The 144,179-nt window shown below is 44.8% G+C and overlaps 2 protein-coding genes across 2 annotated transcripts; one reads left to right on the forward strand and one right to left on the reverse strand.

Moving 5' to 3' along the window:
- The first annotated feature begins 50,472 nt into the window (after nt 1–50,472).
- On the forward strand, nt 50,473–69,303 carry LOC129813135 (cysteine-rich protein 1-like). The gene is made up of 5 exons (XM_055865342.1): nt 50,473–50,653; nt 66,701–66,795; nt 67,886–67,943; nt 68,843–68,896; nt 69,011–69,303. Exons 1-4 carry the CDS (start codon nt 50,614–50,616, stop codon nt 68,884–68,886), a joined length of 237 nt encoding a protein of 78 aa, XP_055721317.1. The 5' UTR covers nt 50,473–50,613; the 3' UTR covers nt 68,887–68,896; nt 69,011–69,303.
- Nucleotides 69,304–85,622: 16,319 nt separating this feature from the next.
- On the reverse strand, nt 85,623–116,486 carry LOC129813133 (cysteine-rich protein 2-like). Its single transcript, XM_055865340.1, has 8 exons — nt 116,345–116,486; nt 94,979–95,073; nt 91,762–91,819; nt 91,385–91,516; nt 88,785–88,853; nt 88,483–88,577; nt 87,891–87,948; nt 85,623–87,413 (listed from the first exon to the last, which is right to left on the reverse strand). The coding sequence occupies exons 1-8, from the start codon at nt 116,385–116,387 to the stop codon at nt 87,346–87,348; spliced, it is 618 nt and encodes a 205-aa protein (XP_055721315.1). The 5' UTR covers nt 116,388–116,486; the 3' UTR covers nt 85,623–87,345.
- Nucleotides 116,487–144,179: the final 27,693 nt, after the last annotated feature.

Consider the following 144,179-nt stretch of genomic DNA (forward strand, 5'->3'; position numbering starts at 1 on the left):
ACTAACTAACCTTACATAGTGCAGCACTAACTGACCTTACATAGTGCAGCACTAACTAACCTTACACAGTGCAGCACTAACTGACCTTACATAGTGCAGCACTAACTGACCTTACATAGTGCAGCACTAACTAACCTTACATAGTGCAGCACTAACTAACCTTACATAGTGCAGCACTAACTGACCTTACCTAGTGCAGCACTAACTGACCTTACATAGTGCAGCACTAACTGACCTTACCTAGTGCAGCACTAACTAACCTTACATAGTGCAGCACTAACTAACCTTACATAGTGCAGCACTAACTAACCTTACATAGTGCAGCACTAACTGCCCTTACATAGTGCAGCACTAACTGACCTTACATAGTGCAGCACTAACTAACCTTACATAGTGCAGCACTAACTAACCTTACATAGTGCAGCACTAACTGACCTTACCTAGTGCAGCACTAACTGACCTTACATAGTGCAGCACTAACTGACCTTACATAGTGCAGCACTAACTGACCTTACCTAGTGCAGCACTAACTAACCTTACCTAGTGCAGCACTAACTAACCTTACCTAGTGCAGCACTAACTAACCTTACATAGTGCAGCACTAACTGACCTTACATAGTGCAGCACTAACTGACCTTACATAGTGCAGCACTAACTGACCTTACCTAGTGCAGCACTAACTGACCATACCTAGTGCAGCACTAACTGACCTTACATAGTGCAGCACTAACTGACCTTACATAGTGCAGCACTAACTGACCTTACATAGTGCAGCACTAACTGACCTTACATAGTGCAGCACTAACTAACCTTACATAGTGCAGCACTAACTGACCTTACCTAGTGCAGCACTAACTGACCTTACATAGTGCAGCACTAACTGACCTTACCTAGTGCAGCACTAACTGACCTTACCTAGTGCAGCACTAACTGACCTTACATAGTGCAGCAGTAACTGACCTTACCTAGTGCAGCACTAACTGACCTTACATAGTGCAGCACTAACTAACCTTACATAGTGCAGCACTAACTGACCTTACCTAGTGCAGCACTAACTGACCTTACCTAGTGCAGCACTAACTAACCTTATATAGTGCAGCACTAACTAACCTTACATAGTGCAGCACTAACTAACCTTACCTAGTGCAGCACTAACTAACCTTACATAGTGCAGCACTAACTAACCTTACCTAGTGCAGCACTAACTGACCTTACCTAGTGCAGCACTAACTGACCTTACCTAGTGCAGCACTAACTGACCTTACCTAGTGCAGAACTAACTGACCTTACCTAGTGCAGCACTAACTGACCTTACCTAGTGCAGAACTAACTGACCTTACATAGTGCAGCACTAACTGACCTTACCTAGTGCAGCACTAACTAACCTTACCTAGTGCAGCACTAACTAACCTTACATAGTGCAGCACTAACTAACCTTACCTAGTGCAGCACTAACTGACCTTACATAGTGCAGCACTAACTGACCTTACCTAGTGCAGAACTAACTGACCTTACCTAGTGCAGCACTAACTGACCTTACCTAGTGCAGCACTAACTGACCTTACATAGTGCAGCACTAACTGACCTTACATAGTGCAGCACTAACTAACCTTACCTAGTGCAGCACTAACTGACCTTACCTAGTGCAGCACTAACTGACCTTACCTAGTGCAGAACTAACTGACCTTACCTAGTGCAGCACTAACTGACCTTACATAGTGCAGCACTAACTAACCTTACCTAGTGCAGCACTAACTGACCTTACCTAGTGCAGAACTAACTGACCTTACCTAGTGCAGCACTAACTGACCTTACATAGTGCAGCACTAACTAACCTTACCTAGTGCAGCACTAACTGACCTTACCTAGTGCAGAACTAACTGACCTTACATAGTGCAGCACTAACTAACCTTACCTAGTGCAGCACTAACTGACCTTACCTAGTGCAGCACTAACTGACCTTACCTAGTGCAGCACTAACTGACCTTACCTAGTGCAGAACTAACTGACCTTACCTAGTGCAGCACTAACTGACTTTACCTAGTGCAGCACTAACTGACCTTACCTAGTGCAGCACTAACTAACCTTACATAGTGCAGCACTAACTGACCTTACCTAGTGCAGCACTAACTGCCCTTACATAGTGCAGCACTAACTGACCTTACCTAGTGCAGCACTAACTGACCTTACCTAGTGCAGAACTAACTGACCTTACATAGTGCAGCACTAACTGACCTTACATAGTGCATTACTAACTGACCTTACATAGTGCAGCACTAACTGACCTTACATAGTGCAGCACTAACTGACCTTACATAGTGCAGCACTAACTGACCTTACCTAGTGCAGCACTAACTAACCTTACCTAGTGCAGCACTAACTAACCTTACATAGTGCAGCACTAACTAACCTTACCTAGTGCAGCACTAACTGACCTTACATAGTGCAGCACTAACTGACCTTACCTAGTGCAGAACTAACTGACCTTACCTAGTGCAGCACTAACTGACCTTACCTAGTGCAGCACTAACTGACCTTACATAGTGCAGCACTAACTGACCTTACATAGTGCAGCACTAACTAACCTTACCTAGTGCAGCACTAACTGACCTTACCTAGTGCAGCACTAACTGACCTTACCTAGTGCAGAACTAACTGACCTTACCTAGTGCAGCACTAACTGACCTTACATAGTGCAGCACTAACTAACCTTACCTAGTGCAGCACTAACTGACCTTACCTAGTGCAGAACTAACTGACCTTACCTAGTGCAGCACTAACTGACCTTACATAGTGCAGCACTAACTAACCTTACCTAGTGCAGCACTAACTGACCTTACCTAGTGCAGAACTAACTGACCTTACATAGTGCAGCACTAACTAACCTTACCTAGTGCAGCACTAACTGACCTTACCTAGTGCAGCACTAACTGACCTTACCTAGTGCAGCACTAACTGACCTTACCTAGTGCAGAACTAACTGACCTTACCTAGTGCAGCACTAACTGACTTTACCTAGTGCAGCACTAACTGACCTTACCTAGTGCAGCACTAACTAACCTTACATAGTGCAGCACTAACTGACCTTACCTAGTGCAGCACTAACTGCCCTTACATAGTGCAGCACTAACTGACCTTACCTAGTGCAGCACTAACTGACCTTACCTAGTGCAGAACTAACTGACCTTACATAGTGCAGCACTAACTGACCTTACATAGTGCATTACTAACTGACCTTACATAGTGCAGCACTAACTGACCTTACATAGTGCAGCACTAACTGACCTTACATAGTGCAGCACTAACTAACCTTACACAGTGCAGCACTAACTGACCTTACATAGTGCAGCACTAACTGACCTTACTTAGCTTCCAGGTTGTCTCAATAGGAGGAGTAGAATAACACACACACACACACACACACACACACACACACACACACACACACACACACACACACACACACACACACACACACACACACACACACACACACACACACACACACACACACACACACACACACACACACACACACACACACACACAGACACAAACAAAACACACACAAAGATACACACAGAGACACAAACAAAAGAATGCCTACTGCCTGCTATGCAGTTTCAGTCTTGCCTCACTGTGTACAACACTTTCACTCTATAGAACAGGAACAGTTACAGCTGCATAGCTCCCACCACAGTACTAGAACGTCATCTGTATGATCATTAAAGGGATAGTGTGAGATTTTGGCATACTAGCTGCTCCTGTAGACTTCCAGTCATTGCACTAACGCTAGTTATCAATGGTTCCAGACACTGCATTTAACTTCCTTCAAACTGCACACAGAGACATAAAAATGGTATCCATGAGTTCATCTGACTCTGGGGAAGTAGAAAACAAGGGTACCCACTTGAGGTTGTTTGGTGTTCTTTTGGGAACTTTGGGGTTCTTTTGGGAACTTTGGGGTTCTTTTGGGAACTTTTGTGTTCTTTTGGGTACTTTAGGGTTCTTTTTGGGTACTTTGGGGTTCTTTTAGGTACTTTAGGGTTCTTTTGGGTATTTTAGGGTTCTTTTGGGTACTTTGGGGTGTTTTGTGTACTTTGGGGTACTTTTGGGGTGTTTTGTGTACTTGTTTGGGTTGTTTCGGGTTGTTTGGGATGATTCAAGTTTTTTACAATCACTTTGGCACTAATTTCAGAAACTTGATGTCATTTTTCAAAACTCTAGACACAAAACTCACAACCAATGATCAAAATGCAAATTTTTCAAAACGCACTTTTTCCAATTGCTTGGATACAATACACATAAAGCTAAGATCATTTGTTCATTGAACTAAAATCACCTGTTCGAAATGACACAACTTAACATCAAAGTATTACCATTTCAAAATGAAATTCACACATTACATCTGACTGTCTATTCATTTCATTACAATGATCTAACTATCAACTGATAGAACTGCTCAAAACGATAAGTAACTCTTGCTTTACTCTTAATGTATAGTTTTATGGAAACTGACAAACAATATTCCATGCTTAGATCATGAAAGTTTCAGGATAACGAGATCCATTGACACCAATTACCGTGGAATATGAACCAATTGGACTACATTATCTATGGATGTAAAATTTCATCATCATTCTTTATCAGACACTGTTTCTATTGTCCCATGTATCACTTTCCCAGGCCATGTTTTCAGATTTGACATTAATGTACACTCACCGGCCACTTTATTAGGTACACCTATCTAGTACTGGGTAGGAACCCCTTTTGCCTTCACAACAACCTGAATTATTCACGATGTTGTACGTCAAGAGATGCCCTTCTGCACACCACTGTTTTAAACAGCTGTTATTTGAGCATTTGTGGCCTTACTGTCAGCTTGAATGTGTCTGGACATTCTCCTCTGACCTCTCTCATTAACAAGGTGTTTTGCCCACAGAACTGCTGCTCACTGAATGTGTTTTATTTATTGCAACATTCTCTGTAAACTCTAGAGACTGTAGTGCATAAAAATCCCAGGAAGACAGCTGTTTCTGAGATGCTGGAATCACCATGTGTGGCATCAACAATCATACCACGGTCAAAGTTGCTTAGATTACCCATCTTGCATGTTCTAATGTTTGGTCGAACAACATCTAAAGCTCTCTACTCTATATACTCTATATACTGAGTTGCAGGCAGCCACATGATTCTCTGTTCGAACGTAACCTTCCTTGATGAGCTAAATCAGGTCTGTAGAGCTGATGGCATGACCTACGTATGTCATTGTGTGGGATAATGTCAGGTTCCACCATGCTCAAGTGGGATAAGCATGGTTTCTGGCCCATCCACAATTTACCACCTGGTACTTACCCCAATTACTCTCCTTTTCATAACCTAATTGAGGATTTTTTCTCCACATGGAGATGGAAGGTATATGATAGGCTACCTCACGAACAAGCCACCCTTCTCCAGGCCATGGATGACGCATGCAATGACATCACGGCAGACCAGTGTCAGGCCTGGATTCGCCCGAAGATTCTTCCCAAGATGTTTGGCTAATGAAAACATCCATTGTGATGTGGATGAGAACCTGTGGCCAAATCCACAAGACAGGGTTGATGGAAATATAGAAGTACAGTAATCAATCTTTTGTTTTTCTTTCTACAGTAAGCCAGGTGAGGAAACCTGCAGTTGACCTTTAACTGGTGTTTATTTTTTTGTAGCTAATTATTTTTGCTTTGATTCAAAGAAACCTGTTGTGATTTTATTGTATTTCATCAATACATTTCATATTTTGTTCAATGATTCCACTGTGTCTCTAGTATTCTCTCTACTAGTCCTTTTACAGTGATGTATTTACGTGTAGTAGCATAATGAAACATGTATCACATATTTTGTACTACAATATTTAATGATTGTACGAACAACTACACAGTGAAACTCTCGGTATCTTGTGTGTGGTTGATCTAAATTAATGGTCCTATTGTATTTCATGATAAATTAGTTATTTGAACCAATGATTCTGCAAGTGAAAGGTTTCTTTAAAGATATGAATGCAATGTTTTGAACATTGGACAGCCTGTGTTACAAGTGATGACCGTTTTGAGTTTTGTGTCTAAAGTTTTGAAAAATGTCCGCAAGGTTCTGAAATTAGTGTCATAGTGATTGTTAAAAACTGTAGTAGGACCCGAAAAAAAGGACTTAATTGCCAAAATCTTACCCTATCCCTTTAATGACTATTGTTTCAACAGAGGGACACACTTAGTCCTCTACTTATTCTGTCTATATTCAGTCCTGGACCATTGCTTCCTCATTGAGGGAAGAGATTTTGACTCACATCATAAAATAATATTTCCACCATCATCTACAGCCCTAAATATAAATATCTACTGGGACTCATCTAACAGATGGGCCGGTCCCAAACCTCAGTAAAGTGGTCCGATTCTGGGCTTATTGGATCTGAGGGACTGTACGTGTCACTGAAATGGAACCAAGACTCCAGTGGACCACTTGGTCCCCTACCCAGGGCCTTGCTGATCTTCTTCTATCTGACTGTCTGTACTACCCAGGGCCTTGCTGATCTTCTTCTATCTGACTGTCTGTACTACCCAGGGCCTTGCTGATCTTCTTCTATCTGACTGTCTGTACTACCCAGGGCCTTGCTGATCTTCTTCTATCTGACTGTCTGTACTACCCAGGGCCTTGCTGATCTTCTTCTATCTGACTGTCTGTACTACCCAGGGCCTTGCTGATCTTCTTCTATCGGACTGTCTGTACTACCCAGGGCCTTGCTGATCTTCTTCTATCTGACTGTCTGTACTACCCAGGGCCTTGCTGATCTCCTTCTATCTGACTGTCTGTACTGCCCAGGGCCTTGCTGATCTCCTCCTATCTGATGTGAACAAGGCCCTGGGTAGTACAGACCGTCAGATAGAAGGAGATAAACAAGGCCCTGGGTAGTACAGACCGTCAGATAGAAGGAGATAAACAAGGCCCTGGGTAGTACAGACAGTCAGATAGGAGGAGATTAACAAGGCCCTTGGTAGTACAGACAGTCAGATAGGAGGAGATTAACAAGGCCCTGGGTAGTACAGACAGTCAGATAGGAGGAGATTAACAAGGCCCTGGGTAGTACAGACAGTCAGATAGGAGGAGATTAACAAGGCCCTTGGTAGTACAGACAGTCAGATAGGAGGAGATTAACAAGGCCCTGGGTAGTACAGACAGTCAGATAGCAGGAGATAAACAGGACCAATCAAAAGAAATGCAGTTGGAGTCATGCTCAGGCTTAGACACAGATGTGTTACTTGGATCCCAGATGGGTCTGCTTCACATCATGACTCCTCTGTCTCTCTCTCTCTCCCTCTCTCTGTATCTCTCCACCCTCTCTCTTTCTCTCTCTCCAGACCCTCTTTCTCTCTGCTTAGGATATCCTCGCTACTCATGCTGAAGAGAAAAAGAGCAATGAACTTACTACCCCTTTTAAAACTGTGATCAGGTTTAATGTCATAATGATACAATGATGAAAGAGAAGGTTCAAATGGGACGCAGAGCTCCATTGCTACCCTGAGGGCCAAGACAGATTCCCAGCCCGACCCGGTCCTTACCCCCTGTTTGTACCCACCGACCCCAACCCTGGACTGGCCCTGACTATCCAACCCCCCCTGATCCTCCCACTCCTCTACATTATCACATAATGGCTCAGTTCGGCACAGGTGGGCCGGCCTGGCAGGCACACTAACGTTTCCAATTGATGAGAGTAGCAGAGACACTCAAGACCATGGCTCCCTGCCCCTGTCAATGCCAAGAGCCAAAATCCTCCCTCCCTCCTCTCCTCCACCTTCTCCTCTGCTTTCCTATACCACAGTTGACTATGTTCCTCTCTCCCTATTGGCCCTATGAGGCAGAAAGACCAACACTTGATCAAAGAATATTCTATGAGCTTTTTGTACAGGGGTTATGGATGGGCGTCTGTAGGAATTGATATGATGTATGTGTCTACTGTATCTCATAGGAACCAGCTGTTTATCATGTTATTGCCTGCTGTGTGTCTGTTTTGTGATGAGAGTTGACAGTGGGGACAGCGGAGGCCAGTGGAGGACACACAGGGATAAGTGTTGATTTGTCTCTGGGCCCCTGGTGTAAACAGTTGGCCCCTGGTCTACTGTAGTATACACAGTCCAGTCCAGGCAGGGAATCACATCATAGATTAGCTAGTGAAGCCATCCAACAGCAGCTCACCAGTTCCCTTTGGTTTCTGTTCCAACACCAATACCAGGCCTTTCCCCTGCTCTTTATCTTCTGGTTGGAGGCGGCCATGTTTCTGAGAGGGAGCTATCACTGAGTTTCCTCTCCGCCTTTACTACAGAGATAAGCAACTATACACATTACACACACGCACAAATGGATGCACGCATGCACACACACACACACACACACACACACACACACACACACACACACACACACACACACACACACACACACACACACACACACACACACACACACACACACACACACACACACACACACACACACACACACGTACATATGTCACCGATGTGAAATGGCTAGCTAGTTAGCGGGGTGCGCGCTAATAGCGTTTCAATCGGTGACGTCCCTCGTTCTGAGACCTTGAAGTAGTTGTTCCCCAAGGGCTGCGGTTTTTGTGGAGCGATGGGTAACGATGCTTCGTGGGAGACTCGGACAAAACAGAGATGCTTGTTCTAGGTCCCAAGAAACAAAGAGATCTTCTGTTAAATCTGACAATTCATCTTGATGGTTGTAAAGTCGTCTCAAATAAAACTGTGAAGGACCTCGGCGTTACTCTTGACCCTGATCTCTCTTTTGACGAACATATCAAGACTGTTTCAAGGACAGCTTTTTTCCATCTACGTAACATTGCAAAAATCAGAAATGTTCTGTCCAAAAATGATGCAGAAAAATCAATCCATGCATTTGTTACTTCTAGGTTAGACTACTGCAATGCTCTACTTTCCGGCTACCCGGATAAAGCACTAAATAAACTTCAGTTAGTGCTAAATACGGCTGCTAGAATCCTGACTAGAACAAAGAAATTTGATCATATTACTCCAGTGCTAGCTTCCCTACACTGGCTTCCTGTTAAGGCAAGGGCTGATTTCAAGGTTTTACTGTTAACCTATAAAGCGTTACATGGGCTTGCTCCTACCTATCTTTCCGAGTTGGTCCTGCCGTACATACCAATACGTACGCTACGGTCACAAGACGCAGGCCTCCTAATTGTCCCTAGAATTTCTAAGCAAACAGCGGGAGGCAGGGCTTTCTCCTATAGATCTCCATTTTTATGGAACAGTCTGCCTACCCATGTGAGAGATGCAGACTCGGTCTCAACCTTTAAGTCTTTACTGATGTCATGACGTTGCCTGCGTGGGTATAGCAAACCCCATCCCCCTCTCCCTGCCTCCCCCTTTCCTCCTTCAACCCATGCTGTGATCACAGAGAGACGTTGTAAATTCCTGAGGATCTCCTCATGGCTAAACAGTATTAAGAGAGAGGGTAAACTTTCAGGACAAAGGAATTCTCTTCCACCTCACAGAACTTGAGGTACGAACAGATTTCATGTTCCGGAAAAAGTATTAAAGGTCGGTGGGGAGTCCAGCTATTAACATGTCCATTGGTCACCACGCGGGAAACTCACGTGAGACTGTGGGACCACATTACCATACCGCTGTTTATATAATAACCTCAGATATGAGGTTTACATCTGTTTGTTGTATAAAATGAATGAGTGAGTATGCAACTGTTTGTATAATTGTGTAATATGATTTTGGACTGTTTAATTAAGAAAAATACAAATACCTTTTTGATTTGAACTAAATCCAAGGACCGCCCTGAGCCCAGTATGGGTCAGAGACCATGGGACTACCCCTCTCTGCTATCTGAATAAAAGCCAACTCTTAGGAAATTACCATTATGACCATGTTTATCCTCAATGGGGAGAACGAAAGTCAATATACCACGTGGTAAAACTCTTATACCAATAATAACAAGTTTTGATATTGACTTCTAGTCTGCAGCTAGGAATTCGGTATCATTGAACGCGAAGAAAGACAACCGCCGAAACATCCATTCTATAACGAATGTCACTCTGAACTCTCCTGTAACGGCTTTCCTCCTCCTCTTCATCAGAAGAGGAGGAACATGGATTGAACCAAGGCGCAGCGGAGTTTGTAGACATTATTTATTAAACAAAAAAACGAGGACGAAACGAAAACACTTGAATAAATTACAAAACAAATAAACGGTGTAGACAGACCTAGACGACGAACTTACATAAAACATGAAGAATGCACGAATAGAGAAAATAGGCTACACAAATGAACGATGAAACAAACAAACCGAAAACAGTCCCGTGTGGCGCAACGACATACACAAACACAGGAGACAATCACCCACAACGAACACTGTGAAAACACCTACCTAAATATGACTCTTAATTAGAGGAACGCCAAACACCTGCCTCTAATTAAGAGCCATACCAGGCAACCCATAAACCAACATAGAAACAGAAAACATAGAATGCCCACCCAAACTCACGTCCTGACCAACTAACACATATAACAAACTAACAGAAATAGGTCAGGAACGTGACATCTCCACAATAACTCCAACAAAAACAAACTTCTCTCCAACGATCAAGACGACACACACACTGAACGTAACTATATACACTGCTCAAAAAAATAAAGGGAACACTTAAACAACACCATGTAACTCCAAGTCAATCACACTTCTGTGAAATCAAACTGTCCACTTAGGAAGCAACACTGATTGACAAAAAATTTCACATGCTGTTGTGCAAATGGAATAGACAAAAGGTGGAAATTATAGGCAATTAGCAAGACACCCCCCAAACAGGAGTGATTCTGCAGGTGGTGACCACAGACCACTTCTCAGTTCCTATGCTTCCTGGCTGATGTTTTGGTCACTTTTGAATGCTGGCGGTGTTCTCACTCTAGTGGTAGCATGAGACGGAGTCTACAACCCACACAAGTGGCTCAGGTAGTGCAGTTCATCCAGGATGGCACATCAATGCGAACTGTGGCAAAAAGGTTTGCTGTGTCTGTCAGCATAGTGTCCAGAGCATGCAGGCGCTACCAGGAGACAGGCCAGTACATCAGGAGACGTGGAGGAGGCCGTAGGAGGGCAACAACCCAGCAGCAGGACCGCTACCTCCGCCTTAGTGCAAGGAGGTCCACTGCCAGAGCCCTGCAAAATGACCTCCAGCAGGCCACAAATGTGCATGTGTCAGCATATGGTCTCACAAGGGGTCTGAGCATCTCATCTCGGTACCTAATGGCAGTCAGGCTACCTCTGGCAAGCACATGGCCCTCCACATGGCCCTCCACAAAGAAATGCCACCCCACACCATGACTGACCCATCGCCAAACCGGTCATGCTGGAGGATGTTGCAGGCAGCAGAACGTTCTCCACGGCGTCTCCAGACTCTGTCACGTCTGTCACATGTGCTCATGTGCTCAGTGTGAACCTGCTTTTATCTGTGAAGAGCACAGGGCGCCAGTGGCGAATTTGCTAATCTTGGTGTTCTCTGGCAAATGCCAAACGTCCTGCACGGTGTTGGACTGTAAGCACAACCCCCACCTGTGGACGTCAGGCCCTCATACCACCCTCATGGAGTCTGTTTCTGACCGTTTGAGCAGACACATGCACATTTGTGGCCTGCTGGAGGTCATTTTGCAGGGCGCTGGCAGTGCACCTCCTTGCACAAAGGCGGAGGTAGCGGTCCTGCTGCTGGGTTGTTGCCCTTCTACGGCCTCCTCCACGTCTCCTGATGTACTGGCCTGTCTCCTGGTAGCGCCTGCATGCTCTGGACACTACGCTGACAGACACAGCAAACCTTTTTGCCAGAGTTCGCATTGATGTGCCATCCTGGATGAACTGCACTACCTGAGCCACTTGTGTGGGTTGTAGACTCCGTCTCATGCTACCACTAGAGTGAGAACAACGCCAGCATTCAAAAGTGACCAAAACATCAGCCAGGAAGCATAGGAACTGAGAAGTGGTCTGTGGTCACCACCTGCAGAATCACTCCTGTTTTGGGGGGTGTCTTGCTAATTGCCTATAATTTCCACCTTTTGTCTATTCCATTTGCACAACAGCATGTGAAATTTATTGTCAATCAGTGTTGCTTCCTAAGTGGACAGTTTGATTTCACAGAAGTGTGATTGACTTGGAGTTACATTGTGTTGTTTAAGTGTTCCCTTTATTTTTTTGAGCAGTGTATATATTGATTGCAATTGTTCCCGAATGAGTGAGCGTTCACGTGTAAGGATTAGCATGTCAGTTGTTATAGTTATGGACTCTGTAGTGAATTATTAGTCGAACGAAACTTTCCCTTTGTCTAACAGCCGCCATGCCGGTTCAGCCCACTAGGGTATATTGCTCCCATCATTTCATGTAACTATTTTAAGTTTGTTTGTTTGTTTATGCATTTCTGTGAATTAATTAGTTAGTAATAAATAAATGATTTAAGACAATTGATGTATGGATGACTCATAGTGGAGACTGGGTTCGTGCAGATCAACGATTTACGACGTTTGGAATGAGACTGACGTAAGGTAGAGTAAATAAATCATTAATTAGAAGACCATTGATCAGATATGAAAATATCTGTAAGGTTATATTGGGAAATTATAACTTTGTAATCTAATAACTTTCCCTGGTGCCCTCGAATTCATAGTTAATTAGTTACGTTATTACTCAAGTGATAGCGTAATCCCTAATTACAGGAATCTATGATAAAAACTATAAGTCTTCAATTTAACGATAGCAAAGACACGACACTGAAGACTTATCTCTTCAGTAGGTCATATGATTGAGTGTAGTCTGGCCCAGGAGTGTGAAGGTGAACGGAAAGGCTCTGGAGCAACGAACCGCCCTTGCTGTCTCTGCCTGGCCGGTTCCCCTCTCTCCACTGGGATTCTCTGCCTCTAACCCTATTACAGGGGCTGAGTCACTGGCTTACTGGTGCTCTTTCATGCCGTCCCTGGGAGGGGTGCGTCACTTGAGTGGGTTGAGTCACTGATGTGATCTTCCTGTCTGGGTTGGCGCCCCCCCTTGGTTTGTGCTGTGGTGGAGATCTTTGTTGGCTATACTCGGCCTTGTCTCAGGATTATAAATTGGTGGTTGAAGATATCCCTCCAGTGGTGCGGGGGCTGTGCTTTGGCAAAGTGGGTGGGTTTATGTCCTTCCTATTTGGCCCTGTCCGGGGGTATCTTCGGATGGGCCACAGTGTCTCCTGACCGCTCCTGTCTCAGCCTCCAGTATTTATGCTGCAGTAGTTTGTGTCGGGGGGCTAGGGTCAGTTGGTTATACCTGGAGTACTTCTCCTGTCTTATCCAGTGTCCTGTGTGAATTTAAGTATGCTTTCTCTAATTCTCTCGTTCTCTCTTTCTTTCTCTCTCTCTGAGAACCTGAGGCCCTAGGACCATACGTCAGGACTACCGGGCATGACGACTCCCTGCTGTCCCCAGTCCACCTGGCCTTGCTGCTATTCCAGTTTCAACTGTTCTGCCTGCGGTTACGGAACCCCTACCTGTCCCAGACCTGCTGTTTTCAACTCTTAATGATCGGCTATGAAAAGCCAACAGATTTATTCCTGATTATTATTTGACCATGCTTGTCATTTATGAACATTTTGAAAATCTTGGCTCTCTCTAATTTTCTCCTTCTCTCTTTCTTTCTCTCGGAGGACCTGAGCCCTGGGACCATACGTCGGGACTGCCGGCGTGGTGGCTCCTTGCTGTCCCCAGTCCGCCTGGCCTTGCTGTTGTTCCGGTTTCAGCTGTTCTGCCTGCGGTTATGGAACCGCCACCTGTCCCAGACCTGTTGTTTTTCAACTCTTAATGATCGGCTATGAAAAGCCAACTGAAAATTATCCATGATTAATATTTGACCATGCTTGTCACTTATGAACATTTTTGAACATCTTGTCATAGTTCTGTTATAATCTCCACCCGGCACAGCCAGAAGAGGACTGGCCACCCCTCATAGCCTGGTTCCTCTCTAGGTTTCTTCCTAGGTTTTGGCCTTTCTAGGGAGTTTTTCCTAGCCACCATGCTTCTTCACCTGCATTCTAGCTGTTTGGGGTTTTAGGCTAGGTCTCTGTACAGCACTTCGAGATATTAGCTGATGTACGAAGGGCTATATAAAATAAACTTGATTGATTGATTGATTGAGACAGTTGTTGATGTGCGCAGAGGGTCCCTGGTTCGAGCCCAGGTAGGGTCGAGGAGAGGGACGGAAGCAATACTGAAGTACATACATACATACATGTGAACACACACATTTTCTTCCATTAGCACTGGTGTGATTGAACGGTAAATGTGGAAGTCAACCCTATAGAGTCATTGGGTTTTATAATGTCCATGTAATCTCAGTCTACTGTAGCACCTCTCAGACATCAGGAAACAGATGGCTAGCTGATCACTTATTATGGGCCTCAATGCCCCTCAATACATCTGTCTGTCCCTCATCACGTCGCTGCCTTTTCTGTTGTTACTCTTTACAGTAACCCTGTCAGCTCTCATGTGTTTACTGTGTTGTAATGCCCTGTGATGACATGTACACCTAACCGTTAAACAATAATACAATGAAGAATAACGTGAGCTAAAGTTATAATTGTATCATTTTAAATCATTACTCAATATTTGGACAGAAGCAAATCACCTTGCATGATGTCATATCCTATACATATGCCTGAGGGCGGCAGGTAGCCTAGTGGTTAGAGTGTTGTGCCAGTAACCGCAAGGTTGCTAGATTGAATCCCCAAGCTGACAAGGTAAAGATCTGTTGAGAGGCAGTTAACACACTGTTCCCTGAGCGCTGAAGATGTGGATGTTGATTATGGCAGCCCCCTGCACCGCTCTATTTCAGAGGGGTTGGGTTAAATGCAGAAGACACATTTCAGTTGAAGGCATTCAGATGTACAACTGACTAGGTATCCCCCCTTTCCCTATATATAAGCTAAGTCTGCATACAAACAAAGTGAATAACTTAGAGGAGTGTACTGTAGACATTTAATACATTACAGGGCTAAGGACCTATTTAGTGAAACATAGTAACTCGTTTTAAGTGGTATTCTACCTGGCATGCACAGTGCACACATGAGAAACCATGTTTGAGTTTCTCTTTATTTAATTTGAGCAACATAACCATCAAAAGCTAGCTCACAACCTACCAGTTAGCTAGCTAGTAGCCTACCAGTTAGCTAGCTAGTAGCCTATCAGTTAGCTAGCTAGCAGCCTACCAGTTAGCTAGCTAATAGCCTACCAGTTAGCTAGTTAGTAACCTATCAGTTAGCTAGCTAGCAGTCTGCCAGTTAGCTAGATAGCAGCCTACCAATTAGCTAGATCGCTTAATAGTTCCATTCCATTCCAGTCTACAGTATAATTAGCTAGTTTTTAATTCAACTCACCAGGTCACAGATAGAACAATGAGACAGATATTTCACCGAACGTCTAAATGTGAAGCATTCGGTTGGCGTTTCCACTCACTACCAAATATGGTGATGAGAGGAAGCTGTTGGAGAAGATGTAAGAAGATGGACTTTGGCCGACATTCTGCACATTTTCTCATCGATGAAACGTTTGATCTCAATACAGTTTCTGTTTCCAAAACTAGAATATGTTATGGACAGAGTGGACTAAGCTTTTTAGACTTTACTCTTTGCCAAAGTGTCAAAAAAAATTGTACTTTAAAAGGCGAATTGAGTTATTGCACACACACACTTCCCAGAGTAGGCGTTCCCTAACGAAAATATGCAAATACATGCTATAACGTGCCAGCTTGTGCTTGGCTCTGCTCATCGCCTTGCTTGTTCTGCCCACTATGATTCATTTGCTCCCATTGGAAATGACACGCGGTGGTCTATCTTGGGGTTAGTTATATAAATCTTTGATCAGGTTTCACCTTCAGATTTCAGCCCAGCATCCCAAGACCACACCTCAGGGATGTCAACATTCTGTTGTGGTTGGGCTTTCCGGCCTGGGGAACCAGGGAAAGGAAGGCCTATCGTCACACAATGGCCCCAGTGTCAGGGCTGCCCGACTGGGATGGAATAGTTGGTACTATATTTTAAGGGTCCGTAATAAACCATTTATAACAAAACAGTAACAAAAAGGTTTAAAACTTGGACAAAGGAGCTAGTTGGACAAAGGAGCTAATTGACATATTTAAGGAAGCTGATCTTCAACACATATTTAGAAACAAGTTATGACGCTATGTCAATATGATCAAACACAAGTTAACTCTACGCTACAAAGAAAAATGGTCAACTGACATATGGCTAAAACCAAAACTCTGAATTTACAACCAGATCAAAAACAGCTAACATCCAGAACCTTATGTCACCTCTCACCTAACCAGAAACCTTATGTCACCTCTCACCTAACCAGAAACCTTATGTCACCTCTCACCTAACCAGAAACCTTATGTCACCTCTCACCTAACCAGAAACCTTATGTCACCTCTCACCTAACCAGAAACCTTATGTCACCTCTCACCTAACCAGAAACCTTATGTCACCTCTCACCTAACCAGAAACCTTATGTCACCTCTCACCTAACCAGAAACCTTATGTCATCTCTCACCTAACCAGAAACCTTATGTCACATCTCACCTAACCAGAAACCTTATGTCACCTCTCACCTAACCAGAAACCTTATGTCACCTCTCACCTAACCAGAAACCTTATGTCACCTCTCACCTAACCAGAAACCTTATGTCACCTCTCACCTAACCAGAAACCTTATGTCACATCTCACCTAACCAGAAACCTTATGTCACCTCTCACCTAACCAGAAACCTTATGTCACCTCTCACCTAACCAGAAACCTTATGTCACCTCTCACCTAACCAGAAACCTTATGTCACCTCTCACCTAACCAGAAACCTTATGTCACCTCTCACCTAACCAGAAACCTTATGTCACCTCTCACCTAACCAGAAACCTTATGTCACATCTCACCTAACCAGAAACCTTATGTCCACTCTCACCTAACCAGAAACCTTATGTCACCTCTCACCTAACCAGAAACCTTATGTCACCTCTCACCTAACCAGAAACCTTATGTCACCTCTCACCTAACCAGAAACCTTATGTCACCTCTCACCTAACCAGAAACCTTATGTCACCTCTCACCTAACCAGAAACCTTATGTCACCTCTCACCTAACCAGAAACCTTATGTCACCTCTCACCTAACCAGAAACCTTATGTCACCTCTCACCTAACCAGAAACCTTATGTCACCTCTCACCTAACCAGAAACCTTATGTCACCTCTCACCTAACCAGAAACCTTATGTCACCTCCCACCTAACCAGAAACCTTATGTCACCTCTCACCTAACCAGAAACCTTATGTCACATCTCACCTAACCAGAAACCTTATGTCACCTCTCACCTAACCAGAAACCTTATGTCACCTCTCACCTAACCAGAAACCTTATGTCACCTCTCACCTAACCAGAAACCTTATGTCACCTCTCACCTAACCAGAAACCTTATGTCACCTCTCACCTAACCAGAAACCGTATGTCACCTCTCACCTAACCAGAAACCTTATGTCACATCTCACCTAACCAGAAACCTTATGTCACCTCTCACCTAACCAGAAACCTTATGTCAACTCTCACCTAACCAGAAACCTTATGTCACCTCTCACCTAACCAGAAACCAAAGGTCCTTGTGTGCCCAGTTGAGAACCGGGAAACTGTCTCTGGCAATTGAATGAAATCAATGCAATAGATGAAGAAGAGCGACTATGTACTGTCTGTGATTTAGGGGAGGTCGAGAATAAACTGCATTGCACTTTATATGATGATTTGAGTTTGTTGATACTGTTTGATAAAATGTTTCAAAGAAAACAGAAACTATTCTGGATTAGAGATTAATAAAAATTTGAATGGATATTTAGGAAATAAGTATTACTGTCATGCCCTGATCTATTTCACCTGTCTTGGTGATTGTCTCCACCCACCTTCAGGTGTCTCCTGTTTTCCCCATTAGTTCCCGGTGTATTTATCCCTGTGTTTCCTGTCTCTCTGGGCCAGTTCGTCTTGTTATGCCATGTTAACCAGCGGTTCTCCTAGCTTCTATTTTTCCCAGTCTTTGTTTTTTCCTAGTCCTCCTGGTTCTGACAACCCTGCCTGTCTTGACCTCGAGACTGCCTATCCCCTGGTACTGTTTGGACTCGGACCTGTTCTCTGAACCCCTGCCTGTCTTGACCTCGAGACTGCCTATCCCCTGGTACTGTTTGGACTCGGACCTGATTTATGAACTCTCACCTGTCCCCGACCGGCCTTTTGCCTACCCATTTTTGGTGTAATAAATATCAGAGCTCAACCATCTGCCTCCCGTGTCTGCATTTGGGTCTCGCCTTGTGCCGTTTATAATTTCTGGTTGCAAATGGTATCTCCATAGAAGATGCAACAAGATAAGTTGTATGCTTGAAATGTTTTTGTTTTGTTTTCTCAATTGTTTTTCAATGCCGTATGAACGTATGTTTATATAGGTGTATGTGTGCATTTATTGACATTATTATTGTATTTTGCTACAGCAAATACAATGTCTTATAAGCCCATGTGGACTGGGCATCCTGAAGATGCACTGGGCATCCTGAAGACACTATAATAAATCAATCAATCTTGTGTGTTCACCCTTTATTCATCATTACTTCCACATTTATAAACCATTTTCCAATCATTAGTATTAGTAAGTATTTTTGCAGTCCCTAAATCTAGAGTAAGCACTATGTATACTTTATAAATACTTTATAAATGAGTGACCAGAGTAATTTCTCACAAAAATAGACATTCCTGCAGCACCTGGTCAAAGAACAATCCCACAACACAGGGTGTTTAATGAAATATGTACATGTGTGAATAACTAGCTTACTAACATTTACAGATGTGGGAGTAATGATTAATAAATGGTGAGCAAACTGTTTGTAAATGCCTTATGAATGGTGTATGAACCGTTCAAATGAAGTGTTACCAAAAGCTGTTGAGAGGAGTGGAGGACCAAAGTGCTGGAGGTGGTTAGTAGGAGGACGATAATGAGTTTGAGGGTAAGTAGATAATGAGCGAAAGAGGTGGAACAGGTGTCAATTAGACAATCATTCAAGTTGAATACAAAGTGTCAAGTCTCACCTGACACTTGTAGTGAAAAGGATAGCTAACATCATTCCTGAGAATAAGAATAGCCTACATTTTCTTGTGTAGTTTTCTACTCAGTCACAGTGGCCTGTTGCTTTTCGACATCTGTGGCTTTTTAACCTCGGTCACCCTAACTTCACAATATAGTGCAGTACTGTTACATTCACCAGAACTAATGTCAACAGGCGGGAAAAGCAGGGCTCAACCAAAATCCCATTCTCGCATGCCAGCCCAGTTCAGTTCACAGTTGCAGCTCCAGATATTATTGTACTGAATTCTTCAGTGGTCTGAAAGCGTTCCCACATACTGCAGAACCACCACCGGTTCCCCTCTACAGCTACACAGCTTGGGAAAGCATTTTCTCTGCTCTCTCTCTTTCCCTCCCTCTTTTTTTTTCATCTGGAGAGAAAATCAAGACTGAGTTTATTTGTGTTTTGGAGAGGGGGGAGACGGTTGCCATGGAGACACACCGAGGTTCTCAGACTTGGTGCATTCCAGTTTTATTTTCGAACCGTCTTACTTTTTATATCATACAGACAGAGAGAGAGAGCAAGCGAGAGAGAGATAGAGAGAGAGAGAGAGATAGAGAAAGACAGTCTTAAATTTAAATCCCCATGTCCCCCTTTGAGAAGTTGGAGAGGAAGTTAGTTGTCTTGGTCTCTATTCTCCAATGGCCTTCATGAGTCTTATATTTTTGATCTCAGTAAAGGCTCTGTGCTGGTTTTGATTCAGATTGAGGGATGTTGTTGTATGTGTCGAACTGCTTTGCTTTATCTTGGCCAGGTCGCAGTTGCAAATGAGAACTTGTTCTCAACTAGCCTACCTGGTTAAATAAAGGTGAAGTATATATTTTTTTAAATAAATGTCTGAGCTGTCAGATTATAGAGAACGACGTTACAGAGATCAAATTAGATTGTTTGCAGCTGTGTTATACAGGACACTAATGGAACTGGATCCCAGTTGAAATCCATCCGACCTCCCATTGAGATGATATGTGATTAGCACTTTATTATGGGTTGCCATGTTAGCCACAAGACTGGAGCACAGCAGGACAGGCAGTGATAGGGTTGGGGTTGCCAGATATGTGGTTTTAAAATCCCCGCAAAAAGAAACACTATTTGATTGGTCGAGACAGGATTGTATCAGAGGAAACCACAGTAACAACCGTCCTGGTTCCTTCCAACAGAGAAGAATGTTGTTCGGTTTAAAGTATTCTCCCCTTGAACGAGTTTAAAGGAAACTCGTTCTGAGGGACAATAGTAGCTGAAATGAGTTTATTATCCGATGATCTTTGTAACCTCACTGTTATAGAAGTGTTCAGCACTGGGGTGGTTTATCATGAACAATAATCATCTGAGCTTCACGTGATTTTGGATATTTAATTGACTGCAGATTTGTTTTTGCATCAAACCGAACATCATGTACAGTATATTTTAGCAGGGAAGGAACAAACGACATGCCATTAGCAATCAATTCATTTCTAGGCCTGCCCGGGTTTGTCAAATTCTCCTCTATTTGCTTTTCTCTCTCAATCATACTCATAAATGCACCTCCGGAACCTTATGGATGGAATCTGTTCAGTGTCCCACCAGTTAGCACTGCAATGAGGAGATGTTCTAGAATTCACAGGAGGCTTCTGGAACAGCCAGAACCACATCAGAGAGAGTGATTCAAACATTTCTGCAAACGAGATGACGAGGATATCTTCATGCAGGTAGAATGGAAAACAGCACATAGGGGAAAGTACAGAGAGGGGAAATACTGTAACCACCACCCATCACTGGCCAGGGGTGAACCCCGCCATGGGGCTCTGCTCTGTATCAGCCTGCTAGCTACGCCTAACTGCTTAACATCTGAAAGCCTAATGGCAGAGTAAATACTCTCTCTCAGATTGGTCTCTATGGTGAAGCAGTGAGTTACCGTGTTTAACTAATGTGTGTTTTTCATTACTGTATCTATCCTGGTGTGTATGGTTCTCATAATCACAGATCCGCATGCATCCCAAATGGCACCCTGTGCCCTATGTACTGTAGTGCACTACTTTAAGCCAAGCACCATAGGGCTCTGGTCAAAATTAGTGCATTATGTAGGGAATAGGGCGCTATTTGGAACGTAGCCCCGTACTGTAGCCTACTTCTGTACTGAATTACTGGTGCTTTCCGGAGTTCTGTCATATATAATGGGCCGGTTTTATGAAAGACATCGTAAACAGCAGACCACAAATGCAACCACCAGAGTTCTATCAACATTGGTGAGAGAGAGAAATCAGCAAACAAAATACTCCCTGTCAGATTTCTAATCACTACAGACTCCAACTAGGAGGAGTCACCTTTCACGAGACTCTAACGCTCCTTAAGACCTACATCAGAGACCAACGTCAGAGATCAACATCAGAGACCAACATCAGAGATCAACATCATTGATCAACATCAGAGACCAACATCACAGATCAACATCAGAGACCAACATCAGAAACCAACATCAGAGACCAACATCAGAGATCAACATCAGAGACCAACATCAGAGATCAACATCATTGATCAACATCAGAGACCAACATCAGAGATCAACATCATTGATCAACATCAGAGACCAACATCACAGATCAACATCAGAGACCAACATCAGAAACCAACATCAGAGACCTACATCAGAGATCAACATCATTGATCAACATCAGAGACCAACATCAGAGATCAACATCATTGATCAACATCAGAGACCAACATCACAGATCAACATCAGAGACCAACATCAGAAACCAACATCAGAGACCAACATCAGAGACCTACATCAGAGACCTACATCAGAGACCAACATCAGAGATCAACATCAGAGACCAACATCAGAGATCAACATCAGAGACCAACATCAGAAACCAACATCAGAGCTCAACATCAGAGACCTACATCAGAGATCAACATCAGAGATCAACATCATTGATCAACATCAGAGACCTACATCAGAGACCAACATCAGAGATCAACATCAGAGACCAACATCAGAGATCAACATCAGAGATCAACATCACAGATCAACATCAGAGACCAACATCAGAAACCAACATCAGAGATCAACATCAGAGACCTACATCAGAGATCAACATCAGAGATCAACATCATTGATCAACATCAGAGACCTACATCAGAGACCAACATCATTGATCAACATCAGAGACCAACATCAGAGACCAACATCAGAGATCAACATCAGAGACCAACATCAGTTTATTATTATAGAGCCTTTATTGAATCTTTTATTTCAAAATTCCGTGGGGCCGAGAGAACACTTTGCCATTTTAAAGCGAATTTCCTGCAGTTCTACACATTTTTTTCCCCCACAGGATGGAGAGAAAATGTTGTGGTTTTAAAGCATATTTCCTGCAATTCCAGCCTGGTCTCATAAGGAGCTGAGGGAGCTCAGGATGAAGGCCTTAACATGAACTCCTCATGCCATTTCACTAGATAGAGGAGAATGGTTAATGGGAGAAACAGTGGCCACAGCAGTTTCAGTACAAAAGGACTGGATTAAATCCGTATTGCAGAAGTATCGTGGAGGATCCACACTATAGCTCGATTAAAATATAAAAGCAATGTTCCCGTGTTCGCGGATACGACATTCAGGGTAAATGCTGCATATGTCGGCTCAATCGGAAATGTCCTTTACATTTTAACGTGGATCTTCCGCGAGACTTCCGCGATATGGAATGAATCCAGCCCTTAGACGATGCACCCTGTGTTTCAAGCTTCCCTCTGGTCTGTTACTCCACCAGAACCTCTGTCTGTTGGATCAAAGCCAACGGACGTTCCCATAATATGAACAACTTCCACAATCCCTGGACAGGAATCAATACAAATTCAATACTATCCAGGTGAACTATCATAGTCCAATAATAATTCCCCTAAATGAATCCTACCTTCGACTATGTTAATAGTTATTGTATTAGTGGAACTACTGTACAGGGCCAGGGTTGTTAGCTTGTCCCCTTGAATGACTTATGGGTGAAAAAAATTGCGGAGACATGCAATTTCCTGCAGTTTGTAAAGTATGGGTACAGTGATTGATCTGAAAGGGGATTTATGTGGCGTATACGACGGGATGGAAATGAATACCTTCAAAGCTCTGGTAGCTAGATGATTACTTAAATACTGTACAGCACGCTAGAGTGTCCAGGGTTTAAATACAATTTCAGTTGAGATTCAAACCAACCATAAAGCTTTTCAAACAATCAAAAGAAAACCACTGTGTAATTTGAAATTGCCTGTTAAAGTGGAGGAGTGCAGGACTTTCTGAATGGTGGGGGTTGTCATGGAGAACTTTCTGGTATACTGTAGCAGTATGTCCTCCTCAATGGTGCAATAAGCCATAAAGGAGACCCTATAATTCTTAATCAAAATAAATATAATCCCTCCCTTACGAAAAAAGATTGCAGTTAGAGTGCAGTATAACTGCAGTATGCGGCAAATATGCGTCCAAAATAACACCGTTTTTTTACTGCAGTAATTGTAGCAGTGTAAGTGCGGTATAACTGCAGTTCAACTGCAGTACACGGCAGTTATTTTGCAATTACTGCGTCCAAAATACCACAGTCGACTGCAGTTACTGCACTTTTACTGCAGTTTCAAAACTGCAATCTTTTTTTGTAAGGGCCTTCCCTCCTTTCTTTCTTCCCTCCTTCCCCCTCTCCTTACTTCCCTCCTTCCCTCCTTCACTCCATCCTGTCTCCCTCTGCTCTGTGGAACCTCGCCATAACAACACCTTTAAACTAATGTCTATTCAACGTTCACCACTTATCAGGACTATTTAGGGGTTGTGAATTCAATGCTGAATTTTCCTCTGTCTTTGTAGGCTACCCAGAGTAGGTTGCTGGGAAATGAGTGATACCATTCACATGGGAGAGAGTTTCCACAGTTGACAGAAGCCAGTTCTTTAGGCATGACTTTTCACACACCCACAACAGAAACCTTCAGGACTGTCACGACTGCTGCGCTCTTTTCAAACAGGAGAGCACTGATGATGTCATCCTTCAATAATCTTTGGTACCATGGCAGAAACACACAGAGACCCAAGACTTCCCCAGAGAGACTGTCTGCTCCTGAAATATAACCCTGTGAGGACAAACTGGCACCACAAATGGGCCCTAGAACATGGACAATATGACCAGAAGTTGTACAATTGTGTGAAAATGATTTATGGAGCTGTTGATCTAGCCAGAAATGGGTTTTGAATCTAGGCCTTTTTTGTGACTGACTGACTACCTTTTATGTTGAGGCCAAAACGGTGGGTAAATGGGTGGTTTGGGACTCAACACAGTCTCAGCACAGTGTGGGAACTGCCTTCAGATTGTAGGATAGAGAGTTTGTTTGGCCGACGATGGCCTTGAGCTGGGCAAACCCACAAATGAGAGTAGACACATTCAGGTCCTCAACATTATAAATGAACACTTGACAAGGAGATACAAAAAAGTTTGTCCGACTTTTAATTTTTGCTGCAGAAAATATATAGTATCACTCTAACCAATAGAAATCCCCAATAGCACAGTAATAAAACAACATGTGCTTGTATTATTGATAAATGTATCCCTGCAGTGTATACGAATCTCAGCATTTGTAGGTTATTGGATAGGAAATGTGATGGCAGGTGTTATTAACTAGACCAAAGTCAGCAGACAGTCGGCACCTCTCAATGTTCCGTATTTTGATCAATAACAAGGCTTTTGCTTTATTGAACAAAACCTACAACCTCAAGTTTTTACACTGTATTTTTGGGTGATTTTGGGGCCAAGTAGAGGGGAGTAGATGTACTGTTTATTAGCAATTCATTTTATACAGGCCTCAGCACAAAGAAGGAATTGTATCGTTTTGATTTCTTGCTGTCTGGGGGAATCCACTCCAGACAAAACAAAGCATAAATACTCAAGAAACACTTTCACCCTGCGCATATTTTTTCTCTCCCTTTCTCTCTATTTCTCTTTTCTTCTGTCTTTCTTGACAGATCATTCACACAAATCACTGGAGACACCCAGGGAGCTAGGCTACCACTAAAGTTTCTAGGATAAATATTTGAATATGCTATTTTTATTCCGCTGTTCTGATAGTAGGTAGACCTATACTCTTATTGACAGTTGTTGAGGTCCCAAAACGCTGTGGATAGTCATGGTTTTATTGGTCCTAATATCTACATCTAGTGTGTTTCTACCTGTATTTATTGTGGATCTCCATTAGTTCCTGCCGAAACAGCAGCTACGCTTCCTGGGGTCCAGCAACATTATTGTACCTTCTCAAGAAGTAATGTTTAATAACTAAGGCCCAGAGCTTTTCCTGGTCAGGTCATGTATTCAGGGAAACCTCCTGGTTCTACTAATAAGGAATTCCAAACATGAATTTGAGCAACATCCGGTTTGGAGCGAGCGGTCGCATTCGCTCCGCAGGTAGTATAACTTTTCATTACATTTCATTAAATTTCATTATAGTACAACGGTTTGATTTGTCTAACCTTAGCAATTTCTTCTTAGCTAGCTACATAGCCGTCTTTGTATCAAAGATAATTGCGTAATTATCGTATTTCGTCGTCCTATCGTAGTCCACACTGCTATCTGCCCAGCAGCTAGCCAGCTAGCCAGCTAGCAAACGTCCACCGTCTACCGAATAGTAGTATAACTTTTCATTACATTTCATTATAGTACAACGGTTTGATTTGTCTAATCTTAGCAACTTCTTCTTAGCTAGCTACATAGCCGTCTTTGTATCAAAGATAATTGCGTAATTATCGTATTTCGTCGTCCTAACGCAGTCTACACTGCTATCTGCCCAGCAGCTAGCCAGCTAGCCAGCTAGCAAACGTCCACCGTCTACCGAATAGCAGCACTGTAGAAACTATTACACTCAACGGAACGACTTGATTAGTGTAGTGTTAGCTAGCTACACAGTTGTCTTTGCTGTCTTCGTATCCAAGATAATTGGGTAGTTCAGAGTGTGTAGTTTTAGAGTGATTATCTTAATTTACCGAGGTTAGCTAGCCAGCTATTTGTCGTCCTTAACGTAGGAAACACTGCTAGCTAGCCAACAGCTAGCCAACGTCTACCGAATAGAACTTCCGCACTCAACAACCCGGTCGCATTCCGCTTTGCTCCACAGGTAGTATCACATTTTCATTTCATTTCATTACAGTACAACGGTTTGATTTGTTTGATCGTAGCTAGCTACATAGCTAGCTACATAGCCGTCTTTGTATCAAAGATAATTGTGTAGTCTAGAGCAATTTTCTAGGTTAGCTAGCCAGCTATTGTCGTTCTTTTAACGCAACGTAACGTAATCAACACTGCTAGCTAGCCAGCTAGCCACCGAATAGCAGCACTGTAGCAGCACTGTAGAAACTATTACACTCAACGGAACGACTTGATTAGTGTAGTGTCAACAACGCAGCCACTGCCAACTAGCCTACTTCAGCAGTACTGTATCATTTTAATCATTTTAGTCAATAAGATTCTTGCTACGTGAGCTTAACTTTCTGAACATTCGAGACGTGTAGTCCACTTGTCATTCCAATCTCCTTTGCATTAGCGTAGCCTCTCCTGTAGCCTGTCAACTATGTGTCTGTCTATCCCTGTTCTCTCCTCTCTGCACAGACCATACAAACGCTTCACACCGCGTGGCCGCGGCCACCCTAATCTGGTGGTCCCAGCGCGCACGACCCACGTGGAGTTCCAGGTCTCCGGTAGCTTCTGGAACTGCCGATCTGCGGCAAACAAGGCAGAGTTCATCTCAGCCTATGCCTCCCTCCAGTCCCTCGACTTCTTGGCACTGACGGAAACATGGATCACCACAGATAACACTGCTACTCCTACTGCTCTCTCTTCGTCCGCCCACGTGTTCTCGCACACCCCGAGAGCAGCTGGTCAGCGGGGTGGTGGCACCGGGATCCTCATCTCTCCCAAGTGGTCATTCTCTCTTTCTCCCCTTACCCATCTGTCTATCGCCTCCTTTGAATTCCATGCTGTCACAGTTACCAGCCCTTTCAAGCTTAACATCCTTATCATTTATCGCCCTCCAGGTTCCCTCGGAGAGTTCATCAATGAGCTTGATGCCTTGATAAGCTCCTTTCCTGAGGACGGCTTACCTCTCACAGTTCTGGGCGACTTTAACCTCCCCACGTATACCTTTGACTCATTCCTCTCTGCCTCCTTCTTTCCACTCCTCTCCTCTTTTGACCTCACCCTCTCACCTTCCCCCCCTACTCACAAGGCAGGCAATACGCTTGACCTCATCTTTACTAGATGCTGTTCTTCCACTAACCACATTGCAACTCCCCTCCAAGTCTCCGACCACTACCTTGTATCCTTTTCCCTCTCGCTCTCATCCAACACTTCCCACACTGCCCCTACTCGGATGGTATCGCGCCGTCCCAACCTTCGCTCTCTCTCCCCCGCTACTCTCTCCTCTTCCATCCTATCATCTCTCCCCTCTGCTCAAACCTTCTCCAACCTATCTCCTGATTCTGCCTCCTCAACCCTCCTCTCCTCCCTTTCTGCATCCTTTGACTCTCTTAGTCCCCTATCCTCCAGGCCGGCTCGGTCCTCCCCTCCCGCTCCGTGGCTCGACGACTCATTGCGAGCTCACAGAACAGGGCTCCGGGCAGCCGAGCGGAAATGGAGGAAAACTCGCCTCCCTGCGGACCTGGCATCCTTTCACTCCCTCCTCTCTACATTTTCCTCTTCTGTCTCTGCTGCTAAAGCCACTTTCTACCACTCTAAATTCCAAGCATCTGCCTCTAACCCTAGGAAGCTCTTTGCCACCTTCTCCTCCCTCCTGAATCCTCCTCCCCCTTCCCCCCCCTCCTCCCTCTCTGCAGATGACTTCGTCAACCATTTTGAAAAGAAGGTCGACGACATCCGATCCTCGTTTGCTAAGTCAAACGACATCGCTGGTTCTGCGCACACTGCCCTACCCTGTGCTCTGACCTCTTTCTCCCCTCTCTCTCCAGATGAAATCTCGCGTCTTGTGACGGCCGGCCGCCCAACAACCTGCCCGCTTGACCCTATCCCCTCCTCTCTTCTCCAGACCATTTCCGGAGACCTTCTCCCTTACCTCACCTCGCTCATCAACTCATCCCTGACCACTGGCTACGTCCCTTCCGTCTTCAAGAGAGCGAGAGTTGCACCCCTTCTGAAAAAACCTACACTCGATCCCTCCGATGTCAACAACTACAGACCAGTATCCCTTCTTTCTTTTCTCTCCAAAACTCTTGAACGTGCCGTCCTTGGCCAGCTCTCCTGCTATCTCTCTCAGAATGACCTTCTTGATCCAAATCAGTCAGGTTTCAAGACTAGTCATTCAACTGAGACTGCTCTTCTCTGTATCACGGAGGCGCTCCGCACTGCTAAAGCTAACTCTCTCTCCTCTGCTCTCATCCTTCTAGACCTATCGGCTGCCTTCGACACTGTGAACCATCAGATCCTCCTCTCCACCCTCTCCGAGTTGGGCATCTCCGGCGCGGCCCACGCTTGGATTGCGTCCTACCTGATAGGTCGCTCCTACCAGGTGGCGTGGCGAGAATCTGTCTCCTCACCACGCGCTCTCACCACTGGTGTCCCCCAGGGCTCTGTTCTAGGCCCTCTCCTATTCTCGCTATACACCAAGTCACTTGGCTCTGTCATAACCTCACATGGTCTCTCCTATCATTGCTATGCAGACGACACACAATTAATCTTCTCCTTTCCCCCTTCTGATGACCAGGCGGCGAATCGCATCTCTGCATGTCTGGCAGACATATCAGTGTGGATGACGGATCACCACCTCAAGCTGAACCTCGGCAAGACGGAGCTGCTCTTCCTCCCGGGGAAGGACTGCCCGTTCCATGATCTCGCCATCACGGTTGACAACTCCATTGTGTCCTCCTCCCAGAGCGCTAAGAACCTTGGCGTGATCCTGGACAACACCCTGTCGTTCTCAACTAACATCAAGGCGGTGGCCCGTTCCTGTAGGTTCATGCTCTACAACATCCGCAGAGTACAACCCTGCCTCACACAGGAAGCGGCGCAGGTCCTAATCCAGGCACTTGTCATCTCCCGTCTGGATTACTGCAACTCGCTGTTGGCTGGGCTCCCTGCCTGTGCCATTAAACCCCTACAACTCATCCAGAACGCCGCAGCCCGTCTGGTGTTCAACCTTCCCAAGTTCTCTCACATCACCCCGCTCCTCCGCTCTCTCCACTGGCTTCCAGTTGAAGCTTGCATCCGCTACAAGACCATGGTGCTTGCCTACGGAGCTGTGAGGGGAACGGCACCTCAGTACCTCCAGGCTCTGATCTGGCCCTACACCCAAACAAGGGCACTGCGTTCATCCACCTCTGGCCTGCTCGCCTCCCTACCACTGAGGAAGTACAGTTCCCGCTCAGCCCAGTCAAAACTGTTCGCTGCTCTGGCCCCCCAATGGTGGAACAAACTCCCTCACGACGCCAGGACAGCGGAGTCAATCACCACCTTCCGGAGACACCTGAAACCCCACCTCTTTAAGGAATACCTAGGATAGGATAAAGTAATCCTTCTGACCCCCCCCCCCCCCCCCCCTTAAAAGATTTAGATGCACTGTTGTAAAGTGGCTGTTCCACTGGATGTCATAAGGTGAATGCACCAATTTGTAAGTCGCTCTGGATAAGAGCGTCTGCTAAATGACTTAAATGTAATGTAAATGTAATTGTATAGCAAAGGGCTATTGCCTTAGTGTGGAGACAATTGGAGACATTACGTTTAATAATAAAACACCCTGTGGTGGTAATCAGGGCTCCTTCCTGTCAACGTTTATTAGCAGGAAACTTTGTTTTACAACTGTAGCAGCAGCAACAGCAGCACAGTATTTAATGCTCTAGTCTAGAGGGTTCTGGAATGCTCCATATTACACCAGTAGCCACAGACCAATGACCTATAGCAGTTCTATACAGAGCCATACAGTATATAGAGTGATTTAGGACAATGCGGTTGAACGTTTCCGAGAGCGCCACGTTCTCCTCCATAGCCATTGCTAAGTGATAATTAACGCTTCCTGAGGCCAGATGGTGATGACATTTAGATGCTTTTGGATGACATGCTATATTTTCCAAAACATGCTTTGCCTTTTCACACTGAAACAATATTGTTTTTGCATCATGAAGTCCACTTTGATTCAGGCAAAATTCACTTTGATTGAGAGTGTAACGACCTTCGTTGGGAGAAAGAGAGGAGGACCAAAGCGCAGCGTGGTAAGTGTTCATGATGAATCTTTAATAGAACAAACTGAACACTGAGATACAAAACAATAAAGTGAACTACTGAAAACCGAAACAGTTCCGTGTGGAACACACAGACACGGAAGACAACCACCCACAAAACACAACAGAAAACAGGCTCCCTAAATATGGTTCCCAATCAGAGACAATGACTAACACCTGCCTCTGATTGAGAACCACATCAGGCCAAATGAAAAACCCAACATAGAAACACAAAACATAGATAACCCACCAAACTCACGCTCTGACCATACTAAAACAAAGAAAATACAAAAGAACTAAGGTCAGAACGTGACAGAGAGATTGTATTTCATTGATAAAATATTGTATTTCATTGATAAAATATTGTATTTCATTGATAAAATGTTGTATTTCATTGATAAGAGACAGTATTCCATTGATGACAAGCCACCTGGGTCTGAAAACTTGGATGGAAAATGATTGAGGATGGCAGCAGACTATATTGGCGCTCTTATTTTCCATCTCGTCAATCTAAGCCTACAGGAAAGTGTGTACCCTCAGGCCTGGAGGGAAGCAAAAGTCATTCCACTACCCAAATAGAAAAGCACCCTTTACTGGCTCAAACAGCTGACCAATCACCCTGTTACCAACCCTTAGAAAACGTTTGGAAACAATTGTGTTTGACAAGATACAATGCTATTTCACAGTAAACAAATTAACAACAGATTTTCAGCACTCTATAGAAAAGGGCTTTCAGCATGAATGACACTTACACAAATTACTGTTGATTGGCTGAGAGAAATGTATAAAAAAATATTATGGAAGCTGTTTTGTTAGACTTCAGTGTAGCTTTTTACATTTTCAATCATAATCTGCTGAACAGAGAGTGTTCTTTAATGGAAACTCCAAAATAATCCAGGTAAAGTCCGGCATTCCCCAGGGCAGCTGTCTAGGCCCCTTACTTTTTTCAATCTTTAATAATGACCTGCCGCTGGCTCTGAGTAAAGCCTGTGTGTCTTTGCTGATAACTCAACATTATATATGTCAGCTACCACAGCAAGTGAAATCACTGCAACACATAACAAAGAGCTGCAGTCAGTTTCAGAATGGGGGCAAACAATAAGTTAGTCCTAAATATTTCAAAAACTAAACGCTTTGTATTTTCAAGTTTCAAGCTTTAAGTTTCAAGTACAGTGAAATTCCTATCTTTAAAACTCAAAATCCAACAATAATCAATAACAATGTAATACTAGAAAAAACTAACTAGAAATAAGAAGAAATGTGAAGAACACAATAAGCATACTATATACAGGGTCAGTTACCAAAACCATATTTACAATGTGCAGGGATACTGGAGTGATGGAGGTAGATATGTATAGGGGTAAACATACTATATACAGGGTCAGTTCCAATACCATATTTACAATGTGCAGGGATACTGGAGTGATGGAGGTAGATATGTATAGGGGTAAACATACTATATACAGGGTCAGTTCCAATAACATATTTACAATGTGCAGGGATACTGGAGTGGTAGAGGTAGATATGTATAGGGGTAAGGTGACAGGGATACTGGAGTGATGGAGGTAGATGTGTATAGGGGGAAGGTGACAGGGATACTGGAGTGATGGAGGTAGATATGTACAGGGGTAAGGTGACAGGGATACTGGAGTGATGGAGGTAGATATGTATAGGGGTAAGGTGACAGGGATACTGGAGTGATGGAGGTAGATATGTATAGGGGTAAGGTGATAGGGATACTGGAGAGTTAGAGGTAGATATGTATAGGGGTAAGGCGACAGGGATACTGGAGTGATAGAGGTAGATATGTATAGGGGTAAGGTGACAGGGATACTGGAGTGATAGAGGTAGATATGTATAGGGGTAAGGTGACAGGGATACTGGAGTGATGGAGGTAGATATGTATAGGGGTAAGGTTACTAGGCAACAGGATATAAGATAAACAGGGTAGCAGCAGCTTGTATATGAGTGTGTGTGCGTTAGAATCAGTGTAAATGTATGTGCATATTATATGCGCATATAAATCATTAATTAAACCCTAAATCTCAACTATATCTTCTATTGAATAATGTGGAAATTGAGCAAGTTGAGAAGACTAAACTGTTTGGAGTAACCCTGGATTGTAAACTGTCATGGTCAAAACATATTGATACAACAGTAGCTAAGATGGGTAGAAGTCTGTCCATAATAAAGCGCTGCTCTGCCTTCTTTACAACACTAACAACAAGGCAGGTCCTACAGGCCCTAGTTTTGTCACACCTGGACTACTGTTCAGCCGTGTGGTCAGGTGCCACAAAGAGGGACCCTCTCAGAACAGGGCAGCACGACTGGCCCTTAAATGTACACAGTGATCTAACATTAATAATGTGCATGTCAATTTCTCCTTGCTCAAAGTAGAGGAGATATTGACTTCATCAGTAGCTGTATTTGTGAGAAAAATTGACGTGTTGAATGCACCGAGCTGTCTGTTTAAATTACTAGCCCACAGCTCAGACACCCATACATACCCCACAAGACATGTCACCAGAGGTCTCTTCACACACACACACAGGCCAAGACACACGCATACACATACACATGATAACATACAAACTCTACACTCACGTACACATGGATCTTGTATTGTACATACTGTATGTGGTAGTAGAGTAGTGCCCTGAGGGCACACACTTAATGTGTTGTGAAATGTAATGTAATGTTTTTAATTGTATATAACTGCCTTCATTTTGCTGGACCCCAGGAACAGTAACTCCTGCCTTGGCAGTAGCTAATTGGAATCCATAGTAAATAATAATAAATGAATAATAATTACAAATAGAAATACAAAATACATTTTTTAAATTGATCAAATCTGACTACCCAGAGAGAACAGGAAGTGACTGTAGACAATCATCAACAGCACACCACCGTTTCATATCCTGTTTTGATGAAGCTTCTCGTAACCATGGCACAGGACACACAACCTTGATAAATAATTACCCGTTGCCTAGCAAACCGTCATTTTTACTCCTGTTGTTTGTTTGGGGTTTTCTGACAAATAGCTGTGTTCCTGCCAACATTGTGCCCGGCTTGAAATGGCTCTTTATGACAACAGTTTGAGGGTGGTGGGTTTGGGTTTAGATCATTGTTTTCTGAACCTATTCTCAATGGCTTCCATGTGATTATCCTATTATCCAATTATGAGAAACTTCTGTGAAATGTTCTTGTTACATGTTGCATTTTATTGTAGATCACCTTACAAATACTAAATGCTAATATTAAACATACACATATACTGTACATGCTTAGAACCCAGTAGAGACAAGGACAGATAGACTATTTACCTGCTCCCATATTGGTGTCCAGAGTGTCTGAGAGTGTGTGTCTGCATGTGTGGTTAGTATACTTGTTTTGACAATAAGCCACTTCTTGACACATATCCAAGTCAAACACAAATTGAAGTTGTCTGCAGTCTCTCACTTCTTGCAGAGAGGAATGTTTTCTGTGTGAGAAACTACACAGAAACACCAATCATAATACTATGACGCAAAGTCGAAAAAGTCGCAAACAATTCAAGTTGTTGTTCGTGCAGTCGTCAACTCTTTCACAGACACAAGTGTTTCTGTAACAGCAAGGATGTAGCCAACATGTTGATCTCTATGACTTGTTAGTCCTGGATCTGCTCTGAAGTCCCCCAGCTATTCATGACAAATACAGTGTATGTGGACAGGCTGGATCTGCTCTGGTGGACAGGCTGGATCTGCTCTGAAGTCCTACAGCTATTCATGACAAATACAGTGTATGTGGACAGGCTGGATCTGCTCTGAAGTCCCCCAGCTATTCATGACAAATACAGTGTATGTGGATAGGCTGGATCTGCTCTGAAGTCTTACAGCTATTCATGACAAATACATTGTATGTGGACAGGCTGGATCTGCTCTGAAGTCCTACAGCTATTCGTGACAAATACAGTGTATGTGGACAGGCTGGATCTGCTCTGAGGGGCTGGAGGGATAAAAGGAAGAAAGCTAATCCTCAGATAAAACGACATGATACAAAGGACCTACATAAATCCCATAAACATGTCAAGTATAATAGTAAGAGTGTCACGATCGTCTATAGGTGAAAGAGAGGACCAAGGCGCAGCGTGATTAGAATACATTCTTCCTTTTAATAATGAAGAACACTTAACGAACGTGACTGCTATAACACTGAGTGCAAACATGCAACATCACATAGACAATTACCCACAACCCGTCTAATGCCTATGGCTGCCTTAAATATGGCTCCCAATCAGAGACAATGATAGACAGCTGTCTCTGATTGAGAACCACTCAGGCATCCATAGACTTACCTAGACACCTACACTGAACACAGCCCCATAAACTCTACCAAAACCCCCTTGTTATAGCTGTCGCTTTCCTCATCCTCAGATGAGGTGAGGAGAGAAGGATCTTCTGACCAAAATGCGGGTTCAGGGAAATATGCCATCTTTATTTATTAACAACGATGAAGATGGTAACACAAAACAAAACAAAACACTTTCAAAACTACAAAATAACAAAACGACGTAGAACGGAACCTGAACATAAACTCACATACATAAACGTAAACTCACGGACAGGAACGTTACATCGAAACACACGAACAGCCAAACAGTCCCGTAAGTGAAAAACACATCGACAACGACGAAGACATCACAGGAGACAATCACCCACAAACAAACAGTGAGAATGCCCTACCTAAATATGACTCTTGATTAGAGGAAAACGCAAACCACCTGCCTCTAATCAAGAGCCATACCAGGCAAACCAAAAACAACATAGAAACAGATAACATAGACTGCCCACCCAAAACTAACGCCCTGACCATAAACACATAAAAACTAACATAAATAGGTCAGGACTGTTACAGTACCCCCCCCTCAAGGTGCGAACGCCGGGCGCACCAGCACAAAGTCCAGGGGAGGGTCCGGGTGGGCAGTTGACCACGGTGGTGGTTCCGGCTCAGGACGCTGTCCCCACACCACCATAGTCACTCCCCTCTTCTGTCTACCCCCTCCACTGACCACCCTAAAACTACTTTCCCCAAAATAAACAGCCAGCACCGGGACAAGGGGCAGCACCGGGACAAGGGGTAGCACCGGGACAAGGGGCAGCACCGGAACAAGGGGCAGCACCAGGATAAGGACCAGCACCGGAATAAGGGGCAGCACCGGGACAAGGGGCAGCACCGGGACAAGGGGCAGCACCGGGACAAGGGGCAGCACCGGGACAAGGGGCAGCACCGGGACAAGGGGCAGCACCGGGACAAGGGGCAGCACCGGGACAAGGGGCAACACCGGGACAAGGGGCAGATCCCGGCTGAAGGACTCTGACAGGTCCTGTTTGGACGGCTCTGGCAGGTCCTGGCTGGACGGCTCTGGCAGGTCCATGCAGGCTGACGGCTCTCGACGCTCATGGCAGGCTGACGGCTCTCTACGCTCATGGCAGGCTGACGGCTCTCGACGCTCATGGCAGGCTGACGGCTCTCGACGCTCATTGCAGGCTGACGGCTCTCGACGCTCATGGCAGGCTGACGGCTCTCGACGCTCATGGCAGGCTGACGGCTCTCGACGCTCATGGCAGGCTGACGGCTCTCGACGCTCATGGCAGGCTGACGGCTCTCGACGCTCATTGCAGGCTGACGGCTCTCGACGCTCATGGCAGGCTGACGGCTCTCGACGCTCATGGCAGGCTGACGGCTCTCGACGCTCATGGCTCTCTGACGGCTCTGGCTGCTCATGGCTCTCTGACGGCTCTGGCTGCTCATGGCTCTCTGACGGCTCTGGCTGCTCATGGCTCTCTGACGGCTCTGGCTGCTCATGGCTCTCTGACGGCTCTGGCTGCTCATGGCTCTCTGACGGCTCTGGCTGCTCATGGCTCTCTGACGGCTCTGGCTGCTCCTGGCTCGCTGGCGGCTCTGGCTGCTCCTGGCTCGCTGGCGGCTCTGGCTGCTCCTGGCTCGCTGGCGGCTCTGGCAGATCCTGTCTGGTTGGCGGCTCTGGCAGATCCTGTCTGGTTGGCGGCTCTGGCAGATCCTGTCTGGTTGGCGGCTCTGGCAGATCCTGTCTGGTTGGCGGCTCTGGCAGATCCTGTCTGGCTGACGGCTCTAGCGGCTCCTGTCTGGCTGACGGCTCTAGCGGCTCCTGTCTGGCTGACGGCTCTAGCGGCTCCTGTCTGGCGGATGGCTCTGTAGGCTCATGGCAGACGGGCGGCTTTGCAGGCTCATGGCAGACGGGCGGCTTTGCAGGCTCCTGCCAGACGGATGGCTCAGACGGCGCTGGGGAGACGGATGGCTCAGATGGCGCTGGAGAGACGGATGGCTCAGATGGCGCTGGGGAGACGGATGGCTCAGATGGCGCTGGGGAGACGGATGGCTCAGATGGCGCTGGGGAGACGAATGGCTCAGATGGCGCTGAGGAGACAGATAGCTCTGTAGGGAGGAGAAGGAGAGACAGCCTGGTGCGTGGTCTAGGCACCGGCTGCGCTGGAGAGGAGGAAACAGCAGGAGAGAGAACCCGGCGAGACAGCCTGGTACGGGGGGCTGCCACCGGAGGACTGGTACATGGAGGTGGCACCGGGTCTACCGGACCGTGAAGGAGGACACGTGCTCTTGAGCACCGAGCCTCCCCAACCCTACCAGGTTGAATGAACCCCGTAGCCCTGCCAGTGCGGCGAGGTGGAATAGCCCGCACTGGGCTATGCAGGCGAACCGGGGACACCACCTGTAAGGCTGGTACCATGTACACCGGCCCGAGGAGACGTACTGGAGACCAGCTACGTTGGGCCGGCTTCATGGCACCCGGCTCGATGCCCAACCTAGCCCTCCCAGTGCGGCAAGGTGGAATAGCCCGCACTGGGCTAAGCACGCGTACTGGGGACACCGTGCGCTTTACCGCATAACACGGTGTCTTACCAGTACGACGCCTTCTACCTCCACGGTAAGCACGGGGAGTTGGCTCGGGTATCCTACCCGGCTTTGCCACACTCCTCGTGTGCCCCCCCCCCAAAAAATGTTTGGTCTGACTCACGGGCTCCCAACCGCGTCGTCGCGCTGCCTCCTCATACCAGCGCTCCTGGGCTGTGGCTGCCTTCTTCTCCTCCTTTGGACGGCGATATTCCCCTGGTTGAGCCCAAGGTCCTCTACCGTCCAGGATCTCCTCCCAAGTCCAGAAGTCCTTGTTGCTCCGTCGAGCATTCCCATACCGCTTGGTCTCTGTTTGTTGGTGGGTGATTCTGTTATAGCTGTCGCTTTCCTCATCCTCAGATGAGGTGAGGAGAGAAGGATCTTCTGACCAAAATGCGGGTTCAGGGAAATATGCCATCTTTATTTATTAACAACGATGAAGATGGTAACACAAAACAAAACAAAACACTTTCAAAACTACAAAATAACAAAACGACGTAGAACGGAACCTGAACATAAACTCACATACATAAACGTAAACTCACGGACAGGAACGTTACATCGAAACACACGAACAGCCAAACAGTCCCGTAAGTGAAAAACACATCGACAACGACGAAGACATCACAGGAGACAATCACCCACAAACAAACAGTGAGAATGCCCTACCTAAATATGACTCTTGATTAGAGGAAAACGCAAACCACCTGCCTCTAATCAAGAGCCATACCAGGCAAACCAAAAACAACATAGAAACAGATAACATAGACTGCCCACCCAAAACTAATGCCCTGACCATAAACACATAAAAACTAACATAAATAGGTCAGGACTGTTACACCCCTAGACACTACAAACACCCTCGACTAGACAAAAACACACAAACATCCCCCGTGTCACACCCTGACCTAACTAAAATAATAAAGAAAACAAAGATAACTAAGGCCAGAGCGTGACAAAGAGCAACATTTAGGGATTTTGGGTAAAAACTCTTTCAGGATATGATATGTTTAAATCCTACAGTATATCAATAAAAAGGGGTTGCTTTTGCTTCATTTTACCACCAGAGCTGCCACTGGTGTGACAATCAATCATACATCTGTGGAAGACGTTTGTAACATTTGAAGCATGGGTGTGGTATACAGTGGTTACAGTCTGTCTGCTACTTAGTGATGTGCCATTACCCAGTTGATTGACAGCACAGGTGTTTATGGAGCCTATCAGGACAAGCTCTGATGTGGTAGGAACATTAATCCGCCTAGCAACCTCATCAAAGCGTCGCTAGTGGCTCAAAGTTTCCCATGATGATGACATCATAATGTGGGGTTATCAGTATAATGAGGTAATGGGAGTATTAAGAGAGAATAGATAGGACAGCCACAGTTGGTGACCCTACAGAACCTCTCTTGTGTGTGTGTGTGTGTGTGTGTGTGTGTGTGTGTGTGTGTGTGTGTGTGTGTGTGTGTGTGTGTGTGTGTGTGTGTGTGTGCGTGCGTGCGTGCGTGCGTGCGTGCCTGTGTTTGTCTGTCTGTTTGTCTCTGTCTGTGTGTGTGTATGTGTGTGTGGTGTGTGTGAGAGAGAGAGCATGTGAATAACAATCACTTCCCATGCTCTGACAGCTCCTCACTGTCCCTTTGTCTCTGTCCAAGCCTCAAAGAAGAGGACACTGAGTCCTGTAGCTTGAATCTACTGGCCAACAGTAATGGCCGGCCTCCCTCCCTGTATCCCTCTCTCTATCCCTTCCTCTCTCTCGCTCTCTCTCTTTTTCATCTCTCTGTCTGCAGCATGTTCTCCTCTCAAACCTCCCTCCCTCCCTCCCTCTGTCTGCAGCATATTCTCCACTCAATCGTGGCTCTTTCTCTTTACATGTCTCCCTCCTTCTCTGTCTGACAGATTTGCAGGACTGATGAACTGAACCATGCCGTGGCTTGTTTTACTAACAGTCTTGATCCCAGCCTGTATGTTTTCTTGTGTTTAACTCTCCTCTCTCTCTGCTATCAGCCTGCTGGACAGACCCCTATCCATCATTCTGTGGAGCTATGCTACTCCTGCAAATAAAAGAGGCCAAAAATGTCCCGGTTCCAATAAAACAAGCTACCGGAGATTCTTAACAGATTCATTGCAGGAAATGGATAGTTTTTATTAGCTTAGAGAGAGGGAGTTGATCTGAATTTACCCACTGGGCAAAGACATCAGTTTAACATCTATATTTCATTTACATTTGATTGAGTGGCCAGCTAATGTGAATTCAATGTGAAATCAACAAAACATCTCACCCTGTCCTTGGATTTAGGTTAAATTAGATTGAATTATTTAGATTATTTTTCTTAATCTCCTTGGTTGTCCTGACAGTGACAGTTTTAAGGATCCCCTCTGCATGCTGTATTCTATATAATCTGTTCCAATCTTTCTCTCCTCTCTTACTCCTCCCCTGTCCTCTTTCTCACCTCTCCTCTCCATCCCCCCTCTCCCTCCCTCCCTCTCTCCTCCCCCTCTCTCTCTCTCTCTCTCTCTCTCTCTCCCTCTCTTATCCTCTGATCCAGCTTTAGCTAGCGTGTCTCTGTCTGTCACAGCCCCGTGCTGCAGGCTACAGACTGGGAGAGGCCTGATGGGAATGGGCTGAAAGTGTGTGTGTGTGTGTGTGTGTGTGTGTGTGTGTGTGTGTGTGTGTGTGTGTGTGTGTGTGTGTGTGTGTGTGTGTGTGTGTGTGTGTGTGTGTGTGTGTGTGTGTGTGTGTGTGTGTGTGTGTGTGTGTGTTAGAACGGGCTAAAAGCATCCGAATGGAGATGATGAGTGAGTCCCAGAGGGAAAAGAGACATAGCTGTGCCTCTGCCATGTGCTGTAAGGTCTTTAGTATAGCGTGGCCCGGTTGGTCAACTGTAAACATCAGTCTAGAGGGAGAGGAGTAGGTAGGGGGAGAAAGGAGGAGTAGGGAGGTGGAGAAAGGAGGAGTGGAAAGATAAGGAGTGAAGGAGGGAGAGAAGGAGGGGTAGAGAAGTGGAGAAGGGAGGAGTGGAAAGAGAAGAGAGGATAGGTAGGGAGAGAAGGAGGGAGGAAGAGAGGGGGAGAAGGAGGGAGAGAAGGAGGGATAGAGAGAGAAGGAGGTGCCTGCACCTCCTGCAGGTGACAGCATTCCCTCCCCCATATGCCCCCCTAGGCACAACTATGACAACATAACCAACAAAAACGGGTCACAACTCCTGCAGCTCTGTCGCACGCTGGGTATGTACATAGTCAATGGTAGGCTTCGAGGGGACTCCTATGGTAGGTACACCTATAGCTCATCTCTTGGCAGTAGCACTGTAGACTACTTTATCACTGACCTCAACCCAGAGTCTCTCAGAGCGTTCACAGTCAGCCCACTGACACCCCTATCAGACCACAGCAAAATCACAGTCTACTTGAACAGAGCAATACTCAATCATGAGGCATCAAAGCCAAAGAGACTGAGTAACATTAAGAAATTCTATAGATGGAAGGAATGCAGTTTGGAAACCTACCAAAAAACAATTAAGCAACAACAAATCCAATCCCTTTTAGACAATTCCTGGGTAAAACGTTCCACTGCAATAGTGAAGGTGTAAACTTGGCAGTAGAAAATCTTAACAGTATATTTGACCTCTCAGCTTCCCTATCAAATCTAAAAATCTCAAATAGAAAACCGAAGAAAATGAACAACAATGACAAATGGTTTGATGAAGAATGCAAAAATCTAAGAAAGAAAATGAGAAACCTGTCCAACCAAAAACACAGAGACCTGGAAAACCTGAGTCTACGCCTTCACTATGGTGAATCACTAAAACAATACAGAAATACACTACGGAAAAAGAAGGAACAGCACGTCAGAAATCAGCTCAATGTAATTGAAGAATCCATAGACTCTAACCACTTCTGGGAAAATTGGAAAACACTAAACAAACAACAACACAAAGAATTATCTATCCAAAATGGAGATGTATGGGTAAACCACTTCTCCAATCTTTTTGGCTCTATAACAAAGAATAAAGAGCAAAAACATATACATGATCAAATACAAATCCTAGAATCAACTATTAAAGACTACCAGAACCCACTGGATTCTCCAATTACCTTGAATGAGTTACAGGACAAAATAAAAACCCTCCAACCCAAAAAGGCCTGTGGTGTTGATGGTATCCTTAATGAAATGATCAAATATACAGACAACAAATTCCAATTGTTTATACTAAAACTCTTCAACATCGTCCTTAGCTCTGGCATCTTCCCCAATATTTGGAACCAAGGACTGATCCCCCCAATCCACAAAAGTGGAGACAAATTTGACCCCAATAACTACCGTGGAATATGCGTCAACAGCAACCTTGGGAAAATACTCTGCATTATCATTAACAGCAGACTCATACATTTCCTCAATGAAAACAATGTACTGAGCAAATGTCAAATTGGCTTTTACCAAATTACCGTACAACAGACTACGTATTCACCCTACACCCCCTAATTGACAACCAAACAAACCAAAACAAAGGCAAAGTCTTCTCATGCTTTGTTGATTTCAAAAAAGCCTTCGATTCAATTTGGCATGAGGGTCTGCTTTTCAAATTGATAAAAAGTGGTGTTGGGGGTAAAACATACGGCATTATAAAATCCATGTACACAAACAACAAGTGTGCGGTTAAAATTGGCAAAAAACACACACATTTCTTCACACAGGGTCGTGGGGTGAGACAGGGATGCAGCTTAAGCCCCACCCTCTTCAACATATATATCAACGAATTGGCGCGGGCACTAGAACAGTCTGCAGCACCCGGCCTCACCCTACTAGAATCCGAAGTCAAATGTCTACTGTTTGCTGATGATCTGGTGCTTCTGTCACCAACCAAGGAGGGCCTACAGCAGCACCTAGATCTTCTGCACAGATTCTGTAAGACCTGGGCCCTGGCAGTAAATCTCAGTAAGACCAAAATAATGGTGTTCCAAAAAAGGTCCAGTCGCCAGGACCACAAATTCCATGTAGACACTGTTGCGCTAGAGCACACAAAAAACTATACATACCTCGGCCTAAACATCAGCACCACAGGTAACTTCCACAAAGCTGTGAACGATCTGAGAGACAAGGCAAGAAGGGCATTCTATGCCATCAAAAGGAACATAAATTTCAACTTACCAATTAGGATCTGGCTAAAAATACTTGAATCAGTCATAGAGCCCATTGCCCTTTATGGTTGTGAGGTCTGGGGTCCGCTCACCAACCAAGACTTCACAAAATGGGACAAACACCAAATTGAGACTCTGCATGCAGAATTCTGCAAAAATATCCTCTGTGTACAACGTAGAACACCAAATAATGCATGCAGAGCAGAATTAGACCGATACCCACTAATTATCAAAATCCAGAAAAGAGCCGTTAAATTCTACAACCACCTAAAAGGAAGCGATTCCCAAACCTTCCATGACAAAGCCATCACCTACAGAGAGATGAACCTGGAGAAGAGTCCCCTAAGCAAGCTGGTCCTAGGGCTCTGTTCACAAACACAAACACACCCCACAGAGCCCCAGGACAACAGCACAATTAGACCCAACCAAATCATGAGAAAACAAAAAGATAATTACTTGACACATTGGAAAGAATTAACAAAAAAACAGAGCAAACTAGAATGCTATTTGGCCCTAAACAGAGAGTATACAGTGGCAGAATACCTAACCACTGTGACTGACCCAAACTTAAGGAAAGCTTTGACTATGTACAGACTCAGTGAGCATAGCCTTGCTATTGAGAAAGGCCGCCGTAGGCAGACATGGCTCTCAAGAGAAGACAGGCTATGTGCTCACTGCCCACAAAATGAGGTGGAAACTGAGCTGCACTTCCTAACCTCCTGCCCAATGTATGACCATATTAGAGAGACATATTTCCCTCAGATTACACAGATCCACAAAGAATTCGAAAACAAATCCAATTTTGATAAACTCCCATTTCTACTGGGTGAAATACCACAGTGTGCCATCACAGCAGCAAGATGTGTGACCTGTTGCCAAAAGAAAAGGGCAACCAGTGAAGAACAAACACCATTGTAAATACAACCCATATTTATGCTTATTTATTTTCCCTTGTGTACTTTAACCATTTGTACATTGTTACAACACTGTATATATATAATATGACATTTGTAATGACTTTATTGTTTTGAAACTTCTGTATGTGTAATGTTTACTGTTAATTTTTATTGCTTATTTCACTTTTGTATATTATCTACCTCACTTGCTTTGACAATGTTAACACATGTTTCCCATGCCAATAAAGCCCCTTGAATTGAATTGAATTGAATTGAGAGGGGTAGGGAGACGGAGAAGGGAGGAGCAATAGAGAGAGAAAGAGGGAGAGAGAGAGGGAGAGAGAGAAGGAGGGATAGAGAGAGGGGTAGGGAGGTGGTGAAGGGGGAAGAGGAGAGATAGGGAGAGAAGGAAGGAGAGAGAGAGGGAGAGGAGGGATAGAGAGAGGGGTAGGTAGGTAGAAAAGAGAGGAGTGGAGAGATAGGGAGAGGAGGGAGTGAGAGAGGGAGAGAGAGAGGGGTAGGGAGGTGAAGAATGGAGGAGATAGGGAGAAAAGGAGGGAGAGAAGGAGAGAGAGAAGGAGCTCTAGTACACAAACGCTCCATGAACAAGTCAAAGGTGGTGTGGTGTGTGGTAGTGGTGTGTGATTGTGCGGTGGTGTGGTGGTGTGATGTGGTGTGGTGGTGTCATGGTGTGTGGTGGTGTGGCGGTGTGTGGTGGTGGTGAGTGGTGGTGGTGAGTGGTGGTGTGTCGTGTGGTGGTGTATGGTGGTGTGGTGGTGGTGTGTGGTGGTGGTGTGGTGGTGTGTGGTGGTGTGGCGGTGTGTGATGGTGCGTGGTGGTGAGTGGTGGTGGTGTGGTGGTGTGTGGTGGTGTGGTGGTGTGTGGTGGTGTGTGGTGGTGGTGTGGTGGTGTGGTGGTGTGTGGTGTGGTGGGTGCGTGCATGCGTGCGTGTGCTCTTAGAGCTTGGTAGATGTTTGCATTTGAAACACACACTTCATGTACTGTAGGTTCAGGTGTGTTTTAACTGTTCTCTGAACCTCGGCAGGGTGTGCGACGTGTTGTAATCATTACACAAGCCTGACAGGGCAGGCCCGGAACTCAAAACACTCCCTGTCTCTTTGGCAAAGACATTTGTGACGACACCACACCGTAATCACTGTAGGCACAAGCCAATTAAACTCCTACGCTGTCCTAGACTGTCTGTTAGAGACTGTAACCAACAAACACACCATAGCTGTGATCACATGGGTAGAAGCATGGTTACTAGGCTGTAGTAAACGCCAACTGCAGCGTAACCCAAGAACAGAGGCATGATCAATGCTGCCGTGATTGTGTAATTGTTGTGTAATCTGTGAGATGCATGGCTCCCTTGCAAAATAGACCTTGGTCTCAATGGGACTCCCTGTTAAAATTAAAATAAAGGTCAAATAAATATTTAAACGTTGTGGAAGGTTGTCATGATATAGAGCTGAGTCCGGTGTTCTACATGTAAGATTATTATTATTATTATTTAACTAGGCAAGTCAGTTAAAAACTAATTATTATCTACATTGACAGCCTACCACTGCCAAACCCGGACGACGCTGGGCCAATTGTGTGCCGCCCTATGGGACTCCCAATCACGGCCGGATGTGGTACAGCCTGGATTCAAACCAGAGACTGTAGTGACACCTCTTGCACTGAGATGCAGTGCCTTAGACTGCTGCGCCACTCGGGGAGCCCATCTTTATTCGGCGTGATATATTTCTGCCTGAGTGTTCCCCAACATTGTGCCCTGCTGAACGCAGCCCAGGCCAGGAGGATGTCTTCAATCATCTATAGAAATGATGTAACCTTTTTGATCATAAATCAGCAAAAGATTTGGCATGGGTCCTCAGATCCTCAAAAAGGTTCTACAGCTGCACCATCGAGAGCATCCTGATTGGTTGTATCACTGCCTGGTATGCTGCTCGGCCTCCGAGGCAATACAGAGGGGCTAGTACATCACTGGGGCCAAGCTTCCTGCCATCCAGGACCTCTATACCAGGCGGTGTCAGAGGAAGGCCTGTAAAAATTGTCAAAGACTCCAGCCACCCTAGCCATAGAATGTTCTCTCTGCTACCGTATGGCGAGCGGTCCTGGAGTGCCAAGTCTAGGTCCCAGAGGCTTCTAAACAGCTTCTACCCCCAAGCCATAAGACTCCTGAACATCTAACCGAATATCCACCCAGACTATTTGCATTGGCCCCCTCTCCCCCTCTTTACACCACTGCTACTCTCTGTTGTCATCTATGCATAGTCACTTTAATAACTCTACCTACATGTACATACTACCTCAACTAACCGGTGCCCCCGCACATTGAATCTGTATCGGTACCCCCTGTAAATAGTCTCGCAATTATTATTTTACGGCTGCTCTTTAATTACTTGTTACTTTTATCTCTTATTCTTATCCATATTTTTTTTAACTGCGTTGTTGGTTAGGGGCTTGTAAGTAAGCATTTCACTGTAAGTAGAATACTTGTTGTATTCGGTGCATGTGACTAATAACATTTTATTTGATTTGATTTAGGCTTGCCATAACAAAGGGGTTGCATAGTTTTTGACTCAAGACATTTCAGCTTTTCATTTTTAACTAAATTAAAAATGTCTAATAACATAATTCCACTTTGATATCATGGGGTATTGTGTGTAGGCCAGTGACATAAAAATATATAAATTTAATCCATTTTAAATTCAGGCTGTAACACAACAAAATGAGTAAAAAGTCAAGGGGTGTAACTACTTTCTGAAGACACAGTACTCTGCTCACGAGGCAACACCCAGCTTCAAAGTTCCATTTCCTTCCTTAGTGTGCAGGTGCTGATCTTTCAATACAACCCCCTCCCACGTCCACTGCAAGCTGTAACATACTGAACACCGCAGTGAATCAACGCTGATAGAAAATCAAACAGGAAAAGTCATGTGAGGGAATATGAAGTTGTTTTGAGCAGAATACGACCATCATTTTTAAAACTTTATAATAAACGTATAATAATAACTTTATATATTTTTTTAGAATGGAGAGAGTGCCTCACTTTTCAATGGATTGTTAACACATCAGGGCCTGTCTGCACTTCAACACACACACACACACACACACACACACATACACACACACACACACACACACACACACACACACACACACACACACACACACACACACACACACACACACACACACACACACACACACACACACACACACACACACACACACATCCAGGGGGTACCGGAACCGAGTCAATGTGCGGGAGTACAGGTTAGTCTTGGTCATTTGTAAAGTGACTAGGTAATAAACAGCGAGTAGCAGCTGTGTAAAAACAAAGGGAGGCCGGGGGGGGGTCAATCTAAATAGTCTGGTGGCCATTTGATTAATTGTTCAGCAGTCTTATGGCTTGGGGGTAGAATCTGTTAAGGAGCCTTTTGGTCCTAGACTTGACGCTCTAGGACCGCTTGCCGTGCAGTAGCAGAGAGAGCAGTCTATGACTTGGGTGACTGGAGTCAGTGATGCAACCAATCAGGATGCTCTCGATGGTGCAGCTGTAGAACATTTTGAGGATCTGAGGACCCAGGCTAAATCCTTTCAGTCTCCTGAGGGGGAATAGGTTTTGTCGTACGTCTTCACGACTGTCTTGGTGTGCTTGGACCATTTTAGTTTGATGATGATGTGGACACCAAGGAACTTGAAGCTCTCAACCTGCTCCACTGCAGTCCCGTCGATGAAAATGGCGGCGTGCTCAGTCCTCTTTTTCCTGTAGTCCACCAATAATTTCCTTAGTCTTGATCACGTTGAGGGAGAGGTTGTTGTCCTGGCACCACACGGCCAGGTCTCTGACCTCCTCCCTATAGGCTCTCTCGTTGTTGTCGGTGATCAGGCCTACCACTGTTGTGTAATCGGCAAATGTAATGATGGTGTGGGAGTTGTGCATGGCCGTACAGTCATGAGTGAACAGTACAGTAGGGGACTGAGCAGGCACCCCTGAGGGGCCCCAGTGTTGAGGATCATCGTGGCGGATGTGTTGTTACCTACCCTTACCACCTGGGGGCGGCCCGTCAGGAAGTCCAGGATCCAGTTGCAGAGGGAGGTGTTTAGTCCCAGGGTCCTTAGCTTATTGGTGAGCTTTGAGGACACTATGGTGTTGAATGCTGAGCTGTAGTCAATGAATAGCATTCTCACATAGGTGTTCCTTTTGTCCAAGTGAGAAAGGGCAGTGTGGAGTGCAATAGAGATTGCATCATCTGTGGATCTGTTGGGGTGGTACCCAAATTGGAGTGGGTCTAGGGTTTCTGGGATGATGGTGTTGATGTGAGCCATGATCAGCCTTTCAAAGCACTTCATGGCTACAGACATGTTTAAAGGTCTTACTCACATCGGCTGCGGAGAGCGTGATCACACAGTCTTCCGGAACAGCTGGTGCTCTCATGCATGTTTCAGTGTTATTTGCCTCAAAGCAAGCATAGAAGAGGTTTCGCTCGTCTGGTAGGCTCGTGTCAATAGGCAGCTCTCGGCTGTGCTTCCTTTTGTAGTCTGTAATGGTTTACAAGCCCTGCCACATCCGACGAGCGTCAGAGCCGGTGTAGTACGATTCGATCTTAGTCCTGTATTGATGCTTTGCCTGTTTGATGGGTCGTCTGAGGGCATAGCGGGATTTCTTATAAGCTTCCGGGTTAGAGTCCCACTCCTTGAAAGTGGAAGCTCTAGCCTTTAGCTCAGTGCGGATGCTGCATGTAATCCATGGCTTCTGGTTGGGGTATGTACGTACAGTCACTGTGGGGACGACATCATCGATGAACTTATTGATTTAGCCAATGACTGATGTGTGGTACTACTCAATGCCATCGGAGGAATCCCGGAACATATTCCAGTCTGTGCTAGCAAAACAGTCCTGTAGTTTAGCATCTGCTTCATCTGACCACTTTCTTACTGACTGAGTCACTGGTGCTTCCTGCTTTAATTTTAGCTTGTAAGCAGGAATCAGGAGGATAGAATTGTGGTAAGATTTGCCAAATGGAGGGCAAGGGAAAGCTTTGTATGCGTCTCTGTGTGTGGAGTATAGGTGCTCCAGAGTTATTTTCCCTCTGGTTGCACATTTAACATGCTGATAGAAATTCTTGAGTAAAGATGTGCTTAACAAGTCACATAATAAGTTGCATGGACTCACTCAGTGTGCCACAACAGTGTTTAACATGATTTTTAATGACGACTTTATCTCTGTACCCCACACATCCAATTATCTGTAAGGTCCCTCAGTCGAGCAGTGAATTTCAAATACAGATTCAACCACAAAGACCAGTGAGGTTTTCCAATGCCTCGCTAAGAAGGGCACCTATTAGTAGATGGGTAAACATTTTAAAAAGCAGAAATTGAATATGCCTTTGAGCATGGTGAAGTTATTAATTACAACTTGGATGGTGTATCAATATACTGTACCCAGTCTCTACAAATTTACAGGAATCCTTCAGTTGCCAGAGAGAAAGGAAACCACTCAGGGATTTCACCATGAGTCCAATGGTGACTTTAAAACAGTTACAGAGTTGATTGGCTGTGATAGGAGAAAACTAAGGATGGATCAACAACAGTGTAGTTACTCCACAATACTAACCTAATTGACAGAGTGAAAAGATGGAAGCCTATGCAGAAAAAAAATATATTACAAAACATGCATCATGCAACAAGGCATTAAAGTAATACTGCATAAAATGTGACAAAATAAATGTACTTTTTGTCCTAAATACAAATTGTTATCTTTGGGGAAAATCCAACACATCACTGAGTCCCACTCTCCATATTTTCAAGCACAGTGCTTGCGGCATCATGTTATGGGTACGCTTGTAATCGTTAAAGAAAGTGGGAGTTTTTCAGGATAAAGAATAAATGTAGCTAAGCACAGGCAAAACCTGGTTCAGTCTGCTTTCCACCCGACACTGGGAGGGGAATTCACCGTTCAGCAGGACAATAACCCAAAACACAGGGTGAAATCTACACAGGGAATGTTCCTGTGTGGCCTAATTACAGTTTTGAATTAAATCTGCTTGAAATAAGATTTAAAAATGGTTCTCTAGCAATGGTCAACAAACAATTTGACAGAGCTTGAAGAATTTTGAAAAGAATAATGAGCAAATATTGTACAATCCAGGCATGCAAAGTCCTTAGAGACTTACCCAGAGAGACTCACAACTGTAATCGCTGCCAAAGATAATGCGAACATGTGTGAATACTTATGTAAATTAGATATTTCTGTATTTCATTTTCAATAAATTTGCAAACATTTCTAAAAACATGTTTTTACTTTGTCATTATGGGGTATTGTGTGTAGATGGGTGAGGAGAAAATATATTTAATACATGTTGAATTCAGGCTGTAAAACAACAAAAAGTGGAATAAAATATATTTAATACATGTTGAATTCAGGCTGTAAAACAACAAAAAGTGGAATAAAATATATTTAATACATGTTGAATTCAGGCTGTAAAACAACAAAAAGTGGAATAAAATATATTTAATACATGTTGAATTCAGGCTGTAAAACAACAAAAAGTGGAATAAGTCGAGGGGTCTGAACACTTTCTGAATACTTTCTGAAGGCACTGTAAGTTTCAACATGTTTTTAATAACTGCTATATATATGTATATTTTTATTCAATTCAATAATTTAGAATATAGCCTATAGTGAATAAAGCTATAAATTATCCTAAAGGTATAGGCTAGTGCACAAAAACGTTTCTGACATGATTTCCTGATTTAGATCTTAAATGCACACTGACTCAACTCCAATCATTTCCGTATTTTGCGCCCTCTCTCTCTCTCTCTCTCTCTCTCTCTCTCTCTCTCTCTCTCTCTCTCTCTCTCTCTCTCTCTCTCTCTCTCTCTCTCTCTCTCTCTCTCTCTCTCTCTATATATATATATATATATATATATATATATTATCTCACACACACACACAAAAACACACATGCACGCACGCACGCACGCACACACACACGCTGTCAAAGCCTCACCCTCTATTCAGTTCCGTGGTGCGCAACTATTTCCTGAGCGGTATAAATACTAAGGCGCGCAAACATCTGCATTTCACAACGAGGCGTGGTTTAGAACGGACAGGTGGGCTGCTACTGCTGTATAACTGCTGTGAGCATTAATTAAACTAGGATATTTCTATCTATCCCGGAGACCAACACATCACCATGCCGAAGTGCCCAAAATGCACGAAGGAAGTTTACTTCGGTAAGACATCTTTATTTTGTCGATCAAAATTATTATTCATTATTTTTGCCAAACAGGGGTGCACTTATTTTATTCAACATATCTGCTTGGAGTTATCGTACCATATTTCACATTTGACAAAACCTGCGGACAGTTCAATACAGTTTAGTTAACCAACTTGTCTGTAACTGTAAAAAAGCTCTTGAGAGATTGTGAGAGAGAAAAGGAGCAATGCTTCTCTTGAGCAATTTCCTGTTAGGAATTATATATAGAATGAACATGTCTGTGACTGCAGAATATTTTTGGCATGCAAACTTTTAGTAACTAGTTCACAACAATTTTAGTAATACTCGTTGACTAATTGGTTAATGACTGCATTGTTTATTTGCCCTTCCCAAAAGAGGAAGACATAATTTTACAAAAATCTGATGCAGTGAATTTAATGGGAGTCTTTCCCCCCTCAGACTCTGGAGATTTTCCAACAGTGATAACATCTTGACAACAGACAAGCTGCTGTACTGTAGGTCCTGCTAAGTCAGTGAGTTAGCATACGGCACTTAGTGCATTAGGGGGAGAGGGGATAAAATATCATAGGGATAAAGACTACAGCAGGCATTAAGACATCCCAATACAATATCTCTCTCAGACTTGTACTGGAATAGGAAATCACTAGTTATATATCAGGTTTGAAATGGGAAATTCATACATGTTCAAGTTGGCAGTAACCATCTGTTTGTGTTGGAGCCTACCCCTCTTATCTTTCAACAACTGATATAGTAAGGAAGTGTACTGACAAGCACAAGCACTGTGAGGGAGATGACATCTCAGATGGGCACGGTGTAAACTAATATTATTTTGATCAAGGCTAAGGAAGGAAAACCAGTGCCATGAAACTACAACCACTGGTTCCGTCTTGTAAACTAATATTCCGCATGGAAAATATTGCTTTTGTACTTATTTTAAGTGACGACTTAAATGACAGATGAGAAGAAGAGGAAATCAATATTTCCAGAGTCTGTAATGTTTTACCCGGTGAATCCCAAGAACCTTGGTCTCCCTCTGTCTGGAGTTCCATGGAGGGAGGAACTGATTGGACGGACCATTTTATGTGTCTTGATCCATTTAGCACATTTCCTTCACTTCAGTAGCTTAACAGAGTCAGTCTGTCATCGCTGGAGACACACAAAGCCATGATACATATCACAAAGGCTCTTTCTCTCTCTGTCTCTCTCCCTACAGTAAGGTTGACCTGTCAGTCAGATGAATTGACTCTGCCATACCCCCCCCCCTCTCTCTCTCTGTCTCTCTCAATTCAATTCAAGGGGCTTTGTTGTCATGGGAAACATATGTTTACATTTCCAAAGTAAGTGAAGTAGATAATAAATAAAGTGAAATAAACAATTATGAACAGTAAACATTAAACTCACAGAAGTTCCAAAAGAATTATGTCTATATACAGTGTTGTAACAATGTGCAAATGGTTAAAGTACAAAAGGGAAAATAAATAAACACAAATATGGGTTGTATTTACAATGGTGTTTGTTCTTCACTGGTTGACCTTTTCTTGTGGCAACAGGTCACAAATATTACTGCTGTGAATGCACACTGTGGAATTTCACCCAGTAGATATGGGAGTTTATCAAAATTGGGTTTGTTTTCAAATTCTTTGTGTGTCTGTGTAATCTGAGGGAAATATGTGTCTCTAATATGGTTATACATTGGGCAGGAGGTTAGGAAGTGCAGCTCAGTTTCCACCAAATTTAGTTTTCTCGTGATTTGGTTGGTTTGTGTTTGTGGGGTCTGTTTGTGTTTGTGAATAGAGCCCCAGAGTGTTTGTGAACAGAGTCTCTCTCTCTACCCACCTCATAACTACCCCACCTCCCTCTCTCTCTCTCTGTGTCTCTCTCTACAGTAAGGTTGGCCTGTCAGTCAGAGGAATTGACCCTGCTGGCTGGGGAGCCATACCTTCCTTCTGCGGATTAACTTTTCATTTTTTTTAAATGAAAAAACAGGTCTGCGTCTCTCTGCAGCTCTTGAATAAAATGTCTCAGGGCAAAAGGGCATTGAAGCTGAGCTTCGGTTTTTTGGCTTGTAGGGTATTATCAGTTTTCTCTTTCATAAATCTATAAAATACTTGTTTTCAGAAAATATCTGTCATTGCTCAAGGGAGCAGCTATACTATCTTACATTTTAGTAGACACTCTTATGCAGAGAAACTTAAAGTATCAATTAGGATTAAATGCTTTGCTCAAGGGCAAATCAGCACATGTTTCACCTAGTTGGCTTGGGGATCTGAACCAGCAACCTTTCGGTTCATGGCCCAACAATCTTAACCGCTAAGCAACCTAACGCTACTGCTACTCTCTGATCATCATATATGCATAGTCACTTTAACCATATCTACATGTACATACTACCTCAATCAGCTTGACTAACCGGTGTCTGTATGTAGCCTCGCTACTGTATATAGCCTCGCTACTGTATATAGCCTCGCTACTGTATATAGCCTCGCTACTGTTATTTTTCACTGTCTTTTTTACTGTTGTTTTTATTTCTTTACTTACCTATTGTTCACCTAATAACTTTTTCGCACTATTGGTTAGAGCCTGTAAGTAAACATTTCACTGTAAGGTCTACACCTGTTGTATTCCGCACACGTGACAAATACACTTTGATTTGATTTGACACCCTATCTAGCTTGGGAATGCTTATGCAGCAACTCCATCTTCACGTAATAAGCTTTTCACAACCTGTTCCACTGTAGGCCTGTTTTCCTACCTGACGAGGCCTATTTCCTGTTCTATACATTTATCTCCCCATCTCCTCTCTTTCTAAACTGTCTTTTGCCTTGGTTGATCTTCTCTCTACCCACCTCATAGCTCCCCCAGTGAGTGGTGTAAGAAGTGTTATTCATGGTAGTTGGAGTGGTGTAAGAAGTGTTATTCATGGTAGTTGGAGTGGTGTAAGAAGTGTTATTCATGGTAGTTGGAGTGGTGTAAGAAGTGTTATTCATGGTAGTTGGAGTGGTGTAAGAAGTGTTATTCATGGTAGTTGGAGTGGTGTAAGAAGTGTTATTCATGGTAGTTGGAGTGGTGTAAGAAGTGTTATTCATGGTAGTTGGAGTGGTGTAAGAAGTGTTATTCATGGTAGTTGGAGTGGTGTAAGAAGTGTTATTCATGGTAGTTGGAGTGGTGTAAGAAGTGTTATTCATGGTAGTTGGAGTGGTGTAAGAAGTGTTATTCATGGTAGTTGGTCTTTCTCACACACCCCCATTACAGTAAGCACACCCCTATTACAGTAAGCACACCCTAATTACAGTAAACACACCCCAGTAACAGTAGACACATCCCAATTACAGTAGACACACCCCAATCACATTAGATACACCCTATGACATTGACATCAATGGGACTGAAGGATCTGTGTCTGCACATAAACTTCATTCACACACACACCCACCCACAGACAGACAGATGGACAACAGCTCTGAGTGCCTGAGGAATGAGCTGACCATTCATAACCAGTGGTGACAACAGAAGTGAAGGAATGTTGTTCAATGAATCACAATAGACCTTATTCACGTGTCGGCCATGATTGCTCCAGAGTAGGAATGAAAACCTCTGTGTGAATAAGGTCAATTACTGTAACCCAACAGCGTTGCCTCTGTTACCCTCTGACACGGTAAGTCAACCTAGAGCACTTGAGACACAGCAGCACCATTATATTCTGTCCCAGGGTAGTGGGGAGGGACATCCTTTCTCGGTTTCCTCATTTTGTTAGTGGAAGTACAGTAATTACCAGAGGTGGAACCAAGTCATTGTTTTACAAGTAAGAAGTAAGTCTCAAGTCTTAGCAGTCAATGTCCCAAGTCAAGTCCCAAGTCAAGACCGTCAAGTATCAAGTCAAGTCTCAAGTCCTAAACTTTGAGTTTCGTGTCCTAAACAAGTCATAATGTGCTCTTCACCAAATGTAATAACATTTAATATTTTTAACAAGAGCAATAGTTACTATATTACATTAACGCAAATCATGAATGTTTAAAAAAAATATCTATATATGTATTACTTTCCAAATAAATGTTATATTTCCATGGAAATACATGGGTAGCCATGAGACAGACCCCCCCCCCACCAATAGTGATCGACTATCAAGGATCGCTATGGGGAGCGAATCGGGTGATGTAGGCTTTTACACAATCGCCGAACCTTAACACACACACACACACACACACACACACACACACACACACACACACACACACACACACACACACACACACACACACACACACACACACACACACACACACACACACACACACACACACACACACACACACACACGCACACACACACACACACACACTCTCTCTCTGTGTGGTTACAGTAGGATAACGTATGTCAATGGTTTAAGGAACAGCAGTAACATCAGGCAGGATTTAGGCTACCAACTGCCTAGCCAGTTGTAGCTCAATATTGGGTGCAATGATCACGTTCCCGCACTGACTGACTGTGTGGAGGCTCATTGATGTAAAATTACGTTAGCCTACATGATACACCGGTAAAGTAATAAAATATATAGCTGTCGGCTATATTAGCCACTACTTACCGTTCTTTGTGCAGCTTCAAATGTCAAACAAAATTGGAAATTTTTGCTCCTCCGTCTGTAATTTTCTTCCCCAATGTTTTGCAAGTTGCAATCCGTTTTTGTTGATACAGCGTCATCTTTATATCCGAAAATAATAATTTTGGGTATCATCTTTCCAAGGGCTCCATCTGAATTCAGATGTTCCTCTGCACTGCCACGCACAACTGTTTCTCAGCTGGCACAATTTGATTGGCTGCTGTCTGATTCAAACTGTAATCCGTTAGATGAAGAGTTGATGCGCTGCACACTTTTTTAAATAGCATCATTTTTAATATTTGGGCTTGGGGAGGGTATCAAGTCAGTTTGGGGAGGGTATCAAGTCAGCTTGGGGAGGGTATCAAGTCAGTTTGGGGAGGGTATCAAGTCAGCTTGGGGAGGGTATCAAGTCAGCTTGGGGAGGGTATCAAGTCAGTTTGGGGAGGGTATTAAGTCAGTTTGGGGAGGGTATTAAGTCAGTTTGGGGAGGGTATCAAGTCAGTTTGGGGAGGGTATCAAGTCAGCTTGGGGAGGGTATCAAGTCAGTTTGGGAAGGGTATCAAGTCAGTTTGGGGAGGGTATCAATTCAGTTTGGGGAGGGTATCAAGTCAGCTTGGGGAGGGTATCAAGTCAGCTTGGGGAGGGTATCAAGTCAGTTTGGGGAGGGTATCAAGTCAGCTTGGGGAGGGTATCAAGTCAGTTTGGGAAGGGTATCAAGTCAGTTTGGGGAGGGTATTAAGTCAGTTTGGGGAGGGTATTAAGTCAGTTTGGGGAGGGTATCAAGTCAGTTTGGGGAGGGTATTAAGTCAGTTTGGGGAGGGTATCAAGTCAGTTTGGGGAGGGTATTAAGTCAGTTTGGGGAGGGTATCAAGTCAGTTTGGGGAGGGTATCAAGTCAGCTTGGGGAGGGAATCAAGTCAGCTTGGGGAGGGTATCAAGTCAGCTTGGAGAGGGTATCAAGTCAGCTTGGGGAGGGTATCAAGTCAGCTTGGAGAGGGTATCAAGTCAGGTTGGGGAGGGTATCAAGTCAGTTTGGGAAGGGTATCAAGTCAGTTTGGGGAGGGTATCAGGTCAGTTTGGGGAGGGTATCAAGTCAGGTTGGGGAGGGTATCAAGTCAGTTTGGGAAGGGTATCAAGTCAGCTTGGGGAGGGTATCAAGTCAGCTTGGAGAGGGTATCAAGTCAGCTTGGGGAGGGTATCAAGTCAGTTTGGGGAGGGTATCAAGTCAGCTTGGGGAGGGTATCAAGTCAGTTTGGGAAGGGTATCAAGTCAGTTTGGGGAGGGTATCAAGTCAGCTTGGGGAGGGTATCAAGTCAGTTTGGGGAGGGTATCAAGTCAGTTTGGGGAGGGTATCAAGTCAGTTTGGGGAGGGTATCAAGTCAGGTTGGGGAGGGTATCAAGTCAGCTTCGGGAGGGTATCAAGTCAGTTTGGGGAGGGTATCAAGTCAGTTTGGGGAGGGTATCAAGTCAGCTTGGAGAGGGTATCAAGTCAGGTCGAGTCATAAGGCTCAAGTCCAAGTCAAGTCACGAGTCATTGGTGTTAAAGTCAAAGTCGAGTTGCAAGTCATCATATTTGTGACTCGAGTCTAACTCGAGTCCAAACCTCTGGTGATTACTGTGGCCTAGAGGGAGGCCAAACCTTGGACCTGGTTCCATTCCACCCAGTCTCTACAGAGCCAGCTGGAATGCTGTAGGACTGACTGACTGGAAGACTGACTGGAAGACTGACTGGAAGACTGACTGGAAGACTGACTGGAAGACTGACTGGAAGACTGAGTGGAAGACTGACTGGAAGACTGACTGGAAGACTGACTGGAAGACTGAGTGGAAGACTGACTGGAAGACTGACTGGAAGACTGACTGGAAGACTGACTGGAAGACTGAGTGGAAGACTGACTGGAAGACTGACTGGAAGACTGACTGGAAGACTGAGTGGAAGACTGACTGGAAGACTGACTGGAAGACTGACTGGAAGAATGAGTGGAAGACTGACTGGAAGACTGACTGGAAGACTGACTGGAAGACTGACTGGAAGACTGAGTGGAAGACTGACTGGAAGACTGACTGGAAGACTGACTGGAAGAATGAGTGGAAGACTGACTGGAAGACTGACTGGAAGACTGACTGGAAGACTGACTGGAAGACTGACTGACTGGAAGACTGACTGACTGGAAGACTGACTGACTGGAAGACTGACTGACTGGAAGACTGACTGGAAGACTGACTGGAAGACTGACTGGAAGACTGACTGCACTGAGACACTGATTGACTGACAGATTTTTTTTATTTAACCTTTATTTAACTAGGTAAGTCAGTTAAGAACAAATTCTTATTTTCAATGACAGCCTAGGAACAGTGGGTTAGCTGCCTTGTTCAGGGGCAAAACAACAGATTTTTACATTGTCAGCTCAGGGATTCAATCTAGCAACCTTTTGGTTACAAGTCCAACGCTCTAACCACTAGGCTACCTGCCGCCCCAGTAGAATTTGATTGCTGACTGACTGACTGACTGACTGACTGGAAGACTGACTGACTGGCTTACTGACTGCACTGAGACACTGATTGACTGACTGACTGGCTGCACTGACTGACTGGCTGACTGACTGACCGACTTATTGTACTGAGACACTGGAAACAATAATTTGACAGCATGGATCCATACTCACACTAGGGGCTCGATTTAATCCGCAGCGCTGAAGAATTGTGCCTCAGCTCCATAGAAATGTGAAGGCAATGTTCCTGCGTTCACAGAGACTGGATTCACAGTAAACGCTGAATATGTCGGCTCAATCGGGAAATTATCTTCACATTGAATTTGCGCTACAGTGCGGATCTTCAGCACTACGGATTGAATCGAGCCCTAAATCACTGCCATGACAAATACCAGATTATTGTTAAGTACTTAAGTAAAAAATACTTCAAAGTACTACTTAAGTGTTTTTTTGGGGTATCTGTACTTTACTTTACTATTTATATTTTTGACAACTTTTACTTATACATAACTACATTCCTAAAGAATATAATGTACTTTCTACTCCATACATTTCCCTGACTCCTAAAAGTACTTGCTACATTATGAATGCTTAGCAGGACAGGAAAATGGTCTAATTCACGCATTTAAAGAGAAAATCCTTGGTCATCCCTACTGCAGCTGATCTGGCAGACTCACTAAACACAAATGCTTAGTTTGTAAATGATGTCTGAGTGTTGGAGTGTGCCCCTGGCTATCCGTAAATTTTTAAAAACAAGAAAATCGTGCCGGTTGGTTTGCTCAATATAATGGAATTTGAAATGATTTATACTTGTACTTTTACTTTTGATACTTAAGTATATTTCAAACCAAATACTTTTAGACTTTTACTTAAGTCGAATTTTACTAGGTGACTTTCACTTTTACTTGAGTCATTTTCTATTAAGGAATTTTTAATTTTACTCAAATATGACAATTGGGTACTTTTTCCACCACTGACAAATAACTATTGATACATAGGCCTACTGTGCATGAACTCAGTAATACAGTATAGTCACATGCAATTCTACAATATGTAGAGACCTTCAGAATCATTTACAGTAATTCCAAATATGAAGCAAGAGTTCCCATGATGGATCTGTAATCTCTTGGTTAAACATTTACTTTAAATTGTGTATTGAGTAAGACTTTAGCAGGACCCTCATTCATATCCATAGATGGTAGTGATCATGTTATGCTCCAGTGTGTTTTGAATTTTCTCTACTTTATTTATGACCAAAATGTATTAGAATGTCGTTTTGCTTTCAGCACCTCCTGTCCTTAAGTTTTGAAATTGTGTGTGTGTGTGCGATGCTTTGCATGTATGTATGTGTATATGTGCTCAGTGTGTGTGATGTGTGTATGTGTTTATGTGCTCAGTGTGTGTGATGTGTGTATGTGTTTATGTGCTCAGTGTGTGTGATGTGTATGTGTATATGTGCTCAGTGTGTGTGATGTGTGTATGTGTTTATGTGCTCAGTGTGTGTGATGTGTGTATTTCTATATGTGCTCAGTGTGTGTGACGTATGTATGTGTTTATGCACTCAGTGTGTGTGACGTGCGTATGTGTATATGTGTTTGAGTGTGTGTGCTCAGTTTGATGAACTTTACAGCATTTGGCTCCCATCAGACACAGCAGAAGCTTAGTTGGCCCTCTCTCCCATTGCATCGTGGGATAGATCTCACCAGACCGCCCTCCGAGCTTGAACATTTCTGCTCATAAAAACCATAAAACCCATGACCATGGCTTACCCCCCTGTTTAACGACCGTCTCCATGATGGCTATTTGTTGCAAATCGTTCCTCACAGCTCAGCCCGGAGATAAATACTCTCTTTATCAGGTTTTTATATTTCCAAGGGATGAGGGGAAATAGGGAGGGAAGGGAGGGCATATTCCTCAGGGAGTCTCCTCTCTCTCTCTCCTCAGACACTCAGCCAAGCACCACACCCTCCCAATATTCTTGTGACTAAAGTGTTATCTGTGTGCTGGTCTAAACAAGGCCTGTAACGTTACATCATGGAGCCCACAAGCAGTATCCTCACCAGACTACAGTCTGACATCCAGACAGTATCCTCACCAGACTACAGTCTGACATCCAGACAGTATCCTCACCAGACTACAGTCTGACATCCAGACAGTATCCTCACCAGACTACAGTCTGACATCCAGACAGTATCCTCACCAGACTACAGTCTAACATCCAGACAGTATCCTCACCAGACTACAGTCTGACATCCAGACAGTATCCTCACCAGACTACAGTCTGACATCCAGACAGGATCCTCACCAGACTACAGTCTGACATCCAGACAGTATCCTCACCAGACTACAGTCTGACATCCAGACAGTATCCTCACCAGACTACAGTCTGACATCCAGACAGTATCCTCACCAGACTACAGTCTGACATCCAGACAGTATCCTCACCAGACTACAGTCTGGCATCCAGACAGTATCCTCACCAGACTACAGTCTGACATCCAGACAGTATCCTCACCAGACTACAGTCTGACATCCAGACAGTATCCTCACCAGACTACAGTCTGACATCCAGACAGTATCCTCACCAGACTACAGTCTGACATCCAGACAGTATCCTCACCAGACTACAGTCTGACATCCAGACAGGATCCTCACCAGACTACAGTCTAACATACAGACAGTATCCTCACCAGACTACAGTCTGACATCCAGACAGTATCCTCACCAGACTACAGTCTAACATCTAGACAGTATCCTCACCAGACTACAGTCTGACATCCAGACAGTATCCTCACCAGACTACAGTCTGACATCCAGACAGTATCCTCACCAGACTACAGTCTAACATCCAGACAGTATCCTCACCAGACTACAGTCTGACATCCAGACAGTATCCTCACCAGACTACAGTCTAACATCCAGACAGTATCCTCACCAGACTACAGTCTAACATCCAGACAGTATCCTCACCAGACTACAGTCTGACATCCAGACAGTATCCTCACCAGACTACAGTCTAACATCCAGACAGTATCCTCACCAGACTACAGTCTGACATCCAGACAGTATCCTCACCAGACTACAGTCTAACATCCAGACAGTATCCTCACCAGACTACAGTCTAACATCCAGACAGTATCCTCACCAGACTACAGTCTGACATCCAGACAGTATCCTCACCAGACTACAGTCTGACATCCAGACAGTATCCTCACCAGACTACAGTCTGACATCCAGACAGTATCCTCACCAGACTACAGTCTAACATCCAGACAGTATCCTCACCAGACTACAGTCTAACATCCAGACAGTATCCTCACCAGACTACAGTCTAACATCCAGACAGTATCCTCACCAGACTACATTCTGACATCCAGACAGTATCCTCACCAGACTACAGTCTGACATCCAGACAGTATCCTCACCAGACTACAGTCTAACATCCAGACAGTATCCTCACCAGACTACAGTCTAACATCCAGACAGTATCCTCACCAGACTACAGTCTAACATCCAGACAGTATCCTCACCAGACTACAGTCTAACATCCAGACAGTATCCTCACCAGACTACAGTCTAACATCCAGACAGTATCCTCACCAGACTACAGTCTAACATCCAGACAGTATCCTCACCAGACTACAGTCTAACATCCAGACAGTATCCTCACCAGACTACAGTCTAACATCCAGACAGTATCCTCACCAGACTACAGTCTAACATCCAGACAGTATCCTCACCAGACTACAGTCTGACATCCAGACAGTATCCTCACCAGACTACAGTCTGACATCCAGACAGTATCCTCACCAGACTACAGTCTAACATCCAGACAGTATCCTCACCAGACTACAGTCTGACATCCAGACAGTATCCTCACCAGACTACAGTCTAACATCCAGACAGTATCCTCACCAGACTACAGTCTAACATCCAGACAGTATCCTCACCAGACTACAGTCTAACATCCAGACAGTATCCTCACCTGACTACAGTCTGACATCCATACAGTATCCTCACCAGACTACAGTCTGAAATCCAGACAGTATCCTCACCAGACTACAGTCTAACATCCAGACAGTATCCTCACCAGACTACAGTCTGACATCCAGACAGTATCCTCACCAGACTACAGTCTAACATCCAGACAGTATCCTCACCAGACTACAGTCTAACATCCAGACAGTATCCTCACCAGACTACAGTCTGACATCCAGACAGTATCCTCACCAGACTACAGTCTAACATCCAGACAGTATCCTCACCAGACTACAGTCTGACATCCAGACAGTATCCTCACCAGACTACAGTCTAACATCCAGACAGTATCCTCACCAGACTACAGTCTAACATCCAGACAGTATCCTCACCAGACTACAGTCTGACATCCAGACAGTATCCTCACCAGACTACAGTCTAACATCCAGACAGTATCCTCACCAGACTACAGTCTGACATCCAGACAGTATCCTCACCAGACTACAGTCTAACATCCAGACAGTATCCTCACCAGACTACAGTCTGACATCCAGACAGTATCCTCACCAGACTACAGTCTAACATCCAGACAGTATCCTCACCAGACTACAGTCTAACATCCAGACAGTATCCTCACCAGACTACAGTCTAACATCCAGACAGTATCCTCACCAGACTACAGTCTAACATCCAGACAGTATCCTCACCAGACTACAGTCTGACATCCAGACAGTATCCTCACCAGACTACAGTCTGACATCCAGACAGTATCCTCACCAGACTACAGTCTAACATCCAGACAGTATCCTCACCAGACTACAGTCTAACATCCAGACAGTATCCTCACCAGACTACAGTCTAACATCCAGACAGTATCCTCACCAGACTACAGTCTAACATCCAGACAGTATCCTCACCAGACTACAGTCTAACATCCAGACAGTATCCTCACCAGACTACAGTCTAACATCCAGACAGTATCCTCACCAGACTACAGTCTAACATCCAGACAGTATCCTCACCAGACTACAGTCTAACATCCAGACAGTATCCTCACCAGACTACAGTCTAACATCCAGACAGTATCCTCACCAGACTACAGTCTGACATCCAGACAGTATCCTCACCAGACTACAGTCTAACATCCAGACAGTATCCTCACCAGACTACAGTCTGACATCCAGACAGTATCCTCACCAGACTACAGTCTAACATCCAGACAGTATCCTCACCAGACTACAGTCTAACATCCAGACAGTATCCTCACCAGACTACAGTCTGACATCCAGACAGTATCCTCACCAGACTACAGTCTGACATCCAGACAGTATCCTCACCAGACTACAGTCTGACATCCAGACAGTATCCTCACCAGACTACAGTCTGACATCCAGACAGTATCCTCACCAGACTACAGTCTAACATCCAGACAGTATCCTCACCAGACTACAGTCTGACATCCAGACAGTATCCTCACCAGACTACAGTCTAACATCCAGACAGTATCCTCACCAGACTACAGTCTAACATCCAGACAGTATCCTCACCAGACTACAGTCTAACATCCAGACAGTATCCTCACCAGACTACAGTCTAACATCCAGACAGTATCTTCACCAGACTACAGTCTAACATCCAGACAGTATCCTCACCAGACTACAGTCTAACATCCAGACAGTAACCTCACCAGACTACAGTCTGACATCCAGACAGTATCCTCACCAGACTACAGTCTAACATCCAGACAGTATCCTCACCAGACTACAGTCTAACATCCAGACAGTATCCTCACCAGACTACAGTCTAACATCCAGACAGTATCCTCACCAGACTACAGTCTGACATCCAGACAGTATCCTCACCAGACTACAGTCTGACATCCATACAGTATCCTCACCAGACTACAGTCTAACATCCAGACAGTATCCTCACCAGACTACAGTCTAACATCCAGACAGTATCCTCACCAGACTACAGTCTAACATCCAGACAGTATCCTCACCAGACTACAGTCTGACATCCATACAGTATCCTCACCAGACTACAGTCTAACATCCAGACAGTATCCTCACCAGACTACAGTCTGACATCCAGACAGTATCCTCACCAGACTACAGTCTGACATCCAGACAGTATCCTCACCAGACTACAGTCTGACATCCAGACAGTATCCTCACCAGACTACAGTCTGACATCCAGACAGTATCCTCACCAGACTACAGTCTGACATCCAGACAGTATCCTCACCAGACTACAGTCTGACATCCAGACAGTATCCTCACCAGACTACAGTCTGACATCCAGACAGTATCCTCACCAGACTACAGTCTAACATCCAGACAGTATCCTCACCAGACTACAGTCTAACATCCAGACAGTATCCTCACCAGACTACAGTCTAACATCCAGACAGTATCCTCACCAGACTACAGTCTAACATCCAGACAGTATCCTCACCAGACTACAGTCTAACATCCAGACAGTATCCTCACCAGACTACAGTCTGACATCCATACAGTATCCTCACCAGACTACAGTCTAACATCCAGACAGTATCCTCACCAGACTACAGTCTGACATCCAGACAGTATCCTCACCAGACTACAGTCTGACATCCAGACAGTATCCTCACCAGACTACAGTCTGACATCCAGACAGTATCCTCACCAGACTACAGTCTAACATCCAGACAGTATCCTCACCAGACTACAGTCTGACATCCAGACAGTATCCTCACCAGACTACAGTCTGACATCCAGACAGTATCCTCACCAGACTACAGTCTGACATCCAGACAGTATCCTCACCAGACTACAGTCTGACATCCAGACAGTATCCTCACCAGACTACAGTCTAACATCCAGACAGTATCCTCACCAGACTACAGTCTAACATCCAGACAGTATCCTCACCAGACTACAGTCTAACATCCAGACAGTATCCTCACCTGACTACAGTCTGACATCCATACAGTATCCTCACCAGACTACAGTCTGAAATCCAGACAGTATCCTCACCAGACTACAGTCTGACATCCATACAGTATCCTCACCAGACTACAGTCTAACATCCAGACAGTATCCTCACCAGACTACAGTCTAACATCCAGACAGTATCCTCACCAGACTACAGTCTGACATCCAGACAGTATCCTCACCAGACTACAGTCTGACATCCAGACAGTATCCTCACCAGACTACAGTCTGACATCCAGACAGTATCCTCACCAGACTACAGTCTAACATCCAGACAGTATCTTCACCAGACTACAGTCTAACATCCAGACAGTATCCTCACCAGACTACAGTCTGACATCCATACAGTATCCTCACCAGACTACAGTCTGACATCCAGACAGTATCCTCACCAGACTACAGTCTGACATCCATACAGTATCCTCACCAGACTACAGTCTAACATCCAGACAGTATCCTCACCAGACTACAGTCTGACATCCAGACAGTATCCTCACCAGACTACAGTCTGACATCCAGACAGTATCCTCACCAGACTACAGTCTGACATCCATACAGTATCCTCACCAGACTACAGTCTGACATCTAGACAGTATCCTCACCAGACTACAGTCTAACATCCAGACAGTATCCTCACCAGACTACAGTCTGACATCCAGACAGTATCCTCACCAGACTACAGTCTAACATCCAGACAGTATCCTCACCAGACTACAGTCTGACATCCAGACAGTATCCTCACCAGACTACAGTCTAACATCCAGACAGTATCCTCACCAGACTACAGTCTAACATCCAGACAGTATCCTCACCAGACTACAGTCTGACATCCAGACAGTATCCTCACCAGACTACAGTCTGACATCCAGACAGTATCCTCACCAGACTACAGTCTGACATCCAGACAGTATCCTCACCAGACTACAGTCTGACATCCAGACAGTATCCTCACCAGACTACAGTCTGACATCCAGACAGTATCCTCACCAGACTACAGTCTAACATCCAGACAGTATCCTCACCAGACTACAGTCTGACATCCAGACAGTATCCTCACCAGACTACAGTCTGACATCCAGACAGTATCCTCACCAGACTACAGTCTAACATCCAGACAGTATCCTCACCAGACTACAGTCTAACATCCAGACAGTATCCTCACCAGACTACAGTCTGACATCCATACAGTATCCTCACCAGACTACAGTCTGACATCCAGACAGTATCCTCACCAGACTACAGTCTAACATCCAGACAGTATCCTCACCAGACTACAGTCTGACATCCAGACAGTATCCTCACCAGACTACAGTCTAACATCCAGACAGTATCCTCACCAGACTACAGTCTGACATCCATACAGTATCCTCACCAGACTACAGTCTGACATCCAGACAGTATCCTCACCAGACTACAGTCTAACATCCAGACAGTATCCTCACCAGACTACAGTCTGACATCCAGACAGTATCCTCACCAGACTACAGTCTAACATCCAGACAGTATCCTCACCAGACTACAGTCTAACATCCATACAGTATCCTCACCAGACTACAGTCTAACATCCAGACAGTATCCTCACCAGACTACAGTCTGACATCCAGACAGTATCCTCACCAGACTACAGTCTAACATCCAGACAGTATCCTCACCAGACTACAGTCTGACATCCAGACAGTATCCTCACCAGACTACAGTCTGACATCCAGACAGTATCCTCACCAGACTACAGTCTGACATCTAGACAGTATCCTCACCAGACTACAGTCTGACATCCAGACAGTATCCTCACCAGACTACAGTCTGACATCTAGACAGTATCCTCACCAGACTACAGTCTGACATCCAGACAGTATCCTCACCAGACTACAGTCTGACATCTAGACAGTATCCTCACCAGACTACAGTGCCCCTCTCGGTGTGGTGTGGGAAGATGCATGTCATTGTGAGTGGGCCATTGTCCATTAGCTAAATGTGTCCTATTATCTCTTTGTCTCACAGCGGAGAGAGTGACATCACTGGGGAAGGACTGGCACAGACCCTGTCTGAAGTGTGAGAAGTGTAACAAGACGCTGTCGGCCGGATCACACGCAGAGGTCAGCCGACACACACACACACACACACACACACACACACACACACACACACCCACGCATGTGCAAGCACACATGCGGGCAAACACACAAGCTCGTGCAACCAAACACACACACTTCACACAATCCTCACACACAACACACAATTAATTATTAGATGAGAAATATTTAAAGGAAAATAATTAAGGATATTGGAATAATGTATTTATGATATGTGTTCTCCTGTCATAGATCGTATTGGTCATAAACTCCAATTAAGCCCACATTCTGGTCCATTAATCTTTCATGAAATTGTATGGCTTTTCATCTGAATACAATCACATGCTGGTATTTTCAGTCAGTCAGTCTGGTACTAATACAGCCTGTACCCTCTCTTTCATTCTCTCTCTCTCTCTGATTGGGGTATCTGTCTGTCTCTCTGGATCTCTCTCTCTCTCTCTCTCTCTCTGTCTCTGTCTCTCTGTCTCTGTCTCTCTGTCTCTCTGTCTCTGTCTCTCTCTCTCTGTCTCTGTCTCTCTCTCTCTGTCTCTCTCTCTCTCTCTCTCTCTCTCTCTCTCTCTCTCTCTCTCTCTCTCTCTCTCTCTCTCTCTCTCTCTCTCTCTCTCTCTCTCTCTCTCTCTCTCTCTCTCTCTCTCTCTCTCTCTCTCTCTCTCTCTCTCTCTCTCTCTCTCTCTCTCTCTCTCTCTCTCTCTCTCTCTCTCTCTCTCTCTCAATTCAATTCAATTCAATTCAATTCAAGGGGCTTTATTGGCATGGGAAACATGTGTTAACATTGCCAAAGCAAATGAGGTAGACAATACACAAAAGTGAAACAAACAAAACTAATTAACAGTAAACATTACACATACAGAAGTTTCAAAACAATAAAGACATTATGAGTGTCATATTAAATATATACAGTGTTGTAACAATGTACAAATGGTTAAAGCACACAAGTTAAAATAAGTAAGCATAAATATGGGTTGTATTTACAATGGTGTTTGTTCTTCACTGGTTGCCCTTTTCTTGTGGCAACAGGTCACAAATCTTGCTGCTGTGATGGCACACTGTGGAATTTCACCCAGTCTGTCTGTCTCTCTCTCTCTCTCTCTAGCACGATGGCAAGCCTTACTGTAACAGCCCCTGCTACTCTGCACTATTTGGGCCTAAAGGTGAGTTCCTATTGATAATGATCCGACAGTAGAGGTGACAGGTGCCTTAACAATCTATCTTAATGAGGATATCATAATTGAGAGAGATCACAAACCTATTATCGTAAACTATATTACCTAGGGTTGTTATATGTTTTTGGTTCAAAGTACATGTCAATGTAAGAAGGTAACAGTTAATATATAAGTTGAGTTCAGTGATATGGGAGCCGTGTGTATATATACGTACCCTGATAAAGCTCCACTCTGTAATCTTTGGGAGGAGAACCTCACTATCGGGTATTCCTGACCCTAACATCCTGTGTGGAAAGTCCTGTTCATTGTGAATCTGTGACAGAATAAGCTCATTTTAACCTTTACGATACCCACCTCAGTGGGTAAGGTTCACACTTCCACAAAGAACATTGGGGTCATTAACATCTTATCAATCAATATATTTTATATTTTATCTACTGATAACCTAGAAACTCTCTCCTCAAAATACAGTCACTGTCTCTGAAAAGAGGGCTAGTCGGACCCCTTACATTGACAGATATGCTGAATGGGAGAAATAGTTGGAATGTTCTGTTGGAATTGGAACAGCGGTAGTCATAGCAATGGTCATGTTGGTTCCGTGTGGTGGTTCTAGAAGAGCTGCTGTGGAACAGGGACCACAGGAGTTTCCATTATTGTGGTTCCGCTGTTCCTCTGCCACCTGAAACATAATCCCAGAATGTTTTGTCGACGTACAGTATGCAGTCCCCAGACCCAACACTCTCTCTCTTTCTTTCTCGCTGTCTCTCTCACACTCACTCCCGCTCTCTCTCTGTCTCTTCCCTCTCCCTCTCTCTTTCTTTCTCTGTCTCTCTCCCTCTCGCTCTTTCTCTCTGTCTCTCTGTCTCTCTTTTTCTCTCCCTCCAAAGGATTTGGACGTGGGGGAGCTGAAAGCCACACATTCACTAAGTAGACCAACTCAGGTACAGTACAGGCCATTCAGTGTACTCATTCAACCTTACAAATGCTACAAACATTAAAGATTGTTGTTTCGTTATACAAAATACAAATCTAACATGTTTCTCCTTTGTTTACAGGCTCATCCACCACACCAAATGGGTTACAAGAAGAAGGCAACTCAGCATTCTACAACATCCTCCAAACTATGCTAAACAAAAACAAACAACCAAAAAGACTCCTTTTTGGAACCACCGTTTTGTGTTATTTTCTGTCTTTGTGTTGTCTAGAGGAATCAGTCTTAATACACATTTGAATTGGCTATAGTGAGATAATACTATAATCCCACTAGTGAATCGGAGGGTTGTACAATAACCTCTCTGTTCCTGTACATGTTTTTCAATTCTGATTAAACAGTCTTTTTCAAAATGTTCTTCTCTCTTATTCATTCATTCCTCATTGGCTTACTCAGATAGTACTTCAGCATTCTTTTTATATTATAGAATGTCTCCTGTCTCATTTAGGTGTTTCCTCCTTAGTACACTTGATAGTTACATACAGAGCAATATGAGAATATTTCTGTGACTTCTACTTGCTACAATCCATGGAAACTTGAACATGTCCACTATGCCCACTGTGTCCACTATGCCCACTGTGTCCACTATGTCCACTATGTCCACTGTGTCCACTATGCCCACTATGTCCACTATGCCCACTATGTCCACTATGCCCACTGTGTCCACTATGCCCACTATGCCCACTATGCCCACTATGCCCACTATGTCCACTATGTCCACTATGTCCACTATGCCCACTGTGTCCACTGTGCCCACTATGTCCACTATGTCCACTATGTCCACTGTGTCCACTATGTCCACTGTGTCCACTGTGTCCACTATGTCCACTATGTCCACTATGTCCACTGTGTCCACTATGTCCACTGTGTCCACTATGTCCACTATGTCCACTGTGTCCACTATGTCCACTATGTCCACTATGTCCACTGTGTCGACTATGTCCACTATGTCCACTATGTCCACTGTGTCCACTATGTCCACTGTGTCCACTGTGTCCACTATTTCCACTGTGTCCACTGTGTCCACTGTGTCCACTATTTCCACTGTGTCCACTATTTCCACTGTGTCCACTGTGTCCATTATGTCCACTGTGTCCACTGTGTCCACTGTGTCCACTGTGTCCATTATGTCCACTGTGTCCACTGTGTCCACTATTTCCACTGTGTCCACTGTGTCCACTGTGTCCACTATTTCCACTGTGTCCACTATGTCCACTGTGTCCACTGTGTCCACTATTTCCACTGTGTCCACTGTGTCCACTGTGTCCACTATTTCCACTGTGTACACTGTGTCCATTATGTCCACTGTGTCCACTATTTCCACTGTGTTCACTATTTCCACTGTGTCCACTATTTCCACTGTGTCCATTATGTCCACTGTGTCCACTATTTCCACTGTGTCCATTATGTCCACTGTGTCCACTATTTCCACTGTGTCCACTATTTCCACTGTGTTCACTATTTCCACTGTGTCCACTATTTCCACTGTGTCCACTATGTCCACTATTTCCACTGTGTTCACTATGTCCACTATGTCCACTATTTCCACTGTGTCCACTGTGTCCACTGTGTCCATTATGTCCACTGTGTTCACTATTTCCGCTGTGTTCATATCTGCAAGAAGAAAAACAGAAGACATCACATCGGCATCAGGCCAGCCATAGATAAGACTTATTGTCCACATTCCTTGGCAGTTGGCACAATCACTAACTCAATCAGTAATCTAATTCGATTAGGATCTGGACACAGAATTATGTATGTGAGCAGGAATAGAAAGCTTTCCTTCAACATTGCAGTAAATACATGGGTAATCTACTTGGATTAAAATTCCAGCTATTGATGAGGATGGACTCTTGAAACTGTCATCCTCTCTGTAGTCTACCGTGGCTTTGTAACCTCACACATAAACTAAAGTTAACATTTTTGCTAATGACAGCAACATAGATCAATATTATGACATTATCCTTCTGAATAAGTCCCTATCCACTTCCACGATACAAACATTGACATTATCCTTCTGAATAAGTCCCTAGCCACTTCCACGATACAAACAGTATGACATTATCCTTCTGAATAAGTCCCTATCCACTTCCACGATACAAACAGTATCACATTATCCTTCTGAATAAGTCCCTATCCACTTCCACGATACAAACAGTATGACATTATCCTTCTGAATAAGTCCCTATCCACTTCCACGATACAAACAGTATGACATTATCCTTCTGAATAAGTCCCTATCCACTTCCACGATACAAACATTATGACATTATCCTTCTGAATAAGTCCCTATTCACTTCCACGATACAAACATTGACATTATCCTTCTGAATAAGTCCCTATCCACTTCCACGATACAAACAGTATGACATTATCCTTCTGAATAAGTCCCTATCCACTTCCCTTGGACAGCCCCATCCACTCTTAGAGATATGATTCAGGGGACACATCCCTTTACTCCTTCTCACACCCACCCACTCTGTCCACTAAACAGCTGGACCCGTCTTGAAGGGAGGGAGGTTAGGGGAGGGAGGGATTGAGGGAGGGAGGGATGTAAGAGAGTGCGGGAGAGATGGAGGGAGTGGAGTGAGCAAGGGAGGCCAGGCTATTCTAGAGTCCTAAAGGGAGATGAAGGGAAAGGAGGGTCTAGGATTTTTCCCAAACTATCCCATGGCCAGAAGGGAAGGCCAGAAGGGAAGGCCAGAAGGGCAGGCCAGAAGGGAAGGCCAGAAGGGAAGGCCAGAAGGGCAGCCCAGAAGGGAAGGCCAGAAGGGAAGGCCAGAAGGGCAGGCCTGAAGGGAAGGCCAGAAGGGCAGGGAAGAAGGGAAGGCCAGATCCTTCTTCGTGACCTTTGTGGCTTCCGCTGCCACACCCTGTTCCGAGGACATTGCCTTCAGCTCCGAGTTTACGACCAGCCGCCCATCCGCTCTCCGTCACCCAGCAACTGGCTGGCAGCCACCTCACTAACCTCGCTCCCTCCCCTCCGCTGTCACAGGGCCGACCCACCGCCCACTGTTACCACGGTAATAGACAAAAACAAGACCCAACAGCCACCTGACAACCCAGACACCTCTCTCTCCCTGATCCCCTCTTCCTCTCTCTCTCTCTCTCTCTCTCTCTCTCTCTCTCTCTCTCTCTCTCCCTCCAACCAACGCGCATTCCTCTTTGAACAAAGACCTTCACTGTCACACAGAAGTCCACCAAGCCATACCACAGACAGGGTGGTATGCCCAACTGATGAGGCCACAGAGCGAGGAGGGGGGTGATCAGTAATAGCATCTGTGAAAAGTGAATTTATCTCCCAACTCTTTTCTTATCTGTAATATTCCCCTAACTGACAACTAGAATAAAAAGAGAATATAAAGTACATATACAAATTCCATGCATAGCACACTCAGAGAGAAAATATACAAATTGACTTCAGTTGTGGTTGGAATATATTTTTTTTTACATACTTACACGCTCAGTGCCAACCATGTCAAAATAACTTGTCAAGTTCCACAGGATAACAAAAGACACAATAGTTCTTTCTAAACACTTTCGGAAGAATGGGGGACAACATCTATCTGTGAGGGGGCTAGAATGGGGGATAACATCTATCTGTGAGGGGGCTAGAAAGGGGGACAACATCTATCTGTTAGGGGGCTAGAATGGGGGACAACATCTATCTGTGAGGGGGCTAGAAAGGGGGACAACAGAAGCAGAAAGGGGGTAGCACAGAAAAATCTAAGAAATACATCAACATAAAAAAATGTGGGTCAGTATTCTGTTTTTTTTACAGGGTCCGAGAAAATGATTTTTTTTGTTCTGCAATTTCACGGCAGAAGATTGTGTTCTCTCTCTTTCTCTCTCTTCATGACAATTATCTTTTAACACTAGAAGGACAGACCTTAAAGGTGGGATGAACTTCCTGATTTGGCCTTGTTTTTCTGTAACTGTAACTGCGTACTGTTTTGGCAGAGTGAATGTACAAATGCTTCCCACATGCGAATCCCCCCAAGACAACTCTTGTTTGGCTTCAGTCATGGCTGATGCATTTCTTAATGACCGCTTGATCATTAAGAAACGCAGCAGCCATGAGAGTTGTCTTGGGGGGATGTTTTAATGTGGGTTTCTCTTGTGCATGCTTTCACAGTGTGGGTGTCTCTTGTGCGTGCATTCACAGTGTGGGTGTCTCTTGTGCGTACATTCACAGTGTGGGTGTCTCTTGTGCATGCTTTCACAGTGTGGGTGTCTCTTGTGCGTGCATTCGCAGTGTGGGTGTCTCTTGTGCGTACATTCACAGTGTGGGTGTCTCTTGTGCATGCTTTCACAGTGTGGGTGTCTCTTGTGCGTACATTCACAGTGTGGGTGTCTCTTGTGCGTACATTCACAGTGTGGGTGTCTCTTGTGCATGCTTTCACAGTGTGGGTGTCTCTTGTGCGTGCATTCGCAGTGTGGGTGTCTCTTGTGCGTACATTCACAGTGTGGGTGTCTCTTGTGCATGCTTTCACAGTGTGGGTGTCTCTTGTGCGTGCAGTCGCAGTGTGGGTGTCTCTTGTGCGTACATTCGCAGTGTGGGTGTCTCTTGTGCGTACATTCACAGTGTGGGTGTCTCTTGTGCGTGCATTCGCAGTGTGGGTGTCTCTTGTGCGTACATTCACAGTGTGGGTGTCTCTTGTGCGTGCAGTCGCAGTGTGGGTGTCTCTTGTGCGTGCTTTCACAGTGTGGGTGTCTCTTGTGCATGCTTTCACAGTGTGGGTGTCTCTTGTGCATGCTTTCACAGTGTGGGTGTCTCTTGTGCATGCTTTCACAGTGTGGGTGTCTCTTGTGCGTGCTTTCACAGTGTGGGTGTCTCTTGTGCATGCTTTCACAGTGTGGGTGTCTCTTGTGCGTGCTTTCACAGTGTGGGTGTCTCTTGTGCGTGCAGTCGCAGTGTGGGTGTCTCTTGTGCGTACTTTCACAGTGTGGGTGTCTCTTGTGCGTACATTCGCAGTGTGGGTGTCTCTTATGCGTACATTCACAGTGTGGGTGTCTCTTGTGCGTACATTCACAGTGTGGGTGTCTCTTGTGCATGCTTTCACAGTGTGGGTGTCTCTTGTGCGTGCAGTCGCAGTGTGGGTGTCTCTTGTGCGTACTTTCACAGTGTGGGTGTCTCTTGTGCGTGCAGTCGCAGTGTGGGTGTCTCTTGTGCGTGCTTTCACAGTGTGGGTGTCTCTTGTGCGTGCATTCGCAGTGTGGGTGTCTCTTGTGCGTACATTCACAGTGTGGGTGTCTCTTGTGCATGCTTTCGCAGTGTGGGTGTCTCTTGTGCGTGCTTTCACAGTGTGGGTGTCTCTTGTGCGTGCTTTCACAGTGTGGGTGTCTCTTGTGCGTACATTCGCAGTGTGGGTGTCTCTTGTGCGTACATTCGCAGTGTGGGTGTCTCTTGTGCGTACATTCGCAGTGTGGGTGTCTCTTGTGCGTGCAGTCGCAGTGTGGGTGTCTCTTGTGCGTACATTCGCAGTGTGGGTGTCTCTTGTGCGTACATTCACAGTGTGGGTGTCTCTTGTGCGTACATTCACAGTGTGGGTGTCTCTTGTGCGTACATTCACAGTGTGGGTGTCTCTTGTGCGTACATTCGCAGTGTGGGTGTCTCTTGTGCATGCAGTCGTAGTGTGGGTGTCTCTTGTGCGTGCATTCACAGTGTGGGTGTCTCTTGTGCGTACATTCGCAGTGTGGGTGTCTCTTGTGCGTACATTCGCAGTGTGGGTGTCTCTTGTGCGTACATTCGCAGTGTGGGTGTCTCTTGTGCGTGCAGTCGCAGTGTGGGTGTCTCTTGTGCGTACATTCGCAGTGTGGGTGTCTCTTGTGCATGCTTTCACAGTGTGGGTGTCTCTTGTGCATGCTTTCACAGTGTGGGTGTCTCTTGTGCGTGCTTTCACAGTGTGGGTGTCTCTTGTGCGTGCATTCGCAGTGTGGGTGTCTCTTGTGCGTACATTCGCAGTGTGGGTGTCTCTTGTGCGTACATTCGCAGTGTGGGTGTCTCTTGTGCGTGCAGTCGCAGTGTGGGTGTCTCTTGTGCGTACATTCGCAGTGTGGGTGTCTCTTGTGCGTGCTTTCACAGTGTGGGTGTCTCTTGTGCATGCTTTCACAGTGTGGGTGTCTCTTGTGCATGCTTTCACAGTGTGGGTGTCTCTTGTGCGTGCTTTCACAGTGTGGGTGTCTCTTGTGCATGCTTTCACAGTGTGGGTGTCTCTTGTGCATGCTTTCACAGTGTGGGTGTCTCTTGTGCGTGCTTTCACAGTGTGGGTGTCTCTTGTGCGTGCATTCGCAGTGTGGGTGTCTCTTGTGCGTACATTCGCAGTGTGGGTGTCTCTTGTGCGTACATTCGCAGTGTGGGTGTCTCTTGTGCGTACATTCGCAGTGTGGGTGTCTCTTGTGCGTGCAGTCACAGTGTGGGTGTCTCTTGTGCGTACATTCGCAGTGTGGGTGTCTCTTGTGCGTGCTTTCACAGTGTGGGTGTCTCTTGTGCGTACATTCGCAGTGTGGGTGTCTCTTGTGCGTACATTCACAGTGTGGGTGTCTCTTGTGCATGCTTTCACAGTGTGGGTGTCTCTTGTGCGTGCTTTCACAGTGTGGGTGTTTCTTGTGCGTGCATTCGCATATGGGAAGCATTTGTACATTCACTCTGCCAAAACAGTTAGTCACTCACCTTTCTAGATAACATGAAATAGTCTAACCAGGTCTTGTGTCTTGAAGTCCTCTAACTTCTTTCACCAATTAGCTACAGCCAGGCTGTTGTGCAACTTGGCAAAATTGGTTTGACACTGGATAGCCTATCTCTGGGGCTAGTTAGGGACCATCATTAAATTATAATATGTAAATGGGACAATGTTTTAATGTTGCACATCTTTTAGCTGTATATGCATTTCTACAATTTATAGTTGGTTATAGATTATAAAATATTGTCACATGTACATTGTGTAATTTACTGATGGTCCCTAACTAGCCCCATATAGATATTGAATGTCAAACAAAATGTACCATAGGCATTACGATCGGATTGGGTGCAGTTGAGCTCCGAATTGATTATTTGTGGGCATGACTGTAGGATTGAAATAAACACTTCATTCCAGGATATGCCATATCTTCCTATCATCTTGCAAATTTCACTTTTGGATGAGAGCGAGACTGACTTTATGACCAAAATGATCCTATTTACACGTAGTAAATTGTGACAATAGAATACATGCTTCTGACTCTTATTGATGTCACATAAGCTGTTTTCAAAGTAAGTTGCTTTTAAGGGGCAGTCGTGCTTTAACTGCCACCATGGTAGTCATGGTGACACTCATTTGACGTGGTGCTCTGGAAGTGAAAACTGTAGTGTTCCTATAGTCTAGAATCAGAACCGTGTCCCAGATGGCACCCTATTCCTTGTATTCCCTATATAGGGCACTACTTTCTATGGACCCTGATCAAAGTTGTCACACCCTGATCTGTTTCACCTGTCTTGTGCTGGTCTCCACCCTCCACCAGGTGTCTCCTATTTTTCCACATTATCCCCTGTGTATTAATACTTGTATTTTCTGTTTGTCTGTTGCCATTTCGTCTTGTTTTGTCAGGTCTTACCAGAGTGTTTCTCGTGTTTGTGGTCTAGTCTTTCCGGTTCTGACCTTTCTGCCTGATCCTGCCTGTCCCTGATTGACCCTGCCTGCCATTCTGACCCTGCCTGACATTCTGTCCCTGATTGACTCTGCCTTGGGTTACAAACCTCTGCCTGCCCTTTGTTATAATAACTATTCTGAGAACCAAACTATCTGCCTCCTGTGTCTACAGCTGGGTCATATCCTGAGTCATGATAAAAGTAGTGCACTACATTAGAATCAGATGGTTCATGTTGTGAGCTGTGTGCAACAACTCTGGAGGCAAGTCAGAGTAATAATCCAACAACAAGCTGCTGATTCAGCATGAATCACAACCCTAATAGCAAAGGTGTGATACATGAAGGAACGAAAGTACTAAAACTGGTATTGGGGAAATTGGTAGAATGATGAAATGTCTCACCACCAACCCTACTTATTCACTGAGTGTACAAAACATTAAGAACACCTGCTATTCCATGACAGACTGACCAGGTGAATCGAGGTGAAAGCTATGATCCCTTATTGATGTCACTTGTTACATCCACTTCAATCAAATCAAATCAAAATCAAATTTTATTGGTCACATACACATGGTTAGCAGATGTTAATGCGAGTGTAGTGAAATGCTTGTGCTTCTAGTTCCGACAATGCAGTAATATCTAACAAGTAATCAAACAATTTCACAACAGCTAACTTATACACACAAGTGTAAAGGAATGATTAAGAATATGTACATAAGAATATATCAATGAGTGATGGCTGAACGGCATAGGCAAGATGCAGTAGATGGTATAGAGTACAGTATATACATATGAGATGAGTAATGCAGGGTATATAAACATTATATAAAGTGGCATTGTTTAAGTGACTAGTGATACATTTATTACATCCAATTTTGAATTATTAAAGTGGCTAGAGATTTGAGTCTGTATGTTGGCAGCAGCCAGTCAATGTTAGTGATGGCTGTTTAACAGTCTGATGGCCTTGAGATAGAAGCTGTTTTTCAGTCTCTCAGTCCCTGCTTTGATGCACCTGTACTGACCTGGCCTTCTGGATGATAGCGGGGTGAACAGGCAGTGGCTCGGGTGGTTGTTGTCCTAAATGATCTTTATGGCCTTCCTGTGACATCGGGTGGTGTAGGTGTCCTAGTTTGCCCCCGGTGATGCGTTGTGCAGACCTCACTACCCTCTGGAGAGCCTTGCGGTTGTGGGCGGAGCAGTTGCTGTACCAGACGGTGATACAGCCCGACAGGATGCTCCTGACTGTGCATCTGTAAAAGCTGTGAGGGTTTTTGGTGACAAGCCAAATTTCTTCAGCCTCCTGAGGTTGAAAAAGCTCTGTTGCGCCTTCTTCACCACCCTGTCTTTGTGGGTGGACCGTTTCAGTTTGTCCGTGATGTGTACGCCGAGGAACTTAAAACTTTCCACCTTCTCCACTACTGTCCCGTCGATGTGGATAGGGGGGTGCTCCCTCTGCTGTTTCCTGAAGTCCACGATCATCTCCTTTGTTTTGTTGACGTTGAGTGTGAGGTTATTTTCCTGACACCACACTCCGAGGGCCCTCACCTCCTCCCTGTAGGCCGTCTCATCGTTGTTGGTAATCAAGCCTACCACTGTAGTGTCATCTGCAAACTTGATGATTGAGTTGGAGGTGTGCATGGCCACGCAGTCATAGGTGAACAGGGAGTAAAGGAGAGGGCTGAGAATGCACCCTTGTGGGGCCCCAGTGTTGAGGATCAGCGGGGTGGAGATGTTGTTTCCTACCCTCACCACCTGGGGGCGGCCCGTCAGGAAGTCCAGTACCCAGTTGCACAGGGCGGGGTCGAGACCCAGGGTCTCGAGCTTAATGAAGAGTTTGGAGGGTACTATGGTGTTAAATGCTGAGCTGTAGTTGATGAACAGCATTCTTACATAGGTATTCCTTTTGTCCAGATGGGTTAGGGCAGTGTGCGGTGTTATTGCGATTGCATCGTCTGTGGACCTATTGGGGCAGTAAGCAAATTGGAGTGGGTCTAGGGTGGAGGTGATATGATCCTTGACTCAAAGCACTTCATGATGACGGAAGTGAGTGCTATGGGGCGATAGTCGTTTAGCTCAGTTACCTTAGCTTTCTTGGGAACAGGAACAATGGTGGCCCCCTTGAAGCATGTGGGAACAGCAGACTGGGTTAAGGATTGATTGAATATGTCCGTGAACACACCAGCCAGCTGGTCTGCGCATGCTCTGAGAACGCGGCTAGGATGCGAGGGTTAACACATTTAAATGTTTTACTCACGTTGGCTGCAGTGAAGGAGAGCCCGCAGGTTTTGGTAGCGGACCATGTCAGTGGCACTGTATTGTCCTCAAAGCGGGCAAAGAAGTTGTTTATTTTGTCTGGGAGCAAGACATTTGTGTCCGCGACGGGGCTGGTTTTCTTTTTGTAATCCGTGATTGACTGTAGACCCTGCCACATACGTCTCGTGTCTGAGCCGTTGAATTGCGACTCTACTTTGTCTCTATACTGACGCTTAGCTTGTTTGATTGTCTTGCGGAGGGAATAGCTAGAATAGCTAGCAATCAGTGTAGATGAAGGGGAGGAGACAGGTTAAATAATACTTTTTAAAGCCATGAGACAATTGAGGCATGGATTGTGTATGTGTGCCATTCAGAGGATGAATTGGCAAGACCAAATATTTAAGTGACTTTGAACATGGTATGGTAGTAGGTGCCAGGCACACCGGTTTGGGTCAAGAGCTGCAACGCTGCTGAGTTTTTCATGCTCACCGTTTCCCGTGTGTATCTAGAATGGTCCTCCACCCAAAGGAAATCCACGCAACTTGACACAACTGTGGGAAGCATTGGAGTCAACATGGGCCGGCATCCCTGTGGAACCCTTTCGACAACTTGTAGAGTCCATGCCCTGACAAACTGAGTCTGTTCTGAAGGCAAAAGGGGTGCAACTCAATATTAGGAAGATGTTCCTAATGTTTTGTGCACTCAGTGTATACTGTAGACCCATACTGGATAATATACAGAAATGCAGATGAGTATTCAAAGTGGAAATCACATGTAAGGCGTCTCTATTGTGTGTAGAGTGAGGTGGTGTGTGGGGCAACAAACATCTGTTTGGATTACTTGCTAAGAAGCCTACTGTTCTACCATCATTGTCTATTGCCATCCTATGTGCTATGGCATTGTTCTAGTGAGAGGGCATCAGAGCCAGCTGCTGAAAGAGCTCTAGGCCCCCTGAACTCCACAACTCAGCAAGATTACAACAGAAGGTTGATTAAGTCTCAGAGGCTGTGTTTTTTAACTTTACTGTTTTATGGCAGGATATTTAAAAAAAAATCCCCTCAGTAAAACAGACATTAACAGGGAAAACACAATACCATCGAAAATAAAGGAAGTTTATTTTCTTTCCTCCAGCATTCCACAGAATTCTTTAAGATGGTATCCGACACACATGGAATTCACATAAAATAAGTGGACCTGGCCAATTCTAAAGGCTCTGTAATAAAAAAATAAACACACACACACACACACACACACACACACACACACACACACACACACACACACACACACACACACACACACACACACACACACACACACACACACACACACACACACACACACACACCTTTCCCAGCATCTCTTTACTGCAAGACTATTTATTTGAGTTGTAAATCATTTTGGAGTTGTTAGTGAGGTTCATACAGTATGTGTTGCATATCACTCAGAGGTTCATACAGTATGTGATGCATATCACTCAGAGTTTCATACAGTATGTGTTGCATGTCACTCAGAGGTTCATACAGTATGTGATGCATATCACTCAGAGTTTCATACAGTATGTGTTGCATGTCACTCAGAGTTTCATACAGTATGTGTTGCATATCACTCAGAGTTTCATACAGTATGTGTTGCATGTCACTCAGAGTTCCATACAGTATGTGTTGCATATCACTCAGAGTTTCATACAGTATGTGTTGCATATCACTCAGAGGTTCATACAGTATGTGATGCATATCACTCAGAGTTTCATACAGTATGTGTTGCATGTCACTCAGAGTTTCATACAGTATGTGTTGCATGTCACTCAGAGGTTCATACAGTATGTGTTGCATGTCACTCAGAGTTCCATACAGTATGTGTTGCATATCACTCAGAGTTTCATACAGTATGTGTTGCATATCACTCAGAGGTTCATACAGTATGTGTTGCATGTCACTCAGAGTTTCATACAGTATGTGTTGCATATCACTCAGAGTTTCATACAGTATGTGTTGCATATCACTCAGAGGTTCATACAATATGTGTTGCATATCACTCAGAGTTTCATACAGTATGTGTTGCATGTCACTCAGAGTTCCATACAGTATGTGTTGCATGTCACTCAGAGTTCCATACAGTATGTGTTGCATGTCACTCAGAGTTCCATACAGTATGTGTTGCATATCACTCAGAGTTTCATACAGTATGTGTTGCATGTCACTCAGAGTTTCATACAGTATGTGTTGCATGTCACTCAGAGTTTCATACAGTATGTGTTGCATGTCACTCAGAGGTTCATACAGTATGTGTTGCATGTCACTCAGAGTTCCATACAGTATGTGTTGCATATCACTCAGAGTTTCATACAGTATGTGTTGCATATCACTCAGAGGTTCATACAGTATGTGTTGCATGTCACTCAGAGTTTCATACAGTATGTGTTGCATATCACTCAGAGTTTCATACAGTATGTGTTGCATATCACTCAGAGGTTCATACAATATGTGTTGCATATCACTCAGAGTTTCATACAGTATGTGTTGCATGTCACTCAGAGTTCCATACAGTATGTGTTGCATATCACTCAGAGTTCCATACAGTATGTGTTGCATGTCACTCAGAGGTTCATACAGTATGTGTTGCATGTCACTCAGAGTTTCATACAGTATGTGTTGCATGTCACTCAGAGTTCCATACAGTATGTGTTGCATGTCACTCAGAGTTCCATACAGTATGTGTTGCATATCACTCAGAGTTTCATACAGTATGTGTTGCATATCACTCAGAGTTTCATACAATATGTGTTGCATGTCACTCAGAGTTTCCAGGCTCTCTAGTTGTAGCGTCTGGTAACTGAAGTGCTGCTCTGATGTCACAGTGTGTAGTAGATGTACAGGAAAGCAACCCTATGCTTTTCACTCTCTCCAGCCAACTTCTGAAGTGGAGAAATAAAGACCCATTACAGTACTGACTCTAACCATGATTTATTTGCACTTTTTCCACTTCACAGACATTAAATATAAAGACTCAATTGTGGGTACCATAATTGAGTCTTTTATGTATAATGTTGTCAGTTTGTCCAAGCCTTGGCTCTGAGAAAATAAACTGTATGGTAATTTTCCCTCTGTACAGTATGCAATTGCAGTGACAGCTTATGGAACAGATGTATCTAATGACTGCAATACCAGGTACTATGCAGCTACTATGTCACTTGGACATCCTACTTAAAATTGCAATGATGGTCCATTTCTGTACAGAGGCTGCATTTCCCAGGAGGAATAATAATTATCTCTCCATCTGGACTGTACATGCATGCTTGGTGTTAAATCACGTTTCTCACAGAACACTGACTACACCACTTCCGGAACCCGTTCAAACCTCATGTTAAACAATAAATAATTGAGTGTCTTGTGGAATCGCAACTCAGAAAGTGCTTTGCTTGAACTTTGAACTATGAGATATCTTTAACGTGTAAATTGTGTGTAAAGACAGACTGTCTTCAACAGTGATCCATTCATTCACTGTGGATTCTCCAGGCCCGCATTGGAGGGATGAGTGTGTGTGTGTGTGTGTGTGTGTGTGTGTGTGTGCGTGCGTGCGTGCGTGTGTTTGTGTGGTTTTGCAAAGCTTGTGTTGCAGGGATGGATGAGAGGATTGGCGGTTACAGTCAAAACTGGACCTGGTTTCAGTAATTGAATATGCATGGCAGTTTCAGATATTCCCACACCTCTCCTCCCTCCCTCCCTCCCTCCCTCCCTCCCTCCCTCAACAGGGCAGGCCTGGTGATGATTCTAGCTGTTAGATGCATCTAGATGGAGCACAACACACTTCAGCAGATGTGTATAAATAGGGCCTGCTGTTATTGCTAATAAGGATGAAGTACAGAGAAGAGGACTGTGTCAGCTGCCATAAGCACTGTGTCAGCTGCCATAAGCACTGTGTCAGACAGCCAGCAGCACTCCTTAACTACTCCACTCTGAGGGATTCATCACTCTGTCAGGCAGCCAGCAGCACTCCTTAACTACTCCACTCTGAGGGATTCATCACTCTGTCAGGCAGCCAGCAGCACTCCTTAACTACTCCACTCTGAGGGATTCATCACTCTGTCAGGCAGCCAGCAGCACTCCTTAACTACTCCACTCTGAGGGATTCATCACTCTGTCAGGCAGCCAGCAGCACTCCTTAACTACTCCACTCTGAGGGATTCATCACTCTGTCAGGCAGCCAGCAGCACTCCTTAACTACTCCACTCTGAGGGATTCATCACTCTGTCAGGCAGCCAGCAGCACTCCTTAACTACTCCACTCTGAGGGATTCATCTCTCTGTCAGGCAGCCAGCAGCACTCCTTAACTACTCCACTCTGAGGGGTTCATCTCTCTGTCAGGCAGCCAGCAGCACTCCTTAACTACTCCACTCTGAGGGATTCATCCCTCTGTCAGGCAGCCAGCAGCACTCCTTAACTACTCCACTCTGAGGGATTCATCCCTCTGTCAGGCAGCCAACAGCACTCCTTAACTACTCCACTCTGAGGGATTCATCTCTCTGTCAGGCAGCCAACAGCACTCCTTAACTACTCCACTCTGAGGGATTCATCACTCTGTCAGGCAGCCAACAGCACTCCTTAACTACTCCACTCTGAGGGATTCATCACTCTGTCAGGCAGCCAGCAGCACTCCTTAACTACTCCACTCTGAGGGATTCATCACTCTGTCAGGCAGCCAGCAGCACTCCTTAACTACTCTGGCTCCAGGATGCAGCAGCATGATGATGAGCCTGGTAGGCTGTAAGACTTCCTGTCTTCACCAGACTATAGCCTGGCTAACACAAGCTATACAAACTACACTCCAGACCTGGGGTCAAATAGGATACGTTTTCCTTCAACATGGTTAAGCAGCGCTTGATAAAAAAAAAGCTTTGCCAACAGAATAGTCTCGCCCATCTGCCATTCCAGGCAGGCTCAATTCAAATGTTCAAAGTATTTTGAAAAGAAAACAGATACTATTTGAACCCTGTCAGGCTCCTGTAGGTTTTAATGAGGACCTCCTTATTAATAAGCAATTAAAAAAAAAAAAAAAGAAAGCAATTTGCTAGTTGGACTAGCAAAATAACATGATATTTAAACACATTTACATCCCTCTCTATATTCTGTAGTTAATATCATTATGTTGCTAACTAGGAATGTAGCTACTCAAACAGAAACCCTGCCCTGTGGTGGATTGTTCTGGACCAGATGGCCAAACCTTACATAGTGTACACCTCAGTGCGGACAGACAGACAGACAGAGCTCCCCTGCCCTCACACACTCGGCTTGAGCCTGGCTCTCTGACTTCATGTCTGGGAATATCCTGCGGTTCTCTGTGTGTGTCGGTGTCTGTGTGTCTTGGCTTGAAAATGGGTTATTAGTGTTAATTTATAACTAAAAACATTATGGCTGTAAATCATCACAACCAGCCCAGCCAATGCATACTAAGTCAGTAAACCTTACACACAATAACACAAACATAACATGCCCATAAAATACACATTGTTATTTTTGACAGTCTTCACAGGGAGAGGGATATTCACTGAGCGTACAAAACATTAGAAACACCTTTTGTCCTCAGAACAGCCTCAATTTGTCGGGGCATGGACTCTACAAGGAGTCTAAAGCGTTCCACAGGGATGCTGGCCCATGTTGACTCCAATGCTTCCCACAGTTGTGTCAAGTTGGCTGGATGTCCATTGGGTGGTGGACCATTCTTGATACAAATGGGAAATTGTTGAGTGTGAAAAACCCAGCAGCATTTCAGCTCTTGACACAAACCGGTGTGCATGGCAGCTACTACCATACCCCGTTCAAAGGCACTTAAATCTTTTGTCTTGCCCATATATCCTCTGAATGGCAGACATACACAATCCATGTCTCAATTGTCTCAAGGCTTAAAAATCTGTCTTTAACCAGGTCTCCTCCCCTTCATCTACACTGATTGAAGTGGATAGGTGTCAACAATAAGGGATCATAGCTTTCACCTGGATTCACCTGGTCAGTCTGTCATGGAAAGAGTTCTTAATGTTTTGTATACTCAGTGTATCTTTCTTTTATTGACAGACAGAAACGGATTTCTGTGGTAATAGAGCAGTGAATCGGCTGTGTGTATCTGTGTGTGTCTGTGTGTATTGTGACAACCACCCAACAAACAGCCCACAAGACATTCATAATGGTGTGCATTATAAAGAGGCAGGGTTGGCCTTGTAGTGAATAGAGTTAGGATGGGTTGAGCTCAGCTCAGACAACAGGGTGGGGTCGGCCCAAGGTTATTATTATGACTGTGAGCTACAAGGTCTGTTGTATTGACTGCATGGGTTACACCAGTCATATCTGGTGCTTCTACACCTGCATTGCTTGCTGTTTGGGGTTTTAGGCTGGGTTTCTGTACAGCACTTTGAGATATCAGCTGATGTAAGAAGGGCTATATAAATACATTTGATCTACGGCTCTGGGTTACATGATACAGGCAAGCAAACAACTATTAATAAGTTATCATGTTAATATTGATAACGGTTTTGCATAAGTACCCATTTTGAGTGTTTACTGTATGTGTTTATGTGTGTTCTTCAGCCTTTAAGTATTTGACTCAGAACCTAGTATTTTAAAACACATGCTGTCAACAGTAGAAGGAATCCCATGACACATGTTTATTGAGGACTGTAGAGAAAACCACATGGGTTATGAGGTCAGCCTGGGACAAACCACAGCCATGCACACACACATATATATAATGTAAATATGTATATAGAATGGCTCACACACAGGTCAAACCACAGGAGATAAGATCAAACGTATAGATAAAAAGTTTAATTCATGGGTTCAAAAGACAGAAGCAACAGGAGTGAAGAAGTGCAGCCATTTTCAATTGTCTTTACAAACAGCGAGTGTTTTAAAGCCTTACTACACAAAACAGATGACTGATCATCATAATCAATAAGTCATATTATATATAATACTAAGGCACATTCTAACAGAATGCTTTGTCTGCAGTGTCTGCCAGTTACTCTGTGTGTCCAAAATCAGACCCTATACCCTGTAGTTGAAACCTTTTGACCAGGCCACTATGTAGGGAACAAGGTGCTATTTCAGACACACAAAAGGTTCTATAGGCTACTTCCAACTATAATACTTCAGCTCATAGTAATGTGGGGAATACGTCAGGGTTCCTCACTACACTAACATTTTGACCATATAGAATTGTACAGCTTTTAGATGGTCTATATTCTACAAGTTTATGTTTCGTCACTGAACAGCTTATGTTACCTCATCTTTCCTTCCTTCATTTGTCCCATAAGGGTAGCTGTAGTACAATGCAATTTCCTTATGCAATTTTACTGGTATATTCTTAACCAATCAATAAATACATCCTGTGTCAATCAAACCAATTTAAAAAGAATTCCATGCCTGAACTCTATACAGTACTGTACATACACAATTTACCCTGCCAAACCAGTAACAGGACCCTCAGAATAGCCTGGGTCCAGATGTGTTTGTTCTGTATAGCAAACTCCTATTGTATCCATTGGAAAAACAGGAATCTGGAACCAGGCTACCCTCAAAAACCCACCACCCTAAAATAACATATCTTAACATCATCCAGACTCTTTCTGAAACCAGAACCCCACAGACAGACTTTTTAATATCATCCATTTGATCAGGAATGTAGTTGGACGGCCAAAACAGTATAAATCTGGGTCTTTACATTCCTGCTGTTAAGATTAATGGTTAAAGTAGTGCTCCTGTCCTGATCAGCACCATCTGCACCTGCAGCCAGACTACTCCCTCTCTCCCAGGTGAGAAAGATCCCTACCCCTGGCCTGTCAGCATGTTACCGTGACAACGCAGCACCTTCCTTTAAAAACACCATGTATCACTACTCGGAGGAAAGCCTAAAATGTGTTATGTTTACAGAAAAGGATTATTTAAAAAACTTTTCACCTGGTCTCTAAACTCCCCCTCAACGGATCTATGCTGAACTGTCCCGTTAAGGGTACTTAAAGAGAAATAAAATGAAAATAAAATGTGTTTTATGGCAGTTCTTAAAGTTAAATTTTATGTGGAGTTGTAACACGTATATATCCACGCTCATAAATATACATAAACATTACATAAACTGATCATGAACTCATTAAAGTGAAGAATGGGCTTCTTGGCCCTTATGCTTTAGTGGGGGGGAGAGAATGGCATACACATACACTAATGTGGTGCTTTTGTTTTTACTACGGACCCACTCAGGGTTAAATTGTTTTCAATAAATATATATATTTTTTAATTAAGTGTAAATAAAAAGTAATTTAGAAGGTCGCTGTGCTAGGAGGCTGAGGTGGGCATAGCCAGGTTTCAGGGGTTGGAGGGGAGGAAATAGAGGCTAGTGGCAGGGTCTCAGGTCTCTGGGCTGCTTATAGAGGCAAGCCTAGTGATAATAACACTGTTGGTTTGTGGTAGTAGTATTGGAGAAGTCAGGTTGGTCTCGGAGGCTGGGGACTGGACGGGGCAGACAGCAGCAGCTCAGGGCTGGGCCTCTGTGCTGACATCCTTTTCGTAGATGTAGCTGCCTACACCACCAGTGTTCACCCCTGGAGAGACAAGAACACATTTTACATTTGAGTCATTTAGCAGGCGATCTTATCCAGAGCGACTTACAGTAGTGAGTGCATACATTTTCAGACGTCTGGATAAAGTAATCCTTCTAACCCCCCCTTAAAAGATTTAGATGCACTATTGTAAAGTGGTTGTTCCACTGGATATCATAAGGTGAATGCACCAACTTGTAAGTCGCTCTGGATAAGAGCGTCTGCTAAATGACTTAAATGTAAATGTAGGCAGGATCACATGCGGAAAATGTATTGCAGTATAACAAATCATTTATTTTCAGTTGGTGGTTTTGAAACAGTCTGAGTAAGTTGCATCACTTTTGTGTCGGAAGAGCAATATGAGTGGGTTCTTTAAAAAAGCAATTCTACACTGCATAACTACTGTTACAGCAGAGCTAATACAGGTCAGACAACAGCACCACCTGGTGGTTGAATAAAGAAGACAAGCGACACACCTACCTTTGGGTCCAAAGAGACAAGCATAGCATGGCTTGTGGCAGTATGGCTGGCCATCATGCTGTAATAAAAATATAAAACCTACACATGAAAATGTGACCATACCATGTATTCATTGAGGATATCCATATTAGAACACATTTATCAAGCGACAGGTAGCCTAGTGGTTAGAGCGTTGGACTAGTAACCGAAAAGTTGCAAGATTGAATCCCCGAGCTGACAAGGTAAACATCTGTCGTTCTGCCCCTGAACAAGGCAGTTAACCCACTGTTCCTAGGCTGTCATTGAAAATAAGAATTTGTTCTTAACAGACTTGCCTAGTAAAATAAAAAAATCCTATTTAGGTGCATTCAAGAAGACCAGCCTTAACAAGGTGTTGTGTAGATTCCCTGATATTATTAATGATTAGTTATTTAGGATGCAAGCTTATTTGTAGATCAGTGATTCTGTGCAGTCAGGGCCTTGTTCAGGCTAACTCCTTTGAACACTGTGATTGTCTTTGAATAGCTGGCCCCTTCCTGTTTAAACACCCCTTTCACCCCATCCCTTCTTTCTCCATCACCTCCCACCCTATCCATCCCTCTATCTCTCCTACCTCTGCATGGCTGCCGGCGGCCAGGGTCTTGCTGCACCTCTCACAGCGGAGACAGGGCCGATGCCAGTCCTTCCCCAGGGAAGTCACCTTCTCAGCTGTCACACACACACACACACACACCTTAGAAATGAGATGCATTCATCTCAGGGTTGCTTCAGCAGGTGCCTCGGATATGTTTCAAACGTAATTCAACAGAATGACACACAGGAGCACACTATACTATGGCATCTGGACAACAGATAATTCTCACCCTGGTAGTGTGTGATAGGTACTTAATAGTATGTAATATAATGGCTACGTACCAAAGTAGACCTTCTTGTTACACCTGGGACACAGGTTGGCCTCACCAGAGAAGGTAGTGATGCTGGAAGCTGTACACACACACAAACACAGTAGTATGGCCTATGGCCTGCAACGGTGCAAAAACCCAGTGTTAACAGCTAAATAAACTACCCTGTGACCCTCCCTGGAGTGAGCCTGGTGTTAACCTGTTGTTAGCCTTTCCCCTGGAGTGAACCTGTTGTTAGCCTGATGTTAGCCTTTCCCCTGGTGTTAACCTGTTGTTAGCCTGATGTTAGCCTTTCCCCTGGTGTTAACCTGTTGTTAGCCTGATGTTAGCCTTTCCCCTGGAGTGAACCTGTTGTTAGCCTGATGTTAGCCTTTCCCCTGGTGTTAACCTGTTGTTAGCCTGATGTTAGCCTTTCCCCTGGTGTTAACCTGTTGTTAGCCTGATGTTAGCCTTTCCCCTGGTGTTAACCTGTTGTTAGCCTGATGTTAGCCTTTCCCCTGGAGTGAGCCTGGTGTTAACCTGTTGTTAGCCTTTCCCCTGGAGTGAACCTGTTGTTAGCCTGATGTTAGCCTTTCCCCTGGTGTTAACCTGTTGTTAGCCTGATGTTAGCCTTTCCCCTGGAGTGAACCTGTTGTTAGCCTGATGTTAGCCTTTCCCCTGGTGTTAACCTGTTGTTAGCCTGATGTTAGCCTTTCCCCTGGTGTTAACCTGTTGTTAGCCTGATGTTAGCCTTTCCCCTGGTGTTAACCTGTTGTTAGCCTGATGTTAGCCTTTCCCCTGGAGTGAACCTGTTGTTAGCCTGATGTTATCCTTTCCCCTGGTGTTAACCTGTTGTTAGCCTGATGTTAGCCTTTCCCCTGGAGTGAACCTGTTGTTAGCCTGATGTTAGCCTTCCCCCTGGTGTTAACCTGTTGTTAGCCTGATGTTAGCCTTTCCGCTGGAGTGAACCTGTTGTTAGCCTGATGTTAGCCTTTCCGCTGGAGTGAACCTGTTGTTAGCCTGATGTTAGCCTTTCCCCTGCTGTTAGCCTGATGTTAGCCTTTCCCCTGGTGTTAACCTGTTGTTAGCCTGATGTTAGCCTTTCCCCTGGAGTGAACCTGTTGTTAGCCTGATGTTAGCCTTTCCCCTGGTGTTAACCTGTTGTTAGCCTGATGTTAGCCTTTCCCCTGGTGTTAACCTGTTGTTAGCCTGATGTTAGCCTTTCCCCTGGTGTTAACCTGTTGTTAGCCTGATGTTAGCCTTTCCCCTGGAGTGAACCTGTTGTTAGCCTGATGTTATCCTTTCCCCTGGTGTTAACCTGTTGTTAGCCTGATGTTAGCCTTTCCCCTGGAGTGAACCTGTTGTTAGCCTGATGTTAGCCTTCCCCCTGGTGTTAACCTGTTGTTAGCCTGATGTTAGCCTTTCCGCTGGAGTGAACCTGTTGTTAGCCTGATGTTAGCCTTTCCGCTGGAGTGAACCTGTTGTTAGCCTGATGTTAGCCTTTCCCCTGCTGTTAGCCTGGTGTTAGCCTTTCCCCTGGTGTTAACCTGTTGTTAGCCTGATGTTAGCCTTTCCCCTGGAGTGAGCCTGATGTTAGCCTTTCCACTGGTGTTATCCTGATGTTAGCCTTTCCCCTGGTGTTAACCTGTTGTTAGCCTTTCCCCTGGAGTGAACCTGTTGTTAGCCTGATGTTAGCCTTTCCCCTGGTGTTAACCTGTTGTTAGCCTGATGTTAGCCTTTCCCCTGGAGTGAACCTGTTGTTAGCCTGATGTTAGCCTTTCCCCTGGTGTTAACCTGTTGTTAGCCTGATGTTAGCCTTTCCCCTGGTGTGAACCTGTTGTTAGCCTGATGTTAGCCTTTCCCCTGGTGTTAACCTGTTGTTAGCCTGATGTTAGCCTTTCCCCTGGAGTGAACCTGTTGTTAGCCTGATGTTAGCCTTTCCGCTGGAGTGAACCTGTTGTTAGCCTGATGTTAGCCTTTCCCCTGCTGTTAGCCTGGTGTTAGCCTGATGTTAGCCTTTCCCCTGGTGTTAACCTGTTGTTAGCCTGATGTTAGCCTTTCCCCTGGAGTGAGCCTGATGTTAGCCTTTCCACTGGTGTTATCCTGATGTTAGCCTTTCCCCTGGTGTTATCCTGATGTTAGCCTGATGTTAGCCTTTCCCCTGGAGTGAACCTGTTGTTAGCCTGATGTTAGCCTTTCCCCTGGTGTTAACCTGTTGTTAGCCTGATGTTAGCCTTTCCCCTGGAGTGAACCTGTTGTTAGCCTGATGTTAGCCTTTCCCCTGGTGTTAACCTGTTGTTAGCCTGATGTTAGCCTTTCCCCTGGTGTTAACCTGTTGTTAGCCTGATGTTAGCCTTTCCCCTGGTGTTAACCTGTTGTTAGCCTGATGTTAGCCTTTCCCCTGGTGTTAACCTGTTGTTAGCCTGATGTTAGCAGGGCCTGTATAGCAGGGTCTGTATAGCAGGGTCTGTATAGCAGGGTCTGTATAGCAGGGTCTGTATAGCAGGGTCTGTATAGCAGGGTAACACAGAGTCTGCTAATCCTTTCTAATAAAGGCAGCTACTTCCACGTCATCACTTACACACGTGGACACATGTAAACATGTGTGAAAGAACGTGCACACGTAGCATATACCTTTGACAGGAGCCCTGGGTGCCAATGCCGCCTTCTCCTCAGGTTTGGGGGGGGCGTCCACGTCAGTAGGGGTCGGGCTATTGTTGAGGGGGGCTTCATACACATAGGACCCTGCTCCACCAATGTTTACACCTATAGAGGTCATAGGTCAGGTTCAGCCCAGAGCCACATGTATATGATACCTATTATTTCATATAACATATTTCCAAACATTTAACAATCGTAACATATGGCTGTGGTTCAGCCCATCTGATTACTACACAACAGTGTGTTTCTAAAACAGTACAATCAAGCTGGAGGTTATCAGGAAGTCAGTTTGAAGATCTTCAGATAGTTTTAACAACTGGGCTTTGGACAGACATACAAGTGTATTGCACCTTTTGGTCCGAAGAGGGCAGCATAGCATGGTTTGTGGCAGAAGGGCTTCCCATCGTGCTGTGTAAAGGGAATAAAGAAGAGGAGAATGACAGACAGGGAGGAAATAACAAGTCTAAAACACAAGACTAACAACCATTACTTGGCAATTTCCCTTTTCTAGCCAGACTCATGCATTTTTGGGAAAAAAATGTTATTGGATTGTGTGTGTGGGAGAGAGGGGCTGAGACAGAGATAAAAAGCACCACAGCCTCCTGAGAAAGAGAGTCTGATAAATCAACAGTACTGGTCTCCTGGTTACAACGACGTTTGGACATATGGTGTAGATACAACACACAGACATGGTAGAATGGAAAGTGTGGATCAAACCAAAAGCCTCACATCCGGGTCCTGTTCAGGAGAATGGTTTTGGTTGGAGGATTACAGATTGGTGGTCATGTAACAGTTGTCAGTGGTGTAACATGTAACAGACTGGACAGGCAGCAGAGGGATCAGGGCATGGGACAGATACCAGACCATCGTCCAGAAGAGGAGACCGTGGTGATGTAACAACAGAGTGGCCTAGGCCAGCCAGCCAGTAGGAGGATCATCAGGGTCTAGACCAGAGAGCAGACATCCAGTCCAGTCCTAATTCATCTTTCCTCCACTCCTCCATTTCTCACCTCGCCGCTTTCGCAAAATGGATTGGAGGAGGTTCGAGGGGAGGGAGGGACCTTGGATACTCTCCTCCAATACAGTTGAGGAGGAGGCGAGAGGATGTAAGAGGGATCTCCTCACAGGAGATATGTGATTTACTGGGCCTGGAAGTGTTCTCTTCACAGCATATATCACTGGCTACAGTCCTTGTCGTCTTATAGCGTTATAGTACACCAATAACCCCCCATCTATGAACCCGCCCTTCAGTTTCCATGATGATAAACTACAGGCTTTTCACACCACGGCCAGGTTAACACCATGTCAATGCAGTCTAGGGCCGCAGGGCGGATTTGGGACATGCTGTCCTTGGAGAGGACGGACTAGAGGACATTTAACATGTAATCACTGTGTGTGTGGAATCTGCTGTCTGTTCATGGAGAGGACGGACTAGAGGACATGTAATCCCTGTGTGTGTGTGTGGAATCTGCTGTCTGTTCATGGAGAGGACGGACTAGAGGACATGTAATCCCTGTGTGTGTGTGTGGAATCTGCTGTCTGTTCATGGAGAGGACGGACTAGAGGACATGTAATCCCTGTGTGTGTGTGTGGAATCTGCTGTCTGTTCATGGAGAGGACGGACTAGAGGACATGTAATCCCTGTGTGTGTGTGTGGAATCTGCTGTCTGTTCATGGAGAGGACGGACTAGAGGACATGTAATCCCTGTGTGTGTGTGTGGAATCTGCTGTCTGTTCATGGAGAGGACGGACTAGAGGACATGTAATCCCTGTGTGTGTGTGTGGAATCTGCTGTCTGTTCATGGAGAGGACGGACTAGAAGACATGTAATATATAGAGATTAAACAACCCAGGCCAGGTCTGGCAGCATCCATTACTAGCCTGGTCACAGATACTAGCCTGGTCACAGTGTTTGTGCTGTACAGGAGTTGGTTATAGCCTGGTCACAGATGTGTTTGTGCTGTATTGGAGTTGGTTATAGCCTGGTCACAGATGTGTTTGTGCTGTACAGGAGTTGGTTATAGCCTGGTCACAGATGTGTTTGTGCTGTACAGGAGTTGGTTATAGCCTGGTCACAGATGTGTTTGTGCTGTATTGGAGTTGGTTATAGCCTGGTCACAGATGTGTTTGTGCTGTATTGGAGATGGTTATAGCCTGGTCACAGATGTGTTTGTGCTGTATTGGAGATGGTTATAGCCTGGTCACAGATGTGTTTGTGCTGTACAGGAGTTGGTTATAGCCTGGTCACAGATGTGTTTCTGCTGTATTGGAGTTGGTTATAGCCTGGTCACAGATGTGTTTGTGCTGTATTGGAGTTGGTTATAGCCTGGTCACTGATGCGTTTGTGCTGTACAGGAATTGGTTATAGCCTGGTCACAGATGTGTTTGTGCTGTATTGCAGTTGGTTATACAGCACAAACCGATCTGGGACCAGGCTAATTTACTACTGGGGTCTGGAGGGAAATTGTGGCGAGGACGGAGAGAGGACATTTAACATGTATGATGTAATCATTTAGAGAGGAAACAACCCAGGGAAATTGAGTTTGTGTCGTAAAAAAGATGCAGAATTCCCATTTCTTCCTGTTCTTTTCTGATCCAGGGACAGTGCTGTTTCACACAGGAGGAAATGTCCACTATTCCTGTTCTGTTCTGATCCAGGCCCAGGGACAGTGCTGTTTCACACAGGAGGAAATGTCCACTATTCCTGTTCTGTTCTGATCCAGGCCCAGGGACAGTGTAGTTTCACAGTGAGGTACAGTAACAGCATGTGTGGAGGAGATATGAGAGGACTGGAGGGGATATACAGTATATTGACTATAACACACAGACATGGAGATAGAAACTAGATTGGCTGTCTAACGGAGTAAAATAGAACCGTTTTACAATATGTTATCCTGTTATTTCTATGGGCTGGCTGGCTAGGTCCTAAAGTGACTGGACAAACAGCTCACCTTCAGCAAGGACATGGGCCGCAAATCTACAGTGTACAGCTGTAGGCTAAACTGTTGGACTATATACAGTGATGGTAATGGTTCAGTGATATTCTGAGAGCTGCTGATCCATCTGGATGTGTGAGGGTGAGTGTGTGAGGGTGAGTGTGAGCGTGAGAGAGATGCACTGCATCACAGTGCTAGAGGCGTCACTACAGACACGCTGTCTCGAATCTAGGCTGTATCACAACCGGCCACGATTGGGAGCTCCATAGCGCGGCACATGATTGGCCCAGCGTCATCCGGTGTACGCCGTCATTGTAAATAAGAATTTGTTCTTAACTGACTTGCCTAGTTAAATAAAAACATGGGGTTTTACCACTAAGCTATACCAGCTAGATCTACAGATGTTGCATCTTAAAATTGGTCATTTCCACTTTGAAATTTCAGACTTGATTTTCCATGAAATATGTATCAACATGTATCCACATAATAATTCACATTTCCCGTTGCTGCCGGATTATTTTCCTTCTGTAACAAACTGGCTCAAATGAAGATCCTACATCTGTATAGAGACTGATTGTGTGTGTGTGAGCCTACAGACCCACAGAAGTTGATGTCATTGTTCATCACTCACCTCAGCATGTCCTCCTGCGTTCAGGGTTTTGTTACAGCGGCCACACTTCAGACAGAACTTATGCCAGTCCTTCCCCAGTGACGACACCTTTTCAGCTAGAGAGAGAAAGAGAGACAAAGAGAGAGAGAGAGAGAAGAGAGAGAGAGAAGAGAGAGAGAGAGAAAGAAGAGAGAGAAAGAAGAGAGAGAAGGAGAGAAAGGAGAGAGAGAGTAAGGAGAGAGAGAGTAAGGAGAGAGAGAGAAAGGAGAAAGAGAGAGAGAGAGAAAGGAGAGAGAGAGAGAGAAAGGAGAGAGAGAGATAGACAGAGAAAGAAAGGAGAAAGAGAGAGAGACAGAGAAAGAGAGAGAGGAGAGACAGAGATAGACAGAGAAAGAAAGGAGAAAGAGAGAGACAGAGAAAGAAAGGAGAAAGAGAGAGAGGAGAGAGATAGACAGAGAAGGGATAGAGAGAGAGAGAGAGATAGGGAAAGGGCAGGGGAAGAAGATTATTAGAGAAAACATCTGAGTAAAGCAGCATTTCCTCCTTTCATTGAAATCAACAACTTCACTTCCTTCTCTGTCTTCTTAAGGTCTTTATATACCTCTGTATAACCCATTGTAACTGTAGTCTTCTTAAGGTCTTTATATACCTCTGTATAACCCATTGTAACTGTAGTCTTCTTAAGGTCTTTATATACCTCTGTATAACCTATTGTAACTGTTGTCTTAAGGTCTTTATATACCTCTGTATAACCCATTGTAACTGTAGTCTTCTTAAGGTCTTTATATACCTCTGTATAACCCATTGTAACTGTAGTCTTCTTAAGGTCTTTATATACCTCTGTATAACCCATTGTAACTGTAGTCTTCTTAAGGTCTTTATATACCTCTGTATAACCCATTGTAACTGTAGTCTTCTTAAGGTCTTTATATACCTCTGTATAACCCATTGTAACTGTAGTCTTCTTAAGGTCTTTATATACCTCTGTATAACCCATTGTAACTGTAGTCTTCTTAAGGTCTTTATATACCTCTGTATAACCCATTGTAACTGTAGTCTTCTTAAGGTCTTTATATACCTCTGTATAACCCATTGTAACTGTAGTCTTCTTAAGGTCTTTATATACCTCTGTATAACCCATTGTAACTGTAGTCTTCTTAAGGTCTTTATATACCTCTGTATAACCCATTGTAACTGTCTCTCCTCTTCAGTACATGACACTAGAGGGAGAATGGAGCTCCTCAGTGCTTTACACTGTAGTTAGTATAATGATTTTCTGTGTTCCACTGATTCCTATTTGGTAGTCTATTAGGCAATTAGAGAAGTGGGTATTATGATCCTGAGCGTGCTTGAAGTGCACCAAATACGATGCTGCTGTGAGGTCATCAGGAAGGCTATGGCTGGACAGTAGGGTCTCAACAGCAGCTAACCCAAATCCCTTTATATCCCTCTCCCCACATCCCCCTTCTCCCTGACCCCAACCCCAACCCCGTTTCCATCCCCTCTTACCACCAGTCTCTCTTCCAGATCAGTCCAGACACTTCACCAGACAAGAGATGTCCTAATTATACCCTTTCCAATTGTACAACCCTCCCTCTCTCCCCTGCCCTCCCTCCCTCATCCCCTCGCTCTCCCTCCCTCCATCCTCCCCGCCTCCTCCTCCTTCCTCCAGACAATGGTCCAGAGGTCTGCATGACCAGCTAAGCTCCCTACAGGAAACACCTTCTCTTACAATGGCAGGGCACAATCAGTCGGAAGTTAGGCCAGACCCAGCTTCCTACACCTCCCTCATCCCCTTTCTCTCTTCTCCCCTCCCTTCCCGCATGGAGACAGAGGATCATTTTAGAAGGATTGTTTCAGACCCCCCTCTGTTAGTCAGCGACTCCCCATTGGGCAGTTTATGTTCTCTCTCTCCAATCAGTGTCATTGTCATCACTTCTCACTGTCAACTGCACAAAATAATGACCTAAGAGCGGTGGAGGATGACGGCTAGAGTTGTTGGACCTCCCACAAACAAAACAGCACAGTGAGGGTAGAACACAGCAGTGTAATCTAACCAAATCACAGATTAGCCTAGATCAATGATTTCTTATCAAATGGGAGTGATTACAGACACTGTAGGCCTATGAGTAGGATGGGACACATGGCTATGCCAGCCAACACTATCATTGTGTGAGGGATAGGTTAGCTAGATGATAAACAGGCCAGCTAACAGATGTATGAGTGAGACGGGACGGTAGGCTATACCAGTCAGCCAGCCAGTCCTCTGTCATTGTGTGAGGGATAGGTTAGCTAGAGACCAGTTAAAACAGCTCTTCAGTTTAAAGGGTTGCTGTTAGAGGAGAGAGGTTGTGAGAGGGCCGTCTGGGATACGAGTGTGTGTTTATGTGTTAGTAGAAGAGAAGGATTCCCAGGAGTCTATCCCCTGGCTGTCCTCCAAACAACCATTTCCCCTATACGATGCCACACACACACACACACACACACACACACACTGGGAATGGGCATTTGGACATTATTTCACTAATATACTATTTTTTCAGATATCCGGATAATACAAAATTAAAATAAACATCTCTTCAATCTCTTGACCAATCAGAATGACGCAATTGCACATGGCAGCGGACAGGCTGCTTTTCTCTGTAGTCTTTCTCTAAAACCAACAGGCTGCTTTTCTCTGTAGTCTTTCTCTAAAACCAACAGGCTGCTTTTCTCTGTAGTCTTTCTTTAAAACCAACAGGCTGCTTTTCTCTGTAGTCTTTCTTTAAAACCAACAGGCTGCTTTTCTCTGTAGTCTTTCTCTAAAACCAACAGGCTGCTTTTCTCTGTAGTCTTTCTTTAAAACCAACAGGCTGCTTTTCTCTGTAGTCTTTCTCTAAAACCAACAGGCTGCTTTTCTCTGTAGTCTTTCTTTAAAACCAACAGGCTGCTTTTCTCTGTAGTCTTTCTCTAAAACCAACAGGCTGCTTTTCTCTGTAGTCTTTCTTTAAAACCAACAGGCTGCTTTTCTCTGTAGTCTTTCTCTAAAACCAACAGGCTGCTTTTCTCTGTAGTCTTTCTCTAAAACCAACAGGCTGCTTTTCTCTGTAGTCTTTCTTTAAAACCAACAGGCTGCTTTTCTCTTTAGTCTTTCTCTAAAACCAACAGGCTGCTTTTCTCTGTAGTCTTTCTTTAAAACCAACAGGCTGCTTTTCTCTGTAGTCTTTCTCTAAAAGCAACAGTGATTTTCGCCATGATAGAACTGATTCTGTTACAAAGGGTTTTTCTGGTGAGTCTTTGCATTGATCTGTGTCAAGTCTTGTGGAAACTGTTAGGTGTCCCCAGTCATTGCTAGTTAAAGTAGGGCAAATAGCATCCCGATGTCCGGGCGGCCTGGACGGATACATGTGCAGCAGGAGCACAACGCATGGTTCTAAAAACTACATTCAAAAGTTTGTTTTATTAAATTAACTATTTCAAATGCATCATAGTATATCCTTGAAGCTAACAATGTCACAAGGATCATCTAATTTAATTTATAACAAAGCTTTTTCCATTGTCAAATTAGGACGATTTATATATATTTTTAAAATATGAACACACTCAAGAAACCGAATACTAATGTCCGTTAGGATACCCGGATAACCTTGTCCATCCCCAACACACACACACACACACACACACACAGCGTAAAAGTTCTACATTTTTACAAGGCTCCATGTTGCCCCACTAATGAAAGGTCACCACCATCACCCCTGCCTCGTTATGGTAATGAGTGAACACACTAGTGTAAACACACCGGAGGTCAGAGGGAAATCCTCAGGATATGCAGGTTAACAAGGTAAACACTGCTGAGGATGTGGAAATCCTCAGGATATGCAGGTTAACAAGGTAAACACTGCTGAGGATGTGGAAATCCTCAGGATATGCAGGTTAACAAGGTAAACACTGCTGAGGATGTGGAAATCCTCAGGATATGCAGGTTAACAAGGTAAACACTGCTGAGGATGTGGAAATCCTCAGGATATGCAGGTTAACAAGGTAAACACTGCTGAGGATGTGGAAATCCTCAGGATATGCAGGTTAACAAGGTAAACACTGCTGAGGATGTTAACCTGCATATCCTGAGGATTTCCACAAGGTAAACACTGCTGAGGATGTGGAAATCCTCAGGATATGCAGGTTAACAAGGTAAACACTGCTGAGGATGTGGAAATCCTCAGGATATGCAGGTTAACAAGGTAAACACTGCTGAGGATGTGGAAATCCTCAGGATATGCAGGTTAACAAGGTAAACACTGCTGAGGATGTGGAAATCCTCAGGATATGCAGGTTAACAAGGTAAACACTGCTGAGGATGTGGAAATCCTCAGGATATGCAGGTTAACAAGGTAAACACTGCTGAGGATGTGGAAATCCTCAGGATATGCTAGTTAACAAGGTAAACACTGCTGAGGATGTGGAAATCCTCAGGATATGCAGATTAACAAGGTAAACACTGCTGAGGATGTGGAAATCCTCAGGATATGCAGGTTAACAAGGTAAACACTGCTGAGGATGTGGAAAGTCCTACAGGATAGCTGTGGGTTTGATGACAGCATAACTGAACATATTGTGCTTGGCTCTAACGGGATAGTGTTCCAAACAACTTGATTAAAACCGCTTAATTATCAACCCTAACGAGCCAGAAGCACCCAAACACCATAATTCACACACACCCACGGGACGCTCACATCACACACAGTCACACACAGTCACGTGCAAACACACACAGACACAGCCCAGGCCAAGTGGATGAGCTGAGCTGACCTTGGATCTCTGCGTCTGTAAAACAAAGTTTAACAAGTCATCGCAGGCAAATACTGACTAGACTACTCCGCTTTGAACAACATTGACACAGCTGAACGACACGCAACACTACTGCAGCAGGAACAGGAAGGAATGCCAGTGGGATAGTGATACCTTCGTATCAAATTACAATGTAACTCCAATCCAATCAGCAGGACGACACCGTATGACCTCTGCCCTCTCATATCTGATACGTGTGTGTGTGTGTTTCAATCTAGGTGTCATGCATGTAGTTCTATAATAGCCACATAGATCGCCAACAGCTCCAGCATTTCCACAGTTGGCTAGATGTGAGAACAGTATTCTACTAACTATAGCCCTCCGTCACATGAAGTGATCTCTGTGAAATGAGCATGGCGGTTAATCCCCAATGACTGCTCCCCGGGTGCCGATGACATAGACGTCGGTTAAGGCAGCCTCCCGCCTTCTTTCTGATTCAGAGGGGTTGTTGGGGTTGTGCAACTGACCAGTGATCCCGTTTCCACTTCCCCCTTTCATTACAGAGTTCATTCATCACTCCATCTCTTAGTCTAGGCTACATTCTTTCATTTTGGAGTTCATTCATCACTCCATCTCTTAGGCTAGGCTACATTCTTTCATTTTGGAGTTCATTCATCACTCCATCTCTTAGGCTAGGCTACATTCTTTCATTTTGGAGTTCATTCATCACTCCATCTCTTAGGCTAGGCTACATTCTTTCATTTGGAGTTCATTCATCACTCCATCTCTTAGGCTAGGCTACATTCTTTCATTTTGGAGTTCATTCATCACTCCATCTCTTAGGCTAGGCTACATTCTTTCATTATGGAGTTCACTCATCACTCCATCGCTTAGGCTAGGTCATAAAGAAATATGTTTTAATTGTGTTTTAATAAATGATTAGAATACTACACTCCTGAAACCATAAGTCTGAAATCATGTTATTGTATGAAATTGATTAGTCATATGATTGTATGAAATTGATTTGAATCATTAGATTAGTATAATGCATGTAAGTGATTAGAATCATTTGATTATTATAATATTGTGTGTGGTTTTAGTCAGTAGAATAATAATATATCCTGGAGTATAGTTCTTCGTCAGAATCAACGTTTGGGACAATATGTCTAGTATCTTGATAACAGAATGTCTGTCTGAGCCAGATTCGGGGCGACCTTGGCTGGGACACTGAGAACTTCCCAGTCCCAGGTCTCTCCCTATCTTAGGGGAGGGCAGGAAGACGCTATTCTCACGGACTCCCCTAATCTCTATTGGCGGGCGGATTTGATGGTTTGTGTGGAAGTATGTGTGTCACTATAAATTGAAGGTCTTTGTACTGTGCACGTTAGAACATTCCGTGAATAAACATTTAACTATTGTAGACTGGGCCTCTGTCTGTTTCATTTCTATCAGTATCATACAAATCCTGATTGAATTACTAAGTCTGCTCTATTGGTTAATGAACAGGAGAACAGAATTCTTGTAACACTAGGCTACATTCTTTCATTATGGAGTTCACCCATCCCTCCATCTCTTAGGCTAGGCTACATTCTTTCCCACCAGCATCTGGAGAAGGTCTATTTTAAACACTACACGCCCTGGATGAAGAACATTCTTCTTGTCACAAATATTGAATTAATAGGTTACAACAAGGGACTCTATCCATTTAACTTCAGTCTATTTTATTTATTAAGTTTATTTGGCAACAAAACACCAGTCTCAGGGAATGAGAAGAGGGGCACTGCACCAGATCTAGCTGGTAGCTAACACCAGTCTCAGAGAATGAGAGGTGGGGCACTGCACCAGATCTAGCTGGTAGCTAATTTAGATCTGTAGTCCCCGCAATTCGTGAAGTAAACTGAAATGACAATTTCATTAAAACATTTCCTCAAAACAATTGAAATGGAATTTACCCCAATGCTGAATACAGAATTTAAATTGTGTGTTTTTGTTGAATGATGCTATTTACATGTGTACAAGTGTACTGTAGGCTAAATATTTCTATATTACAGTTGGTTGGACTTCTACATCAGCCCTCATTAATGTGGACCTGTCTGTTCTTCAGCCCCCCCCCATACTGTAACCCCCCCTCTCCCTTCATGTGCCAACCCTCCCTTCATGTGCCAACCCCCCCTTCCCTCCATCCCTCTCTCCTCCATCCTCTCCAGCTGAGTCCATGCAGACGTTTGTAGTGTAGTGCTCTCCTTTGTACTATTCCAGCCCTCCTCTGATAACAACATGTCCCAGTACCCACCATGCACCTGACTCCTGAGGGCTGGGGGGCCTATGGGGTTGGGGACCAGGTGCAGGGGGCAAACAGAGTATCCTCTCCTCTCCAGCAGCAGACAGGAAGGAACATTCAGCCTGTGTTCCCCTCTGCATCCTTTCTCCATTCTGACCTTTTAAATACAATGCCTGACTGGTAGTAAAAATAAATACACACCTTCGAGGCCAAATGACCTTTGCTGTGCTTAAGACAATGTCTATTCAACATTTACACAGTCCCATGGCAAAGGTTGGCATTGTAGCCTAAATCTACTGACATTCTTTACCTGACCCTGGCTTTGAATGTGGATTGATTTAATGAGGTACCAGTTACAGCCAATTGAACACTAGGATCAAACTCCCTCAAACTGTGTACATTACATTTCAACTGATTTCCAGCATCCAGCTCACTACAATCTGAATATTTTTATTTTCTAATATCCAATTTGTAGCTGCAGCGATGGGACAAGACTGTAACTCCCGTACGTACTCGGGAGAGGCGAAGGCCGAGAGCCATGCGTCCCCCGAAACACGACCCCGCCAAGCTGCACTGCTTCTTGACACACTGCTCGCTTAACCCGGAAGCCAGCTGCACCAATGTGTCAGAGGAAACACCGTACAACTGGCCTTGCCACAGGAGTCGCTACAGGGTGACAGGACAAGGACAACCCGGCCGGACAAACCCTCCCCTAACCTGGACGATGCTGGGACAATTGTACGTGGCTTCATCGGTCTCCCAGTCGCGGCCGGCTGCGACACAGCCTGTGATCGAACCAAGATCTGTAGCGATGCAGCTAGCACTGCGATGCAGTGCCTTAGACCGCTGCGCCACTCGGGAGGCCCTATAAAATCTGAACTTCTAATTAGCCCAAAGACCATAGGCATTATGGTAATAGTGTAGCTTAAAGCTTTATGCCTTCTGATGGGCTGGGTGGACAGGTCGTATATACACCCATCTAATCCTCTCAGATATACAGAAGTGGCTGAAGAGGGAGTTGATTTGTGATTCAGCATTAGACGTGTCCCTCTGTAGGGTGTGTGTTCAGGTCAGGACAAGCACCTCTTCCCTCAGGCTGGCTGATGCAATACAAGTGCAAAATAATCTTAGTCTATGTTCCAAATGGCAACCTATATTCCCTATGTAGTGCACTACTTTTGACCAGGGTCCATAGGGACACAGCCGAACTTCCCCTAGCTTTGGAGGTTGCCTGTCGCTTCAATCAAGGCAGGTTCTCTCTCTCCCCTTCCGTCCCCCTCTACCGCTCTTATTCTGTCCCAACGTCCCTCCATGAATTTCGTGACCTCGTGACTTGGGCTTGCTGACGTAAAAGTTCTCTCCAGGCTGCATCCTGGAGCGCATTGAAGCAGTGAAATAACTGTCTTCCTGTCTGTTTGTTTGTACTGGTCAAGAACAGAGGAGAGAAGAGCCTCAAGCAAAGCACACATTTTTTATAGACACTCTGCCTTGCCTCGTTCACCTTTGCTCTTTCTCCCCCCTCTCACCCTCAGTCCTAACTCATGTGAAACCACTAAACAGCCAGGACTTTGTGTTCTGAACTGGAGAGTCTACATATGGGCCAACATGGCTCTTTTCCAGACAACTACTGGGCTGGCATGTTACAATGGAATCAGGACTGTGTGACTGCTAATGGCACCCTATTCTTAAAGTGCACTACTTGTGACCAGGGCTCTGGTGAAAAGTAGTGCACTATTTAGGGAACAACGGGTGCCATTTGGGACACATCCATAGACCACACGAAAGATGAGACGTTGTAGACGAAACCTATTATACTCTATGTGCGGTACTTTACACCTGTGGTCTGGTTGTCGTTTAGTGGTGAAACCAAATGCTATTTGAAATTCACATCATCTTTACAGAGTCACAGAGCGAGCAGTCAGTGCATTAAATAAAGGGGCTTTAGTTCACCCTGTTCAGCTGAATATTGAAGGCTCAGGAAGACATCCTTTACAAAATGTCTAATAAAAAAAGGCCATTTCACAGTAACCCTTTGGGTGGAGTAAATTATTAATGATTTTCTGCAGCTGGATGAAAACCCAAATTAGACCTTAGGGTCAAATCTATTTAAAGATCATATCTCTTATGTAAGAAACCATTTCGCATCAACCACCTGCAGGTCAGAGCGATGAGGGCAGTTCATCTCTCAGAGCAGAGTTCACACAGGATCAGTGTTCAGGCTTCTATTCTATTTGTTTTCTACTATGTGGGTATGTTCATTCCAGAATGAAATTAGCGGGAAAACACTTGTCAAAAGCGCACAGCACATGCAATCGGTTTAACGTGACGGCGACAAATATCCATTCGAAATTTAGAAAGGGGGAAGATCTAAAGGATGCAACAACTATCATGGGCTGCTGATATAACTATGACTGTGCCTTTGGCTACCGGACAATGAAAGAAAGTTGAAAACCAAAAGAACATGAGAGAAATAGGCTACATGGTTTCAATGGTATATGGAAGTCTTTAGAAAATAATTGCCTCTACAGTTCTATGGTCACATCTTACTTTGAAGGAAGGTAAGTCGTGCCTCATAATATGAAAAAAAAAAAACTTCAGGTTTCAATCAAGTAAGTATAAGTTTTCAAAATGCATACTGCCTCCAGCCCATTGCAAAGTAGTGTGTGATGGGCTGAAGCCTACCGTTTTTTTTTTTTTTTTTTTTTCTTGGGGTGGATCAGCTTAATATTGCGGAAAGAATGTTGCTTCCAATGTAATTGTCTGCATCATTTCCAATCCCCCATATTTTTGGGGGTAAATATATATATCCATACACGTATGCATACATATACACATATATACATACCTATATAGACATACATACTTTTTTAAAGAATATCCCTTTATTATTATTCCCCGCAAACCCTACCACCGATCCCCCAATTGGAGTAAACATTTCTGTTTTTACCTTCAATTTATACATCTTATACACATTTTACAGACACAGTCTACTTTATAATAGTTCTCTCTTGTTTGTTCTTAGTCCTTCCTCTATTTCTGTTGTCCATCCAGTTTGATTTCCACTTGTAACTTAGCTATTTCACAAAAGCTCCGCACCTATACACATTTCACAGATCCCGTATGTCCTACATTGTTTATATTGTTATTAGTCCCACCCTTCAGCTCCACTCAACCCTTCCCATCAATCTTCCAACATTATACATTTCGGATTTTTATTTGCCATATATTTTTCAACTGTGCTGTGATGCTTCACAAAAGATTTGAATCTTCCTATTCTCATAGCTTCCTCGGATTGTAAATTAAAAATAAACATTTTTGCTAAAATAATTATTATATTATTGATTGATTGACAATGGCTTTTCAAATCCCCCAGTATTGCTATCTGTAGCGTTAGTTCTACGCAAATGTTGCAATTCTTCAGCCATTCCTGGACCTGTGACCAAATACGAGCTACATACGGACAATACCAAAATAAATGATCTAATGACTCTGCCTCCTCACAGCAGAATCTGCAGAGCTGGGAAGATTGTATCCCCCATATATACACTGCTCAAAAAAATAAAGGGAACACTTAAACAACACAATGTAACTCCAAGTCAATCACACTTCTGTGAAATCAAACTGTCCACTTAGGAAGCAACACTGATCGACAATAACATTCACATGCTGTTGTGCAAATGGAATAGACAAAAGGTGGAAATTATAGGCAATTAGCAAGACACCCCCCAAAACAGGAGTGATTCTGCAGGTGGTGACCACAGACCACTTCTCAGTTCCTATGCTTCCTGGCTGATGTTTTGGTCACTTTTGAATGCTGGCGGTGCTCTCACTCTAGTGGTAGCATGAGACGGAGTCTACAACCCACACAAGTAGCTCAGGTAGTGCAGTTAATCCAGGATGGCACATCAATGCGAACTGTAGCAAAAAGGTTTGCTGTGTCTGTCAGCGTAGGGTCCAGAGCATGCAGGCGCTACCAGGAGACAGGCCAGTACATCAGGAGACGTGGAGGAGGCCGTAGGAGGGCAACAACCCAGCAGCAGGACCGCTACCTCCGCCTTAGTGCAAGGAGGTGCACTGCCAGAGCCCTGCAAAATGACCTCCAGCAGGCCACAAATGTGCATGTGTCAGCATATGATCTCACAAGGGGTCTGAGGATCTCATCGGTACCTAATGGCAGTCAGGCTACCTCTGGCGAGCACATGGAGAGCTGTGCGGCCCCACAAAGAAATGCCACCCCACACCATGACTGACCCATCGCCAAACCGGTCATGCTGGAGGATGTTGCAGGCTGCAGAACGTTCTCCACGGCGTCTCCAGACTCTGTCACGTCTGTCACATGTGCTCATGTGCTCAGTGTGAACCTACTTTCATCTGTGAAGAGCACAGGGCGCCAGTGGCGAATTTGCCAATCTTGGTGTTCTCTGGCAAATGCCAAACGTCCTGCACGGTGTTGGGCTGTAAGCACAACCCCCACCTGTGGACGTCGGGCCCTCATACCACCCTCATGGAGTCTGTTTCTGACCGTTTGAGCAGACACATGCACATTTGTGGCCTGCTGGAGGTCATTTTGCAGGGCGCTGGCAGTGCACCTCCTTGCACAAAGTCGGAGGTAGCGGTCCTGCTGCTGGGTTGTTGCCCTCCTACGGCCTCCTCCACGTCTCCTGATGTACTGGCCTGTCTCCTGGTAGCGCCTGCATGCTCTGGACACTACGCTGACAGACACAGCAAACCTTTTTGCCACAGTTCGCATTGATGTGCCATCCTGGATGAACTGCACTACCTGAGCCACTTGTGTGGGTTGTAGACTCCGTCTCATGCTACCACTAGAGTGAGAGCACCGCCAGCATTCAAAAGTGACCAAAACATCAGCCAGGAAGCATAGGAACTGAGAAGTGGTCTGTGGTCACCACCTGCAGAATCACTCCTGTTTTGGGGGGTGTCTTGCTAATTGCCTATAATTTCCACCTTTTGTCTATTCCATTTGCACAACAGCATGTGAAATTTATTGTCAATCAGTGTTGCTTCCTAAGTGGACAGTTTGATTTCACAGAAGTGTGATTGACTTGGAGTTACATTGTGTTGTTTAAGTGTTCCCTTTATTTTTTTGAGCAGTGTATATAACATTCTATTAGTTGCAAGAATTTTGTACAGTAATTTAAATTGAAAAATTCGAAGTTTTGAATCTGGCGTTGTTTTGCGTATCAATTCATAAACCATGTGCCATGGAATGGGTACATCGAAAATCTCTTTCCAACTATTTTGCAATTTATATGGCACAGCTGTCAGTTTTTTGGTCCTTAAATTAAATTGGTATATGTTTTTATTTATCACACTTTCTTTAACCATTTATGTTCTTTAATATAGGGCCGACATACAAGTTCCTTACTTTTTCCCCTTCTACTTGCCTCTTCCATTTTTGTCGTAATGCTGCAATTAATTGGTTGTAATTTTGGGTAGAGCAGACATTTCCATATGTCTGTGTTAGCTGCATGTGTGACATTACTCCACCAGTCCTATTTATGATATCATTCACAAAAATTATACCTTTTTTAAACATTTCTTCGATAAATAGTTTTTTTTATCAATTACTATATTTGAATTTAACCACAAGATTTGTTGTACTATTTGTTCCGTCCTTTCAGGTGGATTAAACTGAAATTGCAACCAACTTTCTAAGGCTTGTTTAAAAAATAAAAGATATTTTGGAGATTATTTCCTTTTCAAACAACCGAAAGTGAGCAGGTGTAATCTGAATAAAGGGGAAAAGGCCCTTCTTGAACATAGGATGAGACATTCGTACCAATTTACTAGAGAACCAGTTTGGATTTAAGTATAACTTCTGTATGACTGATGCCTTTAGTGAGAGGTCTAATGCTTTAATATTTAATAATTTCTGCCCTCCGAATTCATATTCGTTATATAAATAGGCCCTTTTAATTTTATCTGGCTTGCCGTTCCAAATAAAATTGAACATTTTTTGTTCATATAATTTAAAAAGCAGGTCACTAGGTGTAGGCAAAACCATAAGCAAATAGGTAAACTGTGATATGATTAAGTTAATCAGGGTGATTTTCCCACAAATAGACAGGTATTTTCCTTTCCATGGTAGCAAGATCTTATCTATTTTTGCTAACTTTCTATAAAAATGTATTGGAGTCAGATCATTTCTTTCTTTTGGGATTTGTATACCGAGTATGTCCACATCTCCGTCAGACCATTTAATTGGTAAACTACATGGCAATGTAAAATGTGTATTTTTTAGTGATCCAATACGTAATATGGTACATTTATCATAATTTGGTTTTAATCCAGAGAGGATAGCAAATGTATCTAGATCCTCTAAGAGGCCGTGGAGAGACTCTAGTTGTGGTTTTAAAAGAAAACATGAATCATCAGCGTGCAATGACACCTTAGTTTTTAGGCCCTGGATTTCTAATCCCTTAATATTAATATTTGATCTAATTTTAACAGCTAACATTTCGATGGCAATAATAAATAGATATGCCGATAGTGGACAACCTTGTTTTACTCCTCTAGATAGAAAGTTTAAAACTGAGATGTAGCCATTATTTACTATTTTACACCAAGGATTACTATACATAATTAACCCATTTTATAAAGAGATTCCCCAAAATTGAAATATTCTAGGCATTTATACACTGCTCAACAAAAATAAAGGGAACACTTAAACAACACAATGTAACTCCAAGTCAATCACACTTCTGTGAAATCAAACTGTCCACTTAGGAAGCAACACTGATTGACAATAAAATGCACATACTGTTGTGCAAATGGAATAGACAAATGGTGGAAATTATAGGCAATTAGCAAGACACCCCCAATAAAGGAGTGATTCTGCAGGTGGTGACCACAGACCACTTATCAGTTCCTATGCTTCCTGGCTGATGTTTTGGTCACTTTTGAATGCTGGCGGTGCTCTCACTCTAGTGGTAACATGAGACGGAGTCTACAACCCACACAAGTGGCTCAGGTAGTGCAGCTCATCCAGGATGGCACATCAATGCGAGCTGTGGCAAGAAGGTTTGCTGTGTCTGTCAGCGTAGTGTCCGGAGCATGGAGGCGCTACCAGGAGACAGGCCAGTACATCAGGAGACGTGGAGGAGGCCGTAGGAGGGCAACAACCCAGCAGCAGGACCGCTACCTCCGCCTTTGTGCAAGGAGTAGCACTGCCAGAGCCCTGCGAAATGACCTCCAGCAGGCCACATCATGCGTGACTCCATCATTTGTAACAAGTTTTAATACGTTTTTTTTTGGTAGCATTTCTATGTTGAAGATTGAAAAAGAATTTGGTGCATTTTTCCCCATATTCCATCCAGTTTGCTTTATTTTTTATAATATATTACACTGGATCTTTCTTGAATAAGTTCCTCCATTTCTTTTTGTTTTTCCTCTAACTTATTCTGTGCCTCTAAGGTACCGTTTTTATTGTTATCTAACTGTACTGTTAGTCCTTTAATTTCCTTTGTTAATATGGACTCTTTTGATCTAAATTGCTTTTGTTTTATAGATGAGTACTGAATTGCATGGCCTTTAAAAGGCACACTTAAAAGTGTCCCATACAATATGGGGATCTGCTGTACCTATGTTATGTCTAAAAAAGTCAGTTATAAATTCTTCTGTCCTAGTTCTAAACAATTTATCATCTAGTAGGCTTTGATTAAATTTCAAATATACTCGCCCACATGGAAATTCTGTAATTGAGTAATATATATGCCAATTATGTGATGGTCCGACCGCATTCTGTCCCCTATCAAACACTTTTTAACTTTTGGTGCCAGAGAGAATGATATAAGAAAGTAGTCAAGGCGACTAGCTTGATTAAGCCTCCGCCATGTATATCTCACTAGGTCAGGGTATTTAAGTCTCCATATATCCACTAATTCCAATATATCCATGACATTCCTGATTTCCTTAAGTGCCTGAGGGTGATAGTTTGTAGTGTGATTTCCTTTCCGGTCCATAGAGGTATTTAAGACATAAAGCCTACCGTTGCCCATAGGCACTTAGCGAATGGGAAGCGTGTTAATTATGCAAATTACCACGAGGAATAAGATTGGTAGCTCTTTTTAATCGCGGCCATGAAAACGTGTATTTTTTTTTTTATATATACATCTTTTTTTACGTGATGGCATTTAGATTTGTTGCGCAATGATTGGTCTTATAAAAGCACGTTTCACTCCAGCAGCAACGAACAAGCTGTTTGAGAAGCTGTAGCAGCAGCTCTCGTGCTGTCTGACAGATTTTCCGCTCATAAGCTCTGTATCATTGAAAATGAAACGCAAAATGCACACGAGCCAATTTAATTCCACTAAGTTATGCAAATTAACCTATAGAACTATAAGCATGACCGGTCAAATGTATTTACATCGACTGGCGTTTCCATCGATGAATAGGCGGGTAGGGTGTCAAAAGCCAGCTATTACCAGCTAGGGCTTGGCAGTATACCGTATTTGACAATATAACAGTATTGATGCACGGACCGGTTTGGGTATTTCCTTTCCTACTATTGTCACGCCTGCTCCCGCTCCTTCTCTCTGGCGCCAGGCGGCCCTTCATTACGCACACCTGTCACCATCATTACGTGCATCAGCGCTCATTGGACTCACCTGGACTCCTTCACGTTTGTTGATTGCCCCTCTATATCTGTCTGTTCCTCGGTTAGATCCCTGTTTCAGCATTATAGTCATTTTGTTTTCCCCTGTCCAGACGCTGTTCGTATTCTGTTCCTGTCCGTGTTTCATTAAATGTTCCCTCCCAGTACTTGCTTCTCGTCTCCAGCGTCTCTACTCACAACTATAACCTACTATGTCAGTTTTTATAGTTTACTCAGTTTACTACTCGAGTCATCTTTATCCCGCTCATCCTGCTGTATGCCACTAACTACACAAAGCCCTGCCCCGTCACTCAAGAGGAGCAGTTCCGACCACGGAGTCACAAGCACTTTCTTGCATGGTCAGATAGACACAACAAGATGTTGGTGACATGATGCTTTCCACGAGCGTTCTACAATTACACTTTTAGTTTGTGTGGCTTACGATCTGCAAACTACTGTCTGCTAGTTTGTCTTTTCTTAGCAAGTTGTTGCTAAAATAAATTGTGTTAGCCGCTAATGCTAATCACTAGTTAGTTGGCTAGCTAGCTTGCTAAATGTACAAGGGTCAAAGAGCAAAAGTAGCTTGCTCAAACAGTTCACCAAATAACTAAGCTTAGATTTTTTGCCCATATCATGCTGATATGATAATAAAAGTGCAAGAAATGCAGAAGTGGTTGAAATTGCAGAATAATTTGTTTGGAGGGATGGGTTGGATTGAACCGTATAAAACAATCAGAATGGAGAAAGCCCCATTGAAATAACTTATGATTTATGTGTTGCCACCCTAGGGTCATGAACTACTCAAAAATAATATTTAGAACTTTTATTATTCATTTATTTTTATAATCACCAAAAATATTTGTATATAATGTTTTGGCCATATCGTCTAGCCTTATTACCAGCTGATGAAAACACTGCTGTGTGTGAGTGTACACGTAGGATAAAGGAGTGTTTAGTGTACTGTATGGAAAATAGGGTGTTCTTCTCTTCTGCCCTGACAGAGCATGTCTAAGAGGAGGACTAATATATTCTAGAACCCAGAAAAAACACGAGTATAGCTACTATACAGACAAAGACAGACAGACAGAGCCTTGTGTGCCTTGCTTTAAATAAAGACAAAGCCATGCCCCCCCCCCTCACTCACTTACATTCAGAAGAGGAATTCAAGGCCTGGGGCTAGAAAGAGAAAGTAGGATAAAAGGAGGGATAAAGAAAGAGAGAGAAGATTCAACATGGAAGAGTATCATAGCAGCACAACATCATTCTCTTCCTAGTTTGTTCACTTACCTAGTTACCATGTTGTGCACAGGAGATGCTCCCATTATATTGGTCCCCTTTGGCTTTTTCGGGTTCAACTTTGGTTTACTGAGCCATGCCACCCCACACATACCCCTCTGGGTATCTGTCCTGGTCCTATGTCAATCAATAGTCCATGTGCATTTCATTTCCAATACAGTTTCACATCTGTGAAGCTGCAGCAGTTGAAACTTGGAACACTAGAACTTTCATCTAACAAATGTGCAGCCATGCACTCTGGGAGTTAGAGTTCATGTCAACAACTGAAGGGGACATTGTGCATTCTTTCTCTGCCAACACTTAGGCTAAGGTTTTATTTTGGGATTTTGTGAAATTTGCCTAAATCAATGATAATCTTGAATATAGGTTAAACATCCCCCTAATTGATATTATTGATGATTTAATCTGGCCCAGATTCTCTACATGGAATAGAAAGCTATGAATAAGTAAAGACAGGCTAAATAGAGATTTAACACAGAAAATAAAACAATAAATAAGATGATTGCAATGGCTTGAAACGCCTCCAATACAGTCAACATTTGCCTTAAATTAGAGGAGACTAAATATCACCATCTGCTAAAAGCAGCCCAATAAAGAAGAAATGGAAAATAATAAAACACTACCTTTAGAAGACAAAGTTTCCATTCCAGACAGTGGCACCATAAAGGGTTTCAAATGACAGACTCCATAAAAAGAGGTAGGGGTAAAACACCCACTTTCCAATATTGGGCATTGCCAGCTGCTGGAGGACTAGGTTGGGCGCAGACAGGGAGGTTCCTTCTCTACAGATGGCAAAGGCAAACCATATTGGCAGACATAGCTCAAGCAATTTCTACATCAAATTCTAAAATTATTTTAAGATGCATTATCTTTTGTTTTGGCATAGCCATTCTTCATAGTAGGGTGCAAGGTGCATAGCGGGCTTGAGCGATAAGGCACATGTCAACCACCATGCTGCTTGAATCCATGTAGCACATCCACTAGCAACACTTTCTCCCAGCTGAAGGGAGTTAGGTCAGGAGGTTAAAGAGAGTTGTGTAGGTGATATTGTAGTAAGGCAGCAAGCTCAGCTCCTTCATTAGACAGTAGCATTCTAGAACTCCTGAGTGACATCACCCTGATGTTCCAAGTTCCAACTAAGCAGAGGGCAGCATAGCCAAGAACAGTACCAGACCTCGCCCAGACCAGACCTCATCACTTCCTGCACCAAAACTGTTATTATACTTAGTTACCCACTCACTCATAATGCAGACCAACCCACACAGGTCTCTTCACGGACTGTTCTCTCAGGGCTAGCCCTATAATCAACTAGGATATTCCCAGTAAAACTGTTACTATAGTTGTACTGTAGAAATATATGAATGCAACATGCAACAATTTCAAAGATTTTACTGAGTTACAGTTCATAGAAAGAAATTAAACAATTGAAATAAATTAGGCCCTAATCTATGGATTTCACATGACTGGGCAGGGACGCAGACATGGGTGGGCCGAGGAGGGCATAGACCCACCCACTTGGGAGCCAAGTCCAACCACTGGGGAGCCAGGCCCAGCCAATCAGAATTAGTATTTCCCTGCAAAACAGCTTTATTACAGAAATAAATACTCCTCAGCTCCCCCCTCCCCCCAAAGACAATCACACAGGTGAAGAAGCTGGATGTGGAGGTGACGTGGTTACAAATAAAAATCTAAAAACCAGGAAAAATACAACAGAAAAAACATCACAGATTTTATAGGTCCCACCTTAGAATTATTTATTAACCAATATTTTACCAGGTATATTGACAGAAAACATTGGGTTATACTTTCTCTTGTACACTAAGGACCTGTGGAAGAGTTGTAAAAAATAAATAAATTGTAGCTCGCATTATTGTTTCATTTTTTAAAGTAGCTCTCATGCTAGAAAAAAAGTTTGAGACTCTTGCTCTATAGCCATCAAGTATATTATCTGGCCTTGCTGGACATCTACGAACGTTTGAACGTCCTGAAACCCAATATAGCCAGAAGAGGACTGGCCAAACCTCAGAGCCTGGTTCCTCTCTTAGGTTTCTTCCTAGCTTCCTGTTTTCAATGGAGTTCTCCTAGCCACTGTGCTTCTGCCTCTGCATTGCTTGCTGTTTGGGGTTTTAGGCTGGCTTTCTGTATAACACTTTGTGACAACTGCTGATGTAAAAAGAGCTTTATAAAATACGATTGATTGATATCGATCTAGACTAGTCACTGACTGTTGTCAGTTATAGCTACAGTATCAACCCCATACAGCATCAACCCCATACAGCTACAGTATCCCCAGCATCAACCCCATACAGCTACAGTATCCCCAGCATCAACCCCATACAGCTACAGTATCCCCAGCATCAACCCCAGGCAGCACTACAGGTAAACACGGTGCCCCAGGCAGCACTACAGGTAAACACGGTGCCCCAGGCAGCACTACAGATAAACACGGTGGCCCAGGCAGCACTACAGGTAAACACGGTGCCCCAGGCAGCACTACAGTTAAACACAGTGCCCCAGGCAGCACTACAGATTAACACGGTGCCCCAGGCAGCACTACAGATAAACACGGTGCCCCAGGCAGCACTACAGATAAACACGGTGCCCCAGGCAGCACTACAGATAAACACGGTGCCCCGGGCAGCACTACAGATAAACACGGTGCCCCGGGCAGCACTACAGATAAACACGGTGCCCCGGGCAGCACTACAGATAAACACGGTGCCCCGGGCAGCACTACAGATAAACACGGTGCCCCGGGCAGCACTACAGGTAAACACGGTACCCCGGGCAGCACTACAGGTAAACACGGTACCCCGGGCAGCACTCCAGGTAAACACGGTGCCCCAGGCAGCACTACAGGTAAACACGGTGCCCCAGGCAGCACTACAGATAAACATGGTGCCCCAGGCAGCACTCCACCCAACTGTGTAATGAAAACTTCACGCCACCACCCACAGTCTCAGTAAAACATGACTTGTTTCCCTCCCTCTGTGCGCATGTGTCTGTGTCACCTCCCTGTGTGTTACATAAAAATAAATACATTAGGGGCAATGACATGACTCACCAAAGAACAGCTAACCTTGTAAAAGAGGCAGTGTTATACAGTATGTCATATAATGGTATTTGGTGCTCATCTGAAATTGTATTTGCCTGCTGTATGCTTCCAATTGCCTGACTTGAGGGACTCTGCATTGGCCCATAGGATGAGCAGCAGCTGTGATGTGCACAGCCTATTTTGCTGTTACAATATAACAGACACTTCCACTCCCTAAATTGATTTGGACCCCATGGAAGCTTCATGCACTGTTAGGTGGTGATGTGTGTGTGTGAGATGTAGTTAGTTCGAGACAGGATGAGAACTAGCCAGGAATAATTGTTTGTTCCATGCTGCTCGCAAAACAACACACACAGACACACACAGTACACCTAGCAATCAGGTGACTGATTTTTATCATGACATCAACTTATATATGATGTGTGTGTGTGTCCGTGTGTTAATAAATCAAGTCTCTACACTGCCCAAGCAGATGTTTGTTATCTTTGTTTGTGATCTGGGCATATGGTTGAGATGGAACAGCAGGTTTGGAACTGACCCAGTTTGACTAGAACATAAGGCCGCACACTGCCTCCCTTCATATTGAACATTTGGCATTATCACATACTTGGCACTGACCAAGCAAGCAAGGACTGACTGTGCAGCAACCTCCAAAGCCACCTGCCATACATGTGTATATCCCAAGCACAACACGTTTACTAGGCTATGTCATAGTTCAGTGTCAGAGATTAATCCAATATTTGGGGAATTTTAAATCATTTTGAATACATACATGGCAAATGTCCCACATACTGATAAGGAAGTTTTTGTGAGATTGAATGGATGTTTTTCAGGCACTAGTCTTATCCTCTATTGCGACTAACGTAATTACACTGCAACGTATTAGTCCATTAAAACGGTTGTTCTAAAAATGGGTTACTCTTATTTTAGGAATGTCCGGAACGTGACAGGATTAATACTATAGGACCATAAGGGTTTAGAAAAATAAATCTAATTGAGTACATTTACAAATCCAAAGTAATTTAACTTATTTGATAAATTAGCTATTAAAAACAGCTATAATGCTACTGTTTATACATGTTGGTCCTCCTTGATAATGAACAGACACTTTGTAGCTAGCTTTTGTAAACCATGACAAATTGCGGCAATTTCTGCCAACAAATTTTGTGATTTTGGGTATGGATATTTTCTACATTATTCTTTGTATAAAACACCACTTTAGCTAGCTGAAACGGGATCACCTAGCTGTAACGTTAGCAGGTTGCACTGACTCTTTGCATAATTTCCCACGGGTGTTATTTCGCTAGTAAATCTCAGCTAACCATGTGTACCAGAAACAACGTGAGATAAGAGTCAGGAAATCAAGTTACTTACCAAAATACACTGTCTTGTCACACTTCGGACACTTTGAAGCCATGTTGCGATGGTTTTATCGACGAAAGACCAGAGTTCTGTGTCCACGTTCTCTTTCTATCTCATTCAAGCGTAAGTGCTTCTCTGTTCGCTGAAGCTGAGAGCATCTCTTCACATCACCACGCAGCATTTACATAAACCCCGCCTCTTGCACCTATTTGGTCCGGCTCACCGTCAGTCACAGATAGGGCGGGAGAACAGAGCACTCTGTCTTTCCACACGCCCACTTTCCACTTTTCTTTTTTCCACCCGGCGAGTAGGCAGTGGTTGGTTGAACCACAATGCGCTCTTTCACTGGAGACTTATAGCTCTTTTTTAGGGCATGCATGATGATGGCAGATGTTGACATTTGAAATCATTGTGCTGGCATAATGAATTAATGGTTGATCTGAGTCAGAAAGATGGGGGTAATAGATGAGATTTTGTTTTACTTGTTCAGGGAAGCTTAGTAATAATATAACATGTATTTCATGACCAGTGCCCTGACATTTGACTGTTCAATCTGTAAACTCCATACAAACACGGGTCATGTTATCTGTATTCACATGGTATGCCTACAAGCAGCTGTTGAATGAACACATATGCTCCCCTCTCTGACTACATAACATCTTTGGCTTTATCTTTCACCAGAGGAGGAAGTGCATGTATTTCTTTCCAAGCTACATAACTGTTAGTTAGCTCACGCATTCACACAGTGCTGTCCTGTCTAGGCCCTGGCCTCTTGGTGACATTCTGCAGGTCCCAACCCAAGAACACCCACATTCTCCAAGTGGAAGCTATTTCCCACAGCCCTGTGAGTTTCCCAGATGATTAGCAGCGTGCCTCAGCCTGTGACCACTTCATCTTATCTCACTCCAAACTCACTTACTGTTTTTCTAACCGTCGGGCTGTCTGTCTGTCTGTCTATCTGCTGAGTGTCTGTCTCACTTTGTGTGTGTGTGGTATGTTGGTGGGTGTGCGTGTGTGTGCCAGAGAGGACATGACTTCATTACCAGTCCGTCAGTCCCCTCCATCACGTTGCTGTGGTTGCAGGTCTGTGTTCAGCTCGGTGCTCTGGCTCGGAACAGGACGATTGTCAGAAAGGTTCGGAGAGAGTTGGAATTAAGGGAAAGACAGGAGGGAAATTGAGGCGAAAGGATCTAAAATAGATGCTTTTGCCTCCCAGCTTCTGGGAAAGGAACACTTACCCCATAACACTTCAATGTGATAGGGAAAAAGTATGTTCCTGAGCGAATATGAACATGAGAGAGTTAGACAGGACAAAGGGAAAAAGTATGTTCCTGAGCGAATATGAACATGAGAGAGTTAGACAGGACAAAGGGAAAAAGTATGTTCCTGAGCGAATATGAACATGAGAGAGTTAGACAGGACAAAGGGAAAAAGTATGTTCCTGAGTGAATATGAACATGAGAGAGTTAGACAGGACAAAGGGAAAAAGTATGTTCCTAAGTGAATATGAACATGAGAGAGTTAGACAGGACAAAGGGAAAAAGTATGTTCCTGAGCGAATATGAACATGAGAGAGTTAGACAGGACAAAGGGAAAAAGTATGTTCCTGAGCGAATATGAACATGAGAGAGTTAGACAGGACATAGGGAAAAAGTATGTTCCTGAGCGAATATGAACATGAGAGAGTTAGACAGGACAAAGGGAAAAAAGTATGTTCCTGAGCGAATATGAACATGAGAGAGTTAGACAGGACATAGGGAAAAAGTATGTTCCTGAGCGAATATGAACATGAGAGAGTTAGACAGGACATAGGGAAATAGTATGTTACTGACCGAGCATGAGAGAGTTAGACAGGACATAGGGAACAAGTATGTTCCTGAGTGAATATGAACATGAGAGAGTTAGACAGGACATAGGGAAAAAGTATGTTCCTGAGTGAATATGAACATGAGAGAGTTACACAGGACATAGGGAAATAGTATGTTCCTGAGCGAATATGAACATGAGAGAGTTAGACAGTACATAAGGAACAAGTAGGTTACTGACTGAGCATGAGAGAGTTAGACAGGACATAAGGAACAAGTAGGTTACTGAGCGAGCATGGGAGAGTTAGACAGGACATAGGAAACAAGTATGTTACTGACCGAGCATGAGAGAGTTAGACAGGACATTGGGAACAAGTAGGTTACTGACCGAGCATGAGAGAGTTAGACAGGACATAGGGAACAAGTAGGTTACTGACCGAGCATGAGAGAGTTAGACAGGACATAGGGAACAAGTAGGTTCCTGAGCGAGCATGAGAGAGTTAGACAGGACATAGGGAACAAGTAGGTTACTGACCGAGCATGAGAGAGTTAGACAGGACAGGGGGGGAAAAGTAGGTTACTGACCGAGCATGAGAGAGTTAGACAGGACATAGGGAACAAGTAGGTTACTGACCAAGCATGAGAGAGTTAGACAGGACATAGGGAACAAGTATGTTACTCAGCGAGCATGAGAGAGTTAGACAGGACATAGGGAAAAAGTATGTTACTCAGCGAGCATGAGAGAGTTAGACAGGACATAGGGGGAAAAGTATGTTACTCAGCGAGCATGAGAGAGTTAGACAGGACATAGGGAACAAGTATGTTACTGACCGAGCATGAGAGAGTTAGACAGGACATAGGGGGAAAAGTATGTTACTGACCGAGCATGAGAGAGTTAGACAGGACATAGGGGGAAAAGTATGTTACTCAGCGAGCATGAGAGAGTTAGACAGGACATAGGGAAAGAGAGCAAAAGAGATCAAGAGAAAAGGGGAAAAAGGATTGTTTAAAGGGAATGGATGGAAGGATGGAGAAAAAAGGACAGTGTAAAGGGGATGGACTGATGGATGAGAGGATCCTGCTGGGCTCTGAGCCATGGTGAGGCCCTATTTATACAGTCTATGGATATGGGCCTCGGCTGGATCTGGTCTGAAGGGGCACTGAAGTGGCTTAAGACAGATCCAGGTAAACATATCTCTGATCTGCTGCTTGCTTCAGACCTCACCACTAGCCTGGTCTCAGATTTGGTTGTGCTGTAAGTTATCGCCAATGGCCTAGGAGTTGGCTATATGACACAAACAGATCTGGGACCAGGCTACTACACCACTGGCACTGAAGTCAGTCCAAAGGGAGATAACATGTGTGTGAACAAGGGATATGTTTGTTACTACCTGCAACACCCCCCCCCCCCCCCCTGCTCCAGAGATTCCTCACGCTCACCCCATCAGAACAACCATCCAGTCCAGGGGTATAGCCTTGGCCAAGGGCTATAAACCAGGGCAGGGCAGGGGTGTGAACAGAACCGGGGATGTCTGGTAATGTTCCTGTTCCTTCCTGCAGCACACACACCTGCTCCAGAGACTCTTCATGCTTACACACCCATCAGACTGATAATCCATAAGGCCCAAGGGCTAACAGGTGTCAGAACCCTTTGGCGTGAGCCATGTGATCCTCTAGCCAGTGTTTCCTGAAGGCATCCCACAGAACACTCTACCCTGCCTATGGCCTGTTGCTCACACACACACACACCACCCAGCTCTAGCCTCTCGCTCAGCCAGTGTGTAGGAGCTGTTATGGCCTGTTTATGTGTTGCGTATACGTTGTCTGTCAAGGGTTACTTTAACTTGTTTTGTACAATTGAGGGCACTATATGTTGGGGTCATGGATCACATGTGTATTAGGTAGCCCCGGTGACCAGGCACAGATGAGAGGAAAGCACATACAATTATTACCGTATCACAGATACAGCTTATAGAAAGCATCTCTCTACACCTTATCTACAGGAATATGTTTGAGTTATTTATATAGGCAAAAAATGGGAACTTCACCCCAGAAGAGGAACGTTTGGAAAGCTGATTCTTGTGGCGATGGTTATGGACAGCCCTCTCCTGTGCCAGTGGCTTTTCATAGGAAAGGATGTGGAGAACAATGTTCTCTCCCAGAGAAACTGCCCTGATAAAATGATTACTTGTCACGTTCGTAGAAACAGACCAAGGCGCAGCAAATGTTGAGTGCCACATAATTTATTAATAGTGAAACTTAGCAAAAACAATAAACAAACCGTGACTACAGCGTTGCTACATACACTTACTCAAAATACAATATCCCACAAATGTAGGTGGGAACAAACACTACTTAAATATGATCCCCAATTAGAGACAACGATTACCAGCTGCCTCTAATTGGAAATCATACAAATCACCAACATAGAAACATGAAAACTAGAACACCCACATAGAAATAATAAACTAGACTACCCCCCCCCCCAGTCACGCCCTGACTTACTCCACCATAGAAAATAAGGACTCTCTATGGTCAGGATGTGACATTACTGAACATGTTCACAAAACATTTAAGAAATGGACAGATGTAAAAAATAATGAAAAAATACTCAAATTGTGGTCTATGTGAAACAGGGGCAGTCTGACTTTGTACAGCATGGTCATATTGGGGCTGGCGTGGAGTTGCTGATGGGCAGCGATGCTTCACAGGCCCTGCTGATGACGGCAGTGTTGGAGATGTACCCCACACCGCTGGGACCCAATTGGTGTGGATTTCTGGCAGTCCCTTAGGGGAAGGTGGTAACAACCCAGGACAGATTGTCTGCCCTGCTGTTACTGACCCCCCCATCTACATCAGACACACAGGCACACTGGGTGCTACAGGATGCTGCCTTGGACGACTCGTCAACCTACTACAGAACGTACCTTGTTATAGGCTGAGCTGGGGCTAAGTGCTAGCCCTGTCAACCTACTACAGAACGTACCTTGTTATAGGCTGAGCTGGGGCCAAGTGCTAGCCCTGTCAACCTACTACAGAACGTACCTGGTTATAGGCTGAGCTGGGGCCAAGTGCTAGCCCTGTCAACCTACTACAGAACGTACCTTGTTATAGGCTGAGCTGGGGCTAAGTGCTAGCCCTGTCAACCTACTACAGAACGTACCTTGTTATAGGCTGAGCTGGGGCCAAGTGCTAGCCCTGTCAACCTACTACAGAACTTACCTTGTTATAGGCTGAGCTGGGGCTAAGTGCTAGCCCTGTCAACCTACTACAGAACTTACCTTGCTATAGGCTGAGCTGGGGCTAAGTGCTAGCCCTGTCAACCTACTACAGAACGTACCTTGCTATAGGCTGAGCTGGGGCTAAGTGCTAGCCCTGTCAACCTACTACAGAACGTACCTTGTTATAGGCTGAGCTGGGGCTAAGTGCTAGCCCTGTCAACCTACTACAGAACGTACCTTGTTATAGGCTGAGCTGGGGCTAAGTGCTAGCCCTGTCAACCTACTACAGAACGTACCTTGTTATAGGCTGAGCTGGGGCTAAGTGCTAGCCCTGTCAACCTACTACAGAACTTACCTTGCTATAGGCTGAGCTGGGGCTAAGTGCTAGCCCTGTCAACCTACTACAGAACGTACCTTGTTATAGGCTGAGCTGGGGCTAAGTGCTAGCCCTGTCAACCTACTACAGAACGTACCTTGTTATAGGCTGAGCTGGGGCTAAGTGCTAGCCCTGTCAACCTACTACAGAACTTACCTTGTTATAGGCTGAGCTGGGGCTAAGTGCTAGCCCTGTCAACCTACTACAGAACTTACCTTGCTATAGGCTGAGCTGGGGCTAAGTGCTAGCCCTGTCAACCTACTACAGAACGTACCTTGTTATAGGCTGAGCTGGGGCTAAGTGCTAGCCCTGTCAACCTACTACAGAACGTACCTTGTTATAGGCTGAGCTGGGGCTAAGTGCTAGCCCTGTCAACCTACTACAGAACTTACCTTGCTATAGGCTGAGCTGGGGCTAAGTGCTAGCCCTGTCAACCTACTACAGAACGTACCTTGTTATAGGCTGAGCTGGGGCTAAGTGCTAGCCCTGTCAACCTACTACAGAACGTACCTTGTTATAGGCTGAGCTGGGGCTAAGTGCTAGCCCTGTCAACCTACTACAGAACTTACCTTGTTATAGGCTGAGCTGGGGCTAAGTGCTAGCCCTGTCAACCTACTACAGAACTTACCTTGCTATAGGCTGAGCTGGGGCTAAGTGCTAGCCCTGTCAACCTACTACAGAACGTACCTTGTTATAGGCTGAGCTGGGGCTAAGTGCTAGCCCTGTCAACCTACTACAGAACGTACCTTGTTATAGGCTGAGCTGGGGCTAAGTGCTAGCCCTGTCAACCTACTACAGAACGTACCTGGTTATAGGCTGAGCTGGGGCCAAGTGCTAGCCCTGTCAACCTACTACAGAACGTACCTTGTTATAGGCTGAGCTGGGGCCAAGTGCTAGCCCTGTCAACCTACTACAGAACGTACCTTGTTATAGGCTGAGCTGGGGCCAAGTGCTAGCCCTGTCAACCTACTACAGAACGTACCTTGTTATAGGCTGAGCTGGGGCTAAGTGCTAGCCCTGTCAACCTACTACAGAACTTACCTTGTTATAGGCTGAGCTGGGGCTAAGTGCTAGCCCTGTCAACCTACTACAGAACTTACCTTGTTATAGGCTGAGCTGGGGCTAAGTGCTAGCCCTGTCAACCTACTACAGAACGTACCTTGTTATAGGCTGAGCTGGGGCTAAGTGCTAGCCCTGTCAACCTACTACAGAACGTACCTTGTTATAGGCTGAGCTGGGGCCAAGTGCTAGCCCTGTCAACCTACTACAGAACTTACCTTGTTATAGGCTGAGCTGGGGCTAAGTGCTAGCCCTGTCAACCTACTACAGAACTTACCTTGTTATAGGCTGAGCTGGGGCTAAGTGCTAGCCCTGTCAACCTACTACAGAACGTACCTTGCTATAGGCTGAGCTGGGGCTAAGTGCTAGCCCTGTCAACCTACTACAGAACGTACCTTGTTATAGGCTGAGCTGGGGCTAAGTGCTAGCCCTGTCAACCTACTACAGAACCTACCTTGCTATAGGCTGAGCTGGGGCCAAGTGCTAGCCCTGTCAACCTACTACAGAACGTACCTTGTTATAGGCTGAGCTGGGGCCAAGTGCTAGCCCTGTCAACCTACTACAGAACTTACCTTGTTATAGGCTGAGCTGGGGCTAAGTGCTAACCCTGTCAACCTACTACAGAACGTACCTTGTTATAGGCTGAGCTGGGGCTAAGTGCTAGCCCTGTCAACCTACTACAGAACGTACCTTGCTATAGTCTGAGCTGGGGCTAAGTGCTAGCCCTGTCAACCTACTACAGAACGTACCTTGTTATAGGCTGAGCTGGGGCTAAGTGCTATCCCTGTCAACCTACTACAGAACGTACCTTGTTATAGGCTGAGCTGGGGCTAAGTGCTAGCCCTGTCAACCTACTACAGAACTTACCTTGTTATAGGCTGAGCTGGGGCCAAGTGCTAGCCCTGTCAACCTACTACAGAACTTACCTTGCTATAGGCTGAGCTGGGGCCAAGTGCTAGCCCTGTCAACCTACTACAGAACGTACCTTGTTATAGGCTGAGCTGGGGCTAAGTGCTAGCCCTGTCAACCTACTACAGAACGTACCTTGTTATAGGCTGAGCTGGGGCTAAGTGCTAGCCCTGTCAACCTACTACAGAACGTACCTGGTTATAGGCTGAGCTGGGGCCAAGTGCTAGCCCTGTCAACCTACTACAGAACGTACCTTGTTATAGGCTGAGCTGGGGCCAAGTGCTAGCCCTGTCAACCTACTACAGAACGTACCTTGTTATAGGCTGAGCTGGGGCCAAGTGCTAGCCCTGTCAACCTACTACAGAACGTACCTTGTTATAGGCTGAGCTGGGGCTAAGTGCTAGCCCTGTCAACCTACTACAGAACTTACCTTGTTATAGGCTGAGCTGGGGCTAAGTGCTAGCCCTGTCAACCTACTACAGAACTTACCTTGTTATAGGCTGAGCTGGGGCTAAGTGCTAGCCCTGTCAACCTACTACAGAAAGTACCTTGCTATAGTCTGAGCTGGGGCTAAGTGCTAGCCCTGTCAACCTACTACAGAACGTACCTTGTTATAGGCTGAGCTGGGGCTAAGTGCTAGCCCTGTCAACCTACTACAGAACGTACCTTGTTATAGGCTGAGCTGGGGCTAAGTGCTAGCCCTGTCAACCTACTACAGAACTTACCTTGTTATAGGCTGAGCTGGGGCCAAGTGCTAGCCCTGTCAACCTACTACAGAACTTACCTTGCTATAGGCTGAGCTGGGGCCAAGTGCTAGCCCTGTCAACCTACTACAGAACGTACCTTGTTATAGGCTGAGCTGGGGCTAAGTGCTAGCCCTGTCAACCTACTACAGAACGTACCTTGTTATAGGCTGAGCTGGGGCTAAGTGCTAGCCCTGTCAACCTACTACAGAACGTACCTGGTTATAGGCTGAGCTGGGGCCAAGTGCTAGCCCTGTCAACCTACTACAGAACGTACCTTGTTATAGGCTGAGCTGGGGCCAAGTGCTAGCCCTGTCAACCTACTACAGAACGTACCTTGTTATAGGCTGAGCTGGGGCCAAGTGCTAGCCCTGTCAACCTACTACAGAACGTACCTTGTTATAGGCTGAGCTGGGGCTAAGTGCTAGCCCTGTCAACCTACTACAGAACTTACCTTGTTATAGGCTGAGCTGGGGCTAAGTGCTAGCCCTGTCAACCTACTACAGAACTTACCTTGTTATAGGCTGAGCTGGGGCTAAGTGCTAGCCCTGTCAACCTACTACAGAAAGTACCTTGCTATAGGCTGAGCTGGGGCTAAGTGCTAGCCCTGTCAACCTACTACAGAACGTACCTTGTTATAGGCTGAGCTGGGGCTAAGTGCTAGCCCTGTCAACCTACTACAGAACGTACCTTGTTATAGGCTGAGCTGGGGCCAAGTGCTAGCCCTGTCAACCTACTACAGAACTTACCTTGTTATAGGCTGAGCTGGGGCCAAGTGCTAGCCCTGTCAACCTACTACAGAACGTACCTTGTTATAGGCTGAGCTGGGGCTAAGTGCTAGCCCTGTCAACCTACTACAGAACGTACCTTGTTATAGGCTGAGCTGGGGCCAAGTGCTAGCCCTGTCAACCTACTACAGAACTTACCTTGTTATAGGCTGAGCTGGGGCTAAGTGCTAGCCCTGTCAACCTACTACAGAACTTACCTTGTTATAGGCTGAGCTGGGGCTAAGTGCTAGCCCTGTCAACCTACTACAGAACTTACCTTGCTATAGGCTGAGCTGGGGCTAAGTGCTAGCCCTGTCAACCTACTACAGAACGTACCTTGTTATAGGCTGAGCTGGGGCTAAGTGCTAGCCCTGTCAACCTACTACAGAACGTACCTTGTTATAGGCTGAGCTGGGGCTAAGTGCTAGCCCTGTCAACCTACTACAGAACTTACCTTGTTATAGGCTGAGCTGGGGCTAAGTGCTAGCCCTGTCAACCTACTACAGAACGTACCTTGTTATAGGCTGAGCTGGGGCCAAGTGCTAGCCCTGTCAACCTACTACAGAACGTACCTTGTTATTGGCTGAGCTGGGGCCAAGTGCTATCCCTGTCAACCTACTACAGAACGTACCTTGTTATAGGCTGAGCTGGGGCTAAGTGCTAGCCCTGTCAACCTACTACAGAAAGTACCTTGTTATAGGCTGAGCTGGGGCCAAGTGCTAGCCCTGTCAACCTACTACAGAACTTACCTTGTTATAGGCTGAGCTGGGGCTAAGTGCTAGCCCTGTCAACCTACTACAGAACTTACCTTGTTATAGGCTGAGCTGGGGCTAAGTGCTAGCCCTGTCAACCTACTACAGAATGTACCTTGCTATAGGCTGAGCTGGGGCTAAGTGCTAGCCCTGTCAACCTACTACAGAACGTACCTTGTTATAGGCTGAGCTGGGGCTAAGTGCTAGCCCTGTCAACCTACTACAGAACGTACCTGGTTATAGGCTGAGCTGGGGCCAAGTGCTAGCCCTGTCAACCTACTACAGAACGTACCTTGTTATAGGCTGAGCTGGGGCCAAGTGCTAGCCCTGTCAACCTACTACAGAACGTACCTTGTTATAGGCTGAGCTGGGGCCAAGTGCTAGCCCTGTCAACCTACTACAGAACGTACCTTGTTATAGGCTGAGCTGGGGCTAAGTGCTAGCCCTGTCAACCTACTACAGAACTTACCTTGTTATAGGCTGAGCTGGGGCTAAGTGCTAGCCCTGTCAACCTACTACAGAACTTACCTTGTTATAGGCTGAGCTGGGGCTAAGTGCTAGCCCTGTCAACCTACTACAGAAAGTACCTTGTTATAGGCTGAGCTGGGGCTAAGTGCTAGCCCTGTCAACCTACTACAGAACGTACCTTGTTATAGGCTGAGCTGGGGCCAAGTGCTAGCCCTGTCAACCTACTACAGAACTTACCTTGTTATAGGCTGAGCTGGGGCTAAGTGCTAGCCCTGTCAACCTACTACAGAACTTACCTTGTTATAGGCTGAGCTGGGGCTAAGTGCTAGCCCTGTCAACCTACTACAGAACGTACCTTGTTATAGGCTGAGCTGGGGCCAAGTGCTAGCCCTGTCAACCTACTACAGAACTTACCTTGTTATAGGCTGAGCTGGGGCTAAGTGCTAGCCCTGTCAACCTACTACAGAACTTACCTTGTTATAGGCTGAGCTGGGGCTAAGTGCTAGCCCTGTCAACCTACTACAGAACGTACCTTGCTATAGGCTGAGCTGGGGCTAAGTGCTAGCCCTGTCAACCTACTACAGAACTTACCTTGTTATAGGCTGAGCTGGGGCTAAGTGCTAGCCCTGTCAACCTACTACAGAACGTACCTTGCTATAGGCTGAGCTGGGGCTAAGTGCTAGCCCTGTCAACCTACTACAGAACGTACCTTGTTATAGGCTGAGCTGGGGCTAAGTGCTAGCCCTGTCAACCTACTACAGAACCTACCTTGCTATAGGCTGAGCTGGGGCCAAGTGCTAGCCCTGTCAACCTACTACAGAACGTACCTTGTTATAGGCTGAGCTGGGGCCAAGTGCTAGCCCTGTCAACCTACTACAGAACTTACCTTGTTATAGGCTGAGCTGGGGCTAAGTGCTAACCCTGTCAACCTACTACAGAACGTACCTTGTTATAGGCTGAGCTGGGGCTAAGTGCTAGCCCTGTCAACCTACTACAGAACGTACCTTGCTATAGTCTGAGCTGGGGCTAAGTGCTAGCCCTGTCAACCTACTACAGAACGTACCTTGTTATAGGCTGAGCTGGGGCTAAGTGCTAGCCCTGTCAACCTACTACAGAACGTACCTTGTTATAGGCTGAGCTGGGGCTAAGTGCTAGCCCTGTCAACCTACTACAGAACTTACCTTGTTATAGGCTGAGCTGGGGCCAAGTGCTAGCCCTGTCAACCTACTACAGAACTTACCTTGCTATAGGCTGAGCTGGGGCCAAGTGCTAGCCCTGTCAACCTACTACAGAACGTACCTTGTTATAGGCTGAGCTGGGGCTAAGTGCTAGCCCTGTCAACCTACTACAGAACGTACCTGGTTATAGGCTGAGCTGGGGCCAAGTGCTAGCCCTGTCAACCTACTACAGAACGTACCTTGTTATAGGCTGAGCTGGGGCCAAGTGCTAGCCCTGTCAACCTACTACAGAACGTACCTTGTTATAGGCTGAGCTGGGGCCAAGTGCTAGCCCTGTCAACCTACTACAGAACGTACCTTGTTATAGGCTGAGCTGGGGCTAAGTGCTAGCCCTGTCAACCTACTACAGAACTTACCTTGTTATAGGCTGAGCTGGGGCTAAGTGCTAGCCCTGTCAACCTACTACAGAACTTACCTTGTTATAGGCTGAGCTGGGGCTAAGTGCTAGCCCTGTCAACCTACTACAGAAAGTACCTTGCTATAGGCTGAGCTGGGGCTAAGTGCTAGCCCTGTCAACCTACTACAGAACGTACCTTGTTATAGGCTGAGCTGGGGCTAAGTGCTAGCCCTGTCAACCTACTACAGAACGTACCTTGTTATAGGCTGAGCTGGGGCCAAGTGCTAGCCCTGTCAACCTACTACAGAACTTACCTTGTTATAGGCTGAGCTGGGGCCAAGTGCTAGCCCTGTCAACCTACTACAGAACGTACCTTGTTATAGGCTGAGCTGGGGCTAAGTGCTAGCCCTGTCAACCTACTACAGAACGTACCTTGTTATAGGCTGAGCTGGGGCCAAGTGCTAGCCCTGTCAACCTACTACAGAACTTACCTTGTTATAGGCTGAGCTGGGGCTAAGTGCTAGCCCTGTCAACCTACTACAGAACTTACCTTGCTATAGGCTGAGCTGGGGCTAAGTGCTAGCCCTGTCAACCTACTACAGAACGTACCTTGTTATAGGCTGAGCTGGGGCTAAGTGCTAGCCCTGTCAACCTACTACAGAACGTACCTTGTTATAGGCTGAGCTGGGGCTAAGTGCTAGCCCTGTCAACCTACTACAGAACTTACCTTGTTATAGGCTGAGCTGGGGCTAAGTGCTAGCCCTGTCAACCTACTACAGAATGTACCTTGCTATAGGCTGAGCTGGGGCTAAGTGCTAGCCCTGTCAACCTACTACAGAACGTACCTTGTTATAGGCTGAGCTGGGGCTAAGTGCTAGCCCTGTCAACCTACTACAGAACGTACCTTGTTATAGGCTGAGCTGGGGCTAAGTGCTAGCCCTGTCAACCTACTACAGAACGTACCTTGTTATAGGCTGAGCTGGGGCTAAGTGCTAGCCCTGTCAACCTACTACAGAACGTACCTTGTTATAGGCTGAGCTGGGGCCAAGTGCTAGCCCTGTCAACCTACTACAGAACTTACCTTGTTATAGGCTGAGCTGGGGCTAAGTGCTAGCCCTGTCAACCTACTACAGAACTTACCTTGTTATAGGCTGAGCTGGGGCTAAGTGCTAGCCCTGTCAACCTACTACAGAACGTACCTTGCTATAGGCTGAGCTGGGGCTAAGTGCTAGCCCTGTCAACCTACTACAGAACTTACCTTGCTATAGGCTGAGCTGGGGCTAAGTGCTAGCCCTGTCAACCTACTACAGAACGTACCTTGTTATAGGCTGAGCTGGGGCTAAGTGCTAGCCCTGTCAACCTACTACAGAACTTACCTTGTTATAAGCTGAGCTGGGGCTAAGTGCTAGCCCTGTCAACCTACTACAGAACTTACCTTGCTATAGGCTGAGCTGGGGCTAAGTGCTAGCCCTGTCAACCTACTACAGAACGTACCTTGTTATAGGCTGAGCTGGGGCTAAGTGCTAGCCCTGTCAACCTACTACAGAACGTACTTTGTTATAGGCTGAGCTGGGGCTAAGTGCTAGCCCTGTCAACCTACTACAGAACGTACCTGGTTATAGGCTGAGATGGGGCCAAGTGCTAGCCCTGTCAACCTACTACAGAACGTACCTTGTTATAGGCTGAGCTGGGGCCAAGTGCTAGCCCTGTCAACCTACTACAGAACTTACCTTGTTATAGGCTGAGCTGGGGCTAAGTGCTAGCCCTGTCAACCTACTACAGAACTTACCTTGTTATAGGCTGAGCTGGGGCTAAGTGCTAGCCCTGTCAACCTACTACAGAACTTACCTTGCTATAGGCTGAGCTGGGGCTAAGTGCTAGCCCTGTCAACCTACTACAGAACGTACCTTGTTATAGGCTGAGCTGGGGCTAAGTGCTAGCCCTGTCAACCTACTACAGAACGTACCTTGTTATAGGCTGAGCTGGGGCTAAGTGCTAGCCCTGTCAACCTACTACAGAACTTACCTTGTTATAGGCTGAGCTGGGGCTAAGTGCTAGCCCTGTCAACCTACTACAGAACGTACCTTGTTATAGGCTGAGCTGGGGCCAAGTGCTAGCCCTGTCAACCTACTACAGAACGTACCTTGTTATTGGCTGAGCTGGGGCCAAGTGCTATCCCTGTCAACCTACTACAGAACGTACCTTGTTATAGGCTGAGCTGGGGCTAAGTGCTAGCCCTGTCAACCTACTACAGAACGTACCTTGTTATAGGCTGAGCTGGGGCCAAGTGCTAGCCCTGTCAACCTACTACAGAACTTACCTTGTTATAGGCTGAGCTGGGGCTAAGTGCTAGCCCTGTCAACCTACTACAGAACTTACCTTGTTATAGGCTGAGCTGGGGCTAAGTGCTAGCCCTGTCAACCTACTACAGAATGTACCTTGCTATAGGCTGAGCTGGGGCTAAGTGCTAGCCCTGTCAACCTACTACAGAACGTACCTTGTTATAGGCTGAGCTGGGGCTAAGTGCTAGCCCTGTCAACCTACTACAGAACGTACCTTGCTATAGGCTGAGCTGGGGCTAAGTGCTAGCCCTGTCAACCTACTACAGAACGTACCTTGTTATAGGCTGAGCTGGGGCTAAGTGCTAGCCCTGTCAACCTACTACAGAACTTACCTTGTTATAGGCTGAGCTGGGGCTAAGTGCTAGCCCTGTCAACCTACTACAGAACTTACCTTGCTATAGGCTGAGCTGGGGCTAAGTGCTAGCCCTGTCAACCTACTACAGAACGTACCTTGTTATAGGCTGAGCTGGGGCCAAGTGCTAGCCCTGTCAACCTACTACAGAACGTACCTTGTTATAGGCTGAGCTGGGGCTAAGTGCTAGCCCTGTCAACCTACTACAGAACGTACCTTGTTATAGGCTGAGCTGGGGCCAAGTGCTAGCCCTGTCAACCTACTACAGAACTTACCTTGTTATAGGCTGAGCTGGGGCTAAGTGCTAGCCCTGTCAACCTACTACAGAACTTACCTTGTTATAGGCTGAGCTGGGGCTAAGTGCTAGCCCTGTCAACCTACTACAGAACGTACCTTGCTATAGGCTGAGCTGGGGCTAAGTGCTAGCCCTGTAAACCTACTACAGAACGTACCTTGTTATAGGCTGAGCTGGGGCTAAGTGCTAGCCCTGTCAACCTACTACAGAACGTACCTTGTTATAGGCTGAGCTGGGGCTAAGTGCTAGCCCTGTCAACCTACTACAGAACTTACCTTGTTATAGGTTGAGCTGGGGCTAAGTGCTAGCCCTGTCAACCTACTACAGAACTTACCTTGCTATAGGCTGAGCTTGGGCTAAGTGCTAGCCCTGTCAACCTACTACAGAACGTACCTTGTTATAGGCTGAGCTGGGGCTAAGTGCTAGCCCTGTCAACCTACTACAGAACGTACCTTGTTATAGGCTGAGCTGGGGCTAAGTGCTAGCCCTGTCAACCTACTACAGAACGTACCTGGTTATAGGCTGAGCTGGGGCCAAGTGCTAGCCCTGTCAACCTACTACAGAACGTACCTTGTTATAGGCTGAGCTGGGGCTAAGTGCTAGCCCTGTCAACCTACTACAGAACGTACCTTGTTATAGGCTGAGCTGGGGCTAAGTGCTAGCCCTGTCAACCTACTACAGAACGTACCTGGTTATAGGCTGAGCTGGGGCCAAGTGCTAGCCCTGTCAACCTACTACAGAACGTACCTTGTTATAGGCTGAGCTGGGGCCAAGTGCTAGCCCTGTCAACCTACTACAGAACGTACCTTGTTATAGGCTGAGCTGGGGCCAAGTGCTAGTCCTGTCAACCTACTACAGAACGTACCTTGTTATAGGCTGAGCTGGGGCCAAGTGCTAGCCCTGTCAACCTACTACAGAACGTACCTTGTTATAGGCTGAGCTGGGGCTAAGTGCTAGCCCTGTCAACCTACTACAGAACTTACCTTGTTATAGGCTGAGCTGGGGCTAAGTGCTAGCCCTGTCAACCTACTACAGAACTTACCTTGTTATAGGCTGAGCTGGGGCTAAGTGCTAGCCCTGTCAACCTACTACAGAAAGTACCTTGCTATAGGCTGAGCTCGGGCTAAGTGCTAGCCCTGTCAACCTACTACAGAACTTACCTTGCTATAGGCTGAGCTGGGGCTAAGTGCTAGCAACCTCTAGTTCTTCAGATCATCCCTCCATGAAGACATCTACACACACACCCAGTCCCAGCTCCATCCCATCTCCAGCCCCATCTCCAGCCCCAGCTCCAGCCCCAGCTCCAGCACCATCTCCAGCCCCATCTCCAGCTCCAGCACCATCTCCAGCCCCAGCTCCAGACCCTTCTCTAGGTCCAGTCCCAGGTCCATTCCATCCCCAGCCACAAACCTTCTCTAATCTAAAACTCCTTTTCATAGACACAGTATTAATACAAATCTGTCATTATACAAATCAGCTCTGTGTTTGTTTACGTAGGGGACTGGGAGAAGCAAATCCCTTTACATTGTTTGATTGGCTGATTCCATGGTTGCTCCTCCAGGGGTGTGGCACACTTGAAATATCACATAGTGGAGAGAAGGAACAGTGGATGGAGGCTGTAGTTAGTAGTAGGGTAGTGGAGAGAAGGAACAGTGGATGGAGGCTGTAGTTAGTAGTAGCGTAGTGGAGAGAAGGAACAGTGGAGGGAGGCTGTAGTTAGTAGTAGCGTAGTGGAGAGAAGGAACAGTGGAGGGAGGCTGTAGTTAGTAGTAGCGTAGTGGAGAGAAGGAACAGTGGATGGATCCTGTAGTTAGTAGTAGCGTAGTGGAGAGAAGGAACAGTGGATGGATCCTGTAGTTAGTAGTAGCGTAGTGGAGAGAAGGAACAGTGGATGGAGGCTGTAGTTAGTAGTAGGGTAGTGGAGAGAAGGAACAGTGGATGGAGGCTGTAGTTAGTAGTAGGGTAGTGGAGAGAAGGAACAGTGGATGGACGCTGTAGTTAGTAGTAGCGTAGTGGAGAGAAGGAACAGTGGATGGATCCTGTAGTTAGTAGTAGCGTAGTGGAGAGAAGGAACAGTGGATGGAGGCTGTAGTTAGTAGTAGCGTAGTGGAGAGAAGGAACAGTGGATGGAGGCTGTAGTTAGTAGTAGCGTAGTGGAGAGAAGGAACAGTGGATGGATCCTGTAGTTAGTAGTAGCGTAGTGGAGAGAAGGAACAGTGGATGGATCCTGTAGTTAGTAGTAGCGTAGTGGAGAGAAGGAACAGTGGATGGATCCTGTAGTTAGTAGTAGCGTAGTGGAGAGAAGGAACAGTGGATGGATCCTGTAGTTAGTAGTAGGGTAGTGGAGAGAAGGAACAGTGGATGGAGGCTGTAGTTAGTAGTAGCGTAGTGGAGAGAAGGAACAGTGGATGGATCCTGTAGTTAGTAGTAGCGTAGTGGAGAGAAGGAACAGTGGATGGAGGCTGTAGTTAGTAGTAGGGTAGTGGAGAGAAGGAACAGTGGATGGATCCTGTAGTTAGTAGTAGGGTAGTGGAGAGAAGGAACAGTGGATGGAGGCTGTAGTTAGTAGTAGGGTAGTGGAGAGAAGGAACAGTGGAGGGAGGCTGTAGTTAGTAGTAGCGTAGTGGAGAGAAGGAACAGTGGATGGAGGCTGTAGTTAGTAGTAGCGTAGTGGAGAGAAGGAACAGTGGATGGAGGCTGTAGTTAGTAGTAGCGTAGTGGAGAGAAGGAACAGTGGATGGATCCTGTAGTTAGTAGTAGCGTAGTGGAGAGAAGGAACAGTGGATGGAGGCTGTAGTTAGTAGTAGGGTAGTGGAGAGAAGGAACAGTGGATGGATCCTGTAGTTAGTAGTAGGGTAGTGGAGAGAAGGAACAGTGGATGGAGGCTGTAGTTAGTAGTAGGGTAGTGGAGAGAAGGAACAGTGGAGGGAGGCTGTAGTTAGTAGTAGCGTAGTGGAGAGAAGGAACAGTGGATGGAGGCTGTAGTTAGTAGTAGCGTAGTGGAGAGAAGGAACAGTGGATGGATCCTGTAGTTAGTAGTAGGGTAGTGGAGAGAAGGAACAGTGGATGGAGGCTGTAGTTAGTAGTAGCGTAGTGGAGAGAAGGAACAGTGGAGGGAGGCTGTAGTTAGTAGTAGGGTAGTGGAGAGAAGGAACAGTGGAGGGAGGCTGTAGTTAGTAGTAGCGTAGTGGAGAGAAGGAACAGTGGAGGGAGGCTGTAGTTAGTAGTAGCGTAGTGGAGAGAAGGAACAGTGGATGGAGGCTGTAGTTAGTAGTAGCGTAGTGGAGAGAAGGAACAGTGGATGGATCCTGTAGTTAGTAGTAGCGTAGTGGAGAGAAGGAACAGTGGATGGAGGCTGTAGTTAGTAGTAGCGTAGTGGAGAGAAGGAACAGTGGATGGATCCTGTAGTTAGTAGTAGGGTAGTGGAGAGAAGGAACAGTGGATGGAGGCTGTAGTTAGTAGTAGGGTAGTGGAGAGAAGGAACAGTGGATGGATCCTGTAGTTAGTAGTAGCGTAGTGGAGAGAAGGAACAGTGGATGGAGGCTGTAGTTAGTAGTAGCGTAGTGGAGAGAAGGAACAGTGGAGGGAGGCTGTAGTTAGTAGTAGCGTAGTGGAGAGAAGGAACAGTGGATGGATCCTGTAGTTAGTAGTAGCGTAGTGGAGAGAAGGAACAGTGGATGGAGGCTGTAGTTAGTAGTAGCGTAGTGGAGAGAAGGAACAGTGGATGGATCCTGTAGTTAGTAGTAGCGTAGTGGAGAGAAGGAACAGTGGATGGAGGCTGTAGTTAGTAGTAGCGTAGTGGAGAGAAGGAACAGTGGATGGATCCTGTAGTTAGTAGTAGCGTAGTGGAGAGAAGGAACAGTGGATGGAGGCTGTAGTTAGTAGTAGCGTAGTGGAGAGAAGGAACAGTGGAGGGAGGCTGTAGTTAGTAGTAGCGTAGTGGAGAGAAGGAACAGTGGATGGATCCTGTAGTTAGTAGTAGCGTAGTGGAGAGAAGGAACAGTGGATGGATCCTGTAGTTAGTAGTAGCGTAGTGGAGAGAAGGAACAGTGGATGGAGGCTGTAGTTAGTAGTAGCGTAGTGGAGAGAAGGAACAGTGGATGGATCCTGTAGTTAGTAGTAGCGTAGTGGAGAGAAGGAACAGTGGATGGATCCTGTAGTTAGTAGTAGCGTAGTGGAGAGAAGGAACAGTGGATGGATCCTGTAGTTAGTAGTAGCGTAGTGGAGAGAAGGAACAGTGGATGGAGGCTGTAGTTAGTAGTAGGGTAGTGGAGAGAAGGAACAGTGGATGGATCCTGTAGTTAGTAGTAGCGTAGTGGAGAGAAGGAACAGTGGAGGGAGGCTGTAGTTAGTAGTAGGGTAGTGGAGAGAAGGAACAGTGGAGGGAGGCTGTAGTTAGTAGTAGCGTAGTGGAGAGAAGGAACAGTGGATGGAGGCTGTAGTTAGTAGTAGCGTAGTGGAGAGAAGGAACAGTGGATGGATCCTGTAGTTAGTAGTAGCGTAGTGGAGAGAAGGAACAGTGGATGGATCCTGTAGTTAGTAGTAGCGTAGTGGAGAGAAGGAACAGTGGAGGGAGGCTGTAGTTAGTAGTAGCGTAGTGGAGAGAAGGAACAGTGGATGGAGGCTGTAGTTAGTAGTAGCGTAGTGGAGAGAAGGAACAGTGGAGGGAGGCTGTAGTTAGTAGTAGCGTAGTGGAGAGAAGGAACAGTGGATGGATCCTGTAGTTAGTAGTAGCGTAGTGGAGAGAAGGAACAGTGGATGGAGGCTGTAGTTAGTAGTAGCGTAGTGGAGAGAAGGAACAGTGGAGGGAGGCTGTAGTTAGTAGTAGCGTAGTGGAGAGAAGGAACAGTGGAGGGAGGCTGTAGTTAGTAGTAGCGTAGTGGAGAGAAGGAACAGTGGAGGGAGGCTGTAGTTAGTAGTAGCGTAGTGGAGAGAAGGAACAGTGGATGGAGGCTGTAGTTAGTAGTAGCGTAGTGGAGAGAAGGAACAGTGGAGGGAGGCTGTAGTTAGTAGTAGCGTAGTGGAGAGAAGGAACAGTGGATGGAGGCTGTAGTTAGTAGTAGCGTAGTGGAGAGAAGGAACAGTGGAGGGAGGCTGTAGTTAGTAGTAGCGTAGTGGAGAGAAGGAACAGTGGATGGATCCTGTAGTTAGTAGTAGCGTAGTGGAGAGAAGGAACAGTGGAGGGAGGCTGTAGTTAGTAGTAGGGTAGTGGAGAGAAGGAACAGTGGATGGAGGCTGTAGTTAGTAGTAGCGTAGTGGAGAGAAGGAACAGTGGATGGATCCTGTAGTTAGTAGTAGGGTAGTGGAGAGGAGGAACAGTGGATGGAGGCTGTAGTTAGTAGTAGCGTAGTGGAGAGAAGGAACAGTGGATGGAGGCTGTAGTTAGTAGTAGCGTAGTGGAGAGAAGGAACAGTGGATGGAGGCTGTAGTTAGTAGTAGCGTAGTGGAGAGAAGGAACAGTGGAGGGAGGCTGTAGTTAGTAGTAGCGTAGTGGAGAGAAGGAACAGTGGATGGAGGCTGTAGTTAGTAGTAGCGTAGTGGAGAGAAGGAACAGTGGATGGAGGCTGTAGTTAGTAGTAGCGTAGTGGAGAGAAGGAACAGTGGATGGAGGCTGTAGTTAGTAGTAGGGTAGTGGAGAGAAGGAACAGTGGATGGAGGCTGTAGTTAGTAGTAGGGTAGTGGAGAGAAGGAACAGTGGATGGAGGCTGTAGTTAGTAGTAGCGTAGTGGAGAGAAGGAACAGTGGATGGATCCTGTAGTTAGTAGTAGCGTAGTGGAGAGGAGGAACAGTGGATGGAGGCTGTAGTTAGTAGTAGGGTAGTGGAGAGAAGGAACAGTGGATGGAGGCTGTAGTTAGTAGTAGCGTAGTGGAGAGAAGGAACAGTGGATGGATCCTGTAGTTAGTAGTAGCGTAGTGGAGAGAAGGAACAGTGGATGGATCCTGTAGTTAGTAGTAGCGTAGTGGAGAGAAGGAACAGTGGATGGAGGCTGTAGTTAGTAGTAGGGTAGTGGAGAGAAGGAACAGTGGATGGATCCTGTAGTTAGTAGTAGGGTAGTGGAGAGAAGGAACAGTGGATGGACGCTGTAGTTAGTAGTAGCGTAGTGGTAGGAGCTTTTGAGTTTTTTTCTATTTCCACCATAGTGTAAGTTATGTGATCCCTTCCCTCCATCAGCTCCCACTCTAGGCTACTATTGCTATGTTATTACACACTATTACATACAATAACACAAATACTACTACATAAAGTTACTATATTACAAACAATAACAAAAATACTATTACATAAAAGTGCTATATTACAAACAATAACTGAAATACTATTATATAAAGTTACTATACTATTTCAAACAATGACTAAAATACTATTACATAAAGTTAATATATTACAAACAATAACTGAAATAGTATTATATGAAGTTACTATACTCCAAACAATAACAAAAATACTATTACATAAAGTTACTATATTACAAACAATAACTGAAATACTATTATATGAAGTTACTATATTACAAACAATAACTGAAATACTATTATATAAAGTTACTATACTATTTCAAACAATAACTAAAATACTATTACATAAAGTTAGCATACTATTACAAACAAACTAAAATACTACAACATAAAGTTGCTATACTACAAACAATAACGAAAATACTATTATATAAAGTTACTATACTATTTCAAACAATAACTAAAATACTATTACATAAAGTTAGCATACTATTACAAACAAACTAAAATACTACAACATAAAGTTGCTATACTACAAACAATAACTAAAATACTAATACATAAAGTTACTATATTATAACATACAATAACATACTGTCACGCCCTGACTATAGAGAGCCTTTTATTCTCTATGTTGGTTAGGTCGGGGTGTGACTAGGGTGAGTTATCTAGGTTGTTGTATGTCTATGTTGGCCTGGTATGGTTCCCAATCAGAGGCAGCTGTTTATCGTTGTCTCTGATTGGGGATCATATTTAGGCAGCCATTTCCCCACTGTGTTTTGTGGGATCTTGCTTGGAGTTAGTGCATGTTGCACTGACCGCTTATGTTACTTTTAATTGTAATTTTTTTTTTTTTTTTTTTGTAAGTTTCAAGTTTCAAGAAATAAAAATGTGGAACTCAGAGCACGCTGCGCCTTGGTCAGTTTATTAATTAGACTAACGTGACACATACTGTATAGGATACGTCAGCTTTGAGATACTACATTTGAGGAATGCAGTCTACAGTAGGGATCAAGTCTTAGAAACACTGTCTTTGTTTGTTAGTAATTGACTATAAAAACATCTGATGTTTTTATGAATGAACAGAATTAAAGACTTAGCATTCTTCAGTGTCTTGTGTGTCTTTAGTATAACCAATTGGTCATTGATCAGTGATCCATCGTTCTGACAGGGTTTGGCTGAGCCAGCTGAAATGTCAGCGGTGATTCCGCTGCGGGTCCCCTTCTTTCATGTGATGTGCTCTTTTATACTGCCCCCTTCAGCAGAGGGCTCATTCAACACTGCCAAACCTTCAGACAAGCTCATTTGTCATTTCCTAGGTTTGCATGTGGAAAGGTATTAACATGCTTATGTAACAGAGGAGGACGTAAAGATGTGTATTAGCTTCCCAAACAAGTGCCTAAACCTTAGCTCAGACGGCTAACATACCCCCCCCCAGTTTGTATGTGGGAAAACATTTAATTATCATGCTTATGTTATGGAGGTGGTTCAGGGGAACTACGCTGGCGTGAAGAGTAACCTTGTCTGGAGCTTGAAGACTTGTGCTTGCTCCCAGAGCTAGTGCCAAGAGACATTAGTCGACAAGCTAACATGCTTGAAGGGGGATACCTGGGTTTAAAGCCCAGTTGGTTTCACTTGTATGAAATAATTCTTGAACCATGTTAGAGCTATTGAAATAGGCCTACAGTGCATCCTCAAGAGCAGGTGCTGCAGATCCAATGAACTGCACAGATATACAGTAGGGATCTGTCTCAATCCAAGGATACTTGCCTGGCTACCCAAACTCCTTGCTCCGGCCAAACGCTACGCCACGCCCAGGGACGTGAGTTTCTTCTTCGCAATGAGTCTGGATCTGAGTACCCCCCCCCCCAACGATTTTTAGAACGCAAACACATTCTAACTATTCTGAATGGTTCCAGAAACTGATGTGTTGGCCCAGAACCAGAACACATGTGGGTAAAGCAGCGTTTTGAAAATTCATCATTGGCTTTGATACTCTGATTGGTTATAGATGTTCCATTCACTGATGACTTTGTTTTGTACAACACCCCTCATTTTGACTTCACCACAAACAACTTCAATGATGTCAGTCTCAGACTGAAGTATGTAGCGAACATAGAGCAGCGGAAGAATTCCGTTTGAGTCGTCAGGCAACAAGGATGCCGTCTTTTGAGGCAGGAAGGCAGGCAACAGGCAGGCAGGCAGGCAGCAGGCAGGAAGGCTGCAGGCAGCTGCCATTGGATTGAGACAGACTGGAATCTGCAGCACCTCGTATTGAAAACAATCTTCATATAATAAGCTGCTCGTACATCGTACAAGAATGACTGTATAAAGCAGACCAATATGATTCAAAAATGATGAAAAAGCATGAAAAAAGGCTTTGACCAAAACAGTCTCTGCTCTGTTTGACATGGCTGCGTGTGTGAGTGTGAGAGAGAGAGAAAAACAGAAAGAGAGAGAAAAAGAAAAAGAGAAAGAGAGAGAAAAAGAGAGAGAGAGAGAGAGAGAAAGGATAGTTCAGTGTCTGCTCTGTTTGACATACTGGTAATCTGTCAGCTATCTTTGGCTGCCGGGAACTCCCTGGCTAAATCGGGAACAATATCTGCTTTGCTTAAGCAAGGAGGTCTCGCCCTCTTGGCCCTTCCATGGCAATCCACAGTTTTTGAATAAAAACGCATCAGATATTTTCCAGAAAGCCAGGGTTAAACAAAGACGAGGCTGTGTTTCTCCAATTTTCAAACAGAACCTAGTTTTTACACTGTTTAGGTCCCAGTAAAACTAGATGACGAGTCACATTCTAGTGTTTTTCCCAGTTTTCTTCCCACTTGACACAAGCAAAGAAACCTGCATCTGAAAAGCTGTAGTATAGGTAGTCTGGGCACACAGTAAATAAGTCTACACTCTGTGACTACATCATTTAGCATCGGAACTAGGAGGAGGACAGCTACATCAAATGCAAATGGTTGGCAACTCTTGAAATGTGTGTGGGTGTGTACTGTGTAACCAGATGACATGGAAGTAGCAGAGAAATGCCAGACTTTGAAGTATCACAGCTTTGGAAGGCTGGTGGTGTGGTGATAGCCAATAAAAAGACAGACGTGGAATTTGGGAATAAGATACTGTCAATTCTATATTGGAGCCTCTAATTCCATATTCCATTGATAGCTTTGCCATTCCATTTCATACCGTTTTCAAGGTCTCAACATCATAGTTTTCAGCATACACCGCACATACCATCATCTCCCAACCAACTGTCTGGGTTTCGCTGTGAAGATTGAACAGCCCTTGGAGGAGGTTTGTAGCAGCTGCCTCTCCAACTGGACGTGTCCGGGTCTTGGTTGGCTGCCGCCTGGTATTATAGGCACATGTTGTTCCTCCTGTGCTGTGGAGGGTGAGTAGATTCCCCTGCAGGGAGGGGAGATGGAGACAGTGGTCCTTGGTTTCAACTGTCTGATCAGGAGAAGAACACGGAGATGTACTAGATAGTGTCTCGGAAAAGACAGGCATTAGACTACAACCCACAAAGAAAGAAAAAGCATGGAAGTCCTGTGTGTCCTAGTCCAGGCTGCTCCTGTCTAGTGTACTTGGCACATGTCTTTAATCCTGTGAAGGCTGGAAGGTGGAGTGGAGGGGCACTGGGTGGATTCCCCTGCAGGGAAGGGCAGATGGAGATGGTGGTCCTTGGCTACCGAGGCAGCTGAGGTGTGTGTGTGTGTGTGTCCTTGTCTACCGGGCAACTGAAAGAGAGAGGGCGGGGGGAGGGGCAATTTCCTTTTGCCAAATATTTCACTGTCTCCATCCTTCTCCCAGTCTGTCAGTCCCCACCTAATCTTAAGAGCCAGACTTTACATAGACACATTCATCCGGTTTCACAAGTCCAGTCCCCACCCAGTCTATGAATGTTATAATGGTCTATGCCATGGTCAATTCAATATCAATTTCAGTGACATATGCAAGTTGGTTAATCCCTATGTATCTTTTCTTGAAACTGATGAAAGGGTTTCTGAAGGATAGTTGTTCCACCTCAAAAAGCACAAGAAATAGGATTTCAATTATTTTGTTGAAATATTGTTTGATTAGGCTATTTGATTGCACCAATTTATAGGATTCATATAATATTCAATAAATACACTACCAGTCAAAAGTTTGGACACACCTACTCTTTCAATGGTTTTTCTTTATTTTTAATATTTTCTACACTGTAGAATAATAGTGAAGACGTCAAAACTTTTAAATAACACCATCATCGTGCAGTAACCAAAAACTGGTTGTTGCTCAATACGCGATAATGTGACTAGAAAACATTGTATACAACAGCCAACTTTCCGGGACATAGACATGTCTTATATGGGCAGAAAGCTCAAATTATTGTTAATCTAACTGCAGTGTCCAATTTACTTTAGCTATTACAGAAAAAATAGCATGTTATTGTTTGAGGATACTGCACAACAACAAAACACTTTTATCACGGCAACTGGTTTGATACAGTTGAAGTCGGAAGTTTACATACACTTAGATTGGGGTCATTAAAACTCGTTTTTCAACTACTCCACAAATTTCTTGTTAACAAACTATAGTTTTGGTAAAACGGTTAGGACATCTACTTTGTGCATGACACAAGTAATTTTTCCAACAATTGTTTACAGACAGATTATTTCACTTATAATTCACTATATCACAATTCCAGTGGGTCAGAAGTTTCCATACACTAAGTTGACTGTGCCTTTAAACAGCTTGGAAAATTCCATAAAATAATGTCATGGCTTTAGAAGCTTCTGATAGGCTAATTGACATCATTTGAGTCAATTGGAGGTGTACCTGTGGATGTATTTCAAGGCCTACCTTCAAACTCAGTGCCTCAACATGGGAAAATCAAAAGAAATCAGCCAAGACTTCTTGCTCCCAAGGTTCATCCTTGGGAGCAATTTCCAAATGCCTGAAGGTACCATGTTTATCTGTACAAACAATAGTACACAAGTATAAAAACCACGGGACCACGCAGCCATCATACCGCTCAGGAAGGAGACGCATTCTGTCTCCTAGAGATGAGCGTACTTTGGTGCGAAAAGTGCAAATCAATCCCAGAACAACAGCAAAGGACCTTCTGAAGATGCTGGAGGAAACAAGTACAAAAGTATCAATATCCACAGTAAAACGAGTCCTATATCGACATAACCTGAAAGGCCGCTCAGCAAGGAAGAAGCCACTGCTCCAAAACCGCCATTAAAAAAAGCCAGACTATGGTTTGCAACTGCACATGAGGACAAAGATCGTACTTTTTGGAGAAATGTCCTCTGGTCTGATGAAACAAAAATAGAACTGTTTGGCCATAATGACCATCGTTATGTTTGGAGGAAAAAGGGGGAGGCTTGCAAGCCGAAGAACACCATCCCAACCGTGAAGCACGTGGGTGGTAGCATCATGTTGTGGGGGTGCTTTGCTTCAGGAGGGACTGATGCATTTCACAAAATAGATCGCATCATGAGAGAGGAAAATTATGTGGATATATTGAAGCAAAATCTCAAGACAGCAGTCGGAAAGTTAAAGATTGGTAGCAAATGGGTCTTCCAAATGGACAATGACCCCAAGCATACTTCCAAAGTTGTGGCAAAATGGCTGCAGGACAACAAAGTCAAGGAATTGGAGTGGCCATCACAAAGCCCTGACCTCAACCCTATAGAAAATTTGTGGGCAGAACTGGAAAAAGCGTGTGCGAGCAAGGAGGCCTACAAACCTGACTCAGTTACACCAGCTCTGTCAGGAGGAATGGGCCAAAATTCACCCAATTTATTGTGGGAAGCTTGTGGAAGGCTACCCGAAACGTTTGACCCAAGTTAAACAATTCAAAGGCAATGCTACCAAATACTAATTGAGTGTATGTAAACTTCCGACTTCAACTGTACATTCACTTCTGAAGGTAAATAATGTACTTACATTCAGTACTCTTGCTCTGATTTGTCATCCTAAGGGTCACAGACATAAAATATAGTGTAGTTTTGTTTGAAAAAATAAAGGTTTATATTTAAATGTAGGAACTGGGTTCTAAGGTTTGACCCCACTGCTATCTCATTACCATAATGCCCAATTCTCATTACCATGCCATATGGTGGTCTGTTACGGTAATTAGAAGTTCAGTTATGGTAATGATAAAAAGACTTTCTGATGCATGTGCAATATAACTCCATCACACTATGTGCGCAACAGATAACCAAACAACAGTGCTAGGTGCATGCACACTTAAATGAAAGGGTAACTACACTCAACATTTAAACATTTTATTTTTTTCAGACCAATTTTTTTTCTCCTGATCTGGTTTAAGCATTGTTAGCACATCCAGTTTTTCTATTGAAAGTGAAAACCTGAAGAAAAATAAATCATAACAACCACCACCCTTAAAACCTTCGATGACCCTTTCACATCCCAACACTGCTAAAAAAAAAAACACTCAGTTAAATGGGGAGAGGTTTGTCTGTGATAAAGAGGTCCTCTGCTTTTTTAACATCACATGCAACCAAACTAGTCCTGCAAGCTCTGGCTTTGTCGCATTTGTATGGTCAGGTGCGGCAAAACATTTAGTCAAAAAGCTGTAGCTGGCTCAGAACAGAACATCTGGCCCTCAAATGTACACAGAGGGCCAATGTCAATAACGTGCAGGTCAGACTCTCCTGGTTCAGAGTGGAGGAGAGATTGACTGCATCCCTGCTGGTCTTTGTAAGAAGTATTGACGTGCTGAAAGTACAGAATTGTCTGTTCAGCCAGTTAACACACAGCTCAAAACCTATACATACCCCACAAGACACACAATCAAGGGTCTCTTAACAGTCCCCAAGAGAGGTTGGGAGGCACACAGTACTGTATAGAGCAATGACTACATGGAATTCTCTTCCACCTCAGGTTTATTTTATTTATATAACTAGGCAAGTTAGTTAAGAACAAATTTTTATTC

The sequence above is a fragment of the Salvelinus fontinalis genome, chromosome 16 (assembly GCF_029448725.1).
Source record: "Salvelinus fontinalis isolate EN_2023a chromosome 16, ASM2944872v1, whole genome shotgun sequence".
NCBI lineage: Eukaryota > Metazoa > Chordata > Actinopteri > Salmoniformes > Salmonidae > Salvelinus > Salvelinus fontinalis.

Excerpts from the sequence above, each read along its gene's own strand:
- LOC129813133 (XM_055865340.1), bottom strand. The coding sequence starts at position 116,387 with ATGGCTTCAAAGTGTCCGAAGTGTGACAAGACAGTGTATTTTG. Across the intron at positions 88,854-91,384 it reads ACCCAGGGCTCCTGTCAAAG|CTTCCAGCATCACTACCTTC; the intron begins GTATATGCTACG and ends GTGTGTGTACAG. Across the intron at positions 87,949-88,482 it reads CCGCCGGCAGCCATGCAGAG|CATGATGGCCAGCCATACTG; the intron begins GTAGGAGAGATA and ends TTTTTATTACAG.
- LOC129813135 (XM_055865342.1), top strand. The coding sequence starts at position 50,614 with ATGCCGAAGTGCCCAAAATGCACGAAGGAAGTTTACTTCG. Across the intron at positions 66,796-67,885 it reads CGGCCGGATCACACGCAGAG|CACGATGGCAAGCCTTACTG; the intron begins GTCAGCCGACAC and ends CTCTCTCTCTAG. Across the intron at positions 67,944-68,842 it reads TGCACTATTTGGGCCTAAAG|GATTTGGACGTGGGGGAGCT; the intron begins GTGAGTTCCTAT and ends CTCCCTCCAAAG.